At 42.0% G+C, this 143,493-nt stretch overlaps 2 protein-coding genes and 1 long non-coding RNA gene across 15 annotated transcripts in view; 2 read left to right on the top strand and 1 right to left on the bottom strand.

Annotated features, from left to right (window-relative positions):
* The window catches only part of LOC103531353 (cytochrome P450 27C1), a 20,079-nt gene extending 3,442 nt beyond the window's left edge, over positions 1-16,637 (top strand). The window contains exons 2-9 of the mRNA XM_008496994.2: positions 1,732-1,922; positions 3,513-3,712; positions 6,213-6,422; positions 8,132-8,295; positions 11,508-11,674; positions 12,497-12,575; positions 13,949-14,152; positions 16,521-16,637. Of these exons, the coding sequence (XP_008495216.2) occupies positions 1,732-1,922; positions 3,513-3,712; positions 6,213-6,422; positions 8,132-8,295; positions 11,508-11,674; positions 12,497-12,575; positions 13,949-14,152; positions 16,521-16,637 (1,332 nt within the window). The remainder of the gene's footprint in view (positions 1-1,731; positions 1,923-3,512; positions 3,713-6,212; positions 6,423-8,131; positions 8,296-11,507; positions 11,675-12,496; positions 12,576-13,948; positions 14,153-16,520) is intronic.
* Positions 16,638-30,122: 13,485 nt separating this feature from the next.
* BIN1 (bridging integrator 1) lies at positions 30,123-129,544 on the top strand. Of its 13 annotated transcripts, none has more exons than XM_030454292.1 (20): positions 30,173-30,360; positions 73,546-73,626; positions 80,494-80,548; positions 81,005-81,099; positions 83,011-83,106; positions 87,535-87,642; positions 89,697-89,789; positions 94,364-94,449; positions 96,207-96,282; positions 97,946-98,028; positions 101,142-101,186; positions 105,921-106,071; positions 109,984-110,112; positions 112,809-112,916; positions 114,922-114,945; positions 118,553-118,639; positions 119,416-119,526; positions 120,907-121,008; positions 122,212-122,262; positions 124,271-124,476. In XM_030454292.1, exons 1-20 carry the CDS (start codon positions 30,277-30,279, stop codon positions 124,376-124,378), a joined length of 1,773 nt encoding a protein of 590 aa, XP_030310152.1. In that variant the 5' UTR covers positions 30,173-30,276; the 3' UTR covers positions 124,379-124,476. The 13 variants fall into 13 exon arrangements, with proteins under 13 accessions (XP_030310153.1, XP_030310154.1, XP_030310152.1 ...); XM_030454291.1 differs by having other exon boundaries at positions 101,142-101,192; XM_030454293.1 differs by lacking the exons at positions 101,142-101,186; positions 122,212-122,262 and having other exon boundaries at positions 30,123-30,360; positions 124,271-129,544.
* On the bottom strand, positions 30,203-30,959 carry LOC115598584. Its single transcript, XR_003987753.1, has 2 exons — positions 30,886-30,959; positions 30,203-30,549 (listed from the first exon to the last, which is right to left on the bottom strand). It is a non-coding gene; the product is annotated as an uncharacterized LOC115598584 (long non-coding RNA).
* Positions 129,545-143,493: the final 13,949 nt, after the last annotated feature.

The raw sequence follows: 143,493 nt of genomic DNA, 5'->3' as shown, positions 1-143,493 counted from the left end.
ATCTTCAGAGCAAGAGATACTTTGGGGTTTGGGAGTGATTGTAAATTGGTCTGCATGTGGTGTTTGGTTAGCAGCAAATCAAGCAGAAATGACAGCAGTTGAATTCCTAACGTACCATTTCCTTCACCAGGGTGACTAATATTTGTGTCTCGTCCAGATGATGATTTTTGAAAATGTTAAGAATATAATTGTAGGAGACCTTTAAGTGTCTGTTAAACTTGATTGAAATTGCCCATTGCATTCCTAAAGTTGTTCAGAGGAGACTGGCAGAGAAAACAATCGCACAACCCTTGTTATATTTGGAAATCAGCAAAAAGAGTTACATTTTTAAAAGTATTTGATACCATATGCTGAAGAGTGATTCATGTGTCTTAAACTTATTGTTGGCAATTAAACCATTCATCTCTGTAAGCAAGGCTGATTAAAAAAATATTTCTTGTAAGTGTATCTTGGGTCAACACTAGACTTTCACTACTGTAATTGTATCTAACATCCCTATTTTATAAGCAACATAACTCTGCAAGCAGATGTTTTTGGATTATACACAGGTAAATTGCCAAACTTAAGCTTTGCTCAGTTTAACTTGTCTTGCTACTCCAAGTGAAAATAAAGGCTTTCAAATTTAAAGCTTTTGTAAATCTAAAGTGCTAATAGTATCTCTTTAGCAACTCCTTTGCAGTTTTGTTTCTTGTTTTTTTTCCCCCTAAAATGATGTTGTACCTCAGCTCCAAGTGAATTTGTAAGAACTGCCCTGGAACAGGCTGCCCAGGGGGGTCGTGGAGTCTCCTTCACTGGAGACATTCAAAACCCGCCTTGACACGTTCCTATGCGAAGTGCTCTAGGTGGCCCTGCTCTGGCAGGGGGGGTTGGACTAGATGATCTTTCGAGGTCCCTTCCAACCCCAAGGATTCTATGATTCTATGAACTGGGTGTTTCATTTCATGACCATGTCAGAATGAAGCCCGGTTGAGATAATCAGTAAGATTTCATGGGACACTGATAGCACAATCTCACTGGAAAATTATATTTACTATGATGTTCTCCAATCGTTTTTCTTGATTGCCTGTTGCTTGACTCCAGCTTAAATCAGACAACTTGCGGATCAGCCACTAAATAAACCTCACTGCAGGAATAACATCTCAACTTTTCCTTCTTTTTGCAGAATTAATGTGTGTCATTCTAAAGTTCTCTGCTAATGAAGCTGTCCCAAAATGCAGTTTCTCAGCAGGCTGCTATGCAATCATCTTCCTTGGTTAGGAGTGGGAAATTTATAAATAGTCTTTTTGTAAAGGAGAGAATTGTACAGTAAGTCAATAAAATAAATTATAAAAATAAGTTATTGTATCTTTGGATTATACTATTTACCTCTATGTTTTTCAGAAATTCTTTTTAACCTGTTGGATGTGAAGAGATGTGTTTTTAAGTGCCCCATCTCCTTTCATCTTCAGAGTATTTGGTTTTGCTCATGCTCATGCTTTATGCTTCAGAGCTTTGGGTCTTTTTAGTGGGTGATCCCGAACAGGGTGACCTCTTTGTCTGTCTTGTGAATATTTTGCAGTAATGCTCAGACACTTTATCCTGATGTTCCAAACCATTCCTTGACTGGAAGGCTGTGATTAGGTTCTAGATATGATAGATTGACTCACTGTATGAAAAATTGCCAGTTTGCTTTTGCATTATCTTTCCTTAGTAATGCATTACTTCTCTTTCTCTTTGTTGGTGATACTGTAGCAAAAGCACACTCAGGAATATGGAAAGATCTTCAAGTCTCACTTTGGTCCCCAGTTTGTTGTATCCATTGCAGATCGAGACATGGTTGCTCAAGTCCTCCGGGCAGAAGGTAGAGCACCACAAAGAGCTAACATGGAATCCTGGCAGGAGTACAGAGATTTACGAGGGAGAGCCACAGGGCTTATTTCTGCGTAAGTGCTGTTATTCCTACATTTTTATTGTAAATATGTAGTGATTTTTCTGAAGGTCTGTACAGGTCATCTAGGAATCCAGCCTTTTCTGTGTGGGGAAATTTGTATGTCCAGTGGGGGGAAGAGGGTAGGAATTTATGCTGAATTGTCTGAATTATGCTGAATGGGATGATACCGAAGCATAATTTGAACATTGAATAAGCAGCCTTGCATAAAAACATTCTTGGGAAATGTGTATAAACTAGAGATGTATGAGGTGACTCGCTTACCTGGAAGCAGAATAGGACTTATTGCCTTTGACAGAGCACTGCACAATTAGGGGTTTATTGCTTCAGATGAACACTGTTGCTTTGAGTTTGCAGTTTGCTGTATAGACTTGGCTCAGGTTGGCTTTAGTTCTGTTGTTCACCAAAGTGCCCCTTCAGTAGATAAACACAGAGAAGTCACTGTATGGTAAATTCACACTGTAGTGCAAATGTAGTGCAAATATTTTTGTATGTGGCTGATTCTAGAATTTATCTGTCCTTAAAGCTTGCATAAACTGGCAATGCATGTGGGTGTGGTTAGTTGCCACTGGGAGCTACTCACAGTCCCCACTGACACAGTATGTTTATTTAGGAGGAAAACTAATTTCCTGAGTCACGGACAGTCTGTTTCTTTCATGGTGGCAAAGGCATTATGTGTTGCACTGCAGACAGAAATTTTAAGCTGCAGTTTGGAGCCAAGCAAACAGTTCCTTGATAGTTTCTGAAGTGAGATCTTAAATTAAGAGACAGTCACGAGACTAAGGAGATTAAATTCTTTTGCTGGCCAGTAAGTTTCTGTACCTTTGAGCTGCATTGTTCCAGATGAAATAATTTAGTGGGAAGTATTTTCATACTAATTTAAAATATACACATATAAGGCAATTCCTGGTTTTCAAAAGGAAGGTATCCCTGGTACCACTGTTCCCAAGCACTCTACTTCAGATTTTCCAGATGTCAATACATAGCTCAGCTAAAGGAGAACCCAGCTGTAAATTGTTTCTCAGTCTCTAGGTCTGCTATCCTATGACTTTAGATTTAGAATTAGGATATGTGATGTGGAATTAGGATATGAAGGTGGTGTGTCAGTGATTGCATTTATGGTACTAGCTTGAAGAATTGATTTGTCAGACCTGGATGTGATACCTTTGGTTACTAAGCACCAATTCTAGTAAAAAGCAATTTTGCAGACTGTACATTCAAATATTATTTTAAAGTAATTTTAATGAAACATTTTGCAAATTTTGTGTTAGCTACTGCTAAAATACAAATATAGAGACACTTGTCAAATTGAGATCGCTGAGGGGACAAGTTCTTTTACTCCGATCTGCGATTTACTTAGAGATGTCTATATGTGTTTCAACAGTAAAATTTAATGAGGATGTGCAGTAAATACAGAATAAAAACATAGAAGCAGAATAACAAGTACACATTATCATAATTTTCAGCTCACCACTTGCTTTAATTTGAGATGAAAAGTCATAAACAATTTCATTGTGGAGCTCCTACCCAGCTAATGATTGTTAAAGAGAACTGTGTTATGGACATTATCAATTATTTCTTCTAGGGAGGGGGAGCAGTGGCTAAAAATGAGAAGTGTGCTGAGGCAAAAAATTCTGAAACCCAAAGATGTTGCTATTTACTCTGAAGGAGTCAATGAAGTTGTCACAGACTTAATTAAAAGAATCCAGACCCTCAGAAGTCAAGAGGACGATGGCGAAACCGTGACCAATGTTAACAACCTTTTCTTCAAGTATTCAATGGAAGGTAGGCTGTGTAACATCTGTAAAGAAAATGGATGTAAAGCTAGTGTGCTTATGAGTAGGCATTTTTGTCAAATTGACATTGTGATCGGTCTCAAAAGAGAAGCTTAATAGTGTGCACTCAGGTGTCTTCCTATTTAGTGCAGTAGGCAGCAATAGAATTCCTTTGTAGAGTCTGAAGAGATGGTACCTTGTGTTAAAGGACAGTTCCTGTGGAAATGCTGGTATTTATTTGAAATATAAAATCAATACTCTACTTCTGTATTAATTTCTCAAGGGTAAGGGTGCTGACCTTCGAAGGCACTTTAACAACACACTAGGCAAATTCCAGGTAGGGAATCACTGTGTAATGTGTCTTAATTCTGTTTATAGCTTAACTTGGGAAAAGATACTGCTTTCCCCTGCCTACACATGCCAAGTGTGGGATTGTTATGCTTGCCTTAAAAATCATCTGCTGCTGGCTACCATTAATGAAGGAACAGTACTTGGAGCTCTAGCCTGACTTGGTACATTTCCTGTGTTCTTACGGAAATGTAAGGGTGATTCAGATGTTATGCATTCCTTTAACCAACTGCACACAACCTCAACTTGTTCCGTGTAGTGCCTTTTAAAAACATGGGTACTCTTTGCTGATAGGCAGCTGAATAGTTTCAGATTTGCAAGAAGTTCCAAACTGCACACCTATGAAAATGCTGTATCAAATGGCTGGCTGTAAACTAACCCAAGTCTGTTCTACATTAATATTGTCTAAGAATGGCATTCAACTAAGAATACCAGTTTCATGGAATTTTAAACTCTGAGCTTATAAATTCACTTTACCTAATTCTTCACATTCTTTTAGTTTCTCTTTTATAACTTGTGCCTGGCACGCACTTATTTCCTATATGAATCACGATTTTAATTAACTTATACTCTGAACTGTTCAGGAAACCACTGTATAAGTTTCTGGGGTTTTTTTTTTGAAAATCCAATGCAAAGAGCGTAAGAATGCACACAAACTAGCAGCTGCTGAAAGAGGCACAAGAAAAAAAAAGGGGGCACAGAAAAATACCTTCCCAGGGACGAAAATTAAGGAAGGAAGACTGAGGTGAAAATAGTCAGATTTTAACATTATTTTTGTCAATAAAGAAGAACTACTAAGCAATGAACAGGAAAAAGAAAAGTTTTTTTAAATCTCTCTCTATATGTGTTTAATCTTGAGAGTTTGATGGGGGACAAGGTCAAGGTTAAATAATTTGGTTTTAGCATGAGAAGCAGAGAAAAGAGACTAGAATGTTAGTGGACCAGTTACTCTGATTATCTGGTTGACAGTTATTCTAATATTTCCTGGAAAAATGTGGACAAACTATTAACTAATGAATTTAAAAATACAATGTTTATTTTAAAACATTTAATTTGAATGAAGTGGCTTTGGAAAAGTGTATCAATGCCTTTTAAAATTACCTAATTGCCCCACTGGATTTCAGAGAAATCATCAAATAAGATTGTTTTCATAGTAGGGATGCTTTTTGTACTGTACTATGTGATAGCCACATTAACTGGGTAATATGATCTAGATCTTGCAAGTTGGGAGGAAAAAATGCTAAAAACATGTGTTCAGAATATAATTAAAAATAGTTTTCTGTCAAACTGAGAGAAAATTTTGGCTTACTCTACTAGGGCAGTTTCTGTCTGACTTCTGTCTAATGTTTAACAATTTGGATGTGTTTATAAAAACTGAGCTGAGAGATTGAAGGGACACTAATGGTTGAGTAAGAATTAATTTGATAAGTAGAAAAATGATCCAGAGTTGAAAAGAATATATATATATACACACACACATAAAGTACTTATATATTTTAATATATAATTTAATATGCATATTCATATATCCAAATACATATACTGTTATTCTGTTGGAGGGTGGAATGGTATTTCTGGCAGGGATCACTGCAGACAGAATGCCTGGGGCAATTATAGCAAATCAGGAAAAAAAGACAAGTCTGACCTTAGCAACAATGTCACACACTTGCTGTTTTTCAGGGCCATATGGAGTGTGTGCAGTGAAATCCCTGTCTAGGTTGCAAGCTCTTTACCCATTTATGCTTCCTCATTATTCATTTACTGCCAGCTTCTGACAAAGAAAGGCAGAGCCACTGCTAGAAACACCAGTTATCAAGACTGGTTTTGGACTTCTCTGTCACTGTGTGTTCAGAGCCCAACACAGCAGGCTCAGGATTTGCAGTGCAAGGCACAAGACAGAAAACATGCTGGAGGGCTGCTCTGCTTCTGGTGGGATTCCTTCTCATGCTGAGCATTTTTGACACAGCAGCCACGGTCTTGGTCCAACCTTTAGCTGGGATTTTTTTACTGTGCTTTGAATTTCTATTTTATCTGCTCCCAACTGCAGTAATAGCTACACATTTTTGGAAGGTAGTTCCATTATGTTAGCATTATAATTTCTTAAACTGTTAGTATGTACATTTGTACATTTATAGCAAATTGGTTTTCTTTCATGTGTGCAGGTGTGGCAACTATTCTGTACGAATGCCGGTTGGGCTGCCTGGAAAACAACATCCCACAGCAGACTGTTGAATATATTGAGGCTCTGGAGCTGATGTTTAGTATGTTTAAGACTACTATGTATGCAGGTGCCATTCCCAAATGGCTTCGTCCACTTATTCCAAAACCCTGGAGAGAGTTCTGCAGATCCTGGGATGGACTCTTCAAATTTAGTAAGATTCAGTAGTAGAAAATGAAGGTTGTGTATGTGTGTGTGTGTGTGTGTGTGTGTGTATTAACAACACTTGCTGCATTTCTCTTCTAAAATTATAGAAAGACATTGTGGTACAAGTAAGTTTCATATTAAACTCACAATGGCCAAGGGAACCATTTAAAAAATACTCTGCTGAAAAAGAATTTTACCAGTACACTTTAAATATTCCACTGTTTTCTACTGCTGTTTCTTTGTCTGTTTCAGCACCCAGTCCTCACTTCGGATTTGAGTTTTTTGCCAAGACTTTATATTAAGAACCTCAAATTTTAATGGGGTTGGTTTTGTTGACTTGAACAAGTTTTCAGTCAGGCACTCTGACCAACAGTCACAACTAAAACTGGCTAGAAAGTTTAAAAAGAAGACTCTACCTACTATTTAAACTCCGTGTGAAGTTTACATGTACCCATACAAACATACTGTGCTCTACCACAATGTCTTTTTTTGTGAATAAAGCATTACAGACTACTTTATCAACCAGTTTTCATGTTAGTAAGAGGCAGGATATTGGAATAAGTTTTTTTATATTCTGGAATATTTAAAAAGGCCTTGAACCCTTTTTCCCTCTCTGATGTTAGAAAGCTGTGTACATTTAAAAATTGATTAGCACTGTTTCTCTAGGGAGGTCTGTACATCTTGAAATGAGATTCTTGAGTATATTCTTAACTTCTTATACACCTAATGTGGTTCATTTAAAATACATACTGTTCTATACCTATGGTAGGCATTAGAGAATCCATTTCATGTTGATACAGGTGTGTTTTCTGCAAAACACATACTTTTTTATACTGCCATTTCTAAGTTGTTTTCAAATGTTACTCTTGTTCCCTCTTCTGGGTTAAAAGCAACCATCGGCTTCAGCTTTATTTTAACAGCAGCTGAAAAACTGTTTTTGAGGAATATGTTCTTGTTACAAACTTGTTATGCTCTTTCTTTAATCCTTTCATGAAAGGGGAATTAAGTGGTGAGAATCACTATGTAATCTGTGTGTTTGTGTAGGTTTCATAACGGAACATGTTGATTCTAGTTTGTTTTTGGTTTTGTTTTTTTTGTAAGCTCATTCTGCAAGGCATTAAGTTTCTGAGGAGGTTTTGTCTTTTTAAAGCATTTGTTTCACTGAAGATGCAGTTCATAGTCACTCAAGTATAAATGGGACTCTGGGTGAAATTACTCAAAATGTCATTCACTGAAGCTTTTAATTTTTTTGTTTTGTTTTGGTTTTTTTTCTGTTACTGGATGCTCCTCATCTTTGTCTTCAGTGTGATTCAGTTCTGTGGCTTTGACCTCCTGGTTGCTGCTAACATCTTGTAGCAACCACTGTGTGCTGACTTGCAGCATGCTCTGCAGAGTTCACCACTTGCAGAGTCATCAGAAAACAAGGCAGGTGGGCGTCAAACCTTGACCTGTCTTTGCCCCCAGTCAGAAGCTGTAGTCCCTGGTGCTCAGGATTCTCATGCTGTGAGCTATGAAGGTTCTTCTCAGATCTGTCTTTCCTTACCATGAGTACCCAGGGACCTCCACCACCACTCTGGAGCTTTTCCCTAAGAAAATAGATTTCAATATTCTGTCATTTTATGGCTGCGTAATGTAGTGTGAGGGGGAAATGTCATTACTGAATGGAACCAGCAGAAAAATAAAAACGGAGGCTTAACAATTATTTTGATCCCAAAGGTCAAATCCATGTTGACAACAAATTGAAGGCTATTCAGTCTCAGCTGGACCAAGGAGAAAAAGTGAATGGTGGGCTACTTACATACCTCCTAGTCAGTAAGGAACTTACTTTGGAAGAGATTTATGCCAATATGACTGAAATGCTTCTGGCAGGAGTGGACACAGTAAGCTTGTTATAATTTTCTGTGCACAGTTGTTTTTGTAAACCAGTATTGCTTGTAGATATCTTTAGGAGGTTTTATGTTTTTTATAAGGACGTAATTTCTGATACATTTAAGTTACTACATCTTTAAAATTATAGAAAATAATTATAGCACTATGTAATCTCTGTACTAGAATGATATCAGTGTTGTTCTGTTATAGCTGTGCTTTACAGGAACCCACGATTTGGGAATCAGTTTCACAATTTCTTAAATGGATAAAATAGCAGCTGTCTTTATATTTAGATTGAATTTCATATGTCTTCTTTTCCCAGTTTGAATATCAGGTTGGTATTTGTGCTTCTTTAGGTAAACCACAGTAGAAAAGGTTGCTGAAAGCTAGTGTGAAAAAAATTATCAATAGAATCATATGTAAAAAATTGGCAAAGGATTGCTACACATAGCTAATTCAATCAGGTGGGACACACATTTTTGATCAGATACCTGGTTTGTGCTGATGGCCATTAGGAGTGTGGGATAGGCTAATGTGGGCAAGGTATAAATTCTCCACCCATGGTTGTGCTGGCAATATATATTAAGTCTGAGGCAAAGAGCTGTGGTGATGGAGCTCAGTATTAGTAAGGGTAGTGTATGAGGTATGTTAACACCTAGTGAAGCAGTTTAAGTGGCTGTCTTTATTTTTCTGATTTGACAGCTGAAGTGTTTGAAGCAACATTATGTATGTTTATCCTACCCTCCTTTCATTTTTATCATGTGAAATCAGTGTAGCTTAGTATTGATTGCAGCATGAGTTGTTGTTTTATATATACAATGTATATAGAATGGACTCTATTATTGTAAATAAGCCTCTTGAAAGTAGTCTATCTGAATTAGATAAATAAAGTGATATGTGGGACTTTTTAATAGTCTCACAGTATAAAAGATTAAAGTGAGTAAAAAGAGTAAAGTATCCTTAAAGTAAAAAAATCTCTGGATAATTGAATTCAGATTTTTAAAAATGTATTTAAGAAAGTTCTTAGGGTTTCCAAAAACAATAAAAAACAAGAGTAGTCTTGAATTCCAAAATAAGTAGCATCTGTAAAGCTTATTTATGTGCTGAAGATTATTCCATTGGTTAAATATCCCAAGGGCTTATGATTTTGGAGAGCTTTTTGACGTTTGGTTCTTAAGTAAAGCACAGTTATTCATCCCATTAATTTTCTAATCTTTCAGACCCATAATTTTCCATTTTTAGTGTGTGAGAGACTTTTCATTAAATTGAAAGGACAGTGTTCAAGTTGATGCTAACAAGAGTTTCTGTTTGACTCAGCTTTCTCAGCTGGCAACAATCCTTTTGTGAGAGGATGGTACTTCTGATTTCCTCATTTTCAAGTACATCACAGAAATTGAGGGAACCTCTTCTCCCCTGCAGCCGTCACTTCAGGACTCACTTTATCACAGAGAATGAAAGAGGTTTAGAGCATTATAAAAGCTTTCAACAAAATTTTAAGGCAGCTTCTGGCTACAAAGCATTTTGGCTGTCCCTGGAACAGTGCTAATTTTTAAGAGGCTATGAAGGAGCTGGGAACCTGGAAACTGTTTATATCAGAGAAGTTCTGTGTACAGGTGGCACAATTGCCAGCTCCTCTGAGCTCTGAGAGGAATGGGGCAGAGTTCTACTTTAGCAAGGGACAGACACTATCACAAGAAGGAAAAAAAAGAAAGGTTCTGAGAATTATAATTCTGTACTTCTGAGAATTCATCCCATTCTGAAAACAAGATATAAAAGGTCACCACCAGGGTGAATTTGCATTCTAAATGGATCTTAAATGTAAGCCCCAAATAAGACATCCCCAAAAGTTAAGGCTTTTTAGCCATAGGTTGTTTATAAACTTGAGCTTCATTGTGCCAATGAGTGAGAAGCTGAAAATAAAACTGTTGGCAGCCTAGAAAGTGAAACTGCTTGTCTGTTTTGGTTACACAAGTTGAAAAGGATAAATTTAAAAATAATTAAAGAAAATTAGGGTAGAGATTGACGTTTTTCTCTCTTAAATGCTGTAAGATCCTAAGAGGAACAGGATGATTACATTGTGACTTTCTCTGCCATACTTAGTCAGGAACACTGAAAATACTTTTTTCATGGAAAACTTTCTGTCTTCAGTGGTGGCCGTGAGGGAAACAGGCTCAATAGCCATTTGCTTAACATTAATGTCTTGGGTACAGCTGGTAGCAGAAGCAGAAGGCCTCAGTCTGTCTCGTATTTGAATGGTGTTTGAAATCCAGGTAGTTAAAACACAGGGACTCGTGGTTAAATGAATGATGGATGTGGGATCACAAATAAAGAGCTGAAGTACTTTCCTTAGTTCCATGTTAGTACAGGTGTAGTTCATGCTCTTGGAGCACGTCCTAAACCATAAATGTGAGGTAAAAGTGCAATTTTTTTCCAGCTGAGGTGAAAGAGGGTTGAACTAGATTTCCTTGAAATCATCTTGTGCTCAAAGTTGAACTGTCTCCTGCCTTGTGCTCTGTTCCTTCCTTCAGACAAAGTGCTTTTAAAATTATTTTTATGGAGCCTTGATGATTATTAGAATCATTGATGGGGGTGGGTGGGTAAATCATTTTGAGAACACTTTACATTGCTCTGTGAGCTTCTTTAACAAAGGTTATAATAGGATACTGTATTTCAGTCGAGCAGTAGTTTTCAAGAAGTAGAAAGTGCCAGTTGTGGTGTTGAATTCCTTACCAAAGGATGAAGTATCTTAGCAGTGGTAGTATCAATTCTGTTGTATGGATGCTATGCAGAGATCATCACTTAAAGGGCATTGGTAATTTTCTGAGAAGTATTCCTTTATCTTGTTTCCTGTGAAATCTTTTTGTTAGGAAGAAACGTGAAACACATTGAAAACTACCAGTTAACCTAATCAACCCATTGGTAGTTAGAGTCTTTCTGTTTCAGTATTGCTTATGTAGTTCTTTTGCATTTGTGTTTTATGTTGCTTTTTAATATTTTATTGGGAAAATATCAGTATGAGTTATTTTAATATGTGGAAGATAAGGGATGAAGGAGGGGATGGTGACATTTGATAACATCCCATTGAGTCCAGATGTGAATCACTGTCAATCTGTTTTATAAATTTAAACACATAGCTTAAAATGATTTGTCTTACTTGGCTTAAATTTTTAAAATAATATAGTCTTGTTGGACTTCATTAATATGGTTGTGGTTTCTTCCTTAGACTTCTTTTACTTTGTCCTGGGCAACATACTTGTTGGCAAAACACCCTGAGGTTCAGCAACGTGTTTATGAGGAAATAGTCAATAAGCTGGGGAAAGACCAAATTCCTGTTGCTCATGATGTCCCCAAATTGCCTTTGATTAGAGCTGTGCTGAAAGAAACCTTGAGGTAAGTAGCAGACAGCTGCAGTCATTAATAAAAAAAAAATTAATTCTATGTACTTTTAATGGATTTGGAGTCAGTGGTAACATTTGTATTTAGCTATTGTTACTGTTACTTGCTGTTTTTAGATATTGTGGCAGTCTTGTACACAATGATGCTCAAACAATGAGATATGGTAGTTTATGTAGTGTTTAATGTTTTTAAGTTTGGTAGAAGTTGTATCATATATGCAGAACATTTCTGTTAAGGCAGGTAAGTGAAAGCTTGAACTGAATGCCTTTTAAGCATTAGACTGTATCATGGACTGTAACAACCACCCCCCCCACCCACTACTGCAAAATTGTACTTTGCAGTGCCACTACAATCATTTTAAGCTTCTTGATTTCAGTTGAAGGCATGTGACGTGGTTTTTTTTTGTATGCTATACCAAGCCTTCATATTGAGATGAAGGGAGTAAGAGGATTTTAGAGAAGGCATCAGCAAGGCTTTTCCAGTTCTCAGTAGTGCTAAAACATCTCCAGCTTGACCAACCAGTTGTATGTTTGTACATGTGTGAAGCAAATAGAAATATAGACCAAATACCTCAACCTCCAGTTACTAGTAAATAATTTTCTCAGGTGCTGAGAAAAAACATTAATTATTAAATCATTTTCTCACAGATGATTTAAGGTCTTTGAATCTCTATGGTGTTCTGTGCTTTTGAAAAACCTCTTTTTCTGTGAATGCATATTGTATTCATATTATATGTTTGTGAATGCAAGTTGGAACCTAAACTTTTTAAGTTGTACTGATTATACTGTTGAACTTGGCACAAATATTTGTCTCTAGGCTATATCCAGTATTGCCAGGAAATGGAAGAGTGACCCAAAAAGACCTGATCATTGGAGGATACTTGATTCCTAAAGGGGTATGTTATGTGGAACATCTCCCTTATGAGGAAAGGCTGAGGGAGCTGGGTCTCTTTAGTTTGGAGAAAAGGAGACTGAGGGGTGACCTCATCAATGTTTTCAAATATGTAAGGGGTGAGTGTCAGGGAGATGGAGTTGGGCTCTTCTCAGTGGTGACCAGTGATAGGACAAGGGGTAATGGGTGTAAATTGGAGCATAGGAGGTTCAAATTGAATATCCGGAAAAATTTTTTTACTTACAGTAAAAGTGACAGAGCCCTGGAACAGGCTGCCCAGGGGGGTCGTGGAGTCTCCTTCACTGGAGACATTCAAAACCTGCCTGGACACGTTCCTATGCGAAGTGCTCTAGGTGGCCCTGGTCTGGCAGGGGGGGGTTGGACTAGATGATCTTTCGAGGTCCCTTCCAACCCCAAGGATTCTATGATATTGCAGTCATCTGCAGAGAAGACAGTTTAATTCTTGTGTATGAAATGTGATTTGTTACAACAAAAATAGACTTCACGGATTTCAAAAGTTGTCACCAAGCTAGAGCATTAAGAGGAAAGTATTTCAATAATACCCATTTTTATGGCAAAAATGGGTTTTGTAATTGACCAATTGCTGTTGGTTTTTTAGATTTCTGTCATCTGCTGATGAAATTTTTATCATCATGATTTGCTCTTAATATTCTTGGGGCCTGAGCCTATGGATAACACCTCTGTGCAATGTTACAATTTTATAAAAAAATATTAATTATTCTTGCAGTTTTCTAATTCTTTGGCTATTAATTTGCTTTGTGGAAAAAGTTTTTTTAATTCTGAATCTTTCCTTTATTCTATTCAAAGATTACACAAAGGTCATGATGGAACTTCATGGCTCTATATTAAATGGCAGCACTAATGTGTTAGAGTAACATAAACTTGGAACAGTCAGGATTCTTAATTCTCCCTTTTCTCATTTAAATATTAATCTGCCACACTCCTGGCAATTTATTTGGAAACATCATCACATCAATTATTGCTGGTTTCTTTTTCCCTGAATTTTTTTTCTTTCCATCCTCCTGTTTTTCCTTCTCCATTGTCTTGCATCTCTCTTCTCCATCTCTGTCATACTTTCAGAGACAATTCCCACCACTTGAGACTTTTGTTTCTATCTCCTTTCCCACTCCATCTTCTTTAATATATACAGCAACCTTTAAAATAATTTGAATATAATTTCATTTGACCAGTTGAGAAAGGGGTCTGATTTTCTAAGTGTCCTTTTTTTCCTAGAATTACTGAATGACACTCATTTTATCACTCTGTACTGCAGTAATTATAGTAATTACAAGTGTTTTTTAAATTTGGTTATGTCTATTGGAGTTAGCTAAATATAAATATAATTTATTTCCTCAGACACAGCTGGCACTCTGTCATTATACTACTTCATACAGTGAAGAAAATTTCTCAATGGCAAATGAGTTCCGACCTGAGCGCTGGCTGAGGAAAGATAATTTGGACAGAACAGACAATTTTGGTTCCATCCCCTTCGGTTATGGTATTCGAAGTTGTATAGGAAAAAGAATTGCAGAGCTGGAAATTCATCTTGCACTGATTCAGGTTAGAACTATGTGACAGCATTACAAGAAGAAAATATATTGGTATGATCCAACTCTGACAATTCTGTGATTCTGTGATTCTTTTCTATGTATACTGTTTCTGGATATCTTGCAGTGCACAGAACCTTTGTTTTGGAGTGTTGCCTAGCATACTCATCCTGCAAAGGGTTAAAATACTGAAAATAATAATGCTTGAAACATAGCATATTAGCTAAACTACAGTGCAGAAGAAAAAGTTTTTATAGTACAAATGAAGTAAAACTAAAGGTAAGTTCGTTAAGGAAATATATGGATTTAATACAGAAGATTTTTGTATGCTGATTGGAAGTCTTAATGTATATAGGAATGGCTACCTGCTCATTTTCAGCATTTTAATTACAAAGAATTCAGTACTTAAAAAGACATTAAAAACGTTTTTATATCCTGGTACTAGCCACAGTATTAAGGCAAATTGATTTTTTTTCTGTGTTCTGTGGTTTCCTCTCCCATCTTGTTCTTTCTTCTGATTTTATTATAATTTTAGATATAAATAATCTATAGTTATATAAGTAGGTAGTACATGTTAACATATATTGTTTTCCATTGTTTTCATATCGTAAAGAAAGCTTTCCCAACAGCTGCTACATTTTTTGCCATTTACAAAAAACCCTTTAACTTCAAGTACCGAGCTCAGATTGTACAATCAAAACTCAAAGATTTGGAAACTGTTTATGGTCATTTAACTCTAAATATATTTAGAGCTATTATATGTATTCAAAGTAAAGCTTGATTGAATTTGCCTTAGACTTTCCTTAGGTAAACTCGTAGAACAATCTCTAAGCAATTAGCATCAGTCTTTTGGAACTTGGAGTGAGATATCTCTCTGGGGGCTGGATAAAAGACAAACAGAACTTGCATCTTTTTGAAAAGGAGGATCAAAGAAGTAATGGGGAGCCTGCTTTTCTTTGCTAGAAAGAAACTAAAATAAAATAGCACACAACTTATTTACAAGCATATTTAAGTGATTAAAAATAGAAAGACATGAAGTGTAGTCAAAGAGAAATTGTTCCAGACCAGTCTGACTTCTTTCTTTGATCACATACCTAATGTGGTGGATATAAAATAAATCATATATTCTGACTGAAGTATTTTTGCATGACCTGTACATTGTTCTCACAGTTAAATTAATAAAATTTGCTCCAGATGGAAGTACCTGTAAAATGCATGCACAACTGATTGGAAAAAGAAAAATAGCTGAAGGCAGTAGCTGTAAAATACTTGCTGTTGAACTAGGAAAGCACTTAATTAAAATTCCGTAAGATTCTTTTCTGCATTTGATTTAGGCTGGTATTTTCATTAAAAATGTAAATCCTGGGTTAGAGAATATTTTTAGAGTTTGCATAGGATACCAGGCTGACATGAATGAAACTCAAATCAGAGAATGTGAATATAGAATTAAGAAAAAATGGGAAAATGTTCCAAAATAAATACAAGGTTGTTCACTATGGCCAGTTGCAGGTTACCGCGTCTGAGAAATTGAATGCACAAAAAGGAATTGCTGACCAACTGACTAGTACCATGGAAACAGACTGGAGTGATGTAGTTAAAAAAGCAGTCAGCAATAATGATGCTAATTCTGACAAGGCAGTGTAATTCTTTGATATATTTACACTCTTAACAGGCATATTGTATGTCAGAAGGGGGGAGCAAAATCACTCTGCCCAGCCAAACTTTGGCAAATCCTCAGCTAGACAGTGATATGCAACTGACCCTTTGTGCTGCATTTTAAGGATAATATAGCCAAAATGGAGGAAACTGGGAAGAGAGAGAGAGAATAACAAGAATGAGAGGTTTTAAAAAAGAAAAATTATGACAGTGAGAAAATCTGATCAAACATCTAACACTGAAAAGGGAGTTATGTGTAGGAAAATAATGCATCATTCATCACGCTTACTAGGAAGAGTAAGAGAAAAATGCTTAGTTTATAGGAAAACATGTTTGAGATTTAATTATAAGAAAAGCTGAGGATATTGTGGTATTTCCTTCTTAAAGTTTAAAAATAAGTAGCTATGATGTTCTGTGTTCAGATTCAAAACAGCTTGCGAGGGTTGAAGGAGGCCTGAGTTTCTTTGATAGCTCAGACTCTAATCTAGTTTGGAAATTCTTCTGAAAGGACTGGTTCAGGCCTCCCTCAGTCAGAAGAGGAAGATTTTTAACTGTAATTTTCACCATGTAACAACGTTTTCTTTCCTGTTTGGGAATTTTAGCATATAGGCCACAGAACTGGCAACAAAAGTTTGTTTGTGACAGCCTGTTATGTTCTCTTTTCCAGTCTAATCTTCATCTGTAATTTTGCATCTTTCTAATCCTTGGCCTGTCTATCTTTACAGTTGCTTCAAAATTTTGAGATCAAAACTTCTCCCAAAACTGAACCAGTTCATGCGAAAACCCATGGACTTTTGACTCCTGGAAACTCTATCAATGTGAGCTTTTCTGACAGAAAGTGAAACTCAAATGTCACACAATACTTGTGTGATTTTCATGGGAACAGAGTTGCATCTTATGGATGTTCAGTCGTGCTTTTCTCTGGTTTGTACTCAGTTGGCAAAATGGTCAATGTTTTGCCTTAGTTCTAGTAGTACAGAAATTACCTCTGCTGTAACAGATAATAACACATAAGAAAATATATATGAAAAAAACCCTGTCTTCTGCTGGGAATCTCCTTTTATCTGGAAAGATTTCTGGAAATAACACATGCATTCTGAAAAAAAAACCCACCGAAAATTAAATTCATAGATGTCAGTATCATTCAGTGGTTTTGTTACACTGCTTTGTCCTAAAAGCCACCTGCTCAGTGAATCTATTTGAGAGCAAGAGTAATACTACATAATATTTGAAAATTAGTTGCATTTATAAGTTTGTTTTCCTTTTTTTTTGTCCTATACTGTTTTTTAAAAGTTTCCTCTTAGCAATGAATTTGAGATAATTTTTCTCATCTCTAAAAACATTTACTTTGCGTGTATTAAAAAATTAATATAGTAATATGAAAAGTAAAGATAGAATTAAATACAATTTATGTCACGTTGTTTAAACTCAAAGTACAGAAAAATTAAAAACTTTTAAAAAAATAGTCCCCTTAAAATGTTTCTATACAATTTTTTTCAAAAATAATATTCTTAAAAATGAAAGCTTAAATGTAACTTTTTAGAGTTGTGAACCCAGATGTTGTCCTCATCACCAAAGCATATACTGAGTGGAATAGCACAAGCCACTTTCTTTGCTCTAGCCAATGTTATGCCAAAAACCAAATGTAAATAATAAAAATGAAGTAATTGTTTCATTTTTATAATTTCATTAAAATACTGCTATTAACTACCTTCACAGTTCTGCAACAGTAAGAACTGGAAACTTCCTATTGTAACATGCTGAGCCCACTGACAAGTGCAGAGTTGGCCTTTGTAAGATGGAAATGTGACTACTGAAGTATTTGGAGATCTTTTACTATCTGGTGTCTAATACAGAGAGTATTAGGACACCTGAAAAGGATTTTCTTAATTATTTTTTTATTTGTCTAAGGACAACTAACAGAAAAGTATCTCTTGCATGATACTTCAGTCTTTAGATAACTTCAGTGTCACTGCACTAACCTTACGTTCTCATTTTTGAGTGAAACATTAAACCCTGGGACCATGTTATTCCTTAGACAGTGCTCAAATCTGCATATCCTAACATGAAATTAACTATGGAATTATGTATAGTTAACTGTTTACGTGTCAGGCTCTGACATGTTTGTGAGGTAGTTTACTGATTCCTTTTTGTAGTGTCTTTTCAAGGTCTTGCCAAAAGAAAAATAAAAAGAAACCTCCTTTGTATGGATCTCCTATATGAAGTAGTAACATTAAACAAAATTGATCTGACTCATGAGAAGATTAAATGTTTACATGATGACTTTGAAATGTTAATCCTGTATTGAACATAAATGTATATATAAATGTACTATAAGAAAAACTAGTAATCTGTGGAGAGTTTTTTTCTTGAATGAGTTTGTCTTCTGGTGCTGTTTTCCAGGGCTTCATGCTATTCCCTTTTTTTTCTTTTCCATTATTATTTCCAATTGTCTCCATCTTAAGTAGAATGAAGAGAGTTGTATTTGACAGAGCCAGCTGGCATCCCAAAGGAGATGTTGTGCAAAGGTCTGTTTAAAAATCCGAGTATTTGACTCCATGACTCTGGTTTTGTTGACTTGGGGGCCAAAGACCCCAAGCTTTGAATCCAAGTTTGGATTTTGGTATCAGTCCTAAAGTACTACATCACTACATCACCACATCACTGTAGAAGAGGGAAGAGGAATTCTAAAATGCTCTTTAAAGCATTTGAATCTTCTAATGAAAACAGCCTGTGATTTGTTTTAATAGAGCATCTACCATGTAAGTTGTCTTTTGTACATAGTAAAATATTTATACAGAATTTGCCAGTCTTAGTTTGTATTTTAGTTGCTATTTATAATTGTGTTTTTCTTTGGCATCTTAAAGCTTTTAGCTTGCTGGATAGAACCAGAAGATTCACTGCTACATGGGAAATTACTAGTTCAGCTAGGAAAGATGAAGATTCATACAGAAGTTTAAGGTGTGTAATTTCCTGGTTGAAGGAGACATAATACTATGTTAAGAGTACTTTATTTTTGAGGAATGTTGCTGGCAAAGTTACTCAAGAAATACCCTAGAACTGATTTCAATGTAATGTTTAATAATGAGAATTTCTTAGTACATAGAAGAGTATTAATGATATAAAGGGTGAAGGCATAAAGTATATTAAAAAACCCAAGAACAGAACTCAGTATGTAATAGATGTGGGATGGAATTTAATTGCAAAAGACACATATGTGGTGAATGAAAAGAATTTATGTGAGGACTAGAAATTGCAGGTGTGTGAGAGTTTCCCCTATCATTTCCCACACTATTTTCTTCAAGGAACCCCTTGAAAATACTACATTGTGAGTTTGGTACCACTAGGTGGTGCTGCCTCAGTAGAAGTCTGATTATCTATCTATGGGAAAAAAAATTATAGGTAAAAGCAGTGCATAGTAAGCAAACTTACTGCAGCTTCTTAAAGATAGAAGATTTTTTTATACTTGTTTGACACAGACTTTTAGCCCTCCTCTGTGTAAATGTGCTGAATTTGTGTCCATCTTTACATATGCTTCCTTAAAATGTGAATTTACATGTAAGAATAGTGCAGTAAGTCCACAGTTTCATGTGTTAGAGGAAACCCAGTCTTTGCAGCCCTGTGTGCCTGCCACTGAGATTCATCTTTAGCAGAGATAGTTAATCATTGAGCTTTGACACTTTACCTATTATCCTGCAAAATTCAAAATAAAGACAGTTCCTCCTCTGGAGAGATTACAGTCTGGATGAGATAAGAGTTAAAGAGCTAGGAAATAACTGAGAGGGCTGTGCTTTGTGGCACCATGTGTAAGTTTCAGTCCTGCATTGCAGTAAACAGCAGGTCTTCTGACACCATTTAAAGGGTATTATACCAGTCAGAGCAATGTTTGAAACTTAAGGGATTGCTGCCAAGTGTTTATCTAGTTAGGACACAGCTAAACTGAAGAGTAAATCACTGAAGCAGTCCACTTTACTCGGAAAAAACAGGGCTGGAGTCAAGGATTTTGGAAAGAAGTGTCTAAGGGACACAACTGCAAGAGAATATTTATTGTAGTTGTTTCAGGATAAGATCTGCTTTTACCATTTTATTGTTTCAATTGGTGTTTGTTTCAATTGTTTATTGTTTTCAGTTGGTAGAATTGGTGTCTAAACCAGAAGCTGAGAGGTGTGAGCCGATGGTTCAGTTTGCATTGTTTGTAGAGTTTTGAGAGAAAAAAATAAAAAAATTTGAAAGTACAAATAAAACTTTTTTCCGAAAGGCAAAAAGTTTTGAGCAGGAGTTGTCCTACATGTCCCTATCATAGAATTATATAATATGCTGAGTTGGAAGGGAATTATCAGGATCATCAAGTCCAACTCCTGTCCCTGTGTAGGGCACCCCCAGGATCGCACCATGTGCCTCAGGGTGTCATCCAAACATTTCTTGCACTCAGGCAGGCTTGGTGCTGCCATACTTCCCTGGGGAGGAAAGTCTAGGGTGTCCAATTAAGTAAAGCATCTGTAATGTGCATTTAAGATGCAAATTTATGGTAGAATAGAAATCTTTGACCTGGGTCTAAGAGAATTTGATAGGAGAAGCTTAAGAATTTTCCTCAAATAAATTCTTAGGTAATACCATAAGATTTCAGACAAGTTTACATTATCAGCTGGGTTCCTGTTGGCAGCTGGTTATCAGTTGTTTGGTTTTCTGAATTAGTGCTTACTTTGGCTTACAAATGTGGGTGAAGACAAAGGAAAGATCAAAAGAGACTTTTGTGTAAATGTTTTTTACTCTCAGTAGCTCAACTTGAGAAGGTCTTTGTCTCCTTACTGCAGATAGGATTAACCACTTGAATTTGTAGATTCCTAAATACCCTTATGCTAATATGGATATCCTATGGAAAAAGGAAGCATTAACTCTTGATGATTAATGAATCAAAAAGATATGTGGGGAATTAGCTACACACATATGGAAGGGCATGGTTAAGAATCTGCATCTTAGCACTGAAAAGACAATCAGTATTTCTCTCGGTTTTAGATATTTTTCTTATGTTATTGTCACAAATTCATAGATAATAAATGCATAGTAATCATGATAACTCTATCAAACAGCAGATATTTTCAGATGAGTTGTGTGAACTAACATAACATTTTTTCATGCAAAATATAAGCATCAAATTCATCCAAGAAATAATCAGTTTGTAATTGCTGGTCAGCTTAGTTTTGCAATATAAATTGGAAAAAGCACCATTTCTCTCACTTCTACATTGCCTTTTAAAGGTGGTTAAGAAAAATCCCCACTGATGCTTATTTTTGAGACTAATCTCAGCTGGCAAAGCTTTCTAATTCATCTCATGATGCAACTGATTGATCACCTTCTCACCAGCTATGACTGCAGGTAATGGCTACATGTATCCATTCATTGACTATGTGGGATTGACACAGGAAAGATCAAATTGAGCCGTGCTACTCTACCAAAGCAAATGTCTCTAATGTTTGTATGGTTGCAAGACTGTAGATTTTAAGCCCACAGGGAACAGATTCAGCATATTGAATTTAATTTTCTGCATCTTCTGATGTTGGGTCACCTTGATTGGTAAGGTGAATGCATAGCAGAGACAAATGTTGTAATCATACGTGACAAAGCCATATTTTTTATTTTTAAATTTTAAAAAATTTATTATTTTAAATTTAAAAATTTTTTTATTATTATTTTAAAATGCATAGATGATCTGATCAGCTTTATCAAAATGTGTCCAGGGAATAGGTCCTTCCCATATGGTATAAAACCAGAAGCTGTGTTTTTATATATATATATATATATCTTTTCTGAAATTTATATAAGAAAATGAAGAGTTGTTTGCTGTGAGCTTTGGAGATAGGATAATTTATTAAATACCTCCAGGAAAGATCTCATGGCTTTGCAAATACTAAGCCAGTTAATGCTGATTTTGAACACATTCCTCTGTCACTCTTAAGCAGGAAAGAGATCATTACTCCTCTTCAACTGTTAGGGCTGACCTTGCCAGAGCTACAAGAGGTCTGCATGAAGGTACAAGATGGGAACAAAGCATTTCATGGGTTCCTATACTAAAGGGGCCAGTGTGTCACATGTGGAAGGGAAGAGACTTTGTGCTCCTATTCAACACACTAGAAGTGGTGGGGTGAAGAGTAGGAGGTTTTCTGGTTGTCTTCCAAGCATCACATCTTTGCAATATAGAAACTAATTTTATTTTTACCTCCATATCCAAGAGAAAAGTATCAAGTTCTATGTTATCCCTTAGCTTATGAATCAATGTCACTATCATCAAAGTATACAGTGAAAAAAATTACTGTGAATGTCTTCAAATAAAGGAGAACATTGAAGCAATGGCTTAATTCTCCCTCTGCTTTTTTATTTTTGAGCTTTTGGGATTTGGATTTTGATGTTTTTGTCCTGTCAGGAAACCTATTCATGTGATTGAAGAAGGTGGAGTTTTGAGAGAACATCCTGTATTGCAAAATTCCTGGTATAGACATTGAGATGATGCAACATTTCCAGACTTGTTCTTTTGCTTTCGGAGTGAAGTAGTACAAACAGCATGCACTTCTGTCACTTGTACATTGACATGTTAAAAAATAGTTTCAGAATTCAAGATGTTCAGTTGGTTTATCTGATAAAGCTGCCATGTTTCAAAATAGAGTTTGGAAACAAACAAATTTAGCTTGATTTATTTTTTTTTCCCTCTAGCATGTGGATGACCTTGATACATGTATACACAAGGCTGTGACTCATTAAACTGTTGAGGATGCTTACTGTAAATTTTTTCTACTAAATTTGGCAGGGACTCTTCAAGATGTCAGAGCACTGACGTATAAAAATGTGAAGAGAAATATATTCATTCTAACTAGGTGACCGCGGTTATAAGGTCTTAATATTCTGTCATGGATCAAATACTTGAATATGAATGAAAAACCGAAGTTGGAGACAGCATCTGTAGCAATTGAGTGCAGTATTTAGAATGTAGGTAAGAATCCAAATTGGAATAGCAAAGACCTGTTCACTTTAAAAACCATTTTGACGAGATCATCTGCTCTTTTCTTTCAGAATGTCTTGAGTTTCATTCCTGGCTTGCTTTTCTGTACTACCACAATACATGGACCCACATTATTTTTTAAGTGGAATATTTGAATGATGCAGCTGGCATCTAGCTAATACAAATGTTTCCAATGCAGGAAGGCTTACATATGGTAAACATCTATTTAATTGTCTTGAGTCTGTTATTTTGTTTCTAGAAATTAAATAGAAATTAATTGCTATGCACCATATGACGGTATCAAGATCAAAGCAGATGCATAGTTTGAAAAATTCCTTAAGTCCCTATAATATCCAGAAGCACTGTTTTACTATATCAGGAGACCTTATCAAGGTGTATAAATAGCAAGAGGGTGAGTGTAAGGAAGATGGATGAGCAACAGGACAAGGGGCACAAACTGGAAGACAGGAAGTTCAGTTTAAACGTGAGAAAAAACTACTGTGAGGGTGACAAAGCACTGGAATGGGCTGCCCAGAGAGGTTGTGCAGTCTCTCTCTGAAGACATTCAAAATCCACCTGGGTGCAATGATGAAATCGTGTCATGTACCTTAGGCAATCCTGCTTTAGCCGAGGTATTGATCTGTAGAGGTTCCTTCCAACTCTGGTCATTCTCTGATTCATTTTTTTTTTTTTACTAGAAGTACAAACATTTGTATTGATTTATCTTTAATAACAATTAGGGACTCCAGGAGGGGTTTTTGTAAAGATGTACAGTTAACTTTTAAATTACTTACTGTAGATCTTAAATTCTTCTGAGCTCTTCACTGTTTTTCAATGAATCTTTATGAAAGTCTTTAACAGAGTTGGTAAAGCCAGCTGGTGGAAATGGTGGAGTTGTTACAGGTAAGGATAGCTTTTTTCTATTTGCCTGTGTTGTATTGTCTGCAGTTCAGTCCTGGTCCAGGACTAGGAAAAACACTATTGTAAATCTCGGTTATTATTAATTAGAATAGATGTGTACTAAGGGTGTATTGAATCCAGGCAGAAAACTGCACTTGTCTAAACCAAAAACTTGTCCACTTACCGTCCTTATTTTCTAAAAAATCAAATTTCAAACAGCCAAAGCAAAGACTTGGATAATTTTGAAAAGTAATCAAATCTGAAGTGACAGCGAGCTTACAGTATACGAAAGTGAGCTCTCATAAATAATTTTTAGTGAATGAGTTACTCAGTTTCACTACCAGGGCGATGAAACAAGGCTCTATCAAAGAACCTTGAGGGAGTATGTTTTATGTACAATATTTGCTGGATTTCACTGATGTTTTGTACTTTTGATATGGTATCCTGGTGATACGATATCCTTGGTATCATTCCAACAGATGGACCATGCATTTAGCTATAGATGGGTATAAACTGGCCCATCTATTAGAGTATATTGTTAATTTCCATTTTTAACATATTTTAATAAGTAGTAGAAGGCTTCCAGAATAATTTCCAATGCAAACAAATTCCTTAATTGATGAGAATGAAAAACAACAACAAAAAAAGTTTTATATGTGCCAAATTCATTATTTTCCAGTACAATAGGGCACATGGAAATTCTGATAAGCTTCTTTGAGGTATAGTTGAGCAAAGCTTGCTGACCACTGTCAGTCTTTACTCATTTCAGTTATTAGTGGAGGATAGCAAATGTTACAAATTCAAAGCTTCAGATGACTTTTTGGTGGCCAAATTCAGACAGAAAACAGAAAATAGTTACATGTGGTTGAATCAAGCATCCAAAGTGGCACATGGATGGAAAAGACATTGGATCTGAATTTTGAAATTCAGTGAAAAATCTGCCTAAGTTTTGAGGTCCCAGGAAGATATGGCATGAACAAATTCTAAAGAAATGAAATCAAGGGATAGTCTTTGGTAAGATTCAAGAGAAAGTTTTAATGTCATTATATATCCTGCCTTTCTTCTTTTCTGAGGGGGATGTCTTTCTGAACTAGGCTGGCCAAACTCTCAGCTTTAAAGCCTTCCCTGGGTTGTGGTAGAATGTATTTCTCTTGTTCTGGGGACATGGGAAGAATCACTTTGGCATTATCTTCTGTTTTGCATAACCAGGTGATAAAGAGATGTAACAGAAATTGGGAGTTTGAGAGATGAGGTAAAGAACACCTTCTGGACATCATTGTAAAGTCAGAGTTGTTTCATCTTGCTTTTAAGTGACAAAACACATAATTAGCAAGGTTTTTGATCTATTATTGCCAGAAATTTCCTAATCCTTCACAGCACATTTCTGTAGGAAAGCAAAGGAATAGTTTGCATGAGAATTTGGCTGTTCAGAAAGGAATGCTAAAGTAAACTAGATAATGGTGACACTGATGTCTGAATTACCCTTGATAATGTTATCAAGTTTAGTGGAAAGATAAAAGTCACCTTTGGAAGCTCTTCCTGAATGCTGTCCCAGAAGATTGCATGATCTGCAGTGGGAAGAAACAGGTAAGCAGGATATTTAGGGCAAGCAAAGTTGGAGTCAGAACTTGATTAGATTTTGCTACATAATATATTTTGTGTAATCTGTTGTCTTGTGTATAAATTAGTCCCTCAACTGTCCTCACTAAGGCTGGGGAGTGGTACTGGCAATGGGTGAGGCCAACTGGCTGCAGTGAAATGGCTGAAGTTAGAGCTTGAACAAGACTGTGGGTCTTGTTCAAAAAGTGAACCTCAGCTTTGAACACAGAAAAGACTTATTGAAGTAGATCCATTTTGTATTATATTAGTACTTGGGGAGAAAAGCTTCAGAGTTGCTGAAATAATTTATTGCAAATATTATTTAGTATGAATATAAACATTTTAGGAATTCAAAAATTATGTATTTACACTTACCATAAAAGTCTTTAATTAACCAAGCTCTACTAAGTATTTTAAAAAATCATTATAAACTTAAAATCAAAACTCATTGCTGCAAAGAAAAAAAAGTCAATTTTACTGAGTTTTAATCTCTGTAACTGGAACACAGAATATATACTTCTAGTTCTATGAATGGTAGAGACCACTACTATTGTAACTTTAAAATAATTTTATTTATTTTATTTAAATTAATTAATTGGTACATGAAAGGTTTTGCCACCAGTAGCAGGGAAGCAGATACATTTTGACTGTCTCAGCTTGTAGCTGTAAACACACAAGCTACAATTAAAGGGATCAAGTTAGAGAAAATGTTATAGATTTGTTAATCAACACATTGCTGAAATCGTTCTTAAAAAGTATACCAAAATTAAACCATACCAAATTAAGTTACGAATCATGAAAAAAAAAACATCCTGCTCCCAGATGGACAAACTTAGCAAAAAAGAATAACAATTTATAAAATAAAACTGTAACAACAATTTGTGCAATGAAGGGAATAAATTGTACAGAATAATAGACTCCAACCCAGCACGCACTGAAGTGTGTGCTTAATTGTAAACAGGTGAGCAGTTCATCTGCATTTAATGAGACAACTGAGAAGCAAAACGCACTTATGAGGCTGTGACCTAACATAGGCACCACTGACTAGGGTATTAATCAATTAAGAAAGCAGTAATAAAAAAGCAAGGGTAGTTATGTACCTGCTAAATCTGTGTGTATGTGCTGTTGTGATTGGCAGATTTGCTTCTTCCCTAAGAACTGTGTAGGTTAATCATACTGTCACCAGGGACATGGACTACAGGTGGGTTTCATAACTCACCTGGCTTTCATAACTTCAGCTCTCTAAGCCATTTATCTAATCTCCCCCTGTAGTTAAGGGGAAAGGGAGAAGTTTCTAAATGCTGTTTTACTTTTTATCACCCTTTGGAAGTACTGCTTTCTCTCTCCCAACTATAAAAAAGAGACTAGGTTACTCAAATAAATTAGACACATGTAACTAGTTACAGTTGGATGAGATGAAGTGGCCTAGGGTCTAGTGTTAGGAAAAATGGGATAACTATGCATGTATTGAACTTACTGAATCTCATTGCAGAAGATGGATGTAAGCATTAAGTTCAGTTGTGTAGAACCTGTCCATAATGGCTTCTAAAATGTTAGGCAGCTGTGCCTCACAATGACACAAAGCACAAATGGATGTGAGCACTGAGCTGCTAGTCTGTATGTTTATTACTATCTGATAAGATTTCTCTGATCTCAGAATTATAGTTTTTTACAGAGGTGGATACATGTGAGACTGGAGACCTCTCCTGTCATCAAAGCAACAGCCTTCAGCATGCATCACCTGACTAAAATGGTTTATATGATCATTCAAATGCATAGACACTCAGAGTATGTGATGTTCACTGGCTCATACTAGGGGAACAGATTTTGTGACACACCTGGAGCCCCTCAAATGCTTTTCAGCTTTGATGCTGATTTAGTCAAGCACAGAAATAACTGGGAAATGACTCATGCTGAGAGGTGGGTGCTTGCTGTTAATCCCAGCTTTTAAAATGTCTGCAGTTTGTAATCATTTTTCATTGTGGTAGATGTCTGTGTCTGGCCACTTTTGTTTCACCGTTGTCTGATGTTTGCCATGGACTTTCTTTTCAGCTCATGTGCTGCAGTCATTTGCTTTTTACTTGAAAGGATGTAATCAGAAAAACAATCCCTTCAAAACCAGTTTCACTGAAGAAAAGATATAAACTGGAGAAACAAATATATGAGGCAGGATGGGGAGGAATGTGTTTTGACCCTGAAACATCTGCTCTTTTAAGTGTGATGTTACAAATGTTTAACCACGTGTATCTTTTAACAGCTCAACCAAGAAGGAGGAGAAGGGGAGTAAGAGACAAAGAAAATGAGATGTTAATTATGTCTCCAGATGATACTGAGCAGTGAGATTCTGCAAAATTGTAGATTATACTGGACAGGAAAAGAAATATGCAAATATCTAGTAAGGCTAAAATCATGGGCAAAATGAGATATTTGGGACAAATACACAGTTGTATCTATAGATATGTAGTTATGTATCTATAGAAAACCACATAGAAATATGAATACTAAGTGCAATACAGTGTGGCATCACAGGTATACACACACTTCAATCTGAATATTGCTATAAATCTCTATACTTTTCTCATATACAGCTGAAGCACATGCCTATTTCATTAAATAGAAACAGTACACCTGCTAACATAATTGAAGTATGGCATGGGTTTAAAGTAGTTTCTGAATGAGGGCTTTTGTCAGTAAAAAAATGCCATTGTCATAATAGGTAAGAAATGCAGAGGCACTGTCTCACAAAAGGTGTTGACAGATTCTCTGCCCACAGTTTCTAAGGGCCCTGGCAAGACAGCTGTTTTTATTCCAAATTCTGAATGAGGAGAAATAGTATTAAAGCAGAAAAGGGAAGCTAAATGACATATAAGATGAAAAATCTGTCCTAGCTCTCTCAAGTAATCACCTTCCACATTTTTCTCTTGCTGTAGATTATAACAGTTTGTGCTACACCAACCGTGTGTGTGAAACTCTGGAGATAATAGTCTTCATGTGGAAAAATAAAGGCTGTGTGTAATAATCTTGGAACACAGGTAGGTTTTGGTACCATCTTTCTGTTGAGATAGGTGTTAGACAAATGCAATTTCATTAAATATCTAAATTGTCTGCAGAGCAGTGGTTTGGTTGATACTGTATTGTGCTGTGTGTGCACAGAGCAGATGTAAGCTCTCACAAAGAAGACAAGTGTGCAGAAAGTCTTAGGGTTTGATTAATTTATAAATACCTTCCCCTAAAGAATGTAAATTTTTCACTTTGTGAAGACCCAGGGATAAATTTGAAAACTACATTTGTTATATAAATTTAGGAGTACAAAAATCTCCTAAAAAAAGTATGAATGCTATTTTGCTGCAGGGTACAGCAAACTCATACCATCACGTATCTAAGATTAATCTCTTGTTACTGTTCAGCACTATGTAATTGTGGCTATTAATGAAGTCTGATACAGCCATTAGCCAGCAACTCTATGTTCCTTGTTTAGCTGTTTTTAAGTATTAGTGGCTCACTACTCCAGTGTGGGAGTAGTGGACTCTTGGACTCTCCCCTCTTTGCAACGTGGTCCAAAGAGCTGTGGTGAATGGAGTCAAATCCAGATGGTGGCCAGACACAAGCAGCATTCCCCAGGGATCAGTATTGTGGCCAGTTCTTTTTAATATCTTCATCAATAATCTGCACAAGAGGATCAATTATGTCCTAAGTAGGTCTGCAGATGACATCAAGTTGGGCGTGAGCGTTGGTCTGCCTGTGGGTAGGAAGGGTCTACAGAGGATTCTGCTGGGATCAATGGGCCAAGGGCAATTGTGTGAGGTTCAACAAGGCCAAGTGCTGGGTCTTGCAGCTGGCTCATAACAGCCCCATGTAATGCTTCAGGCTTGGGAAAGAGCAGCTGGAAAGCTGCCTGGCAGAAAAGGACCTGGAGATGTTGGTTGAGAGTGGTTGAATTTGAGCCAGCAGTGTACCCAGGTGGCCAGGAAGGCCAACAGCATCCTGGCTGCTATCAGCAATAGTGCAGCCAGCAGGATCAGGAGATCATTCCCCTGTGCTCAGAAATGCTGAGCCTGCACCTCGGAATCTGGGTTCAGTTCTGGGCCCCTTGCCATAAGAAGGACAATAAAGTGCTGGAGTGTGTTCAGGGGAGGGCAACAAAGCTGGTTGAAGGGTCTGGAGAACAAGGAGGGGCTGAGGGAACTGAGGCTGCTCAGTCTGGAGGCTGAGGGGGGAACTTACCACTCTTTACAACTACCTGAGAGGAGGTTGTATGCAGATGGAGGTTGATCTCCCAAGTAACAAGTGATAGGACAAGAGGAAACAGCCTCAAGTTGTGCCAGGGAAGGTTTAGATGAGATATTAGGAAAAACTTACTAACTGAAAGTGTTGCCAGGCACTGGACGAGGCTGCCCAGCGAAGTGGTTGAACCCCCATCCCTGGAGGTATTTAAAAGACCTGCAGGTGGTGTGCTTGGGGATGTGTTTTAGCCTTTGACTTGGCAGTGGTGGGTTAATGTTGGACTCAATAACCTTAAAGGTCTTTACCAACCAAGACGATTCTGTGATTCCAAACTTTTCATACCCTGCCTGCCTCTCTCTTCCCAACTATTTCATAACCTGCAGAACCCAGCCGCCCAGCCCAGAGGAGACTGGAAAGGTGTGGAAAATCTGACAAACGCCTTCCCTCAGTTCTTCCCTCCTCTCTCCTCCCCCCTGCCCATCTAGCAGCAGCAGCATAGCCCCTCTGGTAGGCGGGGGCCCGGCTGTGCCCCCGGGGCCGGGGCGCGGCCCCTTTAAGGCGGCGCGGGGCGCGCTGTCCCTTTAAAAGGCGGCGGCGGGCGGGAGGCGGTGGTGGCGGCCGAGGCCATCGCCTGCCCGCCGGGGTTTTTTTCTTTTCTTTTTTTTTTTTTTTTTTTTTTTTTTTTTTATTCTTCTTCCCCCCCCCCCCCTCCTTTCCTGCCGGCCCGTCGTTCGCCAGCAGCCCGTTAAAAAAGAGGAGGCAAGATGGCTGAGCTGGGCAGCAAGGGGGTCACCGCCGGGAAAATCGCGAGTAACGTCCAGAAGAAGCTGACCCGGGCTCAGGAGAAGGTAGGGGAGAAGGGTGGGGGTGCGCGGCGACCGCCGCCTCTCCGGGATGCGGGATGCGATGCGGTACCGGGGATGACACCCCCTCCATTAAGCAGAGATGGGTCCCGCAGCGGGTGTGCCCCCCCTCTCGCGGGGCTGGGGGCTGTCAGCTGCCTTCTCTGCCGGCGGATTTAGGGCTCCCTTTCTATCCTGAGAAGGCAAAATTTCGCAGTAGTGAGCTACAGGGGTTTGCCATCCCTCCGCACGCTGAGGGTAAGCAGGAGCATGGCATCGGGTTCAAATGGGAGAGGGGAAAGGAATACGGAGTGCCGCACGTTTGTTTTAAAGATGTAGATGGTTATTGTTTCAGCAGGAGGAGACCTTTCTCTGGTATGTGGGTTGTGCTTGATGCGGCGATTTCAAGAGCAGCGTTCTGTTTTGCTGTAGCGCTAAATACATAGCCGCAAAGACGGTGAGGAAAAGATGGGTACTTGCTTCCTTACCTTCCAACAGCACAGCATGATACTCCCTGTTTGCTTTACTGACCTTGAGCTCCAGGTTTTGTAATGGTAGTAAGGCCAAAAGCCGTGCTGTCTGAAGATTGTGCCGATCTGGTGAGGGAGGAGTGTTTTCTGAATCCCGGGAGCCCTTTCGCTGCTCTCTGCCCACCCCTGTGACAGCTAAAGGTGCCAGGAATATGCAATGGATACTTTTCATGATCATCTCTCTGGCATGCTGCATCTGATGCCAGATGCCTGCTCTGTGCAGGGATTATCGGCCGTTTTACGCAGGGACATTGATCAGCTGCTTTTATCTCGGGCACGCTCATCTTGGTTTTCAGTGATTTGCTGTGAGATGACATTGACTGAATAAGGACTGGTGCATCTTTGAGGGGGGGAAGGGTGAACAGATCTGCCCACTGCTGCTCGTGTTCCCTGGGAGTTATCTTTAGCAGTTAGATTTAATCTAGGAGGCTTGGGATTGGATGCCGTGCTGGCCTGAGCCTTGTACCAATGGCCAACACTCCTACAAAATGCTGCTGGGTCAGAATGCCAACCCAAAACTATGGGGCTTAATTTTGCGTGTGCTGCTTCCACTTGGTTTAAGCTCATTTACTGAGACTTGAAGCACACTTAGAACTTGCCTGACTGCTTGTAAAAAAACCCCAGTGAATAGCAGATCCAGTATGGAACTTCCTGCAGCAACGAGATCCTGGCCTTACCAGTGAGTGCAGCCACACCTCTGGTTTTTCCCTTTACCGCTCTTCCAGGAGGGGACAGGACAGGGAATTTGTCTCTTGGTAACTGGTCTACACTGAACCTGTCATAGATGTTAAATTCCTTCTGTGTTAGCCACCAGATGGCAACCATATTTTTAGCTCTTATTAAGGTACATGGTAAAGGCTGAGCTTCTTGGCCTGCTGATGGAGTTACTGTATTTACCGATGCTGCTTGGAGCCAAGTGTGGCCTGCCAGGCCCTTCCCCAGCTTCTTATCTGAACACACACACAGGTTCTTTTCCTAGGGAGAGAATTTTCCACAAATTCCTCTCAACTGGTGATCCAGTTCACTTCCTTGCTTATTCCTTGGTGGTGATTTGGGATGTGAGAACAACAAGAACAATAATTGAGAGTTTAGTTGTGTATTGCAGGCAATTTGCATGATCCAAAATAATTTTTATTCGTGTCTGTTTATACAGGAAAAAGCACAGCTCTCTTTCCCTCTAAGCAGAAAAGGCAAACAGGACACAAAACACTTGTTTAATAAGTTAACACAAATTCTAGGCTCTTTGGCTGTTATCCCAATACAAATGAAACAACTTTGCTCTCTGGGGTCTCAAGAAAGAAAAATAAAATGGTATTACTTGCTTGATCATCTGACTGTCCCCTTCATACTGCTACAGATTCATCTTTAACAATTCCTCTTTTGCAGAGTGTTAGGTATTTTACCCTTGTCTCTAAGGGACACACTCACTGAGGCAAGCATGTGAATGAACTTTCAGCTTGTGAGGAAAGATACATCTGAAGCTGAAGTGAACAGGAAGGCATCAGTGGTTATAACACTATACTGGTGTCATTCTTGTAGTGTTTTGTTTTAAACTGTGATATGTGATACTATGTTTAGCAGGAGGAGTAAACTAGGTGTTTGGAGATAAGGACCAGGTGTTTAAAAATAATAATAATAAAAAAAAGGTAAACAGAAATGTGCAGAAGTATATTTGGGTATACAACAGACACCAAGCACTAAAAAATTCAATAGATTTTGGTGAAGGGATGCTAAGAGGGGTTGAACTTTCTTTTTTGAGGCTTAAAGAAGCTGACAGTGTTCCTTTTATGTATCCTCTTGCGGTTTGAATCTAGGGTAAAAATTCTTCCTGTCAGAGTGGTATCTCCCTCCCAGCTTGGGCCCTGAGGCTTTGACTTCAGCAATTTCCCTCATGGTGAATTTAAGCCTTGTGTTAAGCAAAGAATAATGTCTTTTTGTTCAATGCAAAATTTGCACTGAAACACTGTACACATCCTTTTTTCCCTCTGAGATGGCTATTATGTAAAGTATGTAAGATATTCCTACAGAAGTACTGTTTGTTTTGAACCTTTCAGCAAAATATTGGCTATTTTTGGAAGACACTTTCTCAATTCCACAGGAAATATGGGGCAGAATGGTTGACTGTGCTGTTTGTAGATGGACTGGGGACCCTTTTAACCTCTTTCTCTCTATTCAAAGGTGGCCTCAAGTACAATCCTTGGCAATAATTTGCCTGTTGTTTAGTTAGATACATCAAAAAAGTTTATGCCTCTATCCAGAAGAACCCACCTAACAGAAAGGACTCACGCAACCATTGCTGACTAATATATCATTCTTTTGCAACTAACAATTAGGTGATTTAGGCTGGAAATAGTGCTTTCATCATACTTTAGTTAGCTGAAGGATTTTTTTAGACCAAGACATCAAGCTCTGAACTCTGAATAATTCTTAACATCTTAAAATAGAGTAAAATTATAATGCCCCTGATGTCATGATCTCTTTCAGAGAGCCTAGTGTTTAAAAGCTCTTTTAAACTTTGCTAGTAAGGTTTTGAAATTTTTTTCTTTATGTCTGTAATTAATCATCTTGGTTAAAATTTTGTTTCTGCTATTTGATCAATTTTTATTATATACTTTTGAAAGTTTTAAAATTCTCCCCAGTTTCCACAGTTCTTAGTTTGCTGGAAGAGTGTCTTGCTTCTAGGTGTGTCAGTCTGCACATGCATGAACGTTTCTGCTTCGAACAAATAAAACCAGCGTCTGTCTGGATGCAATCCTTTTGTGAGGGTAACTCCTCTGTGAGATTTCAGGGCAGGATTGAATTCGGAGAGCAAATTGATTTGGGTTTCATTGCTTGGCTGGTCATGAGGGTCCTCATCATAGAATCAACCTCTTTATTTTCCTCTAGCAGATTAAGCAGAAATTCAGAATTGAAAGAGAGCATTGGCTGTAAGGTCTCTGACTGTGGATTTAAATTCTATACAGATTAATAGGCATGTCTGAGGAGATGAATTGTAAAGTTGACATTGTAAAGAGAGGTTTTTCCTCTGGAGGTTTTTTTGTGTGGAAAGTAGAACTTTTTTTTTTTCCTTTCAAGATTTCAACTGAGAGTGTGAGGTTCTTATTCTATAGCACTGGTGGACTCTTGCTCTCTTTTCATTTTAAAGCCAGGGCAAACTGGCTTTAAAATTAGGAGTCTGAGTTCTGTGACATGAATAGGCTGGCAGATTTTTTCATGTTTTCATTCTGATATATATATATAAAAAAATCAACAACCCAGCGCATCCCTTTTTCCCCTTCTCTGCCCCAAACCAGAGGAAAAGGCTTTTTTCCAGGACCTGTTGAAGTTAAATTTCAGCATCCCAACTCTCTTGCAGTAGAGTGTATCATTTAAGTTGTAGACTCTGTCACTGACTTGCTGTGTTTCCATGAGATGTCATTTCTGCTTTTGGTTCTTGGCTTGCTTCTTTTACTCCACTGCTGTTTACCCACACCTGTGTTTGCAAAGTCCCTGATTAAACCTTCTGTCAGGTTAAAGTTCTGTGCTCCTCTGGCTGAACAGCCCAAGGAGGCTGGGCTGTATTCCTGGTCTTGCAGGGTGAGTATGACCGTAGCTGGTAGCCAGGATCACTCATGCTTATTCCCTGCCTGCTACATTAACAATAACAGAAAAATGTTTTAAGCCAAACCAAAGGCTTTTTAATGAATTTGCAACCCAGTAAGGAAAAATAACTAAGGACACCTGCCCCAAGAAGGAAGGCTGAGACCTGCTTTTCACAGACCACTGCAACCTGATGTTCTAGTACTTTTCCCAAATAATTTGTCTCCTGTAACAATTGTAGCAGCACAGGCTGTATCCAGGAAGAATGTTTTTTGTTCCTAGAACCTTAGGCTTTGTTTCTTTCCTCTTGTAATCCCTTGCTGGACTTGAGTAGATTGTGATTTATGTGAAACACAGTTTGCAGAGGGCATGGCTTGCATTTTGAGTTTGCCTTGGTAGAGCTTTTTCCCTGATAAGACATGGTCCAGTAGGTGGAACATGGCTGGTGAGAACACCTAGAATAACAGCCCTGTTGAAGCAGGTGGGAGTCTATACAAATGAGCAGCACTCAAGAACCTTCAGTGAAATTTAAGTACGGCTGCCTTCTGGATTCAGCTGTCAGAGGCTGTCTGATCTGTAAAACCACTGGAGATGGAGAGGGAAGCTTTATATATATTTAAAAAAAAAAAGATGCAGAAAGATCTCTTACTGAGAAGTATCACGTCTACCTTCTTGGGAAGAAGGAAGTTTCTTACTGGTTTTCCTTCAGAATCATTCTGCATCTTTGAAACTTCTATGTTTTTGCTTGGCTTTGCTGTCAAACCATTCTACCCTATGCAGTCTGTCTCATTGTGCCAGTGAAGTGCTAAAAGCCTGGAGAGCTGTAAGAGATGTTCTCTTGCCTATCTGGTATGATACTATTTTTTAAATTTAATTTCCCTCAAGATCTTCTCAGAAGACAAGCAAAGGACTTCCTACTTGATGTCTGTTAGCTTGCTTTCTCGATAAGGCAGGACTCAGGTGATGAGCAGAGTCTCAAAGGTACTTTGTGCCTAAAGTTTGCTGGAAAACAGGCACTGGATAGAGAAGAGAGATCTGAGTTAATGCCCTGTAAGGTACAGATGATTCCAGTATGAGCTCAGACTGTATTACTGGGTATCAGATAATCTACATGGGTCAGGGAGGAGGTGAAATAGGAAACCAGGCTCCACATGTTTCCTTGCCCAGGGAATGGTTTGACTGGCAGAGCGCTTGCAGTGCCCTGCTGAAGGTGCCCCTCTGTCTGGGTGTTGGCAATAGTCGATGGTTTGGTTTTTGTTTTGTTTTGTTTTGTTTTTTCTTTTTTTTTTCTTTTTTTTTTAAGCAGCAGAATGTCATGGACGAATTTTCTGATTGGAAAAGGCCCAAAGCAGTTCCTGATCACTTTATCTTCTCTGTAAATTTGAGTTTCACAGCCAGTCCTCTTCAGTGCAGTTCTTGAGAGATCCTCAAAGTAGGATCTGTGAGATGTCTTTTCAGTGAATACTTTTGTTGAGGCCCTAGGCAGGATAGAGTCAGTGTTACAGAACTCATCTATCAGGAGAGGTGCCATCAAATTCCTCTGTCATCTCCCTTCATCTTGCATACTGATTGTTAACCAGAGTTTCCAGGCACTAATGTTTTATGCAACATCACAAATGCTCTTGGAATGTGAGCAGCAAATGAAATGGACAGCCAAGCCATCCAGGAAAGCTGAATGCAGTCTGAAGTATTCAGCATCTAGCCAGACTGGAGTCTTTGGGAATAATTCAAATGTGTCATAAAGCTCTCATTTTAGAAATTTTTGAGTGACAAAAGGGTAGTTTAGGTTGATGGGTATTGCAGTGGCTGTTTTTTCCCCACTGTTGTGATGGTGACCAGACACCTGAGCTCCCTGGTATGTGAATTCTGGAACTTTGCAAGGATTATCTTACAGTCCTGGCTGTCTACCTGTACATGCAGGGATCAAAATTTCTTCCCAGAAGTGCTCTGATGTAGACTTGACATTATCACTCAGAAATCAGGCTTGATTTGCCCAAGCAGAACTGATTTTGTAGCCCTGTATTCTTCACCTGGATGCAGCTGAGCTCATCTCCCAAAGTGAGCTGGCAATATCAGGGTGTGCAGGTCAGCTGTTCCTGCTGTGGGATTGACCAGGAGACTCTGCAATGAGATGGGAATAAATATTAAAATACAAATAAAGCTTCCCTGGAGAGCTGCTAACAGGTGGAATACAAAATCAAGGTGCATTTTCATGTCAGTCTGCTCTTTAGACTTCCCTTGAGGGAATGTATGTTTGCTTTTCTCCAGCACCTGCAGTGTTGCATGTGCGAGTGCCAGCAAACCTGTATCATTCTGATATCCATGCTGCTGAGCTAAAAGGGGGCATCTTTCATGAGAAGGGGTTGGAAGAGAGAAGAAAGCCATTTACATTGTCTTGCTAGTTAAAATATATTTTAAATATGGTATTAGTTGACTGTTTAATACTGTCAGAACAGCAGTGAAGACCCTGCTCTACAGGACTGCCCAAACTGCTTGCTGTGGTGCAAGGGATGAAAAAATCTTGGCAAATGTTTTTTCAGCAGGTGTATGCAAGTGACTGATGGACTCAGAGAGGTCATATTTCCCTTGGAATATCTCCTGGCTATGCCAGCCTCTGAAGCTGCTTGATCTTCATAGATCTGGCAAGTACCACAGAGTAGGTTCTTGTCCCTCATCCCTGGAAAAAAAATTGAAATACAGGTATTAGCAGAAAATAATTTTCTTTTAAGTTACATTTTTAAAATTCCAACTTGCTTGCATAGTTTTGTCTCTTAGCTGCTGCTCAGAAAGTACCTCTCTTTAGGGTTGTATTCTGTGGTCTGAAGGAACAGCTCTGGTAAATGAGAATAGAAACTGTCCAAGCAGGTTGAACAGTTGTTTAATTACTTTTTTTGTTGTTTTTTTTTCTTGTCCTTTTTTCTAAATTTCTCTTTGATTATGCTGGGTGCTTGCATTCAGTAAAAGTTAGGATAGTGGTTATATTTTGAGAAAATCTTGGAAGCCAGTCTTGGGGCATAACACAGACCCAGACAGAGGTCTCACAGAATCCCCATGAAGCAGCCTTATGAAATGAAGAACAGATACTGTGTTTGCTTACACCTCTGCAAGTGCACATGTATAACATAGATTTTTCTTCTGTTTAGGCTGTGCTGAAATAAACTTGCTCAGACCTGTGGCTGGAAGGTTAAAGTTTTTGAAAGTCGGCATTACCAGAGGGGAAGAGTTAGTAAAGTCATAAAAGCCAGACAGTATTGTCTTTCTTTTGTCTCTCTCTTTAGAAGAAAGGAGAAGTCTGGGTGACAGTTTGTTCTTAATACATAGTCTGCCAGGCAGGGTGGAGAGTGAAAACTTTACCAAGACAGAGGAAAGCAGTACTTAACAACCACTAATCCCTCTGTGAAAACCATGGGCTGCATTTAATCTCTTGATGATACACAGATATCAAAGTCTGCAGGTTTGGGAAACTGGTAACCTGCTCTGAAATGATAATTTGTTTGTTTGTTTTGGTGTCATTCTTCATTCATCATGTTTGGTTTGTATTTTAAGTAAGTTTAGAACTTTTTGTTAAACTTGCTCAAAGAACTGCACTTCTCAGTTCTCTTCAAAGTCACCTTTTCAGGAGGGAGATTATAAGTTAGTATATCTGAAGTACAAACATTTTTTACTGAACCATTGCTAACACTGTGCTTTGAAACTGTGTTAGAACTGCTGTGCTTGTTTGCCATGAGGGACAGAAAGGGAACTTCACTTGTACAGTAACTACGGTGTCTGAAAGCATGGCTAACAGTGTTTAGTGGTGTGGGTGGTTTTTTGTGGTTTTTTTTTTTACTTCATGCTACTTGGCTTGATTGCACATTTTGTCAGGGTAGAAACAACAATGTTGAGCTGAGTTTGAAAGTATTTGCAGAATGAATAAGCAATTATATCCCATTACTTGGAATGGTGCCAGCATCAGCCATGAACATACACCAAATAAGTTACAAAGACAGAGATTTGAATAAAATGTTGATCTCTGCATTTTTTTCCTTAACAGAATTGCTAATCCTGTAGCTCTCTACTTTTCTTGAAGGTAATGTTACCTATTTATGTAAGTTATAGTAAATATTTTGTTCTCATCAGCTCCAGGAGCATAAGTAGAAGCTCCAACCTTATTTTCATTCCTATTTCCGCAGCCATTGTGGGGGGAAAAAAGGCTAAAACTTGAGGGGAAAAAATAGTATATTTTAAAAATGCAGGAAATTCCTTTCCTGGAATTCGAGTGTTTAGCCCATTAATTTTGAATTTTCAGTCAGTCCACTGTTGTCTCAGGGAGATACTTTGTTTCCCCCCCAACCCCCTATCTGTGGAGCTTGACCCCTCTGGTCCAAGTGTTGATTCTGACACAAGAGAACAGGAAAAGGAATTAATTTATTGTGGCAGTGGACAGTATGTTTCAAGGGTTCCTTTAGATGTATATTTTTGAAAAATTCTGTTGAGGGCTAAGGACAAGTGAGGGAGAGTGCTCAGAAAAAGTTTCTCTGTTCAGATGGAGAAAAATACTTGGGATCTACATTAAAATGTTCCTTAAGCTATAGATAGATTCCTCAGCTGAGAAGTGAAATGGCTATTCTTCTGCACATAGAACAGACTTCTACAGTAGGAGAATACCAGGGATTTTTCTGTTTTCTGACTGATGAAACTGAACAGACATTGCAAAAAACCAAGCCTAGCTGTGTGTTAATCAGCTTGAGCCACTGAAAGAATGTGCATACTCTGATAATGTTTCCTTCATCAGGCATAGAGGCAGTGTGATGATTTGTTGCTATATGAATTGTGATTATATTATATATATTATAAAAAAAGACCATTCCCTACCCTGGAACAATTCCAATGTAATTATTGGACAGTCTCAGTTCATTAAGATACTTTTGTTTCAGTAAGATTCTGTATTCCAGAAGACTTAAAAGGGTTTTCAGATATGTTTGCAGAGGTTTGGCAAGGATGGTTTTGTAGGCAAGCATGCAAGGCTATGTTTGGACAGCAAAATTTTTTTGAAAACGCAGTCTGAAGAACTAGGAAAAAGAGATTGGCTTTCTTTGGAGAGAAAGAGCACCTGTATGTGCAGGGCTGGTAGTGGAGGTTTTGTCAGAGAAAGTCAGAGGGGTGATGTGATTAGTTGATCATAGAACCCTGTAGTGATAACCCACATCCAATTGCTCATGGACTTATCTGGGACTTCTTCCTGAATAGGTATAAGAGTCAGTTGCTAGACCAGAACTTCTTGCCAAGCTGGAGGCTTTTGTTCTCCTTGTTTCCTGACCTTCAGTGAACATAAATGATTCAGGGAGGAAGTGTTCCTTATCAGGATGGATGCCCTTATGATGGGGCCACAGGTGTAGTAGGTGAAAAGAGCTGTGTTGTACTGGATGAAGGTGAGCAGCTCAGAGCTGGAGTGGTTTTAGCTAGAATGTCTTCTAAGCTGTCAGTTCTAAGTCTCCAGTTGAGCCCTTAGTTTTTGATGAGGGTTATTGAGGAGTCCATTTTGGTGCTGTTTGTCTCCAAAGAGAATGTGGGCCAGATTCTTGGCAGGTACTCAGGCAAAGAAGCTAGGAGGTTTGCATCCACTCACAGCAGGAGAACTTGGCCCATCAAGCCCAGTTCTCAAATTTGCTGTTACTCATCATTCAGCTCTTCTGAAGTAGAGGCAGTCTTCTCAGGTGGAAAGAAGAGCTGTTCCAGAGCTCTTCAGGAAGAATCAACAAGAGCCAGTCATCGTTGTTCCATATTTCTGCTCTGATGGGACAAATATGCTCTGCAACCCACCCTAGCTGTGGAAAGCACTGTTCCTAAATCTTCTCCTCAGGCCTAATCCCTTGCAGCTATCACCCTCTGGCTTGGGAAGGCCCAACATCTGCTCCAAATCACTCTGTCTTTTCCTTTAACCCCATCATGCATGTAACATGTTCCATATCTGTCCTGCATTTGAGAAACTTCCATCCTTGTTCAACAAGGTGATCATGAACCTGTACAGGAGCTTTCCTAACTTCTTAAGGGCTCTGCATCCAGCCTGCCCCTTGTGGATTCCCTCTCTCACATTTTCCTGCCCTACAAGAGTTCTTCTGCTCCTCTCTCTCCTAGCACACACCTGCTTCTTTATCTCTTTCTCCAGCTCTACCATGGTCCCAAATGCCTTTTCTGCTTTGTCCAGATTTGGTTGCTTCATTTTGCATTAGAGCCTGCGTAAAAATACTTCTTGCAAATGTATCAGCATTTAAAATGAGTGTTGCAGAGGAGGAGGCAGAGGACTTGAGAAGGGGGATATGTGCAAACAGCACTATTTATGCAATCTGTTCCTCTTACTAGTGTTACTGTTGGCTATAGATAGGGTTTAATTAAGCTATGCTAAATGCCGACACAAGCAGTGGACATTGATGTTGCTGAAGCCCTGTTGCCTGGAATGTCAGACTGATGCCAGCTGAACTACATGATGCCATTTTGGCCTTATTAACTACAGACCTACAATGCAGCTACTGTCCAGCTCTGCAGTTGTGCCCACGGTTTTTGGTCTCTGATTTGGTATCTGCTTAAAGCTGGGTCAGACAGAAGGTAGGGTGGAAATTTACACGCTTTCTTGGAGACTGTTTGACAATTCTTGCTTTTCTGTTTTCATATTATTGATAGATACAACTACTCCCCAGTCTCTGTTTTGCTGAAAAGCCCAAACTCTGGAGAATTCAGTGTTTTTACCTGCCTGCTTCAAATAAGAGCAAACAAGAGGAAAAAAAAATGCCCAAATAGTTATGAATGAGGCATACAACCACATGTGGCCAACATGGCTTGGTTGCACAAGCACACCTCACAGCTGTGTACTCAAGGGTCTGTCTCTTGTGCAGTTACATCATAGAGTGGTAGACACATGCAGCCCATGAACCCCAGATTTGACAAACCAAGGCTGAGTGCTCAGGATGATCCTGACAGAGCCCATGTGTCTTCTGGTGAAGCTGTGAATTTTCAGCACCTCTGGTATCAAGCCACCTGCTTAAGGTGCCAAAGCTGAAGCATTTGGACTCTGAAAACTCTGGCTTAAGATCTTAATAGTCTTAATCCCCCCACACTTCTTGAGGTAGGTGTCTGCTTCCAGCTCTGGATTTGGTCTGGTGGAAGAAGTCACCACTTCCAAAGTGTTATCCCACTGCCCTGTTTCCTGCTGTGCACACCTGCTGCTAGAGCACTTGGTCCAAATTTCCATCCATTCGCCTTTGGATAAAATCTTATCTTTGTCAGACCAAGAGTTTGAACTGATCCAGCAACTCCCAGTGGGGCAGTGGTTTCACATTGCTCTTGAACCACATCTGCCCCCAAGATGTGTCATCTTCAGCTGCTTCCTTTTCTCCTTCTTTCTGCATGCTGCTGCCCCCTTAATGTCCCTGAGACTGTGCTGCTTTTACCTGTTTTTCTTTCAAACCTGTCCTCACAAATAGGTGCATTTGATACTAAGTTCTGCATGGGTGGACTAGAGGGAGAGCAAAAGCACAGAGACAGGGGAAATACTAGCAATCTGAGATTTTCAAGAGAAGGATGTGCCCTGAGGTGAGAGTAAAGGGGAAGTAAGGCCAAATGTGACTTAGTGTCAAGTATGGCTGAATCAATGGGGTGGTGCCTGGGATGGAGCAGTGGCCTTCAGCTTAAGAGGACCAATAGCTAGCACTCAACTTCTCAATTTTACATTCTCTTTCATTTGTATTCTGGCTCTCTGAAACTCTTAACAGAAGTATAAAAAGTAGATGAAAAAAATTGAGTGTGTCTAAATGGCACTTGGTTAGTTTTTATTTTCAGAAGTTTGGGTGGTAAAAAGCAGGACATCTCCATGTTCCTATTAACAATAAATAGGGGAGTAAGAGTAAGGATTAGAAGAGGGAAAAATGTATGCTTTCTTTTTAACTGATAAAATCTGTCAAGAAAAGGAAAAGATACATAAAATCACAGTTTGTTTTGTTTTTTTTAAAAAACAACAAACTTTCAGAAACTGAGATAAGCATTTATAGAAGGGAAAAAAGTCTGCTGCAAAATGCAGTTAGACCTGGAGGAAAGATGATATATCTATCAGTTGAATATTTGGGAGTGAGTTATTGGATGGGAACATAGATATATCTGAGGAAGAAAAAAGCACGTATATTGTTGGTTGTAGCCAAGAACCAACCCTTGAATTAATGCTAGGATACAAGATTAGTACCTATCTTATGGGGCAGGTGTAATGCAAAATTGCCTAAAGGAATGAGAGTAACATAACAAGACTAAATCAGCTAAAGTAGCAGGAGTCATTAAAAGGAACCTGGTTTAAAGGTGCTTGGATAGCCTATGGGTAGACAGACACTGAGCTGCATGTCAGTGTGTGAGTGTAGCACAACGTGACTGAGCTGTGGTGTCAAATCAGTGAGAAGAAAAATTGCTTTTCAGTACTGTCACAGCACCTCTCCTCCTGTATCGTGACTTAATTTAGACTTGAATGATTCTAAAAGCTAAACTGGACAAACTGAGTGGAGGGAAATGGGAAAAACAACCTCAAATGTTGAGAACAGTCGAGGGGCTAAAATCTCCATATAAAAAACTGTGGAACATCAGGGTTTGGGTCGGTGCTATATGCACACCAGGGGCTCCAGACTGTTCACTGGCTCAAGACTCTCTTCTGAATGCCCTCTGTGGGAGAGAAGGTGTTTGGTTTGAGGCTGTGGTTATGTACATTAAGAGAACCTTTCTGCTTAACTGACTTGCCATGTGCAAAGGTGATGAGAGATAATGCTTGCAAAACATCCAGAGAACTGAGGTTTTATCTGTTTGTTTTTGTAAACATGGTGTAGAACTGCCTTAAAGAGAGTAGCTCTTACACCCTGGACATGTATTGCATGTTTTCCCAACCTGCCAGTGTGCCTATTTTCATGTGGAAGTCAGTCCTTCATAGAAATAATAAAGATGCATTAATTTTCTCTTGCAACAAAAAATACATATTTTTAAGCTAGATCTTTGCTTCCACTCAGATTTCAGCGCAGTTTAAACAACTCCTATTCACCCATTTCCACATCCAGTTTCTTATTGCTATGGTGTTGGGCCAGACTCTCACTTGAGCTGAGCTATCCTTTTTGTTTTTGTGAGAGCAACTTTAAGGATGTTTATGCTACAGCATCTTTGTCACTTCTGAAAGCCCTTTGAGGGATTTTTATTTGTATGTAAGTAACCACATCCTTACTGTTCTGTTAGTGTCCTGTTTTAACAGGTAAGGCTCTCCGATCACCCTTATTTAGTTTCATTTTGCTTTAATGTAAGTGGCAGTAAAAATCTGTTGCTGTCAAATGAAAATACTTTTATCTTTACCCTTGATTTGAATTAATAGTAAATCTCGGAGCTTGAGCTGGTAGGCATGGGAGGAAAAGCCTGCCCCCTCCCAGCCTGTTCATGCACATGGTAAGCTGACTGTGACTTACTGTAGGTAAAGGGGAATGAGGAGTGAGGCTCTGGCTGTACTTATTTTCTTTCTGGGACAAGAGGGAAAGCAAAATGATGTTGCAGTCCCTTACCACCTTAATTTAATTTTGTGGCATTTGACAGGTGCCAACAGCAGTTTTCCTTTTCTGCTGGTTCATGTTGCACCAGTGAGATTTCTCCTGCAATGGGTGCTAAAGCCTCTTTTTCTGTTCCTACACAAAACTGAGTGCTACCACCTTTTACCAATGTAGTTAAGAATGTTAAGAAAAGGTTAATGTTAAAAAAACCAGTCTGCTGTGATGGTAAAAGTCTTGAGTGGCTCCTCCTTCAGTACCCCAATATATTGACTTTGACAACCACAGTACAGTATGGATGCCAATGACCTGAACAGCTTATCAGGGGTGGAGGGAAAAATGCTGCTGCTAGCACTTCCCAAGATGATTTTCTTCCACACTGGGGTAACTGATTAATCCAAAATTACTCTTAAATTAAGTGAGAAAATGCCCAAGGTGGCTGGGAGAAGGAGCACTTGATTCAGGATTGCAGTAAGTTGCTCTACTGCCAGGTATCTTTTGGAATGCCAGGAAACATTTTCAGCAAAAGTGCCCTTTCTGCAGTGCTCATGTCCTGTTCTGGGGAACTGACTCCATAAATGGACTATTTGGAGGCTCTGGAGCATAATATTCCCAATTACATTACCTGCAGGGTCACCGTGCCCTCTAATGCAGCTTGCAGACAGAGAATGGCTTTGCCCTGTCATATGCTTAAAGAGCATTACTCTGATTATCCAGGAGGGTGGATTAATGGGAGTTGATGGATAATTGGAGGAAGGGAGAGGTGCTCAGGAGGTGAATTTGAGCTGGCAGACTTGTTATGTAAAACAGTGTGATCTGCTTGTGAAAAAGTAAGCCAAAGAAACAGGTGATGGGGGTCTGTCCTATCTTGCAGAGTTTGATGAGGCAGAAAGGTGCTTGGGTGGGAATTTGGTCATGAAAGTTGTCACTAGTAAGTTGTGGTGATGTTTGAGGTACCTCAGTAAAGTCTGCTGGAATAAAATGGAAAAAATAAAAGATCCTTCTGCCAGGTATTAACAGATAAATTGGAATTTACTCTAAATCTTCTGTGTTTTCTAGCTCCATCCATCTTCCATGGTGTAAGGAGCAGGCTCCTACCCACTGGGACACTGGGATCACAAATGGGAAGCACTTAGACATTGCACAGCAGCCTGATCTTCATACCACTGTTGGGGAGAAGTTTCCCATCTCTGTGGTGGAAAGAGGAGGCCATGTAGCAGAGGGAAATGAAGGAATGGCCTGGCATCAAAAACATTTTGTTGTCCAGTGGCTGAGAACAGCAGTGTGTTGGGAGTTGTGCAAACTGTTTGAGGAGGAAGAGGATGGTTTTCTAGCTGCAGGAGAAGACCTGATTATGTAGAAGGAACAAAGGTGTGTTAGAGATTTGAATGGGAACAGAATCCAACTGCACTAGGGATAATGAAGAATGGAAGGGAAGGTGGGCTGAAGTGAGGCTTCCAGAGAAGGAAATGAGACTTTCTGCAGGGGGAGTGACACTATTGCCAGTTCTGAACTAAAGAAGTGCTAATCTAGAAGAACAGGAAAGAAAGGGATTGTCAAAGAAATCCCTAGAGTGATGATCTGCCTTGTGTTTCTGAAACATGTTTAGAGGGACTGAGTCCTGCCCTTGCACAGGCTTTTTGTGCCACTGGTGGCCTTGGCAGGGGCTGCATGTCCAGGGCTGGCTGTGACTGTCCTCAAAGTCCTGGAGACACAGATACCTGTGCTCCTGGTCCAGCCAAGGAACAGTAACACAAGTGGGTTTCCTGGGTGATTTAAAGTTCACTGTCATGAATGGGGCTGTGAATGAAAAAAAAAATGGGAGGGGACAGTGGAGTGTCAGGCCTTGGAAATAAAGTCCTTCTTGAGAGGCTGTGGTGCCTGCCTGCCAGCCTCTGGTGATGGGCAGCAGGAGGCAGAGGGACAGCTGACACTCTGCTGGGCTGGGGGAGGCATCCTCTAGCACATTCTTCAAGCTTAGGGATGGCACAGGTCCGAAGCCAGTCATGCTGTAGACGTGGAAGGGTATCAAAAGCATTGTTGGATATTTTTAGCCAGAATGAGTAGGGGCAAGGGTGGAAAAAAAAAAAAAAAAAAGCTATTCTTGCATTTTTAGTCTCCTGATGCTGAGGTACCAGGTGTCCTTTTCAAGGGATGACTAATTTTCTGTTTAATGGAGAGGAGAACAGAAAACAAGGTTTGGGGTTTGGTTTTTTTTTTTTTTTTTTTTTTTTTGGTTGTTCTGCTTTTTTATCACTCCTTCCCTTTCATCAGATGACACAAGTACTTGTTTTTGGAGGTGAATCTCTCTTGCTCAGCATCTGCTGCCTTCAGAGCTTCCTTCTCCGTTTAGTTAGTGGAAAGGTGGCACTAAGAAATGTCTTTTTAATGTTAATCTCAGTACCCTCTCACACTGTAATATCAAAGACTTGACTAATGTCCATTTCTCTTAAAAAAACCCAAAACTCAAAACCTTCCCCCCCAAAAAATACCTGTAGTGGAGGCAACCTTCTTCAGGCAAAGCATGTTGTTTGTTTGCTTTGGTTTGTTATTGTAGTGTTGCTTATCAGAGTTGGGCCGTAAGTATCTAAGCCCTTCCTGTTTCTTCCACCCCTAGAAGATAAAATCTTTTCTATGGTGAAGCAGCTGGGGAAGATACAGGAAGGGGAAACCTAAGGTCCAAAAGATGTGTAAGTTCTTGGGCCATTCTTAAGTGCTTGCCCTTAAAGAGTCTCTCTGGATGATGAAGATTAAAAAATGGCAACGGGTGTGTATGGTGAGAGAACATTCTTCCTTCGTTGCTTTTCCCTGCTGCCACCTTTCTTAATTTTTGACTGTAGTAACCTTTTGGAGATATTTTAGATTATAGCATATTTGTCCCCAGTGGTTATGGTAGCTCTTCTAACCCCATGTACATGTACCAAATTGGATACATTTTTAGTGTGTTATCCTCAAGCTGTGGCTAGAATAAGCAGGGTTGTTAACAACTTGAGGAAGTTGTATGAAAACAGTCTGTTTTCATGGTGCCAGGCTGAGAGAAGGAAATTCATGTTTAAAGCTTGCTGCTGCTTTTTCTGACTGGCTCTACTGCTTCCTTACTAAAATCCCCTGATCTGCTTTCTGTTTATTTCTGTAATTTTCTCTGGTGTTTTTCTAGCTGTCAGTCATGGATAGCTTGGATTGATTTTGTCATTTGTGTACAGAGAAGAAGGTGCAAGTTGGTATATCTTCTGCTGAAGTTAGCTGTGGCTGCTCTGGGAGAGTCTTGCAGAGGGGAGAAGATGGGGAGGTGATGTGAGATCAGTCAGTCAGTACCCCTCCCCTGTGCTTTGTTGATCAGGCATGCTGGACTGATACAACTAATTTCTTAAGGCTTCTGAATGCAGTAGTAACACATGGATGGGAAAAAAAAAAAGAGAGAGAGAGGCTTGAAAACACTGCTGTGTGTTTACCTGTGTATCTTTGCACCCTGTATACTTCAATCCTGCATCAAGCAGTAAGCCTCACTTCATCAGAGAATTGCCATGTGGAAATGTTTGTTTGAGCCCTTTAGAGTGGCTTTCACTGCACAATTTGTGCCCTTGCTTTTTGGAAGGAAAAGACCCCGTGTAGCTGAGATCTACCCTGTGCAAAGCTGACTTGAGGTTGCAAAAGTATACAGGGCTTTTCATCCTGCCTTTTACCATCACCTGGTTCTTGAAACCTGGAAGGTAGAAAGAGAGGCAAGAACCAAATCAAAGTCTTTGTCTCCTCCAGCAATACCTAAGCTTGCCTTTGTGTCAGAAATGTTATTTTGCAAGTGTGGACTGATACTGGTGTTAGCAACAGTCAGGAACAATGTTCAGGAGTTGTGAAATCGTACACTTGATTTTTACAGTGCCTTCTCACTGTGTGAGAGTACTGGCCCCACTACGGGAGGAAAGGTAGTGGTATGGAAAAGCATCCTGGTTTAGACGAAACCGAACAGCATCTGTGTCAAAGGCAGTATTTCAGTGCACTTTTCCTTGTTTAGAGGGGAAGTGTGACAGTTTCTCCACTCAGTCTGTAATAAAGGTTTAGTATTGACCTACATGTAATTTAGGTTTATGTCTTACAACTGTTTTGAAATCCTTGGGTAGCCACAGGCAAGTTACTTCTTCTATAGAGGTCATATTCTGACACAAATGATAACAGGGAAGGGATTCTGTGCTGGGGTAAAAGAAAAATCTTTAAATGCATTCACACATGCAACAAGCCATCCCACATTGCCTGCTCTCCTTTTGAAGTGCTGTTATAATACAGATAAGACTGTGCTCTCTGTCTTGGATCTTTATTAGGCTTGTCTTCTCTGTGGTGGTGAAGATCAGCAGGGATGGGCTGTCTGCTTTCAGCAAGCGTCTTTGGCTTCTTTATGTTCTGGCTCTGTAGTCCGAGTGCTGGTGGAGCACTGGGGCAGTACCAGTGCTGTTGTGTGATACATTTGTTTCTTTTGATGCAGAAGATGGTTCTATGTTTATTTCAGAGGAAGATGTCCTAGCATTTCAAGTGCAGGGAAGGTGAATGTGGAAGAACAGCTGCAATACTTGTGCTTCACCAGATACCAGTTATTAGCTCTGATTGTGCACACACTCTGCTCCTTTCATCTGCTTAGCAAAGCCTCTAACTTGTTGATAGCATCAACTACACATCATTGAATTTTCTCCTGCCAATCACATTTTCCTTTCAATCCCACATAGTAATCTCCAGCCATCATGGTCCTTGGCAGGAAGCCAAGTGCCTAGAGGCCTGGATTCTCTCATCAGGCAGTCACCAAGAAGGGCTTTCCCCAGTGAGATTCAGGGAAAACCCTAGGAGTCTGGCTTTGTTGCTGAGCTCCCAACTCTCTTTAGTTGTAGGAAAAAGTGCTCCTGCTTTGACTGTATTTTCTCGTTTTTTGAAAAACTCAAGCTGTTGCATCCAGCAATTTACTCTTTGGATTTTTAATTCTAGTCCAGCCAAAACACAGGCAACCCTTCCTCTTCCAAGCTATCATTTCTTCCTCAGGGTTCATCTTATTCCACAGTAATAGCTATTTAGCTGCTGTTCTAAGTCTTCCTTGCTGTAGTTTTTCTTCCTGTCAACTTTAACTTTTGCCTGTGGTAGCTGTGCAATCAGACCAGAATCCAGATTAAGCTGCTTCCTTGATCCTGGCCTGCATTTAATAATAGGGATGTTGTTGTTTCTGGGGAAATAACATATCAAGGTGCATTGGCTTTTTTCTCATCCAAAAATTTAATTAGAAGTTTGAACAATATATAATAGGCTCTGTGCTCTGGAGTAGTTGTATGGAAATAGGGACCCACAATACTCAGGGGTGCATTTGCTGCTCATTAATACTGTTACTCTTGGTACTTATTATACCTAAATGAAAGACATGATCAGACACACAAGTTCATGATGCCTGTGAAACTTCTGGATTTTGAGTTTTGCCTTCCTGTAAATCTTCCCATTTTCCTGGCAGCATTTCATGCCTGTTGGTAGAAAATCCAATGGGTTTTGTCTAGCCCAGGGTTGGATGTTGTTTCTGTGGAGCAGTTAAATGGAAGCTGGGTTTACAGGCTTACAGAAGTGCTTTGGAGTTTTGCTTTTACAGATTCATCATCATAATTTTGCATACTACTACATGTGGATTAGAATAGGAGATTCCCTTTTTTTTTTTTTTTTTTTTTTTTTTTTTTTTTTTTTTAGCTCTTGGATCTCAATGAAACCTCCAAGTATTTTAGAAAATGTGCAAAAACTGGGGTTTGGAAATAACTCTTGGTGAGTGAAGCCAAAATATTTTTAAAAAACTAGTCCTAAGCCAGTTTGACTTTAAATGAACTGAAAGGTGACTGACTTACCTCTTACCCCTTGTATAATGAAGACTTAAAAAAAAGTTTTTTGAAAGGCTAAGATCAGAATTCACCAACTTATCTTGAAATAGAAAAAGGCGTGGCTGTGACTTAGAAACACTTTAGAAATGGGAGTGAATTTTTAGTTCGAAATACAAGTTTGGCAAGTTTAAACCTTAATGTTTTCCAGGAACGTCATGGGTGGAAATGGGACACATTATGTTCAGACTTCCCAGCCACTGAATCTAGTCCTTTAGCCAAAGATCCACCCTCACAGTGAGTGTGACTTCAAGAAAACAATGGCCAAATACTTTGTAAGAGGACGTAAGTAGGCATTGCTGCTGAGAAAACCAGTTCCACCCCCTGTCAGCCAGGGTGGGACATCATTACCATTTTATATATATATATATATATATAATATATATAATATATATATGTATTATATATATATTATATATATTATATATATGCACGCACACACACTAGCATATATATGATAATATTACTACTTTTAATTGAGGTTTTTTTCTCAATCCTGTTCAGCACAAAGCCACTCATAGACTTGGGTTAGCACAAGGGGTGACAGTGTGAAATGAGTGTCCTTGATGGGAAAGCTTTACCCATTCATAAAACTATGGTATCTCCAAAGACCTCTCAGTGCTTTGGGAAATTCTGCAATCCAAGGCAGATTTTCTTAGACGAGATGCTCTGTCCATCTGTTCTAGGAAGTGAACTTCAAAGGAAGGTCCCGTTTCTTGCAGAAGGTGAATTAGAGCAGAGCTCTCACCCTGGAAACTGCAACTACCAGATTTCTCACCTGGTAGTGATTTGATGGCATTTGAATTCTTTATGTATATAAGCTGTCTGCAGAAGATGGCTTCCATGTCTCCTAGACAGTCCCTGAAGGTTTTTAGGATGGCACCCTTCTACATGCAGTCTCCTTCAGTACAAGTCAGAGGTGCACAGAAGGCAGGAGCAGCCCAGCCTATTATTTCCTGCCCCATCCTGTTTCCCAGTGCTGCTGGAATCAGTCCCTGTTGATTCTGGCATGGTTGTGCTGAAAGCCACAGGGGACAAAGGCTCCTTTTGTTGGGAGCTGCAGCCAGGCTCATGGACGTGCCTCTCAGCACTTGCCTTTTCCTGGGACATCACATGGGGATTTTTTTGTCCCTCAGCTCTGGGTTGTGGCACTGGCCAGGGAGTGGTTCCCTTTGCTGTATTCTGGGAGAGGGAGGAGAGAAGAGGCTTGAGTAAAGTGGTGATTGAGATTTGCACAAGAGGAAGCTAAATATTGGGTGAATGTGACCCTTTATAGCCAGGTGCAGATAACAAACAGTGAATCAAGAGGGACAAGCAGACTTTGTTCCCTTTTCCGTCTTCACTCTGAAAGATACTTTGTGCTACTAAATCTCAGTTGTATGTGTTTTTTGTGTTTTGGTTTAATTTTTATTTTTTTTCCCCTGAAACTGTCCATGTTCAGGCAGTACCAGCATTTAGTACTCTGGAAACTCTTCAGGGTTCACATAACTAATACTGAAGTACAGTGGTTGCTGGGGAGGGGAGATGAGGAGCAGTTTGGGGTCGGAAGTGTGAGCTGGGGAATGCTCACTTGGTACAAGTTCTCCCCCTTTCACAGGTTTCTGTTTCCTTCAAAGGTAGTGCTGCAGTTTGTGTCCTTGCGTGCCTGTGGTTGCAGAGCTGTTTAAGGAGGGGGAAGTGAAACCTGTGTCAAGACAGGATCCAGAAGGGTGATTTTATTCTGTGTCCCTGACTGGTGGGGAAGGGAAGCAGCAGAGCATGTCTACTGCCAATGAGATCTCAAAAGCTCACATTTAATCTCTGAAACACTGTCTCCCATGCTCAGTAAGTATCTGCAGCACTATCCACTGTGGTAGGGAATTGAGTAGCTGCAGCAGCAACTGCTGATGGTAGCCTCAATGCCTACACCTCTTTCCTGCAGTTAGTAGTGAAGTATTTAGGTGATGGTACTTGCCTCATGGGGATGAAGGCATGGTGCAGTGTGCACGTGTTGTGTTCACTTTTCCTGAGCTATTAGTGTGGATAGCAGCAGCCGTGGAACACTTGCTGTTTGCTGTCATGATTAATTTTTATTAAAAATCATGCCAAGCCAAAATTAGTGCGTAGGAGCTGCCCGGGAGGCTGATGTGACTCTACTGGAAAGACATCTGTGTGGGTGAGCAGGCGTCACACCGTCGCTCTCTACCAAGGAAGGAGTTTCTTCTTCACCTGCTCACAGCAGTTTGCTGCAGGCACAACATGTCTGTTGTTGATCATGAATGGCAGTGCTTTGGTTAGGAGCCTTACTGGATACATAATGTGGGATGTGCCATATTTCATCAGCTGTATTGGTAGACCTGCTACGGCTCTGTGTTAGGGATCAAGGAAGGGGTGTTAGTCAATTCCACTGACTCCTGTCTGGGAATTATAGGAAGCAGAAAGTTGGATTATATTGTCTTGCGTTAGTCTAATGAGGTGCTTGTTCTTTTTGTCAGACACTGCTACTGGTTGCTTTTGGTGGTGTGGTGGTGAGGGTTAAACCTGACAGTCTGAGTTGTATCTGAGGGGAGCTCTTTTTTTTTTTTTTTTTTTTTTTTTAGTTTCCATCCCCTTAGGTGGGTGATCTGCATAAATGTCAGTGGGATTGAAAGATGCTCCCTTAAAACTATGAGGAATACACCTTGTGAAAAAGCCTTGTCTGCACTGTAGATGAACTAGGGCAGGGCTTCAAGCCTTTTGAGTCATGGGACCTTAATTTTCTTTTCCAGGGATTTCACCATTTCTGTAAATGCCAAACATACAGCTTGCTTTGTATGGGTTTTTTTCATGGGCCTTGAAGTCTGCAGACCACATGCTGAAAATCACACAACATTCTCATGTTTATTACTAGATCTCTGATTTCAACCCAGTATCTTCTGACCTTGCTGTCTGGTTAACTCCCTGTGCTGTTTACACTTTTAAGATTCTAAGCAAATAGCAATGTATAGGGAGGCATCTGTAATCCTTCCACATGTGCTTGAGTTGTCCTTGGCCTGCTTCTCTGAGCAGAGAGTTTTCACCTTCCCTCTTTTGCAAAGGAATTTTAAAAGCTGAAATCTGTGTATGGTTCTGATCCTGTGTATCACCACTTGAGCTCTCTTCACCCCTACTTCAACTCTGGATCTTGAGATCAGCTCTTCACGCACAAAACTGTTCTTCCAATTCCTGCAGGTTGGCCTGAGCTTTTCCTTTTCCTTCCCTTCACTCTTCTCCTCTTCCACCTCCCTTTGTTCCAGGTACCCTGTCACATTGTGACTGGCATTCAGTGGAAGCAGTAGCTTACCTCCCTTTGGTTAGTGTTACAGGTGATTTGTTGAACTTTACCAGCCTGGGAGCTGCAGCACTTGATGATCTGTAGCACATATGGTGTATGGTTATTCATTGTGCAGGGATATCTCCAGGATAGGTAGCATTTCTTTCCACCGCCAGTTTTCCCCCACCCAAAATATTTCTCCCTTCTATTCCCCAAAATGATTTCCTCCAAGTTCAGCTGAAAAAGAGGGAAAGGGCAATGGAAAGGTCAGCTTTGCTGTCGTCTTACTTGCGGGAGGGTTTGGGAAATAGAGTGTGGGGATATGGCTTCAGCTCTTGGCAGAAATAGTTTAGTGGAATAGTCTACTCCGTAGACAAAGGTGCTTCAGAGGTACTATCCTGATAGAGCCGTGGGTGCTGAACTGCTCAGGGATCAGAGTAAAGGCAGGCATGGAGAAGGATGCAAAAGTTGCATGGGTCAGCCTTGAAGCTGATGCATGGGGGAACAGCTCTGTTCTTGGACTGCTTCTCAAACTGCAATTTTGGTATGGCTTCCTTGGTTCAGGCACAAAGCTCATGATCCTGTGTGTCGCTCCAGTGAATTTTCGCTTCTTTGCCTGACAAATTTCTACCTGCAGGATAATTATGAAGGATCTGTTATGCTTATGGGAAAATGCTTTCAGGAGTTTGCAAACTGAAAAAGGTTGTACCACCATTTCAAAACTTAGAATGACTGTTTTGGGTGAGCTTAGTCCTTTATTTGGTTCCTCACGTGAGCTGCGTCTGGAAGCCTCTTGGCGCAGTCCTGTAGTGGTCAGCACCTGTTGTAGCAGATTTGTTTGTGGCAACAGTGTAAAACCTGAGTAGGGTTTTCTCCCCACTCTAGAGATGTTAGATGTATTCATGTGCATTTCATATTCTTGGAGGTACTTGCTTTATAAAGTCACCCTGGTGACCTCCATCCAGGCTGTGTTGAACCACTAGAAGCACAGTATGATGGTAAGATCTTATCACTGTGCCCTTCCAAACAGGGGCAAAACTCAATTGCCTGCTCAGACGTGGCTGCCAGAGTGGTGAGATGGATTTGTTGCAAAAGCCCCCTTCTACTCTTTGATCCCTTTGTCTCTGCTGAATAGGATGATTTTGGCAATTAAGTGTTGGAGATTGCTTGGCTGATGCCTAAGTCTTGGTTGTCTAGGTTCATCTCATCTCCTGACAGATGTTTTCAGAGACAATCAGAGAAGCAGTAGGTGACTTCTTCAGCAGCTCCAATGTGTCAACTCTGTCAGCTTTCCATTGCTTCCTACAGGACCAAACCATCTGATGCTGTTCCTGCCTTTCATGGTTTTTTTGCCATGGTTTTACCAGCCCTGTTCTTCAGCATAGATCTGGACTCTGTGCTCTGCAGAGTTCATTTGCTGTGAATTTACTTTTCTGAGTAGGTGAGCAAAACCTTAAATCACTCTAGACATTGAAATCTTTTCCTTTCTTTTGCTGGTTCTGCTTCTTCACTGACTTCAGCAGCATCAAGAACACAGGAACAAAATGGGGAACCGCCAGGGTAAGGGTGATCTTCAAAAACAGAAATCAGTCTCAAGTTAACAGTAGAGCAAATTCACTGCAAGGAACTAGGCACGTGGAAAAGGCTTCTGCTGTTATTTCATGTGTGGGACAAAGGAGAAGAAACTGACTTGCAAATAATAATCTGGAATAATAAATTATTAAAATGTTTATTTCATAGTGAAGATTCAAACATGGCAGTCCCTATTCCAGAAACAAGCTTTTCAAAAAGCTGTCTGGGAGACTGATTATTACCCAAAGTTGTATGTGACTGCTCGGAGTGAGTAAATGTTTAAAATAGGTAATTTGCCATATTAGTTGTAACAAAGCATTTAAACACATCCTGTTGGATAGCAGCACAAAAGGTTGTCTGTTCCTTTCTTGCTATTTGGATTTCACTTTAAACTTTGTCATGATGGTCATGCATCAGTATGAGCTGAATGGATGCTGGCATTTATGAGCTCCACTGGTGAATCTGCCTCAAGGTCACAGCTTGGCAGGTTTGTCACTATGCTGTTGAACTGGTTTTCTTTTGCAGTACAGAAGATGAGGTGGTCTCACACTGGTTTGTGGATGTGGTTGTAATGTATCAAATTACAGGATACACAGTATACTACACTAAGTTTTCTCTTGTTTAAATGCATTCACTCATGTCTTTCTGTCTTTCCTACACTGCCATCATGTCTTGTGGTGTCACTGCACAGGAATGTGGCCACCTTCCCCTTAGAAAGAACTGACTGCAAGGCTCTGTGGGTGGCTGGGACACGACTGTCCACCTTGCTGCAGAGTTAGTCAAGGACTAGGGTTCCTTAGTCTGACTTCTTCAGTAGATGTTGTACTTGAATCCTCCTTGGTCATACAGAACAGAGCAAGATGTCTATTGCATGTCAATTTTAATATGCTAATATGAAATGAAATGTCAAAGGCTGCAACTGCTCTTAGGTGTGGGAGGGTTTCTTTGGTTCAGGTCTTGTTTCTTTGTGTGGGAGCTTTGGATGATGTTTTATGGCTGGCAGGTCCCCTGGTCTGTGTTCTAAACAGGTCCCGTGGCTCATACACCCACTCTCAGGTAGCCCAATGAGTTGGTTTATCTGTGGTGAGATGGTTATTGTAGCAGCCAGTGGGCCAGATGAAGATGTACAGTGATCTGTTTTGTCATGATAAATCCTGAAGGTCCATAGTCATGAAAAAGTTATTTTATTCTGTAATGCGGAGCAAGAGGGTTTACAGCCTATATAACCCCAGAGAGTTGGATAGAAGCACTCAGATGCACCTTGTGTCTCTTGATTTGTCCTTGTATACAAAGGTCCAGTTAAAATCTATGTGACTTAAGCTATGTAGGGTAGAATTTCAAGGTACTAGCTCTTGGGAATGAGAAGGGAATCTAGAAAAAAGTTTACGAAATACTGAAATCTTGGTATCAAAGACAGATTTAGTCACTGGAGTTAAAGATATCTTTTGGGTGGTGCTTTCACAGCCCATGTTGAATAATAGTAGGGTCTTCAATGACCTGTGCAGATAGTGATGATATAACCAAAGATAGGCAACAAGTGAATGAATGGGCATGACATCTATTAAACAGCAGAGATATCGTTGTGGTAAGAGAGTTCTGCTGATCCAGAGGAGGGCTTGGGTTTTACATGGATTTAACTCTCACTCTCAACTGCTTCCTGGTAACCCTTTGCAAAAAGCTCTTAGGTAAGAAGAGATGTGAGCAACTGGATGCAGTTCTGGCCTGCCTTTTCTCATGAGTGCTGCTGGCTATAGAAACAAGTATGCTTTAACCACAGAAGGTCAGCTAGGCCTTTAGGCACTGGACAGACATCTGATTTTATTGTTAGCCTGAATAACAAGATTAGCACCAAATGACTCACAGAACAAGTCAGGTGGTCTTTAATCTTCTCTAACTGGGTTGGTATGTGGGTATTTTCATTATCATAACAGTATGTGACTGAAAAATTTTACAAAAACAGGTTTTCAATGACAAATGTTTTCTATAGGAACTCTCAACATAATTTAAAAATACTTTTGAAGGGTGTTTGGCTTTTTTAAAAATTTATTTTGGTTGGGTTTTTGGCTATTTTTTGTTTGTTTGTTTGTTTTAAAGAATAAATAGAAAATTGCTCCAGAGAACCAATGAAAAAGATTTTACTGTTGAAGTCTTTGGGAAAGTGATGCTTTCTCCTTAGCTCAGTGGTGAACAAAGAGGTGATCCTGATTGAGGAGGGTGATGGACATCATAGCTGAAGCTACAATTTGTATTAGATTGTCTTCTGGAGGCCAAGTTCCTTTCCAAGTCCTGGGCTGCTTTCATTCCTGTACTTATAGGTTGCAAGCTGTTAAGGACAGCTCCAGCAGAGAACTTAATGTTCATAGTATTAATAAATTGGTGAATCTCCATAGTAAATGTGATCAGTGCTAAAGAGTGTTTTACAGCACAGACATTCCTCTCAACTGCCTCAGTGATCAGGGATGGCTTTTATGCCACAAGTACAGAGGGCACAGCAGTTTGCTTCCATTGTAGGAGCAGGGTAGGATTCAGGCTAGGATGCCTTTGTCTTCATTTCAGCCTTTCTGTAGACAACACAACTGGCATAGTTGAAGGAATAAAATCAGAGCCACCCTGCAAATACTGGTTTATCTGTCATCTTGAAGGTTGTCTGGAGTTTTCCTCGTACTGAAGTGAAGCTAATCCCATTTTTTAAAAATGAGAAACATTAACCTAAGTAAATATCAGGTGGCTCTAGCTTATCAAGTAGTGTGATGGGATGGGAAAGGGAGTTGTATGTTAAAAGTGGTGATTGTTAATGAAAATATGACAAGTTAATAATTTCTGGCAAGGTAACCTATCCTCCTTGCAGCTTTAGATCTCTCTTGTTTATTATCTGACTGTGATAAGTTTATGGTTCTGTGTTGTAACAGCTCAAGAGGTTTAAAAAAGGCTTTGATTTGCACAACTTTTGCAAGAGGGGACAGAGAAATGTAAAGTTGGATCCCTGAATTTTCCAAGAGGCCCCTGGAACAGCTTCTGAAAATGTGCTGAGGGCGAAGTCACATATGCAAGAAGGGTGAGAACTGTGTGCCTGACTCTTTTTGTGGGAGCTAAGGCCACTTATAAAAGTGTGTGAGGATGGTGAACTGAAGATCACAGAGCGAGAGGGAGGCCAGGAGAGAATAGCTGAGTGGCATTACTTGAGCATGTGGGTGTCTTAGATACTTGTATCAGTTTTTATGATGACAAAGAAGGATTGAAGGAATAACCATGATATCTGTAGACCTGCAGATGCTTTTTAGTAGCTGATCTTCAGATAGTGAATAAACAAAGATGATTAGTAATGTGGTGGCCAAGGAGATCTCAGGTCCCAGTGGCTGAAGTTCAGTGATGTACATGACATTTAAAGTCTGCAGTATGTAACAAGACCTCTCCTCTACACACTTTTCTGTCTGAGATGCAAACAGGAGTGAGTGGGCTGGGTTTTATCCACAATCACTGCCACATGCCTGCAATCATTCAGCCAAATCAACGGAATTGGCTCCTGAATCACTGGGAATCCACCTGTTTCCCAGAGAATCATGTGTTCAGAGAGCTCTTTTAAGAAATGAAGGCACATGAATTAATTTATGAAATGTTTTTGTTTTCATGAGTGATGCAGGACCACTTAACAATTTAAATCCTTTCTGAATGATCCTTTAAGATCAAGTAGTGGTGTGTGAAGCCAGGGCCCTGGGGGAGCTGCAGGTTCCTCTGGTTATTAATGGCCACAGCACGGACTCACAGGTTCTGAGAATAGACTCTGTGTTTGCTTTAGAGGAGACAGCTGACAATGGTGTTTGATACAGCAATATGTCTCTGCCTGACTTTTGACTGACAGTAACACAAACTCCTTCTCCTCCCAGCCATGGCTTAAACCTGGTGACATTTACAGCAGAGCTAACTTCTCTTTTCTAAGTTTAGATGGTGATTTTTGCCTTTGTCTGCTTGTGTGTGCTTAATAAGATAAAAAAGCAGGAGAGGGACTCCACAAATGAAAACGGAGCAGGAATTTCAAGCTATAGCTGATTGTGAATGAGGGAGGTGTTAAACCTGCACTGATTTTCATGGACTGATTGCTGTGGACCCTTGTTCAAGTTCTGAGTGTTGAAGGATTATAACCTACCTAGGCACTTTTAGTTTGCTCTCATGAAGTTTCTTTGGCAAATATTTATAACTATGTGTTGGTCTGTGTGACAGGGTATTTTTGCTTTTTCTGGGCAAGGTTTCATGTGCAATTGGCTTAGCCCCACCTGTGCACAGCAAATGACATGTATTGTGGGTGTATGTCTGTAAGCCATCTGGAAATAGCATGGGATCTTAGCTGACTGCTGAGACTTCTTGCCATCCATCCATGTTACTCTTTGAAAAGCTTTTCCTATTAATGTACCCCCTCACAGGAGAAAAATCTTCCCTCCCACAGCAGACAAGTCCAGGAGAACAGAGTTGTCTCTGTTCTTCATAAACCTGTCTGGAATGATGGTCACTGTCAAGGAAGCCTGTCCCATTTGATCCTCAAGCAAGAAGTGCTGAAGCACAGAGCAGATGAGAAAGCAGGTCCTTGTCCTGTGATGCCTGAACCAGAGGTGTCCTGAGCTTATATGTAACTTTATGCTGTTAAATGGTGGTTGTGTGGGGACAGCTTTTGTTCAGAATCACTTAGCCTATTTCAGGTGAGTGACCTAAAGGTTTTGTCTCCTGTTACAGGCCTTTGGTAAGCCTTCATTCATTCAGGAACATGATTTTCTTATACTGTCTTCCCCAGGGCCAGGCCTGGCCTGGCCTGGCAGGAGGTTGTAAGACCCGAATAGAAATAACTGCCTGTTAGACTGGGCCCTGAGGGCTAGGCATTGAATGCATGAATCCCTGAATATTAGAATAAAAAATGGCCCATGGAAGCCACTGCAACCCATCTCTTTGTGAACATCATGAACAACTTTTTTGGCATGTGTTTCTGGCAAACTCACCTGTGACTTCAGACAGACTGTTACTTATGCAGAAAGGTCTGATGGCAGGTAGTATCTAGAGAGGTTGCCTCTGTAAACCACATGAACCCATTTCAGAAAAACACTAGCATTTAGAAAAGTGTTTTGAGCCTTTCTGTGTAGGGAAGAAAAGCTCCTGGGTTTGTCTCCTTTCACTAAAATGAAGGTGCACTGGTCAGGGCAGAGAGACTTGATTGCATCAAGCCCTGTAGAACTTCTCCATCACTTCAGCAGTCCACATGCCTCTGCTTGCTTCTGAGATCCTTGTCAGGAGCAATTGGCTATCTCTGATGGGTGAAAAAAAGATTTGCTGAAAAGGGTTTTCTCTGTTTCCGCTTCCCTCGCTCTCTGCTATAAGGATTTGCAAAACTACACTTATGTAAGCAATGCTAGCAGTGTTTTCCACTGTCACTTGATATTTGTTGAGTGAGCTGCATCTTTTGTCTGCAGGAGACTTGGGGATTTTCAGTTCCATGTGCTTTGCAACCCTTCAGCCCTTTGCTAAGCCAGACACGTGGTCCAGAGTCATTCTTGTTACTGTGTTATGCGTAAGTACTGCATAAGTACTGCAGCAGTTCTGAAGGGTAAAATCCCAGGGTTGGGATCCCACTGTAATCAAATCTGGAACAAGAAAGGCCCCTTGCCTTCATTTCTCATACAATGAGCAATGATGCAAAGCAGACCAAGCTTGCAGCTGTACTGGTGCTGTAATCAGCAATCCTGGCTGCCTGCATTTGGGGTTTTCTGGAGCATGGTGTACAGCTGTGGGTGAGAGGGGGGAGCTGGTCCATCAGCTCTTCTGTGAATGGAAGGTGCAGAGCTCTGCTGACCTGATGAATCTTATTTCAGTAGGTATTTGTGGCTTAGCATGAGAGTCCCTCAGTATTCCATGTGGTAACTGTGGAGGCATGAGTGGTGGGTTGGTATTACCTTTCTTGGAGGAAATTAAACTGGGAAACTCTTTTCTTTCCACACCCAATCACATTAGAAAGGTGTTTTGAGCCATTTCACAGTAGCCTACATTCTCCCCTAATGCATTCCTTGAAATCTTTCACAGCATTTCTAAATGATCAGCCCTGTATTGTTTCATACTTGTTTTTAATGCTTGTGGTCATATGGTACATACATTGAGGAATAAAAGCAGTCTGAAGATATTTTAACAGATTTCCCTTCCAATTGATTTATACTGACAAAGTTTCCTCAGTGTGTCTATTGCTGCTCCTGTAGGAGTGCCAGCTCACATCCACATGTTTGTAATATATTCAGATCTGTCGACACCCTTCCAGCCTGGAGCTGAGCAGGGAACCTTCTTGTCCTAGGCTGGTAACTGAGCTCATAGACTGCTGTCAAAAATAAAAGCTGCTGAGCTTGAATCAGATCTGGTTATCTGAGAACTGGAAACTGCATGAAGGACAGAAATGACTGAGTTGATAATTAGTAGCACTTAATGCTTTGCCTTGGTTGGGACATTTTGATGTGAAGGTTTAAGGAGAGGATGAGCCTGTAAAACTACTTTTCTTGAATTGCTGTGTCCTGGGCCCTGTTTAAGGGTTTATTTGGCAAATAATGCAACTGATCTAGCAAATGAAGGGAAGGAGACCTCTTTCTTCTGCTCCTCCTGCCTTCTTTAAAAAAAAAAAAAAAAAAAAAAAAGACACTGAGGTGCCTCTGACTTGCTATGCCAAACTCACAGATACAGCTGCTCAGCAATCCCTGCTGTTTGGTGCAAGTGTGACAGCTTCTGCACAGAACCCTTTCTGCCCTGTGGTAGTGTTGGCTGAGCTGAGCTCTCTGTTGGCCTTTACATCTTCTGCCACATAAGAAAAAGGCACTTAAGAAGTCTGCACAGCACTGTGTAGAGGACACAATTGTGAGCAGAAGGGAAGGGGGCAGCTGAGCTCCTCATGTCAGTGGCTGCTGTGGGAACACACACATGATGAGCAACATGGGCAGAGCATCCCCTTTCACACTGATGGTGAATCTGTGCCACACAGAAGCAGGGGAACGAAGTGTGGAAGGGCCCTGTTCTCCAGACATGGTGGCATCAAGCAATGTGTGATTTGCAGTGTGGCTGATGTCAGGTGTCCTTGTGCCCTTCAGCTATGATTTATGCTTTTGGGAGAAGGGATTGAAGCATTCTGGATTTGGCCTTTGGAATGATGAAAGCATTTGCTGCCAGGCCAGCCAGATGTCCTGGCTTAGTCTTTCTTTGGTATTTTCTCTCTAAAGGTCTCTAAGTTCAGTGTCCATCTTGCTGGTAGCTAATAGAGCAAACCTGCCTGATGTGTGCTCACTGTAGTTGTTGTTGGAAGGAGGGGGCTCCTGCTTAGCAACCTATTCTTAAACTTGAAGAAGATCTGAGGACTGGTCATATGACTGAAAAAACTCTCACTTATTTCTTTGGAAATGTCTTTTCACTGTTGACTACTGAGAGGGTCTTATGTAGACATCCTACATAAAAAGCTTCCATATTATCAGTGTTAACAGTTCTTGCAAGCAGTTTGGAATTTTTCCTAGAACAGCTAATAAAAGTACTGGACATACTACTGTAAGGGGAGCAATTCTGTTTGAGGTTTTTTTGTTGTTGTTTTTTTTTTTTTTAAATATGAAACAACTTTATGTAACATCTTATGTGGAACATCGTGCTCGTGATGTAGCTTTTAAATAATATCCTTGTGACGTTGGGAAGATCTGAGGTGTGGTGTTTGTTTTTATTATTGTTTTTCTGTTTTTTTAATTATGTGTTTTCTTTAAAACTAATCTGGATCCATTCAAAAGTACTACAAACAAGTTGTTTGTTTGCTTTTTCACTAAAAAGTGGTATCTAGAGTAGAGCAAGGGAGTGCATGTAGAGCTTGCCTTTTTCTTCAAACATCTTGTTATTTTATGGGGTTTTTGCTGAAGCTGATGCCACAAAAAATTGAGCCCCTGGGCTTTGTGTTTCCTTGAATGTCATCTTTATCTCTTCTCTAAATTAGTCTGTTTGAGCATGGAATTAGCACAGATTAGCTGCATGGTACTTCATGAGCCTTTTGGTTTCAGAACTCTGATTCACAGAACAAGTCCTACTGCTGTTTTGTGCAAAGCCAAGAATCAACCCATCAAACTTGCTGAGATTTAGATACTGTATAGCCCAGTTGCATGGGTATTAGCAGTGGGCCTTTGGAATGAGGTGAAGGACTGTGAATGTTTTAAAAAACATCATCTCTGTACAGACTAGGTATCTGTACTACACCCATTAAACTATCTGGATGCCAACATGGTCTGAATCCTATGTAAGAGGTACAGGAAAAATCATGTTAGTTCAGGTTCCTGATAATATCCTGGGAACTTGGAGAAAGTACTGAAAAAGACAGAACAGGGTCAGTAAATGACCTTTCTGCATCTAAGCAAACAAAACCAACAAGCAAACAACAACCTCTGAAAGACCAAACACTGCATTACTTTAAACTTGAACTCGTATTTATTGCAATAAAGGCAAATTTCAGAAGTCTCTGTGTATTATGCATGATTTCATAGATCAGATACTTATCATAGAACCATGGAATAATCTGAGTTGGAAGGGACCCATCAGGATCATCAAGTCCAACTCCTGTCCTTGTGTATGTACTTTTAACACATAATGCAGAACTGTTCATAAGGTATCAGCAGGAAGCTGCAGAGGGGTTGCAGAGAGTAGTTGGGCGCTGGAGGCAGGACAGGTAGGTGTTAAGTTTAACTTGGGTTTTCTGCCTACTTGTGTAATGGTTGTCAAATAGCACTGGAAATGAGGTCAGGTATGGCCAGGTGAGAGGATGAAAAGGACCATCTTGTACTAGTCTGAGAGAAATGGGGAGACTGTTGGCTTGTTTCTGAGTGCTCCAGGCAGTGTAGTAGATAAAAGAAGCAAAGGAGTACTCCAGCCTAGGAGAGAAGAGGATTGTGGAAATCAGTCAGCAGACAGCTGTTTCAGAACCACTCCTAATTACCAACCAAAACTCACTTCTCTAGTGCCATATTAGCTAAAATGCAAATTGCAGCCATGTTTTGGTTTTGATTTTTAAATGCACAAACCTTTGTGCAGTTTGATTCCCAGTTGCTTAGACCTATAGGCAAATGGGCTCCCAGGCTTTCTGTAAGTAGCAGCCCATAGGTACATGCAAAGAGAGGAAAAAAGAAAAAGTAAGACAAATAGAGATTGGATATTTTAAGCTTCTCAGTGCATTTTTAAAATGTACTTTTTTAAAAATATGACTACTTATTTTTAGGTTGTGAGGATTTGCCAGGTTCTGCCTTCTTTTGCAGGATTTGTCTTTCTGAAACATACAAACTGGCTGAATAATAATAAGTATAAACACTTTGGATGTGAAATCAGAATTATTCCGTATAATGTGCTGGAATATTATGCCTTTGCCTTCCATAACAATTTGCATAACCTTTTAAGGGTTCATTAGAGTGTTAATAACTCCTGACAAACCTTCCTTATTGTAGCTAGTGTAATCTATGTGAATAAATTCATGTGATAGTGTGCAGGTGAGTTATTGCAGGTCTCTACACTCTTTCTTCTCCAGCATCATCTACAGTGGTTCAGTCTGCTTAGGGCCCTAAAATCTTAAGTGAATTACACAGAAATACACAAGAATTGTGTATGTGAGTGTTGTATAGGTGAATATATGTGCAGTTCAAGAACTTGAGCAACACAGACACCCACGCAGTAACCAGCAGTTGTAGAATACAGATTTTTTTTCCCTTAAGTAGGCAGGAGAATATCTACACAAAAACTCTGCTCCCATCTTTGATATTTGGAGCCGTTACATTTTCTAATCTAAACAATGTGACTGGAATTTGTAAAAATCTTATCTTTAGGCTATGGAGTGGACATGAGAGGCTGACCCATGTGCAGAGCTAAAGCACCCAGAGCTTTCTCCCTCCCCTTGCTGGCTGTTCTGCCCTGCCAGTCTGAGGATTGGGCCAGTTCTTCTGATTGTGTTAACCTAGGTCATAGGACATTCATAAATTAAGTACTATGCATAATAATGTTTTGTGTGATAAGCAGTACTATCAGTGATGTGAATCCCATGTTTGATATCCTGTAACTTGAGAAAAGTGTTCCCAAAGGGAGCCAAGCACAGAAGGAAGCATCCTCAGAATGAAAGATTTCACAAGCTTGCTCCAATGAGTCTTCAGTGAGTACTGTGAATTAATTTAAGTACCTTTGCAACACAGAGAATACAACTAAGAAAGTGATATTCTTTCTGTAATAGTATTGATTAACATGTTTCTACATGTTGTTTTTGAGATGTTTCAGTGTGCCAGATAGCTGAGTCTTTGCATCCATTTATGGTGGATACTGACTGCCTCACTCCATGGGGGGAAGGCTGAGCATGGTAACTTTGATTTGCTTGAGGTCTTGGGTGAAGCCCATGGTGCAGTTCAGATTAATCTTATTCCCATAGGACCATTGCTACAGGCCTGTAGCCTGCAGTTACTTCAAAGAAGGCCTCTAGAGTTTGGACCAGAAGAATCTACTGCAGAAAACAATATGTGGTAGAAAAAGGGGAGCCTTCAGCAGTATATTCAAAGGAGAATACTGAAATAAAGCAGGCATTCTTAGATGAGCATGGTGGATTCTTAAAAAAAGACATGTTTCTAAAATCCCACCAGATTCAGGGTTCTGACCAGATCTCTCCATCAAGCTTTGCTTCTCTTAGAAAACAAACACCACTAAAATATGCATCTGCATGTTGAAAATATGCAGCTTCAAAGATGAGACAGGTCCTTTGTGTACCCCCTTCTTGGGGATATTACTATTTATGACTGAACCTTAAGGATAAGATGACCATTGTTCCAAGCCATTAGACTTCAAAAAAGTCCTGCACCTGCTGTGCTTATTTCTATATCTTGTCTTACACCTGACATGATCAGAAACATGGGTGTTATTCTTAAGATGCTCATTTTAGCCTGGTGAAACTTGTTGCTGTGAATTGCCTCTGAGCCCATTATGGGGAAGCAAATTTCACCAGAAAATAATACAGAATGAGAAAGCAGAGCTGCTTTTTTTAGCCCTGTTGACTATAGAGTCAGGGAGAAGGATAAACCTTGTAAGGCAACCCAATGTGATCACACTGAGTTATGTCGAACTTGAGAGGTGTGTCCTGAAGGTACAGGTCATGGTGGGCCTGCTCTTTAGCAGCTGTCAGAGGCAGATATTTGAATTGAGCCTTCAAGGCAATGCACGTGACTCTCACTCCTGCAGAAATTGTGCAATATGGTGCCATTTAGGGAAGGTGGCAGTGATGTGTGTTACTTTGACAAAAGGCTATATGTGCCATTACCTTATCACACCTGGATATATGTTACACTTCTCCCTGTGATAGGGAGGAAGGAGTGTGGTCCTTCTTGGGAAGGGACCTGTTCAGAGACCATTGTGATTGACCTCCTGGTGCTGTCACCTTCAGGATTTGGGAAGAGTCCACCCCATGAACTGGGGTGGGATCAGTCCAGCCTAATTCATGCTTGAGATGCTTGTCTAACTTTTAAAAAAGTCTTTCATTAGCAAAGGAACTCCACGCAGTCTATTTTAATTATTTAAATTCTGAACTCTTGGCATGTTTGTGGGGTTGTTCAGACTTCAACACTGCAATGTGACCCAAAAATTGTATTTCTAGTTGTTTGGATCTTTTCAAGTCAGATTGGATTTTAGAATATGGTTACATAGGCAGACTTTAATGTATATTCATTAGAGGGACACCTGTGAAAATCAAACTGAATGTATCTTGAGCTGAGCACCCAAAACTGATCATTTCATGTCTCTGTACTTCTCTTTACCATTTGCTATCTGGGGATGCTAGTGATAAATTTGGTGACTCTGTGACATGCAGAAGAAACAGTCCTCTTTATGGCTTGATGGATGTGACACTGGACATGGATTTTCCAGGTCATTCAGGAAGTCTTTAACAAATGCCATATTGAACCCTGATTTCCTAACTCTTAGCCCAGTTGGTTGAGGCAATGCCCAAGTTTTGCAGGATCTATTCAACCTTGTCAGCAAGCAAGAAGCAAACAAGAACTGCTCTGTCTGTGCCGAGTGTGACATTGCCCTTTCCCATCTTCCGGTGATCCTAGGGTCTTGCTGATTGCTTAGCCATGAGAATAATTTTCTCAATTTAAAATGACTCATTAGTATCTTTGGAGTTTCTTCCTCTCCACCCCCATCCTCCTTTGTCCAGTTGTTTCAAAGAAAGACTTAATTGTGCCAGGCTTGCATGAGGAAAGCCAGAATGTTCCCAAAATCATCCCAGAGGCGGGCATGTAGGGCAGGAGGACGTGCCCTGCTCCCAGAGAGGGTCAGAGGGAGAGCAGGACTACTGCTGCTGCTCTTACTTTGTTTCCGTGAATCTAAATGTAAAAAACAAATTATTCCATACACAGAAATCGGCTTCATTGAGCAAGTCACATTTCATTTGAGCAGAGAAGAAACCAAGCTTAAAAAAGCTTGTGAAACTTTCTCTGTACCTTATTAAGTTGTGTGGCTTTGTGCTTTCCATCTGACTTGGACACAGTTTTATTCTCCCCCTCTTCTGAGTGTTATTTCTTTCATGGAAGAATAGGCAGCATCCTGAGATCAAAGATTTTTTTCTTCTGTTGCTAGTTGACCCATTGGCACATTCCAGTTTGTTGTAATTAAAAATCAGTCACAGTATTTACTGGCTCTGTGCCTAGCTGGTAGTTGGAGATAATGCCCTGGAGTTGGCAGGTACTGAGGAAGTTAGAGACATCATTTATGAGGGGTCAGGAGATGGAGTGATTTAAGACCATGAAGCTCATATGAGTAAGATGTAATCACAGCCCCTTCTCTGGTAACAGTGGGGAGTAAGATGTGGACCTGCAGAGCTCACGTTGTCTGTTCTGGCTGTGGGTTTAATGATTCTCCCTTTACCAGGGCCAAGCCCACCCCAAATGAAGATGTTTCAGATGAAGATTTAGCTCTGTTTGGGATCTACAAGCTGCGTTTATTTTTTGCCTTCCTACTTATCATCTGCATTCTCTGAGCTGGTTTTTGTCCTCGGTGACTCATATGCCATGGAAAGTAGTCTTACTAGGTTACTGGTGTCACACAGGGGGCCTACATGGTGTTTGCTGAAAATAGTTGGGTTTTCAGGTCTTTTGGTGATACTGATATTTCAGAAGAGGTGCTGAGTGAGAAATGGTGAGAACTGCATTAAGCACCTGTTGTATATTTTGCTGATAGAAAGCATAAACATGAATCTGTTAGCTGCTTTTTAGACCAGAGCAGAACTGCATTTTAGTTGGTTGATACTGCTTTGTTGATGCTAGCTTCTGCTGCACTGCTGGCAAGTGTTTGTAATGGTGATTGCGGTTCTAGCAATCTCTATAGAGTTTTGTGTGGCTGATCTTCAAATCTCCATTCCCTTCATGCCCAGTGCTTGAAGCAGAGCATGGAGAGACCCTGTGCTAAGCACTGTAGGGGTTTGCACTTTGGAAATGCTTCCTCCTCCACATGGGAAAAAAAAAAAAAAGCAGCTACTTGAGATGCTTCCTTTTGAGTTCTATAAACTGGTTTTCAGGTAATGCTCAGTCATGCTGTCAATTTTGCAATTTTGCTTTCCAGAATAACCTGCAGCTTGAATTTCCCTAAATAAACTTTGTTTTGTTGGGAAAAGTTGCTGGTTTTAAAGGCTATTTTATGCTTTTACTTTTTGGACCCTTGCTAGCAGAATGCCAGATTGCTGATACAGAGGATTTCTGATTTCTCTGACATTTCTTCTGTTACCTCACTTTGTAAAGTATATCAATTCAAAGCTTCCTTTAGACAGTTCTGTCTGCAACAGATACATCCATGATATGAGAGGAATATGATAATTTACTTATTTGTTAATAACATCTTCTCTTCTAGAATCTTAAAATGCTTTTAAAACTTAAGTCAAACTCTGAGCCTCTTTGTTCCTTCTATTCAAATGCAGGGAAAACTTGGGTCCCATGGGTGGAATTTGGCTCCGTTGGAGTTGCTGTACTTGTTGGTCAGGTGCCTGTAGTTCTAGTTTATCACCTGCAGATCTAGCTAATTGTTGGAAAAAACCTAGTTTCTGAGCAATACTGGAAAATTATGTGTTCAAATATATCTGGTGCCTGAGGCTAAAAACAGTGCCTGGGATGACATCCCGCTCCTGTCATAGTGAATCCATAGTGAGCCAAGACTAGAATGTACTGCAGTTCTGGAACCCCTCCTGAAATATGTCCTATGAGGTCTTTTTTTGGATTCATTCAAAGTATTCCCTCCCTCTACCCTAGCATGCACCATCTTGAAATGGACCCTCTCCTTGTGCAGGGCTAGGACTTCTCAGGTCAAGGGCAGAGGAAGCAGCCGAGCTGTGGTTGCTTCTTAATCTTTTAAATGCCAGATCCATGCCTGCTGCCCAGTGTGGTTTGCCTCTAGACAACAGCTGACAGATCACACCATCTCTGATCCATCCAGAGGTCTGGGAGCTGCAGTGGAGTCCTGACTCTTACCCTGGTAAATCTGCTCCATTAATAGCTATCAAAGAGCCTGAAGTTTCCATTGGAACTTTATCTGGCTTTGCAGCAAGCTGGAGGATTAAAGACTGTTGCAGGGGAAGGGAGGGAGCAGCCGGGGCTCACCCGGAATAGCCTGACCTATGACAGCACGTACCAGCCTGGGATGGGAGTTGTCCTCTGAGCTCACAGGTTATTAGCAGTGAGCACAGACATGCCTCAGTCACCAACACACTCAGGACCATCTGCTCCATCCCTGGGTGGTTTAGGGGGATTTGTTAGTACAGCTTGCCTGCATGGCTCTTTGATGGGAGAGCTGGGAACAGGCTTGAGGGCCAGCCCTGTGGAGCTGTAATTTTATGCTGCTCGAATATCCATAGGGTTTGACCTTTGGGCTGTTTATATGGGGCAGATCTGGTTTTGAGCGAAAGTAGTATGAGAAGATAACCCCTGCCCTGCTGCAGCCCAGGGCTGTTGTCTCTCTGCTGTGTCATAGCAAGTATTAAAGGGATAGAAGTGAGTTGTATGGCTGGGACTCACCTATAGGACTAGAGGGTGTGGAGCACAAACCTTTACCTCCCAACTTGGAGAAGATCATAGGAAGCAAGCACAGGTTTTTTGGTGTAGCCAAGGATTCATTCACAACTGGGTTTGTTTTCCTTGCCTTGTTCCTCTGCTGGCATCCCAAAGTCCTCTGTTTCACCTGTACCATGTCACCACTGTGGAAAGAGGCAGGGTTTCTTGTTACTTCTTCCCCCCTCATTCAGAGCTGCTCCTCAGCAGAGCATTGCTGTTCCAGCAGGAGTTTTTTCCGTAGTGATAAGCTGTCAGGTAGAACCCTTTCCAGTGTCCGCTGTTTTGCAGGACAGGGTGCAGAACACCTCAGCATAGTGGAACTAGATCTCAGCTGGCCAGATGACCCCCAGCTCTGCATGCTTGTCCCCGGAGGAGCAGTGGAACTGCAGATTAACTTGTTGGACATGTGGGTAGCAGTCATGCAACCACCAAAATGAATAGTCTGTGGGTGCTGCTCAGTGTTTTACACCAGGAGGCATTGAGGCTGCTTTAAACCTTTGACCGCGGCAACCCAGATTCCTCCCACTTAAACAGCCTCCTTCCCTCTCCTCAAGGCTGAAGACATTGAAGTCTCCTGACTGGCCAAACAGATGCATTGCCCCATAAAAAGCTCCTCTGTAACCCAAACAACTCTATTGATTTGCAAGCTGGGAACATCTGCTCTGCAATTTGCAGCTTGTGTGCTGTATCTATTGGTGGTGGGTGTTAGTGCTCTTGGACATATAGGAAGTCACCCAGCAGGAGGGAGACCTGATGCTCCATAGGTCTGGTTGTCTTGGGGAATACAGCTGAACACAGGGCCTTTGAGCAGCACTTTTTCTGGAAGAGGGTCACCGTGACACCTGATGAGAAAGATGGGGCCATACTGAATCCCTCTCTCCTGCTGGCATGGCAGCTCCTCCCCAGAACAAAGGAGGCACGAGTGGCTGGTGTGCAGGACTCTGCCTGTCCAACCAAATTTGCTACTTCTCCTTTCCAGCAAGGTCTTCCGTGCCAAGGGTCTGAGAGGAGGGAGGGGATATTTGTGGTCTCTACATCCTGATGCATATACAGGTTTGCCAAGCACGTTCGGTGCTTGTAGCTGCAGTTTTGCTGACATTTCTTGTGCTTCTAACTCTGGAGGTTTTTGGTTCAGCTCTTGGTCACAAAGAGTCCAGTCTTCATCTATGTGTCCTTTCCTCCTCCCCTTCTCTTTTGCTGACACTTGAATACCTGGGCAATTTCTGGAGGTGAAGGGAAATTCTGAAGGTGAAGAGAGGGAGAATGAAAAACAGTGATTCCCTCCTAGACATCCAATCCCAGCCTAAATAAGGGGACTTAGGAGCTGGGCACTGAATGACTGCACTGATTTATCATGTCGAGTGCTACATTCAGTTATTGTAGTCAGGGCAGAGCTGATAATATACGTGCCTATATGGGGGAGAGGGCAACTAAGTGAGCCACACAGACATAACACAAATGTTCTCTGCCTTGGCTTTGTGAAAAGATGAGAATGGGCCAGTAGGTGCATTGGCTGTTGGATTTATATGACTATTGTAGATCCCTTCCAACTGAAAATACTCTGTTCTACATCCTGTTGCATGGATCTCTCAATGCCATATGGGGGACGAAACATGACCTTTTAACATTCTCTGAGAAGTTCCATGTGTAGCAAACGGAGCTGGAGGAAAGTGGTTTGGGTGTCTTGTCATGGCTACCTGACAGTTCCTCAGAGTAGCACTGAGGGACACTTTACTAGTGGCCTTCCTGTAGATCTGATGGCAGCAACATGCACCTGCTTTTCCGTCTTGACCCACTTCTCTTCAGGAGGTGTTGAACATGATGGCTCGGACCTTTCACTAAAAAACTGATGACCTCAGCAGATTGAAAGAGACTTCATCTTTCCAGACCTTTCTGCCTCTTGGGCAGTAATGCTCTTGCCAACCAGGGTTCCCATGCTTATTTTTACTTTTATTCTTACTTTTTATTTTAATTTTTATTTTAATTGTAGTTTTATTTTATTGGGGTATTTTTGCTTTACTTTTATTGTTATTTTTATTTTAATTGTATTTTTTTAGTTGTTGGCACAGTCAGGTTTTATTTTCAATTGATGTACATGTTGTAATGGGGCCTAACCAGCTATAGTTTAGTTTATACTTGTCTCCCTGCTGCTGGAATTGCATGACAAGTATCTAGTGCCCTCCCCCACAGCTGAAGTTTGCACAGCCCTCTTGTGATGGACCTACCTTCCTATCCAGAAAATGAAGTGCTTTGTTCAAAGCCTGGGAGTGATCCACTTAGCTTCATGGAGTTTGTTAGTAGAGAAATGTGATAAGGAAAGTAGTCTGATAAGGAGTTTTTTACAGGCTATGGGGAGCTGTGCAGAGAAGCAGGGAGGAGAACAGGGCTGGCTGCTGGCACTCTCAGATGTGACACTTAGTCTGAGTGGCATGACAATCTGTGGTGTAAGGTCCCCAGTGTCTCTCAGCAGCCAGCACCTGACAAGTATGTGCACAGTGAGAAAACATGCAAAGAAGGTGGGACTTCCACTGCTCCAGCCATTGAAGCCAAAAAAGGCCAAGCAAAACTGTTTAGAGACAAAGTGTTGAGCCTTTAAACAGCAAAGGTATTTATTTTCAGGTCCGGGGAACTTCCAGCTCGCGCTGGACAAAGAGTTCCGAGGGTTAAGGGAAAGGGTTAGGGTATTTATACATTAAAAAGGGGAGGTCACATCATCCTTATATACATATTCATAAGATAGCAACGTGTAATCATAATATTCATAATAGGCGGAGTCTGGGTAGAGTCGTCTTCTTGGGGATATGTCTTGGGGTCTTTGGGGGTCTTCAGATGAAGTAACGAAGTCCTCCTCAGGGTTGAACTTTTTACCTTTCTTGCTTTTGATGACTTCATCCTCTTGTTATAGAGCATAATTGGACCCTTGCAATAATCTTCCCCTTATCTGCTGGTTATGGCAGCCTCATCCTGTCTTCCGTGCAGGTGTTTGCACTCCCCCAGTGCCTATCTAGCCTTGGCAGTGCCAAGACTTACACTTCTAATTATCTCCAAGACAGAAGTTAATCCCGTTAGGGTCTTGACATGACTCAGCTGCTTTGTTCACTTCTTTCTCAGTTTAGCCCTGAATTCTACTGGTCATGAATACAAATTCATTAACATATATTACAAGTTTTAATTCTACATAAAGTAAATTCACACAAACAGCTTGGCCTTATCTACTCTCCTTACAGGAGTTAAACCCTATCAGGATCTTTTCTCTTTTTCACCATCTTCTCACTGTAAGGAGGTGTCTGCATGTCTTTCTGTGTCTTAGGACAGTCCAGGTGTTCTGGGAACAAAAAACCCCACCCTGTCTGGACAAATATTAAATCAGGATAAGAGTAACCACACAAGACAAGACATTAGGGATGTGGGGTTTTTTTTTGCTGGTTCAAGAGATAACAACTGGCTTGCATTTGCCATTTCTGCAAAAATCATTAGACCAGCGGACAAACCTTAGTCATGCTCTTTGGTGCAGCAAAGAGGTCTGAGCTCATCAGGATTCATCTTTGAGCTTTTTTTTAAACCATGACTCTGTGTGCGGAGAAATATTACAGAAACTGAGTGCAAGCATAAATGAGACTTTTCATCTTCATAATCCCCATGGGCAAAACTTTGCAACTGTTTCTTTGTTTCTGCTTTGCTACCTCTTTGTTTGAAGCCTCTTAACTTTTCCCTCTCCTTCTGCAGGTCCTTCAGAAACTTGGGAAAGCAGATGAGACAAAAGATGAGCAGTTCGAGCAGTGCGTGCAGAACTTCAACAAACAGCTGGTAAGATAATTTGAGATATGTAATTACAGCCTGGGTTTCAGTATTCGCTTCCAATCATCCTGTGCTACATGCAGTTAAACCCCACTAGGTTAAATGATGCCATAGGCCTATTGGAGTGACTCCCAACTCAGAGCTGTTCACTTACGAGAAATTAAACAGTGTGTTCCAGTGTCCCTATCATGTAGTCAGGGAGAGTGCATGCTGAAAAATAGTACTTGTTCTAGACTGAAGTTTAGGAAAAGAAATAAGGAGAACACTTCCTTCAGTTGGCAGCTTTGTAGTGTAGCTTTTACTGTTGGGCTGGAAGAAGATAAGTAGCCACATTGTGTCTCTGAAAGATGGATGGGTTAGGAAACAGACCACAAATCAAAGTAAAGTGGAAGAAGGCACATTCAGCTCCTCCTAAGTGCAATGGAGGGCAAGAGAGACAATGAAAGTGAATACTGAAAAGAGATCATCCTTCCGTGGCTAAATCTAACTTCTTCCCCATCCTTGCACAATTGCTGTGTCAGGTCTGAAAAAAGATTCATGGGTGTGCTTCATCCCACATTGTAGCCACAAAAATATTATAACACTCCAGCAATTTCTCCCCACCCTTGCTGGTCAGTTTTGTTTTGCTTTGTTTTTTTTTTAATTTGAAACTTTTAGCAGTCCAGAGGAAGGGAAAACATCAGTTACCCCAGGAGATTTACACCATAGTGCATGGCATTCAGGAAAGTCATGTTTCTGTTTCATGGTGGGAAATGTATGCCACACCAAAGCTCAGGTGGTTCTGATGAAAGAAATATTTTATCCCTTTTGTGCCCTGACGTATTTAGGGCTTTTTTCTGGTGCTGTTAGGGGCAGCTGTGTCGTGTCTGTTAAGACTCAGCAGATGTGATTGTATGTTGCAAAACCAGCTAAGAAGGGATTTGCCACAGCTGAATATAATAAAAATCTTTCAGTCTGACTTTGACTTATGTTTAACTGGAGCTGACTGCAGATTCCTGGAGACTAATGCTCATTCTCTTGGCAGTGGTAGTAGCTGTTGCTCCAGAAGTTCATACAGCATCTCTATAGCATGTCCACCAGTGATATTCTTTGTACATGGAGGAACAGAGTTTGGCTTCTTTCTGTCAACATCATGTTACCAGGTGTGACTTTTCTGTATAATTTTTAAGTGCTGGCAATCAGGAAATAGGCTTTTTAAAGGAGGAATACTGAAAAACTCACATTCAAACTACTTGATCTGGCTGTCTGGGATGGCTTTTCAGTTTCTAAAGTCATGAGTTCCAGTGGTGCACCAAGAAGCTGAATTTCTTTTCCTGTCTTGCAGAAGAGAGTTCTTGCATGAACTAAAGTCTCTAAATAATTTATCAAAGGAGCTGCAGACTGCTTTGCATTTCCTTCTTGGGGTCAGCTGGTTTTGCTTTGGCCATCAGCTTCCCTATTACTGAAGTAAAGTTTTTTTACAAGTCAAAGTGTAAATGTGAGTTAGCTGGATTCTTAGAATATCCAGGGCCGAGGATTTGTTGTAGTGCCAAACACAGTGAGGAAAAAACTTTAACAAATACACAGTTGTTTTTATTTCTATACACGTGTTTAGTGTAGCTATGTGTGGGATTTCTATGGTCTTTCCTTGCACAGTCTTCTCCAGTGGGAACTGTGTAAGTTTGGAAGAAAGCTGATCTTTTGTTGCAGGCTTGTGACAAAACAGCTCTCCTGTGGAAATGGCTGGGGATTGACCAGGTAGTAGCCTTGTTTAGAAACTTGCTTGATTAGAAACTCCTCTGGTTCTAATGATTGTGATGCACCACTTCAGCAGCCTGTGTATGTCAATGAATGGAGAGCAGGTCAAAAAAAATCCCTCTTTTTCAGCCAGGTTGTCTTGTGGTTCTTTCAAATGGTGGTTGAATGGACATAAGGGAAAACATTGCACTTCCCAGCTCTCTTTCTGTTCAGGTTCATATGAGAGGACTATTCTGAGGTCTCTGAATGGCAGGAGCTTTTTAGATCAGATGGATGGATTTGCTGCATGACAAATAAACCTCACATTACAATTCTTCTGCAGGGCCACAGGGCTCACCTGTGTCACTTGAGGACTTGACTAGCAGCACATCTGGCCCCCATATTACTCCTTCATGGCATATTATCTTTGGCAATCAACCTTCTGAAGGCTCCCTCCTCCTTGCCTTTCTAATTGTCAGTTCTGTTCAGGCACCAACACAAAATGGCTGTGCTAGATATTGTCCTTGCAGACCAGGCCTGCTGCAGAGGTACAACACAGCTTCTGCTCAAAGTGGGCCAGGCTTTGGCTTCTCTTCCACTTCATTTGAAATTGTTGCTGGAGAAACAAAGAGTGGGAGGCTGGTGGCAGCCCTCATACCTAGCACCATGTGTTGCTGCCTGGCAGAGTGCCTGGGTTTTAGTACCTTTTGTGAGCTGTATTAGTGTTGAAGTTCTGGGTTGGTTTACAGTGTTTCACACCAAATGCATGAGAGACAAGCTGCTGCTGGCATGCACTGCATCCATCTCTGTCCATACCCTCCAGTGTTTTGCACAGCCTTAGCCTGTAGGGCAGGCAGTGTGGGATTGAATCTTTGCTCTTGCAACATAGATTTGGCTTTGGACCATTACAGTCAGCATCTGTGAGAGAGACTTTTTGTCCAGGCAAGAACCCTTCATGCCCAGCAGTTTCCATTTTGTCCCTAAGTAGCAGAACAAATGTATCAGTTTGCTTGGTACCCCAGGATGGGGCCTTCTCACCTGTTGTTCATGCCTTGTATCTCAACAGCTCTGAAGTTTTGCTGAGGGGGGCTTATTTGGAATGGTTGTTTTAATATATTGCTCCTCCCACCTTTTCTAATTCCACAGTCTGCTCTTCCAGCCCTGTGTTAATGTAGTCTGGAATGGGATATTACCTGTTCCTCTCAGGTGAAGAACATCCCTGCTGATAATAAAAATCCTTCCCATTAGAACTGCAAAACTAGGGGGGTTATGTAAAAAAGGGTTTGCAATCTAATCTTAGGATGAACGAATTTCTCTTGAAAATGGGGAAAAAGGAGTTTTAGAAAATCTGTCTACTACCAAGAAACAGCTCTACAGAAAATTGCATGCTTAGTCAACAACAACCTACCAACAAAACATGAAAGTACAACGAGAAACGAAACCATTCTTGTGTTTTAATTTAACAGTGCTGTAAGTATAGGTTCATTAGTTCTTTGGTGAGAAAGCTCCTCCAGCCTACTAAGAGTAGCACTTCTATTTTTAAATATGCATCTTGCTGTACATACTGTCCCTTATATCTGGTTGTATTATAGGCTTATGGGGTTGAATTACACTGTGACTGCATGTGTGGCAAAATCTGCTCAAACAAGATGACACTCGTGTGTTTGAGTAGAACAACTTACTGCAGTCAGTTCTAAATCAAGATGCAGTGTCATTATCCCTGTATGAAGGTTTTAAGACACTTTGTTAGTGCAGGGATGAAAAATTAATATGGGTTTCAGGATTGGCACTGATCTTCAATTTTTGTCACAATCTTACTTTCCTTTTGTGGAGTTTTGTTACTCTGATAAAATGCACCCATGTTTTGTTTTGTTTTGTTTTTTACATATTTGTATGCTATTATATTTTTCTAGTCTAATCCTAACATCTTTAGATTCATCCATATTCCCATAACTGCCCTCTCCACATGCTTATACTTACTGCTCTTCAGGAAATGGAACGTGGATTAACTTTCCAGTTTAACTGTCTTACCTACTGCTTTTTTTTTTCCTTTGATCTTAGGAAGCATCTTTTAAAAGTGCACTCAAGGGCGTTGAAGGCTTCTGTTCTGTAGAGCATTTGACAGTGTCCAACTGTGTTGATAGAGGTGTTTATGCAGAAGTGTGGCTGTCCTTGACAGCTCACTATAGCCTGCTTCAAAAGAGCAGATGCTGCACATGCAGAGAGAAAGCAATTGCCAGAATTTCTTGGGAAAGCATTAATGCTTAAAATAATAAAAAGAAACTCTTGTAGCAAATGAGGGAGCTTCTTTACTGGTGCACAAGGAATGAAGCACTGGAAATGCCAAAGAGTGATGTGGATGGGAACTCCAGATGCCCCGGGGCTGCTGGGGAAACGGGATTCATGGCAAAACTCTGAAAATCTTGCTGATTGCAGATTGTACAGGATGTAAAGTCTGTTCACTTTCACCGGCAGACTTGGTCCTGTTAAGAGGCTTAGGTGATTCCAGGGAGATGAGCTGTATCTCTGGCTTTAAGCATCAGCAAGGGGTGACTGAGAGTGACTATTCTAGTTGCAAGATGCACCACTTGGTACTGGCTGGACTGCACACGGCGGTGAGACAGGTGGTGCTGAGGATGCCTGGAGAAGGCAGCAGGCTAGTTGTGCATTGCTGCAATTACTCTGGTACTTGGGCTCTGACTTGCAAGTTTTTCAGTTGGTCTAGCAAAAAATCTAGATTTGATGTTTCTAATTGTGCTGGTGTACCTTTCAAAAGATGCCTTTATCCTTGTTTTGGGATCCTTTGGGTTTTGGGACAGAGTATCAAGTTCGTAAGTCTGGGTTCTCTCGTGCTGCTTGGATAGGACTTGGGCAAGTGTGGGTGAAATTATAAACGTGATTTCTCATTTTAGGTGCTAAAATATTAAGTTCTAGACATTGCATTGCCCAAGTGTATGGTGGACAAGTTCTGCAAAGCACCTTCCCTGCTTATTAGTATCTGATAACCTCAAACTATGTGTTCAAACTTCATAAATTTAAAAATAATACAGCTGCTGGATAATAATGTGTCTTACCTGAGGAATTTTGCATGATATTTTCTTCTGTGCCTCTATTGTTCTGACATCTGATCCTACCAGTTCCAGTCTGTGATTTCTAACATGGACCAATTCTAGGAAGACAGCACTGCTTTCCTCTGTCTTTCTTACTTCATTAGGCACAAGCAAACACATGTTACAGATGGATTGAACTTCCGCTTGTCAGCCCAGCTTCCCTGATGGTTCTTTGTGTGTATTCTCTTTGATTACTCTGGCACCTTTTTCCTGCTGGTTTCTGATTGCACTGCTAGAAAGGTCTCATCTAAGCTAGGTTTCCACATTCACCTTACGCCAGGATTTGTTTGCTTTGTGTTTTGAGAACCTCTAGGACTTCTGCAGCAATGTGGTCATGATTCTTTTCCTCTCATACTCTCTTTGGGTCAGGTCCTAATGCTTCTCCAGACTCAGAGTCTGACTTTTTTTACAGAAGTGGCCAGCTCTTTCCCATCCCCTGTTTCCTATGTTGATAGAAATAGGAAAAGAACAGACATGAACTCGTCCAGAACTTACGAGGCAAGGAAAACAAATTGGACCTTGGTGTTGGAAGCAGATGGATTTTTCCACAAAACTATGCTAGCATTGCCACTTCAACAGTGGGGTAGATTTAGTTTTTGCTTAGGGAGCACAGCTGCACTCAGAGCACAAGTGATCACAGTATGAGCTCAGCTGAGGCAAGATGCCTGAGTGATGGGGAGGGCTGATGGGAAACATCTGCTTTTGAAGCTAGTAGCTCTGAAGCAGCTGTCAGAGGTGTCCTGTGAGTCCCCCATCTCAGGACTTGTCTTCAGCTGTCAAAATTAATTATGCTGGAGCCCCCCTTCCAATGGGACACAAGAGGAGAAATGGCAGCAGGCTGTGAGGAAGGTGTGAGGTGTAGTTTTCTCTTTCCTGCATTCTTGGTTTTTTACAGCTGTTTGGGGGATAGTGAGGCCCCAGTGAGATACCACAGGGTAAGGGAAACCCTTTTATAACAGACCTTTGCTTCTCAAACTTCTGTACTTTTTGTATGCTCCAGGTATTTTCTGCACATGTGTCCTCAATGTTTGCTTCTTCCCTTGCTTTGACATTTTTTGTGTGAACTTATCAAGCCTTAATTTTCCTTTTATTTTCTGTTTGTATAATGCTACTGGAACTGTTTTTATAACGTTACTTCTGGATTTGGGAGTATTTCCCTGTCTGCTTTGCACCACTGTCAATGACGTGGTAAGGTAGAGGGGATGTGGACCTGAGTGTCCTTATCCTAGTACAGGAGAGCAGATACATGGGGAGTGGATATACATGTGCATGGCTGAACCAACTTTGCTGGAAGAATAGCCATGACCCTTTCTAAATGGGGTTCTCGTACTACACTCAGCTATGTCATCTGAAAGCTCTTACTGGCAAAACTTAGCCCAATGTCTGGGTTTAAGCCTTTTTTGGTGAGTGAGGTCTGCTGCTTGCAGGCCGCTTCCATAGCAAAGCTAAATTACAAAAGCAAACCACCTCTGTATTTCCAAGCCCTGCTGCACAGGACAGTTTATACAAGATGTTTGGGCAGGTCAGAGATCCAGTCCTTGTTACCCACTTTCAAACAGGGTTCTGATTTCCAGTGTGGCAAGAAAAAATGGTGGTCTAAACTGTTTCCAAACCAATACTAAATAAATTGATTGCATCCATCTTCTATATCCTTCAGACCCCCTTCAGTTACATTTGTTGCATAGACCTGCTAGACCTTGGCTTATAAACTAATTGTTGCCCTAAGCAATTTTGTCTAGTTGCTTGTATGCATTCAGAACACTAAAGCTGGCTCTGCTGAGGAGAGTAAATCACAGCTTTGTCCACATAAACTTGCTTGATATCTTGGGGGTTGTTGACCAAACATGCCTACAGGTCACTGGCTGTGGGTTTGCCAAGACAGAGGGCTGTGTGGTCTTCCTGTTAACATTTATTTCTCATGTGGTCACAGGGCTGGTGTGTAGTCCATCTGCAAGACAGTTTTTCTTTATTTATAGAAGTGCTTGAATCTTCCTTTTAACACTATTTTTATATGAGAGAATAACTGATGTTGTTCTTCCTATGTTCACAGTCTGAAGGCACAAGGCTGCAGAAGGACCTCCGAACTTACTTGGCTTCTGTAAAAGGTAAGATCTGCATACACATAGGATTGTTTCCCCCTCTTGTGCTCACCTATGCAGTGAAGTTTCTGCATCTTTCCCCTTCCTGGTGTTTCCTCAGGTGTGAGCTGTAGGAAAGGTCAACCTTGTCTGAGTGGGAGATCTTTCAGAATCCTTCAGGACCAGATGGGATAGAATGGGGATGTGCTTTGATGCCAAACAGGTGGTGCTGTCTTAGCAGATAGACTCTCATATCTTCTGCTAGGGGAGAAAAAACACAAAGGGTTTGATACATCTGCATCCTCTGTTCCTTTCTCCCTCTGGTTATTTTCCATTTCTGTGTTACCAAGGGACAAACATTCTGTAAGGAGGAGCTTAGTATGTGCTATAATGCTCCTGTGTCCCCATTCCTCAGGGTGAGGGTTAAACTGTGAGGAAAACACTATTTCCTTCTTTCTGAAGCAGTTACTTCTTCTTTCCTAGCCATGCATGAGGCCTCCAAGAAGCTGACGGAGTGTTTGCAGGAGGTTTATGAGCCCGATTGGCCTGGGCGAGATGACACAAATAAAATAGCAGAGGTAAGACTGTCCAGGATGTGGGGGTCATCAAGCTTGGTCTGTCAGTGGAGATGAACTTTGGAAGCTATGTCCATGTGCCATATTTGTTCAGGCAAATACTTTGCAGAAGACTTGGAGAGACAAACTCAGCATTGGGAAGAAGGGAAAGCTGAAGGGGATGTGGCCTGTATTTTTGTCTGTGTAGGACACTGCCCCCAGATGCTTGAGCCATTGGCAAGAGCCATTATGCCCACAAGCATATTTGTTCTCCCAACAGTGGCTAAACAGGGACAGGATGCCAAAAGAGTCAGTGGTGTCATCGGGGTGTATTGCTTATGCTCTGTGCAAGAGAAAGGAGAGGTTAAATCTATGGCCAAAGCATGATCAGAGCAGCTGTTGTGTTGCTGCAACAACCTACCACTCAGAGCAGTATCACCAGCTGCCATCTTTTGGTTGCAACCATGTTTGGCTGAGACGTGTGTCACTCCAACCTGCTGTTCTTCTCATCCCTTTGTGAGGGGATGTCTGTCCAACTTGTCCAGGCTTTCTGTGGAACTTATGGCACAGCCTGTTATTTGACAGTGTGGATCCCCCTTGGGTTGTGTGTGCAGTGGGTCCAGCTGGAGGTGGGTGCCCTCTGCTCTCTTGCCCAGCTGTTCTGTTGAACAGCACCTGTGGTAATTCAGCTTTGTGAATCCATCTGCCATGAGGCTACAGGGCTGAGCTTATCTGCAGCTATCTGTGGCACTGAAGCAGTGGGGAAGAAACAGAGAGGAGAGCAGGAGGAGGATTCTTCCCTTCCTCTGCTTTCCCCTGCAGAAAAATCTCACCTGAAATAACATCTGCATCTTGCCCAGGAAATACTGACTTCAAAGCAGATAAATCAAACAAAACCTGAACATTTCCAGGTCAATTCTTGCATTAACATGGAAACTTTACATTAGGAAGTGCTGTTATAGTAAAAAATAGAGTGGTAGTTCAGCTGTTTTGTCTTAACTGTCTCTGCTGGTCTTGTTTCTTTCTGAGCCACTGCAGTGTATCCTGGGAGACTGACCTTCAGAGAATTTAAGCTAGAGAGTTCAAAGGGAGCATGAGTCCTGCGACCTAACTGTAGGGGTCCTGCCTCTGAGGATCTACAGGATTGTTTCCAGCTATCCACCTCCCTCTTTAATGTGCCTTTGTTTATATTTCTCTCTTTTCTCTCTTTCAGGAAACGACAGGCAGGAAAAAAGTGCAATTCCTGTAAAAAAAAAAAAAAAATAAATTCTTTCATAAACTGGGCATTTTTCCTGAACACTTTAGTCAAAAACCTTTGTTCAAGTGGAAAAACAGGAGAGAGGGGCAATTACCACCTAATCCATGGTGTTGATGTAAAGCTACTGTGCCTGGGATAAGATCTGTGCTAAAGTGTGCACAGGTTAGGGCACAAACCTTGGATGTGACCTCCATTAGGCTGTGGAGGTTGATGGTGTGAGGGCCAAAGATGGCAGGAAGAGCTTTCTGTTCATTGTCTTCCAGAAAGCTGTGTTGTTATGAAAAGCAGAAATGGTGCCTAGTGGTATCACGTGTCTGATTTTTGTGCTGGGAGAAGGAGGCGAAGCCATCCTGGCCTTCATCTTCCCTTCCATTGTGTTGACTTGGGCTAGTGCTGTGGGGGGAAAGACAGGACCTCAAAGGAAGGTTCACAAAGGGTGCTGTGTCCTTGGAGAGATCACCTGAATTAGCAAGGTCAGGCTTTCCTCTCTGTTTCCACATATCTATAATGACCTCTCTTCTTAAGTAGTTTCTCTGGTCCATAGTTTTTTCCAAATAAATTACTATTTCTTAAGAACTCTGGGGCACTGAAATTGTTGACTGTACCACTGGTGGAGAAGAAACAGAAATGCAAAGCTTTTTGCTCTTAATAGTTAGCTCACTACTTTTGTTTTTCAGAACAATGATCTCCTCTGGACGGATTTTCATCAGAAGCTGGTGGATCAGGCACTTCTGACCATGGATACGTATCTTGGCCAATTTCCAGATATTAAAGTAAGATTTTCTTTAAACCTTTTGATCTAGAGAGTCACAGCAGATGAAACCTCTTGAGAATCAATTTCTTGCATCCCCATCTTCTTTAGGAAGATGTGAGTGCTGTGCTTCTGCAAGCTCTCCTTTTAGAGCAGCCAAGATCATTGCAGCTCTGGGTCATATATAAAAGTTATGTACTCCTTTTGGGCTTGAAATTAGAGTGAAGCACCCAGGGGAAAGATGCTGAAGAAAACATCAGTGTGAAACAGGAGGATCCATTAAGTTTCTTATTGTGCCACAGTGCAGAAGGGCTGTGTCAGCAATAACTCAAGCTTTTAGGCTTTCTTTCCAGTTTCTTTCTTTGAGTTTTTAAATTCCTGCTAAGTACAAAGCACTGAGGAAGTAGTGAGTGGCAAATGTGCTTTGTAGGTAGTGGCTGGCATGGAAGGCAGACTTCCGTGCACTCCCTTAAGTCTTTTATGTCTATAACCACCCTTTTGCATAAAAAGGGAATACTGGATATTTCTGGATATCTTCTATGTTCTGGATATCTTATTTTGAGGGAAGATAGTATCTGAGGAACTGGGTTTGAATGCTGTTCTCTGCTTTCTGCCACAATTCTCCTCTCTGTATGTTTTGAGGAGGTAATGCAGGATATGTCTTCACCATATGGAAGTGGTAGTAATGATAACACCATATGGGAAGTATCAGCTTGGCTTCATCCCAGCAAAAACAACCCTTTCCCCACCACGTCTCTTAAAACATTTGCCAATATTTGTCACTTCAGGAGGATCATGCTGTACCAACGGGGGGTAGGTCACAGCCCTGTAGAATGAGCCCTCAGCAGCAGTGTCCTTGTCTCCTGCAGCTTCTTGGTTTTGCTTCATTTTTCCACCCTCTTCTTTCCCTGGAAATCTGAAGTGGTGAAGGGCAAAGAGGCTTACTGTGGCTTTCCACCTGCTGAAGAATGTAGAGCTGATCACTCCCCATGCTGTGATGCTGTGTGCCTCAGTTGGCAGCACAGAGGCTCATGCACTGCTTCTTAAGCAGAAGGTTTTATTTTGGGCTCACTATAGACTCAGACTTCTGCATTGCTTCAATCCAAATAACATCTTACCATCTTTATTGGATATGTGTTGGGTCACCTCAGAGTGTCATGTTTCTTCCATGCTTAGTGTCTTTGGGATTTTTTTTAATTCTGCTGGGGTCCCACTGGAACTTTATGGTGGAATTTTAAAAGGAGCACAAGACTGGGACCAGCCAAATTCCACCAAAATTCATGTTAGGCACTGACCTTACATAGATGCCTTCAGCCTTCCAAATAGGCCACTAAGGTGTTTATTACCAATGTCCCTTTGTCAGTGTCCAGATAATGCTCTAGAAAATGGGAAATTAAAGCAATTTTGTACACCATTTAAGTAATGCTTTTAAGAGAGTTCTACTCATCTCTGCTTACCTTCCTAAAATGAGTGAGAATTTGGTTTTCTGTTGGTTCCTACAATAAAGTATGGATGTATTTCCCAAGAGTCTGCTATTTGTTTAAAAAGGGCTTTCACTGGCATAAATTTTAAAAAGTCAGCATGTTATTATTGGTAATTCAGCTGAATGCATCGTCCTCCTTACCCCAGAGCAGTGAGTAGTGCTCACATTAAGTCTGGTTTCTTCAGTTGGTAGAAATAAATACTCTTGTTGAAGGTTGCTGCAGTTTACAAAAGCGTAGTTTTGTTTCATGTGAGCAATTAGAGCTCTTGAGGATGACAGGCAAACCCCCCCCCAGTTTTATGTAATTTATAGAATATTTCAGTTGGTTTTGGTTGTTGTGGTAATAGTTTCCTGTTTTGTGTTTTCCACAAAAGCAGATTTTCTGCTTTTCCTGGAATTCTGGCATTGCTGTGCTAACAGAAGGTGATTTATGGAGAGAAGATTATTTTAATTTAGTTATGTAAAGGCCTGTATTTTGTTAATGGTCTAGTAATACAAATGTGTGATGAGTGAGATCATGCATGTATTATTTTTTGTTAAATTCTAACATATTTGGAAATCTCCTTCACTTGAGGAACTGGAAAAATTGCCTGATTTTTTTTGAGTTCCAACTGGATCCACAGTAAGAAGGTGAAATCAAGAAATTTTTATACTTAAAGGGAATAATTTTTAAATGTTGGGTGGGGAGGGGTAAATAAAGCCTCCCTGTCTTCTCTAACTTGAAAAACGGGAATGCAAAAGGGACTTTATCCTTTCTTTGCAGATAAGTATCTCTTGCTTCTTGGAGTTAGGAATCTTGCATAATCTGTAGTATTTCTGAGTGGAATTTGGTCAAGGTTGCAGAATATACAATAAGAGTAGAGATCTGTGTCGTGAGCCCAGAGAAGACAGAAACCCTAACACAAGCTCTGAGTAGCTGTGGAACCAGTGATTTTCTGTCTTGCACTGAAACTGGTACCCTGTTTTACCCTGTTTTTACTAGGTTTAAAATCAAATACCAATAAGTGGGGGGGGGTGAGGGAGTTAGTTGTGGTGATTTGGGTTGTGGTTTTTTTTGTGCTTTTGCTTTTTTTGTTTTTTTTTTAAACAGAGGCCTAAATTAAGGTGGATTTATTGCAAAGCAGTAAACTCTATTGGAGTTCAGCTTTTAAAATTAGGAAGTGGTGGTAGCTTCAGCTTTCCTAGAGTCATACAAGGAAGCTTCCCACCTTCCAGGACTGGTGTAGGTCCCATTACTGCCAACACAGGCAACTGTGTGATAGGGGTTACTCTAGGAGGACTTGCAGTGTATCTGTACCTTGAAAGCATTTCTATGTACTCTGGTAGAAATGTGAGGGTTAGAAGGGGGTTGCAAAAAAGAGCAGGATTGATCTTGTTGAGGGATGGATCATTTTGAATCAAACTCCCTGGTGAGGTGGAAGGGAAACGTAGAGGTGGCTGTTTGCCATGTCAGAGAGCTGGGCGAAACTCCAGCTATCTCTTCCAGTCTGACCTAGGGGAAAAATCCTCTCTCTTAAATCCTTAGTCTGGACATATGTCTTATCTGCTGTGTGTATAAGATGCAATAACTAGCATCTTGGAGATTGACATACTGCTGGAATTTCCTTCTGACACCCCATGTCTGTGGTGGGGGGGCAGTGTGATGTCAGGGAGGTGTCTTCTAGTGACCTTGATTCCCAAGTGGCTCAGCTTCTTCGTGATTTCTCTCTTGGAGTGAGCTGAGCACTGCATGTGGCTGAGATCCTGCAGATCTGCCGTGACTCACACAGAGCTGCATCAGCCTGTGCTGTAAGGGCAGAGGAGCATGTGTAGGAGATGTGTGAACTGGTCCCAGCTGGTCTGGCAGAAAGATCAGCCTTGAGTGTGGTTTTGCAGCTTATCAGCAGGAGTCTGGGGATAGGAGACCAAATCTCCCTGCCAAGTACAGTGGAGAGGGGGATTTTGTTTTTGCAAGTAAATCCCAATCATGATTCTTCATCCTGTCCCTGGGTGCTGTGGTTAATTAGAAACCTTCCTGGCTCCTTGCCATGCCTTTTCACTCCAGTTCTCCAGTCTCTCTCTAGTCTGCTGATTACTGACACTGGACCTGGCTATTCAAGCTGGGGTCATGCTAGGGTCAGGCTGGGAAGACCTCTTGCTCCAACTCAGACAGTCTGGAGTGTTTGTAGAGAGCACAGGCTTGAGGGTCTAAGGGAGATAGAAGATTTATAATCCAGTGAGCCTGATCTTTGCCAAGGTGAATCTCTGGAGTAGAGAGCCTGAGGCATCTTAGATGAAGAGGAGTAATGGAAGATCAGGCCTCTGTCCCAGATTCTCACCCATGGACCCAACAGGACGCCATTCCTGAACATGAGTCTGGTACATAGCTGGCCCCTTGCTCAGGTTTATTATGGTTTCAGAATGTCTTGCCTATTAGTGCCACAGTGCTACACATTTTTCTTCACACTTCTGTTGCCTAATAAACTAGGTACAATGGACCACTGCCTGTGGCTCTAATCACTGCTGTCTGGACCTCCTGTTGCAGGGTCCAAAATACTGTTCTAAGTGTACCCTGTGTACATGGGTGAATGTTTTTGCTGTACTGGCAACATAAATGTCTTCTTTTGTTGAACTTATTCTCTTGAGCTTCCATACAAACTAAGATTGTGAGCTGGTTAATTAGAGTCTGGTTGCAGTCCTTAGGAGGCCCTGAAAATGATGAAGCAGGTGCTGGTAAGATGCAGACACATGGGGAGGCTTAGGAAGTTCTGGAGCTACAGTTCTGAAAACATTAATTTCAACCAGAAATGGAGCTTGTTGTTGGTTGCATCCCTTTGGTTTCTTTGGCTGGGCAACCTGTTTGGAGTATTCAGTGAATGTCTGTTTGTGGGCAGAGCATGGGGTGCTCAGGAAGTTGGGTGAAGAGGAAGTTGTTTTTTTTTCCTTGAAGGGGCTTTGGGGTTTCAACTCTTTTCTCATTTTTCTTAGTCTCGTATAGCAAAGCGGGGAAGGAAGCTTGTGGATTACGACAGTGCCAGACACCATTTTGAAGCCCTGCAAACTGCAAAGAAGAAGGATGACACCAAAATTGCAAAGGTAAAGCAAGCAGAAGTTTATGCAGCCATCCTTTATTTCATGAGGCTACTCAGCAATTTTTAAGTGCACCTCTGCCTGGTGCACTGAGTCTGTATTTTTTCAGGGAGGTGTCATGAACTCGTGAAGCTTGTTTAGGTATTTCCTTCTCATTTGTTTACTTATAGAAAAAATAATGGTCTCTGTGTTGGCTCAGGGTCACCATCTTCAGTGAGTGTCTCTTTGTGGCCAAGGCCTAGACCTACATTTCTTCAGACACTGCAGGACCAGTAACCTCCATCAGGAAAGTCTATGAGCCTTATGGGGGAAGCAAGTCTTTGCAGTGCCACAGCAAAATATGCCAGTTTGTCCTGTGTACTGGGATTCTGGCTCCCCATCTTACAGCAGTGGTGAGAATAAGTGTTCTGAGTGTGGATTAAGGTTGGTTGTGTTTGTGAAGTCCTCTGATATTCTAAGACAGAGACCCTTACGAGTGTTAAGTACAAGTTCATAGGTGGAAATGCACTCTATGACTGTGTTCTGTTGTCTGTTTGTCACAATTATTGGACAATAAATATGGCTGTCCACTTTACAGGACACATCTTGACACAATAGAATAATCCAGCGCTGGGAGACATCGTTAGCTTTTTTAAGTGTTGGCCATGGCACATCAGGACTCCTCAAGCTAGGAATAGAGCAGGAAAGAAAGAGCTGGGATCTGTATCTTTTATTCAGGCTGAAAAAGGTTGTAATCTTTTGCTTAAAAGTTATTTCTGGTAGGATGGAAATGTGGGCCATGTGGAGACACAAGCCTTTCTCCTGCACAGCAGACATGAAGATGCATCTCTCCCCTGAGCTTAAGACCTGCATTTCATGACTCACAGTCAGTCCTTTCATTTTTAAGCTGAAAATCATCACTCATCTGCTCATCCAGTGGATGCACTGTGATCAACCTTGACAGACAAAGGAGAAAGAGGCTGATGACTCAGGTGTCATTGCATCATTTGTGTGTCAAAGCAAGTCCTGGTTTTGTATGCAAGGGATGAGGCCCAGCTGGTGGTGCCTTCTGTTCAGAGCAGTTCTGCACTGTGTTTGGGGGTGAAGAGCAGCCTGTCCCTGGGGCATGGTAGCCTTATTGGTGTGTGTCTGTGGGATCTTTGCTGTAGTGAAAGTGTTTATTGTAGGAATTCATCTACTCAAGTTGGTACCTGGGAATCTGCACCAAAGAGGCTGGCCACATTTGTCACTGCTGCACTCATTCATGTTGCCCCAAATGCTCCTCATGTAAGACATTATTAACAAGGGGTTGTTTGTTGCTCTTTTGTTAAAGTATGAAGAACAGTGTAGTTTGGAGAGTGAAATGATTTAGGGGTTGGTGCTCTGTTTCTGATTCAGCCTGCCAAAGTGTCTCTCAGCACTTGGTCAGGCTCTTTGCATTAGCCACAATGTGCATTGGATCAAAAAGAGGCATTTTGTTTGTGACACAGCATGTGAAAAGGAACTGACTTGGTTGATGTTTCATGGTATAGTAACATACACTGCAACTCAAATATTTTTGGAGCTATACGGTAAGGTAATTTTTTTTTTTTTTTGGGTCCAATATATGGATATTCTTTTCCCCCTTGCCACTTACTGCTAAACTCACAACCCACCATTGAAATAAAACACTGTGGACTTTCAGCTGTTGCATGGAAATAATTATGGTCATTAATTAATCCTGACCTTTCATTAAGGAGCTCTTACTTCACAGCTATGACTTGGAGTAGGGTTGTCTGTGTGCTAGGTCACTAACAACTATATCTGTTGCTCTTTGCAGCTGCCTGGCTGGTATGCAGTATCCCAGCCCACAATGGAGCATTAATTTCTGCTAAACTTGGCATGCTTCAAAGGATTCATAACTGATTGGTCCCGGGATGTTTGTTTTTTCTCGCCTTGGTGATACTGGTTTGGCCCGGACTTTAAATATACTCTCTGTTGTGACTCTAATTTTTTTATTCTAAAAGATGTATGTTTGTGTCTCTCTTGTTCTCTGTTTATTTTTTTTTCTGTTTTCACTCAAACATGCTCCCATCCCCCAGCCTGTTTCGCTGCTTGAGAAAGCCGCGCCCCAGTGGTGTCAAGGGAAGCTCCAAGCTCACCTCGTTGCACAAACTAATCTGCTCCGAAATCAGGTGACTGCTGATCTACCTGCCTCTAACCCTGCATGTGCTATTTTGGGCTCTAGATTGTACCATGCAACTAATCCTTGGCAGCATTCACTCTAGTCCCTTCTGTTAATTGTGTCCTTGATATTCCTAAGCTACAGTGGACATGTAGAAGTTGCTGACCAATCATTTGATCTCTGCCTGCCCAATTGATTTCTAATCATGTGTGTTAATACTGGACTATTGTTTTCTTCTCCTAAAATGAAATAAGGATGAGGAAAGTGTGTGGAATAATGCCAGGGCAGGAGGGCATTATGTTGTAATGTAGTTTCTTTCTCTTTCATCTAAGAGAAGCAGTAAATTCTTATTCTTACTATTAAAAAAAAAAAAAAAAGAGAGAGGAGGAAGAAAAATAAGAAAGAGGAAAATATTGGAAAAATTGGTTTCTGCTATTTAGTAAAGCCATAAAAAACCCCATGTCACTTCCAAAGCAATTTCTATGGTTGTTATGTTGCAACATTGTCCAGTGGTAAAATCCAAGTTTCCAAAGTGGGCACTGTCCTGCCTCTTGTGGTCTAGATGAGCTGTTTTCAGGGTGCTGAGGTTCTGCCTGCAGAGAAGAAGTGGGCCCAGAGCAGGAATTTGCACCTCGTGTAATGAATTCCAGCAGCTCTAGGGATGAGGTCGTGGTTGTGTCACGTGGCAGAATTTGGCCAAACATTTTCATTATAGCATCTTGAGGGACATGAGAACAGTTCAGAGAAACTGCAGGAAGAATTTCATGCAAGAAGAATTTCAGTCCTGCTTGCATGAGAGAACTGTAGCATCCTGATGAAATCTCTCTTGGTATTTGCCTTGGAACTCCTTAAGGATTAGGAGGGAGCTGGCAAAGGACAGTCAGTGAGGAGAAAATGCTATCAGTAGGCAAGGGATAGTAAATTTATGTAGACTGGGAGAGGGCCAGTTACCTGCTCAGGAGTTCCTGGTGAGCTCATTTGTTCTCATTCAAATGCCTCTAGGTTGTCACATTCCTTTTCAGTGAATTAATTGCAGTTTAGAAATACTAAATCCCTCACACCTTGGTGAAGCACCTGGCTTTTTCACAGTCAGTGTCTGACTGCAGATCTGGGAAAATACTATATTACCACATCAATAAAGCCTGGGGAAAGAGCAGCTGTTAGCATAAGATGCATAGCAAAGGAGGAAAAATGTATTCATTCTTGACTGAAGGAAGAGGGACATTTGGCAAGCTGCCGGGGGCTTTTCCCATGCCTCAGAAGTTGTTGTTCTTGACTGGTCTGTTTGGCTGGTGATATTGCTAGAGGACTAGAAAGCAGATATGGAATTATCTCAAGCCACACAAAGCTGAGTGAGCTCCTGAGGCGTTTTTGCTCTTAGACTGTCTGGGGAGACTGGAACTTTTCAAACAAAGTTATGATTATTTTCATAATATGTTATAATATATTATGAAAATAATCATATATTAGGAATAGAGATATTTTCAAATCAAGTCCTTAAAGTTTTTCCTCTTTCATTATTGAACTAAACAATACTATTAACAACCTTAAGTTTTTGTTTCTACTTGGATGAGTCTTTAGGTTCTTTTGTTTTATATATGTTTTAATTTTGATTGGGAAGTAACAAGAAAGATTTAAATAAAAATTATGAGTTTGTATTCTGAACCTGCTGGTTTTCCAGCTTTTCTTCACAAATATAAGCAGGCAGGGAAAAATAGGCTTCAGTTTTTACATTTTTGTGAAATGTAAAAACAGCAGCTTTGCTACTGTCTCTTCTTCCTTAATAATTTTACAACCTCCAAGCAAAAATGGGGTCAGCAAGACCTATTATTTCTACTGGAAAACCAAACTCCTCCCTTCAGTATGCAAACTCCTGGCCTTTAGCAGATATTAACAAAAACAACACAGTGGGAGTTTTCTGTGAAGTCTCCCAGGAGGATTGCTGTTGCAAGCTCTCAGTTACAAACTTTGGTTACCCTGCTTTTTAAAACAAAAGGAAAAATGGCATAGAACAGCAAATTCTTGCCAAGATCCCCTGAAATGATGAGGACAAAATAAAGAACAACTTGGTGCTCTGGTGACAACAGAATGATATTTATGTTGTAGGAGAAAGCCAGCAAGTTGAGTCCTGGACCCAGGTCCTCTTCTGAGATGCGGGTCTGCCTAGGGTGGGGTACTCAGCTCTCCTCCTCCCCTCTGCCACATGGGTGTCCAAACTATTTACTGAGAAGTGTAAAATTTCCACAGTTCACAGCATTGTGTTTGAAGTGAAATGGTCACCACATTGCCTGAAGGCACCAGGCTGGATATTGCCCGACACCTGTGGGTGGTGGGATGCATGATAGTAGGAATTGAACTGGGCAATAACAGCCTCTCTGCAACCACTAAACTGGTTGTGCTTGGGCTTCTGTGCCTTGACTAGAGGGAAGGTCAGAGAAGCCTATATGTTATCCAGCTCCTGCTCAAAACTCCCTTTCAGGCAGGGAGAGGAAAGGAAGAACTTTCTGAGATCACAGTGTCATAGACTTGGGAATTATGTCCTTTTGCTTTAGTTCTCCATCAGGCTGGCAAAGATAACAGCTGAAATAGTGCACAGGTATGGTAGCAATGGGCCCTGTTCCTGAAACCTCTGTCTTTCCTCCTTTCCCCCCTGTATTGGATGAGCTGGCTACTCTTCTAGTGGGGCTCATGACCAAGCTAATGTCTATCTTTGGCTGGAAGCAGTCAGGGCTTTCCAAGTGTCAGGACCTCTGCTTCCAAGCAAAATTAATCCCACTGGTGAGAAGATCCCTGGGCTGACAAGGAAGTGAAGAATAAGTTCAATGCTCTATCTGGGACTGAGAGCACTAGCTGAGCCACAGGCAGCAGACGGACCCCTGATTCCTACAGCTACTCTAGAGTGAATGTTGCCTGTTACTGATTTTGCCTTTGCCTCGGGATGTCACATTATTCACACATTGCTCTCTAGGTTCTTTGACCTTCTGAACAGGTAAATGAGAGAGAAAGAATGCTATTCACTGTATCTGAAAAACTAACAGCATTCAGTAGTGCCTCCATCTCCCACTTACCTTTTTTTATTTTTGTGCAAACTCTCAAAGCATGTTTGTCAGTGAGTGTAGCAGTGAAATACAGGGTTTCTGGGGGGAAGCATCATGGCCCCTTCTTCCCCTTGCCTGTTCCTCATCAACTCTGCTTAGCTTCTGAATACCTCCAGTTGTGGGTTTTTTTGGGTGAGACTTTCTCTTCTGGTTGAGTACAAAGTCTTAGCTTTTGGCTGCAATGGGTGACCTCCTGAAATGTGGAGCTAGCTGGAAAGTAGGAGCTTCTGTTGCATATATCTGTCACTATGGAGCAGTTATCTGGATATCTTTAATTTAATTGGCACAAAGAAGATAAAACCTCATTTCATACAAGGGGTAAAAATCTTACTGCAGGCTTATAGAAGGATTCACTTCCCCAGTGGCCTGTGGTGTCTTTACAGAGCCCTGAGGTGTTGTGGCATTCCTGCTGGTGTCACACACATTAGTAGGCATTCCTGCTAACCTACCTGTTAAGATGTGTCTTCAAGCTGCTCTTACAGGGATTTGTCATCCTGTCTGCCATAGCACAGGGGTATGGGTGAATGCTGTGCTGTTGCAAATTACAGAATAGAAACACATTAATTAGCAAGCTTTGAGTTTTAAGTGAGGGCACTGAAAAGAGGAAGAAGTCACTTAGGACAAATAGGGGAAGGGGGAAGTGCTTGTTGCTGGTGTCTACTATCAGCAGCAGAAACCAGGATCATCCTTTGTGTCACTGAAACCCAACAGAAATCATGTGTCAGTGTTGGGGTCTGTCAGAGTCTAGGTCAAATGAATAGATGAAATTTAAACTCTCAACTTAGAGAATGAGACATGTTTCTTGTGGCGTTGGCCAGCAACCAGCCAGGGATTGCTCTTGATCCTCACCAATGAGAGTATGTGAGTGCTGAACCCAAGCCCTGCTGCTCAGGCACTCCAGCTTGGCTTCCTGCTGTCACATCATGCTTTGCCTTCCTTGCTCCTCCAGTCAGCTTTGTGAGGGAGCTGTGTCAGCCAAGGGTGCAGACCTCTTCCACTCCTCAGAAGAGATGGGGATGTGGTGTGACCATACCTGAGCAAAGAGACTCCACAGATGGAGGAGAATCTCTTGCTTCAACACCATTTGGGATGTATTTAAACTTTTTCAGAGACCTGGCAAGGAGTGAGGGTAGCCACTGTTATATTCACCTGTATCCAAGCTGGAGGCTGAACTGCCTGACCAGCTCCATTCAGTTTTTGAAGCCAGAGAAACTTACAGAACTTAAAACATATAAGTAAATGTTTGAATTATTTTCTGAGTATTTAAACAGGGAAATCCATTGAGGGAAAACCTGAGAGAAATACTGCAAGCTGAAAGGGCATCAAGTCACTTGTGATGCAACCCTGGTCCCTGGGAGACTCATTTGGGATGGAGCTTACCCTATGCCAGAATTTTGCCTGGTCTGCCAAGGAGCAGCACAGTTGTCCCAGCCTGCAGGGTACTTGTCTGTGCTGAAGCTGACAATCTTCCTTCTCTGTTATTAAGGCTGAAGAAGAACTAGTAAAGGCTCAGAAGGTGTTTGAAGAGATGAACGTTGATTTGCAGGAGGAGTTGCCTTCACTATGGAATAGGTGAGTGCTAAAAGGCTCTTGTATAACAGTTTTCTTTAGCTTCGGCTGGGTGTCTGCTTTTGTTTTCTAGATCACCTCAGAGATGTTTCCCATCTCAGGCTTTCTGTGCTTTGCTTCATCACCCTTGTGAGAAACAATTTTACTACAAAGAGAAACTGTTTCTGTACTATCAGATTAATCTATTTGCCCCACCAACTCTGCCCAACTTTCCTGGACAGTGGCCCAGGTTCTGCTGTGAGCAGGGGACAGAGCAGACAGAGTCATTGGGATTGTGGGTAGGGAGCTGGATGGATGGAAAGAACAAGTGGGTATTTCAGCTGACTGGTTCAGGGAAGATGAGATGTCAGAGGGGTGCATACAGTCACCGGGGTTGGAGAGAGTCAAGAGGTGGTGCCTTGATCACTGTGTCTTGCCATGCAAGCTTATGATACCTGATGAAGCAGCAGGTTAAGAGAAGCATGAGAGGACAGGTTGCTTGGCTTTGGGTCCCACTTTCAGGTTTGGGCTGTTGAGGGAACGAAGACTAAGGAAGGATCCTGGTGTGGCTGCCTGATTTTGCCGCTAAATGTGCTCCTGGCTATGGGACACAGGACCCAGTGAGTAACTCGTGATTACAGCTGTCCTCTTGTGCTCTGTTTAACAAATGCCGGCAGAGGAAAATGGGCTGAGTAGGAAGACTTGAGAGACCATGGATTTGCCATAACCAGTGATTATGGTAATGAAAAGGGAGAAGAAAGAAACCAGGGTCAGCATTTAGCTTGGAAGATGAACTGGAGGGCAGCAGCTGATGTATGGGGAGATGACAGTGAAAAGCAGGCAAAATCTTGCTAGGAGTGTCCCAGTTTCTTATTTTTAAATGCAGTGATCACATCTGTGTTGGCAGTGCTGCTCTGTAGGGATGAAGAGGGTGGGCAGCAGCAGGGCAAGAAAGCAAAGTGCTGATGTCTGCTTTCAGTCCCCTTTCCTCCCAGCCTGGGTCAAGAGTCTGCTCAAAGCAGAGTGCAGGCCTGGCTTAGGAAGGAGCTGGAAGGGATACCAGCATCTGGGTGATTCCATGTGCGGAACCATTGTGCCACTGGCCTTAGGGAGCATCTCCCTCCTGCTGTTGCTCCTCAGCTGGGTGCTGGTACAGCATTCCCTAGTGACAGCTGCTGGGGTTTTAAGGTGCCACAGGTTGTTCACAGTCTCTTGCTATCTAGCTGATTCTTCTGCTTTCTTGTTGCTCTCTGTGTCTGTCCTGTGCTTTTTTTTTTTTTCTTTTTTTCTTTTTTCTGCCCCCGAAGCAAACAGGTCATGCTTTTATGCTTCTGTGCTGAGGGATCTCAGAATGAATTAATATCTGCCCTCCTGCCAATTTTCCAACTCTTTCTACACTCCACCTGCTTCTGTCCTTTTCCTTTCCATCACCTTACCACTGTCTCTCTTTTCTTTTTCCTCTCTTTCCTTTTCTTTTTTCCTTCTCTGCCCTCTACCTCCCTTTCCATTTAGCCAGCACATGTTCAGATTGTATCCTACCTGGCCTCCTCCTCACCTTGGACATGTTTGCCCCACACCTGGCTTTTTCTCCAATACTCCCTTCATACTTCTCTGCCATCCTTCTCTCCAGCATGTGTGAGGTCTGACCAACCAAACCAACTCAACCAGAGTTGTGTTTGAATGGGATTGGTGGGTGGGAGGTAGTAGAAGGGAAAGAATTTGAAGGTTTTGGGAGAGCACTGTGTCCATTAAGAAGGTCTTTCTTATTTTTCATTTGGCAGTCGTGTTGGTTTCTATGTCAACACATTCCAGAGTATAGCAGGCCTGGAGGAGAACTTCCATAAAGAAATGAGCAAGGTAAGGCAACCAGCAGCTTATCCTACTTGTGCACAGTCTCCTCACTGTTACTAAAAAACCCCTCACAAACATGAGACAAACAAAAAAAACCCCAACCAAAACTGAAAAAAATGCTGGAAAAAACAGTGTTTGCCCTATGTCACAGGAAAGTGTTAAGTCTTAGGTTTTTTTCTGAGCCACTTGGGAGAAAGACAGTCTGAGATAGTAACGTAAAGAAACAGAGCACAGGGAAGAGACCACAAGGCTATGTAACAGTGGGGAATTTGTGTCATTAGGCCGGACTTGTTTGGACATCCACAGAGATAAGATAAGCCACTTTCAAACCAATCTTTTGCTGCCTTTTTGAGTTAATCTACATTATGGATCTGTAACCTATTACTTGGGGCCTCTCAGCCTGGTATGTATTTGCCACCTGATTTGCTGCCTGGCAACCCTCATCTCTCCAGCAGTGGGGATAAAAGCAGCAGGAAGTCTGCCAGCATGCAGGTTGGCTGAAAGCTGAGATATACCTCACTCCAGTCCTTCAAGAAGGCACTTCCCAGTAGTACCTTTCTGCTTTGGTTTCTTTTCTGCACTGTGCATATAAAGAAGGCATGTAAATGAGTGCTTAGCGTGGCCCTTGTGTGGGCTACCAGTTGGCTACAAATTGGGAATCACAGGAGCAAGCATTGTTGTATCCTGATGGTGGCAGGCTGGATCCTAACCCATCAGAAACCTCAGAAACAGTGTGGGAAATCCCCCCCATTGCCACTTTAATTTACAAATATGTTCTTGTTCTTCCATGTACAAGCTAGAGAAGTCTTGAATTCCTTAGGTCTATGCCCTGTTCCTAAGTGTTGCATGCCCTCTGTAAATGTAGCACTAATCTTGATGAGCAACTGAGAGCCCAGCTGGAAAACTCTTGCATTCCCTCCCCTCCCAAACGTCATCCTGACAAAACAAGACAGCCGCTAAGCAACAGGCAACATTATACTCCTTCAATTCCCAGCAGTCAGGGGCCCTCTGCTTTGGTGTAATGCATCAATTTTGAGCCCTGCTGACATTTCATGGGGACCTTTCCAGTTAATAGCCTGCTCTTCTCCACTGAGGGATGAACTAACTGTTAAGAATAGGGAGGATGGTTATAATTATCAGTTTAGTGCTGTTAACTTACATTGAGCTAAACATGGGAAAGTTGCTTGTTAGACAGGAATTCTCTTCCTGTATCATTCTTGAGTTTTTCTTTCCTGAGGAGTTTTGTATGAGAGCAGGGATTTTGCTTTGTTCCATGAGAACCATCTGTTTCTTATTACTGCTATAGCATTCAATTAACTGCTGGTGTTGCCTGCACGATACCTCCAACATTGATTGCATTGGATCCCCCCTCCTACCAGTGATAAATCTGGCATCTCATCTTGTTTGTGAATTGGCTGTTTCAGAATAGGAGTGTCTGGAGTGAATATTGCAGCTTTTGGTAGCAGGGAGAGTTAAACCTTCAATATTGCATTTCTGCAAAGATCTCCAAGTGCTGCCCAAACCTATATGGCAGCTTGTGAGGTCAAGGCTTGTTGTTGACTGGAATTCCAGCTGCCTATGTTTGGTCAGCCTGTGCAGACCAGCCCAGACTCTATTCTGGCACTTGACTCTATTCTCATTCTTTCTCTTTTGTGTTTGTATTTTGCAGTTGAACCAAAATCTCCATGATGTCCTGCTGGGTCTAGACAAGCAGTACTCAGGCAATGCCTTCCCTGTTAAAGCACAGCCCAGGTCAGTAACTGTGGGAGGGGAACAGTGTTTTTCCCTTCAGCAGGGCAGGGGAGGAGGGATAGGGATGTCTCTGCCTAGGGGTATTGAAATCTCCACGTTGTCAGCTGGGGAGTGATTTGACTACCTGCATATTGCCAGTCAGTGCCCTCCTGAGACTTCCTAGAGCATGTACAGATTGCACCTGGGGCTGGGTAACACAACATGATACCCTCTTACCTTTATAGAATAGCATCTGGAGGCCTAAACTTTCACTGGGTGCTGATGTGTAGGCAACTGTCTCTCAGTTCTGCTTTTATGAAGCTGAATCCCATGCACTGATAGTACTAAGCTGCCCTTTCTTCTAGGTACAGCTGCCCAGCACCAGCCCTACTCTTCCTCTCACAAGTTTCCACCATCTACCTGCAGCTTGTGAACTTCAGGGTCAAGAGCCCGTTTGTTTTCCCAGACTCCTATTTGGTCCTTCAGACTTGTAACCACTTATTTACCAAAGCCTTGTTCCCCTTGGTGTAGCCTCCTGAGGTGTATTTATTTCCATTTTGTGTGTTGGAGAAGTAGTTGTAGCCTTACTGAGGTGAGGTCTTCTGGCCTCAGAGCACTTCCGACCTGCATTTGTGCAAGAAGTATGTCCTCCAGGCCCTTGGGTTTTTTCCCTCAGCTGAGTCCATTCCTTATGGTTAAATGCAAGTCTGCACATTCTCTACCACTGAGAGGGGAGGGAGAGGTCAGGCTTTGGATGAGGCTGTCTGGCTCCCATCCAAATGTGTGAGTGATGAAATAGTGTTGGGCTCTGGCTTCCAGCTGCTGCTAATCCCACGTGCTGGGTGAGCAGGAGCACAGCCCAAAGTCCTCAATTGGTGTATTGACTGAGGGAAGAGGTGAAGTCAGCGTGAAGTCAGGGCAAGCTGCACTCTGAGCGCGCTGATTCGAAGGGCCAGATCAGCTGTTGAGACCTCTCTGCTCCCTTGTCTCTCCTCCCAGTTTAACCTCCTATTGCAATTGTGTACAGGCAACTTCTGTGTCTTGTTCCAGTGATATTTGTGGTGCTCACTAGCTCTGAAGAAAAAGGACATTTGAGTTGAATTTGGGCCCTGAATTTTGGGTTGCTAAAAACAAATTTTCAAGATACTTGTGGGAATGCTTCCTTTGAAAATGATCCCTTCCTCCCAAATTAGCATGCAGTATCTGTTAATCATAGCAACCCAACAAGACTAGAGCACGAATCTTATGAGGAGTGGTTGAGGGAACTGGGATTGCTTAATCTGAAAAGGGAGGAGTCTTTACAACTCAGTCTTTACAACTAACTGAAAGGAGGTTGTAATCAGGTGGATATTTGTCTCTTCAAGTAACGAGCTCCATAGGACAAGAGGATATGGCCTCAAGTTGTGCCAGGGGAAGTTTACATTAGGTATTAGGAGCAATTTATTTACTGAAAGAGTGGTCAAGCATTAGAGCAGGCTGCCCAGGGAAGTGGTAGAGTCACCATGCCTGAAGGCATTAAAAAACCATGTTGACATGGCACTTCAGGACATGGCTTAATTAGCATGATGGTGTTGAGTTGATGGTTGCACTTGATGATCTAAGAGATTTTTTCCAGCGTGAATGATTCTATGATTCTGTTCTATGATTCTAAGACTGAAGCCTAGTGAGGAGGCTGAGATGCCCATCCTCTTGCTGATGTGTGCTATGTTGTCTCTGATTGCAGCATACTTCAGAGTCCTTGGAAGGAGTACCAGGACAGATGAAGGCTATAGCCATTGCTCTGTCTAGCTCCTTCCTTCTCTTTTCTATCTTCCTCAAGGAAGTGACTGCAGATTGTAGTGACAGCCTGGTCCAGATAAGTTTGTTGTGGCTTGAAGTATCTGGCCTGAAAGAGCTTCCAAATGATACATTGTCTGTCCTCATTATTTTTGCTAGCTTCCACTGAGGCAGTAATGGGTGTCTCAGCTGCAGCTGTGTTCTCTTTGGCTGGCTACAAGACCACATGGCCCTAAAAACTGAAAATGAGCACACACTGGGTGGTTCCTGTGCTGGCAGCAATCTGGGTGCTGCTGCTTCATCACTTGCTCCATGCATCTCAGCTGAGTTGCCAGACCTGCCCCAGAATGACTCTGTTCCTCCTGAGCGCAATGGAGCAGGGTGTTGTAGGAGGATGTATCAAAGGTTTGCCAGGGTAGTAAATATGTTTTGTAGTGAACAGGAAATGCTGTGAGGCACTTGTGTCTCCCCTGCACATCTGGTTTCTCATTGTGGCCCAGGGCTGGAGTGAGAGTGTACAGGAGGAAATAGCCCTCACTGATCTGATTGCTTGTCATGGCCTGCAGTAGGAGCAGATGCTTCCCTAGCCCTCCTCTACTAGGAAGGGGATTGGAGAGGGATACAATGGCAGGAAATGAATGAGGAGGTGTGAGAAGAGAGGCAATTACCCGTGCACATCATTATGGCATTTGTGTGAGGCTCTGCAGAAATATTACTGAGGCTAATGAATCTGATGCTGGCACAGTAGCACAGAGCAGCTGATAGATTTTTTGAAACCTCGGAAGTGTCTGGGATGTGTTTCTCGAAGAGTTTGAACAGTCATGGCTCAGATGTGTAGAACACCTAGGAGATCCATGGCATTATGCTAGTGCAATTGGATAAACTGGGAAAAGATATAGCAGGTGAGCTGCTGATTAGGTTCCATGTGTAAGGCTGAGCACTGATTGCATAAGGAAAGGAGAGTGGGGAGCTTGTTTCTTGTGTACCAATATTTGCAGGTGAGAGTAAGGAGCTGTGATTACCTGTGAAAAATGGACATTTACAGTTATCTGCTGGTGTATACCTGTTCCTTTTTCTTATTTTCCATATGCACTCTGGCCCCATATTCAAAAGAGCAGGGAAAACAATTGTTTGCTTACACAGTTGTAAACCTTTGGTAGACACAAAAAGCCCTCTCCAAACCAAGCCATAGCTTTTTAGGAACCAAGGGAAGTGTGTAACTGTTCTTGTATGTGTGTGTGTGAGAGAGAGAGAGGAGATCTTGTCATCTTGATTACAGTGAGCTTTGTGGCACCAATTGCACGGGTGCTTGGAAGCTTAACTTTTCCTCCCTGGTTTGACTGTGCCATCCTCAACAGAAAGAAAACTAAACTGTTCGCCAGGCTGAGGAAAAAGATGAGCAGGTACCGGTACGGAGAGCAGCATTTCGATACGCGTTTGATTTAGTTCCTAAAACTGGAGAGGCTGTTGCTGGACTCATAACAGCCTGGCACGTGTTAACTCTGTGATGGGAGAGGGGTCCTTTGCATGTTACCGTGTGTTCATGGCCTGTTGGGTCCCGCTGAGATCTTTGTGTGTCTGGGTAATCCCATTAACTGCTTGTGTGCCTGGTTTGAATCCTTGCTTCTTTTCCAATGTAAGAAGGCAGCGTGAAAGCTCAGGCATTGTCTGTTCATTTGGTTTTGTGTGACTAAAAGCATGGTTCTGGGTTTTCTGTGGAAAATAGGGCAATTTTGGTGATTAACAACTTCTAGTTTTAACCATTAGGGCTTGCCTTTTTGAACAGGCCTGAAATGCTGCATTCTCATTCCCTGCCTGGCCGGGGAGGACCACAAGGCAGGTCCTTCACACTCAGAAATCCTGTCCTCTCTACCTGTTGCAGTTGGTAGGATGATGAGATGGGAGAAGGACACTTCCAGTTTACTTACTCTGTTCTTGAGCATCCTCACTATCTTGGTCCTTCTATTTATAATTTTGTGCAGGGATGAAGGAGAAGGAAGCCTGTTGTCTTGTATAAAGAATAATGCCAGCATCTTGCCTTTCAAGGCAGTGATGGCATGGGATAACATGGATTGCTACAATGCCTGGAGTTACCATAGTCCAGGCCAAAGACTCTGTCAAGAGCATGCCCTGGGGCAAAATGGGAGTTGCTGCATAATGGCATGGAAACTTCCTCTACTTTTTGTTTTTCTTATCCTCTGTGTTGGTGCTCCCTCCATTGGGTCCTTATAGGAAGGAAAAACCAAACCAGAATAAATCCTCAAGCAAGATGATGTCCAAAATGAGTGCTGGTGGATCTGGATCCTTGTTTTTCTGATCCTGTCTTCCCACTGGCCAGGGCAAGCCACACAAACCTTCTGTTTGTCTCTGCTATGCGTCTTTTGTAGAATGGGAGGTTGGAGGGTGGGGAATAGTAATTTCACAAGGAAGTTGTTGGGCAGATCTTGATTTTGTATCCTCAGATTAAAAGTAGGGAAGGAATGTTTTGTGTTGTTACTGTTTTAAGGCTTCCTACTGTAGGAAAGGGAGGATTCACAGGTGTACTTCTCTGGATATCTCTCTGTTCCTTGGTTGGGCCAGTATTGTACCTGCACCAGGCAGGAGGTCTAGTCCCTGAGAACAGATGGATGCTACAGCAGAGGGAGAGCTAGTAGACCTGAAGTTGATGAGCTCTAGCCAAAACATCCTGCCAGCAGGTAAGGTGTCTGACATGGGCTATGCCTGGGGTTTCTGTTATCAGAGCAGTTGCTGGAGTCACAGAGAAATGTGCAACCCCTGGTGCAGGGAAGGAAGGTGTGGAACTTGTTCACTCTTTGATCTGCAGCAAGAATGTAGATTTGTGTCAGTGTATGTTTGGGTATGTAGGTGTTTTTCCCTCCTTTTTCTTTTTTCCCCCCCTTCTTTTTAAAAATAATTCTCTAGCCTGCTTTGGTGCTAAAAAATAAATTGCTTTCAGCTAAAAGGCCTTCTCTAAACCTTAGCTTAGATATCAACCTTTTTTTTTTTTCTTTTTTTACTTGAGAACTTGGCAGGAGGCAACTGATCTGTTTTTACCATATATTTGAAAGTTAAGTTTCGTTCTCTAAGGTGAGATTGTAACAAGCACATGGAAACCCGATTTGCAGATGTTACTCTGCACTTCCAGAACAGATGAGGCAGCCCCACTGAGGTGTCTGCGAGCTCACCAGCACTAAAAGAGGCTGCAGAATTTTGGCAGTAACTGCATGAGACCCCATTCCCAGCTCTGTATTTGCAGATGAAAGTTGACACCCCTTTTCCTTCCCTGCCTGATATATTCCTGGATTTTGCATCACTTCCCAGTTGCTCATGGGAAGGAAAAAGAGAGAGCAATGACCTTGTTGTGTTGACTTTTGCTGCCATAGTCACATTTGGTCAGCGAGGACAGTCCCCACACTCTTGCTTTTCCTCCTCTGCGTTTCCTAGTGCGGATAGACAGTTTGGAGACAGAACTTTGCTCTGTGTGGGCAGTGTGTGCTCTCTGGGGACCTGTGAAGGACAGAGGATCCTGGTGACAAGCTTGCTTTGACGCTGGTTGCACTTGCTAAAACGCGTGCAAAACAAGTGCAGGAATGAAGGTGCTGCTCAGGGGGCTGGAAAAGGCTCAGACAAAATTAGCACTGGCATTTTCCTGGGAGGATCAGCCAACACATCAAACAAGCTGTAAATAGTAGTGACTTAATGAAGGCTTTAGTGCGGGGCCCTCTCAGTCCTTGTAGGATGAGAGGAAGAAGCTGGGCTGCCTCTTATGTGGGGGAGCCTTTTACCAGCGTATCTCCAAAATAAGTCCCTGCCAGGAACTAGGAGTAGGGCACTCAAAAGCTGTTCCATGGCCTTTGGAAAATAAGCCTGAACTTCTTGTCCCTGGGAGGAATGGCCTTTTCAGGTCCCTAGAAGGAAAAGCCTACCTTTGTGTTAGCAGGCCAGCCGATAGCCAGTAGCTATCAGACACACAATATTCCCAGTACAGTCTGGGTACAGGAGGAGCCTGGCAGTCTTGCTGCAGATCACTGCGTGTGCCCCATATTCTCCAAAGGGTTTTCAACTCTAGGGAAGGCAACACATTTTTTTACTCCAACTCTGCATCAGAGGATGTTTTCTGTCATTTCCTGCTATTCCTTGATGACTCCCATTTACAGCAGGACTTCCTTACCTTCAGCATCCAACCATTACTGCTTTTAATCTGCAGCATAACCTTGTCATTTTTTTCAGGATCCTTCACACAACCCACTGTTGTGAAGTGATTCCTGGGTACCTCTGAGGAAGGACACTGTAGACATATCCAGGCAAACTGAAGAGCTGCAGGGACTTGCATACATGTTCCTTAATCCTTTCTCTTCCCTTTTTCCCATTCCTTTCCCCCTTTTTCCCTTGGTGTGTGTACCCCTGGTTGAGAGCTGCTGGCAGAGAACACCGTTGGGTTTGTTGCATTGTGTTGATGTGCTGCTGGCATCAGTGTCATCAGAAACATCTGATCTGCATGCAGACCTGAGAACAAGTGCTTTGTGGGGAAATGTGTGTGGGGTGTGGATATGGAGAGAAAGGTGGGTTAATGGGTGAGGGCAAAATTGAATGCAGAGGGGATGGGATGGGGAGCTTGAAAGCTGGAATGCTGAGCAGGGAAAAGATGCTTGCTTGGAAGAGGAGGTTCACTGAAATGCCTTGCTGTCCCTTCCTCCTCTTGCTGTCACTCTACTTGTGAGTGTTGAGGAACGAGGCCATCATGCATGTTGGCCAAATGACAAGTGGTTGTACATGTTTGAAGCTCTGGGCTCTCTTGGGACAGACCAAGGAAATAATTGATGTTCCTGCAGAATGAGGCCCACATTGATCTATGCCAGGATTTACCGTCTCAAATTGTAGTCAGTAGAAAGGATTTAGTCCTTTCAATCTTCTCCCAAGGCTTTTAGCTTTGCAAGAACTGCAACTTTTTAAGTGGAGGCAAATATCACTCTGTTAGTGAGGTTGCACAGCCCTTTTGTAATATTCTGTTTTCAGCTGTGTATAGTTTTGCTAAACTGTAACCACTTCAGATAAAATATGCCCTACCAAGTGTCTGTGCTTCTGTGTGACTCAAGATAAATTGATGAGCTGCTTTTTGAGAGCTGAATTTCAGTGAAGATGCTTCAGCTGTTCCTGAGATTTAGGCTGGGATAACAGTTTTGCCTTTATTCCTGTCGAAATCCTCTGGTAACCAACTTTTTACTAAATCTCTCATGATTCTGTACTTTGAAGCACAGACCTGGGCATGCCTATAGGCACAGGCTTGTGCCTCCTCCCATTCCTGTAAGAAATCTGTCCGACTCTGTCCAATAGATTAAGAACCAACAAATGCCACTGGCATATGCCCCTTATATCTGAATTCCGTGAAGAATTTCTCTTGACTGTGTGTCAGAAACAGTCCTAGAATAAGGACCAAGGAGGGAAAGGCAAAGGCAGAAGGAGTTCATAGTTGAAAATAAGCCTGGGGAAACTTTCCATAGTAGAGAAATCATTGGGAGGCAGAATCTCACTTGTTTTTTTGGTGGTTTTTTTCTGTGTGGAATGATCTGTGAAACCTCTGGCTACATTGCTCTTCTTCCAGCTTAGCCAGTTTATACCACACAGCGGAAAATTATATTCTGCTATTACAACTTTACTTCCTGTGTTGTAAATCTATTAGTCATACCCCATGCAGGTGTCATTACACCACCACACAGAAAAATTCTTATATGTAGATTTTGGAACTGCACGAGTTGGACAAAACTCCTTCCCCCATCTGCTCCCCTAGTACTAAAAAATTATGACTCAATATCAGGTACTTGCATTAGAATCTAGCAGAATTAAGGGTGCCTGGTTGTTTTTTTGGTTTTCTGTATCTGGGGCAAAGTATATCCATGCAGTAGGAATTTAGAGAGTAGCCTGCTGCACAGTAATGCTGCTGCAGTGTTGGACTGCAAATGAATCATCAAAGTTGCTTCTCAGACACTTGTGGGGTCTTCAAATGTCAATTGTGTGTCTGAGTGCTGAAGAGATAATGGAGGCCACTTATACATGCTGGTTAACACAACTCCTTCCAGGCCTGGCTCAGACTTCTCTCTCTTTCCCTCTCTCCCCCTTTCTCTCTCCACATCCTTCAGTGACAGCACTGCAGTGAAAGCAAATAAAAGCCCCTCGCCTCCACCAGATGGATCAGCCATCACCAGCCCTGATGCCAAGACTGTCAACCATGAGGTGGAACCATCTACTTTGGAAGCACCTGGGGCAAGCATCCCAAAGTCACCATCACAGGTAGTGTCCTCATGACATTGATCATGTCTCTGCAGTATGACTGCACAAGGTCTGTGAGTCAAAACCATCCATCGGTTGCTTTTCTGGACCTCTTCCATGTATTGATCACAGAGAATATGATAATGATGGTTCTCCTTTACTGGTTCCTGAGAATGCAAGTTGCTCATTGGTCATCTCTGTATCATATAGGCAAGAGCTAAGATGTCTCTAAATGCCTCTGTAGAAGGAAGGCCAAGATTTTGCTCTTCAGGAAGATGCCCAAGACAATCCAGGAAGGATGGAGTTGTAGCTAGGCGAGGAAAATTGGTCTTCACATTTGAATTAACCTGCACAATTTAATGGCCCAGGTTCTTTTCAAGAACTTCAATAACTAAGGAAGGTTCAAAGAAAAGTCTAATGTTGATAGGAGAACATCTCTGCTTTGCACAATATTTTATGCTAATCCCAAAATAAACCATTATGTTAAAATAAAGGCATTCTGCTCTTATTCTATAAAGATACTAGGAAGAGATCTGTTATATGGAGTCTGATATTTTCCATGTGGCCTTTGTTAATCCTTTCCTTACACAGGAGATACCAAGAGGCATGTTTATAACAGCAGATGCAGCTCCTGCTATTTGGGATTAAAGGAAAATCAAACATTTATGTCCTCTTCCCATTCTTCTGTTTCTGAGTAGGGGAAAAGCTTTGTAGGGTGAAGTAGTAACTAGGCCAAAGTTATGTTTGGTGCCAATCCTTGCGTTTCAGTAAGTGGGATACCAGGGAGGAGCCTTGCAGGAAGAATTAAAGCTGAGAGGGGTTCTGGCCAAACTGGTAAGAGAAAACCTATTGTTTCTGAAAAGAGATGGGCACAACACAGAACTTCCTTGCTGTTGTCATATGTGTCCTGTGGTGTAGGCTGTCTCCTGTTTCCAGATAGCCTCTCACAGTTTTTTTCTAGGGACAAAAAGGGGATATTTGTACATTGGCAAAAGGGTCTTTTCCAGTCCTGTGAGGTGTATGGATGCCTAGCAGTGTCTTTTCAGGTCTTCTCTAGGATCTCTGCACTGCTCAGCATTGCACATCCTAGAGCTGCTTTGCTGCTGCCCTGGGTAGGACCTTGGAGTGTGTGTATAGGGGAGAGAGGATAGTGCATCCATAATTTCCTTCCTGTTTTTTTCAGAAATTGGCATAAGTTGATTGGAACAAGAAATCATGCAGATTTATTGAGCTGTTCAGTGCACACTTCACTCACCCTGCCTGTGGCCTTGTCTTACTGAATTTGGCTTCTTCCCTTTCCTTTAAATAGCACGCAGAAGCCTTGTTTTTGCCAGCCTGCAAGTGCTTTCTCATTCACTTGCTGCCTTCCTGCCCACAGGAATGGGGCTGGAGGCACCCCTTGTCGAGCAAGCAGAATATCCCAGTGAAGCCCTGGCTGGAACCTCAGATGGGCCACAGGCAAGGACAGAACAGTATTTTCAGCTGATGCTGCCACCGCCTGGCAGATCTTTCCCAGTGTATATTTAGTTTGTGGCTCCTGGGCCTCACTGCAGTGAAGAAGTGCTAAGGGACAGAGCTGTCTCCAGAGGGAGGGAAGACAAGCTCAGGGGGTTCATTTTTGGAGCCAAGCCTGGCATCTGAGTGGATAAAGTCTAGGGACTGAGTGTGTGTCAGCTATCCATCCAGCAGGAGAACTCAAGTATCTGCTCTCTCAATGGTGCTCACCTTATTAATGTCATCTTCACAGGTGGGATTTACTTTTGAACTGTGGGCTAGGTGATTTGTTCTAGGGGCCTCATCCTTTGGGAAGGATGGAGCAGAAAGCGACCTTGATTTACTGGCCTCTTTCTGTCTGAAATACTAATGCAAACCATAAGCAATGGCTGTAGAAAGACAGCAAAACAGGAGACACCAAATAAATACTAACTGAATTTTGAACTATTCCCTATGCCAAAAAAAAACCCAAAAAAAAAAAAAAAACCAACAAAAATCTTTTACTGTCCTTTAATTCTTGAAAACAGCTGATTTCTGTCTTTTGGAAAAGCAACTGCTATCATCTCTCCACACTGAGCAATTTGATGATAACACAGGACTTCAGGGGTCTCTGAAATTTCAAAGGTCAGACTTTGGCTCTCAGTTACACCACTGAAACACTGTAATTACACTTTTGGAATCAGTACAACTATTTTTAATTTAGATAGGTAAAGCTTTCTGGGATTGTGGGATCCAAGTCAGCAGGAAAATTTTAGAGGATTCATTTTACTCCAGGTGGCAAAGTTGTCCACGTCTGATGAATTTCCAGATATAACCCAGCACCAATATGCCATCCTGTTGTCTTTGAAATGTGGTTTTAGACCTCTCTTGGGGGTAATGCTGGATACTGGATAAGTGGTGGTCTCCAAGACACTAATGTGTTGGAAGGAAGGAGACTAGTGACTTTAGAGAAATAAATAGCAGAAGAGTCAGGATGTTATTTAATTTGGAGTTATAATTGGAGCCTCCCATTTCTGCAGGTGGTGGTTCTATTTAGACAATGGCTTTTCCCTGAAATTTCTGGTACCTTGTTGTAACTGGCAAGCAGAGAATTTTGAGAAAGGGAGTGTTCTAGGGCAATATGGACACAGCACCTTCTGCAAATAGCGAAAAGCTGGAAGTGAACACACTATTTCATTATTTCTTCTAGTCAGCTATTCAGTGGGAAAAGTGTGTTTGCATACTCACACTCTCTAAAGTAAGGTAACCCAGTAGAAGCCCTTAGCAATCCTAATGAATACTTGTAGAGCTGTTATATGCTGAAGGAGTGTGAACACAGGACTAGGAGTCAGGGATTGCTGTGTTTCAGATTTGGGCCTGACACTGATACACAGTGGGTACCTGTTGTCAGGTCACTGAGTCTTAATGCATTGGGATCCTAGGTACCATGAGAAGATCAAGTACCTGTGTACCTGTATCAGTGTAAATGGAAAGCATTGTCATTGCTGAGCATTGCTGTGGTGCTGGGAATGTTTATGGCTGTTTTGTTCCAACACAGCAGCAGCTCCTCAAATTTTGAGTTTATCTAGAACAGGCCATTGAGTCTTGGGTGCAGGAAAATGTGAAAGGATGTGGATAGGTTTGTCTAGGGAGGGTCTACCACATCTTCCCACAGGTCTGTGGGTGCTGCAATGGTTTGAGTCATTTAGCATGCTGGTGGGTATTAGGATGGGTTGAAGTTACGGGCTTAGACTTTGTTATGTGTTCTGGTGGATCTCTGTTTGGGAAACATGATTTCATTAGTGTCAATACTCATTGGTGAAACTGAGAGCAGAGTTGGGTACACAGCAGTCATGGCTTCTCAGGAGTTTGAATCATTCTTGCCTAAAGCTGAGAAGTGGTAAGATGTCATCAAGAGCTCCTTCAGACTTTTCTTACACCAGGGAACCAATACTGGGCAGATCAGAGTCTGTCCTTGTGGTCATCCACCAATAATAGGACAAACTGAGTCTTTGACCTCTCCATTCCCTTAGGTACGGTAAGTACAGCAAACGGAGGCAGTGCTGGCCTGGTCTATTGAATCATGTTCCCAGTAATTGATCTGCTCCTTTCCCAACAGTTCTTTTGAAGGTTGCACATGCTTTAATTATGTATGCATGTCCAGTGAATGCATATTAATTGTGTTACGCTTCTCCTCTGCAGAGGGGAACTGCCCACGGCTGAAGTGTAACTAATGATGCCAAACCTTCTCTTGAGGCGTGTGGTTGTTTTTTAATTTTGTGTCAGTTCAGCCCTTTAACCCTCCCTCGCTCTCTCTTCAGATGGAGTTGATTAGACCCTGCTCCGTGCCTGTGGTTGTGATTTCCCTCACCTTCAGTTTTTGTGGCTAACCTGGATCCTGTCTCTGGTTTTTTTGGGTGTCGCCGTCTGTGCTGTGGCCGTGTGCTCACTTGCATGCAGTTGAGGAAAGGGCCTCCGGTGCCTCCGCCTCCAAAAGTCACCCCCTCCAAGGAGATCAAGCAAGAGAACATCATCAGTCTGTTTGATGACAATTTTGTCCCCGAGATAAGTGTGACAACCCCTTCGCAGGTTAGCTGCTATGCCCTGCCTTATATTTTTCTGCCTCTGAACTTTTCCTTTTGACCTTTCTTCTCTTTGGAAGTGTCAAGCCATGAAACCTGGTCAGGTGAAGGAGGAGGGCAAGCTCAGCATTGGACCTTAGAAGACAAAGAGTTGGATAGGAGGCTTAGTTTTAGAGGGGAGGGTGGCTAGAAGGCAGCTTTGACTAACGTGTTACTCTTTGAGACTTTCCACTCATAGAAGAAACACGAGAAATGCAACTGATGAAGATGCCAATAAGTAATTACTGCATTTGTTCAGCAGCAGTGCACATGGATTATGGCTTCCCCCAAATCCCATGATATGCTCTCTCCAGACCAGCTGATCCTGGGGGTGGACAAAACACACATTTTCTGCTCTTGTACATCCCCAAGTGCTGACCCTGGCATCTGTGCCAGTTCTGGGAAAAGGCAATTTTCTGCTTTCTCTGCCTTTCTGTGTTACTCTGGCAGTTCTCAGCAGAATATGTCTTTGTACTCATGTGGCACCTTTTGAAGCCCTGAATAAGGAAAAACATTTTTTAATTATATGTTTTCCTCTTCACTCTCCTTTGGTTTTATGTCACTGCAGGAGAGGATGCCCAGATTGAGAATTCGGGATTGGATCTAGGAGAATGTCAGTCCTTCTGTATTTAGCAGCCTGACCAGATTTCTGGCTGAGTCATGAGATACTTAAAAAAAAAAAATATATAGGTGTATACATAGTCTTTTTTCCCCTAAATGCTTGTTAAAGCATAAATAATGTCTGTGTTAGAGCTTATCTATGCGTCATTCTATAACTTCTCCTTGCATCACGCTGCTCCATTGCCTCTGGTTTGCCATCTCCCACACAGCTACTGAGGAGCAGAAGTGGAGTGGGGAGGGAAGAAAGTCCATGCCAGATTATGCATTGCAGTAGATAAAGCTTTCATAACAGAGAGATGATTTGAGCACAGTATTGGAAGGTGGTGACCAGAGGCAGCTGAGCAACTTGCTCATTTCTCATGCTTCCTTCTCCTGTATCATAATGGACAGCTGTGTCTGCCCCATGGTTTGTATCATGCTTTTCCATGTGAACACCAGCCCCATGGTCAGATGTACTTCTCTGCCCCTAATCAGTGCTCTGGCCCAGGATGGGATCTGCTGTGACTTTCAATCAGACAGGAGTTCTGAGAGAGAACTCTGGCTGCCAGAACAATCTTCACTGAAGGCACTCAACAATCACTAGTGTTGCCCAGGGACAATTCTATCAGATGTCTTGGCTCCAGTGAGCAGTCTTGTGGGGGATCTGGGTAAAGGCAAAAGGTGCTAGCCCTTGCATGTAAGTCTTGAATGGCAGGTAAGATTATTCCACAACCGGAGCCTTGATGTCTCACTACAAAACAAAACTAAAGATGGGTTGGAGCCTCTTTGATGTGTAGTCTGGGTGAGCTGACATGCCAGCTATTTTTTGCACACTGGTCAGGGTTTGTTACTGTGGGATGGGAGAGCTTGACTGCTTGTTCTCATTCCTTTGGATCTCAAAAAGAAAGGGTCACAAGAGAGACAAAATCCTCCTACAGAACTGGAGTAAGAGGAAAACAAGAGGGGGTGAAAATGATGGTGGTGTGGGTTTTATTCAGAGGACTTTCTCTTAAATAGTGTCTCTTGCTACTTCCCAGGAGTTTTTTCTGTTCTGGGGCTATGGTGTAACTGTGGAGACCAACCTGCTGTGCTCTGTTTGTTGTTGGAAAGTAGCTGGAAACAGTGGGGCTAGTGAGCTGGGGAGGTCAGTAGAAACGGGCAATTTTTCCTGGACTTCCTGGAGAGAGCATCTTCCTCTGGAGTTCAGTAGAAAGGAGTGTCTGGTAGTGGTTAGGTTAAATCTAAACCACAAACAAATCAATTTTGAATGTTAATGGCTCATGTCCTTTGTAGTGACCTTTTTATTTATGGTAATTGGTGAATGTGTCATCATTGTCTTTAGTGAGAGGATTAATCAAAGGGGGTTATTCTCCTTTGAAAAGAGTAACAAGGCCTCTCAAATTTATGCTTTGTTAGAAGACTTATGTGTGCATTTTTCTGGGATGTCTGGAAATGGGAACCATTGAAAACATTTTTGGATTGGGGAGTGATTTAAAATCTCTTAGCTAGGGTGAGCTGCCATATTCTGTGTTTCTGTCAGTAGGCAAAGAGGGAATTAGGAGCTTTGGGAGTTAGCTCTCAGGTCTCAGACTTGCCCGTCAGCAACTTGAGTGTGTTCTGCCTGGTCTGTTGTTCCTTATATAAGTTGTATGGATGGCAGCTCTTCTGTATGTGCCTGAGGGAGATCTGTCTTGGGCCTTCAGTACAAAGGCAGCTGGATGAGCTATGGAGAACAGCTATAAATAGAAGAGAAGCCCTTCTGAGTCATCAGTGGCACTGATCATTTTGACCACAGTGGGTCACACCATGTCAGCTCATTTGACCAGGTGGGAAGATAAATGAGTCCTGTAGAAAAGGCTCAGGTTTGGCTTACAGTGGCACCCAAATGAACTGCCAGTGATTATAGGCACCAAGCAGTCAGGAGTCACATCAGGTGCTTTCATTGCTGCTACATCTTCTGCTCTTGCAGCCTTAGTTCCTGGATATCATGTACCCTTCCAGTACTGTGCTCATGTGTGCATGTGTCTAATGCTCGTACTGCTTTTCTTCCTCACTGCTGCCAAGTTTGATGCCCCTGGGCCCTTCCAGGAGGGAGCCAGCCTGTTGGATCTGGATTTTGATCCCATTAAACCAGATGCCACTGTGGGGAAGACCCCCACACCTGCCTCCCAGGTTGGTTCATATCGCCATTCCTTGTCCCTTCAAAACTGACTTGTTGCCAAGGGTAGTGTGACCTGTGCCCATGTGGGTGATAGCGTAGACTTGGTCTTCTCTGCTGGATGTGTGTGTAAGTCCAGTGAGAATCAGGTGACTTAATAAACAATGGCCTGTCCACAGTCTGGCCCTAGTTAGTTGTCTGTGGGATGTATTGCTCTGGTGATCTATTGATTGACAACTTGCTCATCTTAAAGTATTTTTTTCCCTAGATTATCATCCTCTGTATGCTATATGGATTTAAATTGTTACTCTGTGGATGGGAATACAGCCTCAGTTCTGCACTCTTGCTAAAAATTATCAAAGGGATTTTAATAAACACGGTGATAATCTAATTTACTAAGGTGAATAAAGCTGGAGATGACTATCAAGGGATGTGAAGCCCTTTTCTGGGTATAACAGGGTCTCTGTTAATAGTTAAGAATTCCTTGAGCTTAATGGTCATCTAGTCTAATCCTCCTGCAGTGAGCAGGTTGCTCAGAGTCCCATCAAGCCAGGCCTTGAATGTCTCCAGGGAATGGGGCCTCCACCCCTTCTCTTAGCAATCTATTCCAGTGTTTCACCACCCTCACAGTGAAGAACTTCTTCCTAATATTCAATCTAAATCTACCCTGCTCTAGTTTAAGACCATTGCCCCATGTCATACTGCTACGTGCCCTTGTAAGCAGTCCCTCCTGAGCCTTCTTGTAGTCCCCTTTCAGATACTGGAAGGCTGCTTTAAGGTCTCCCCAGAGTGTTATCTCCAGATTGAACAACCCCAACTCTTTCAGCCTGTCTTTGTAGGAGATGTGCTTCAGCCCCCTGATCATCCCTCTGGTCTTGTCTACTGTCAGAGACAGGTGGACTGCACTTCATATTATGTCTAAATGGCTGGAGGCTTTGAAGTGCATCCTGAATTTGGCTGTTGTCTTTACCAAGATTTTCTGTTTCATATGTATGAAATGTTTTTTTGCCTGTGGTTGCCATTAAAATGGATTATAAACATAATTGGGATGCTCACAGTATTTCTCCAGTACCATCAAGTCAAGTAGGTTGGAACAATACAGATTTTTGTAGCAATATCTGTCTTCTTTGGTAAATAAAACATTTGATTTGATAAGGCATTTGATTCTTCTAAATTAAAATACTGTATCAGCAAAATACTGGTGTTCATCACAGTTTGTTACACACCAACATGGCAAGCTACCAATTTCTGAAACTTTTAAGTTAGCAGATTGGCATTTCATGTCTGTTTGCCTGACAGAACAAGTTGCTTGCCAGGATAAGCTTTTTTAAAACTTTATTTACTGGGGTATTTTTTTTTCTGAATCACCAGTTATAATTTGAATACTTTGGTATACTGGCATAGGATACAAGTTCGACTTAAAATTAAATTATTTGCTACCTTTCCAGAAAGCAACAAATATTAGAGTTTTTCAAAACTGCTCAACAATAGCATATTTGGTATTCTAATGTATTTATTGTTAGCTTCAGAAGTCATAAAAAAAAAAAAGAATCTGAAATAGATACTTTTTCTGGTGGTAAGCACAGTAGAAAACCTAGTGAAAATGACCTGGTTTTCAAAGCAGTCAAATTTATTTTCTATAGAGTGGGCAAAGAGGTTAAGGTATTTCACTATTCATCCAAAGACACCAGTTGAAGTCTTGTTCTGAAATCTGTTTTTTCCTGGATTTTCTTTTTCTGCCTATGTGGTCTGAAACTGGTAAATAGAGGTTGGTTGGCTGTCTTCCTTTGTACCAGACGTAGAAAAAACCCTTGCTCAAATGCCATGGTACTTAAATTCGAAAGTGCACTGGGGAGAGCATATAAATTCAGGTACTAAAAAATATTTTTAAGCATAGAGAGATAAGTGCTGTTGAATGTGTATGTCTGCTTCAGTCTTATCAGCATCTGTGATGTTTGTGCTCACTGAAATAATCACGTCTAAACATGTTTTATTTTTGTTGCTCTTTGACATGCTTAGTCTTTACCTTGGGATTTATGGGAGGTAAGAACTTCATATGGCTTTCATCTCTCATCATGTAATGTGCATGTCCCAGTGTCACCTCTGTGCTCACACCTGTCCTCCATCCCATGTTGCTTTTTCTTTCTGCACACCCAAACCAAAGTTGCTTCTGTGTGCTGTGGGAAACCCTGGGGGCAGCCACATGTTTGTAAGTCTGATCTGGCACTTGGAAATTGATGTCTCCACGAGTACACAACCCCGTTGCCTGCTCACTCATCTTTCCTTTGGTATGATGCTGTGACATTCTCCTCAAACTTAATCCCACTGTCACGTCATCCTCACCTTCTACTCTTCACTGTTTCGTAAACTCTGCACATCCTGTTGGTCTCATGTGTGATGCATAAATATCTCAGCTGCCCCTTGTCCTTCCTACCTGTACCACTCGGTATACATACATGTTTGGAATTACGTGATGTTTGCTGTTCATTGACCATTGCTTCCAGAAAGGATGATGTGAAATAGTTCAGCCTATGTCTACACTGAAAGTGAGGTGCAGGCCTAAGACTTACCTGGCATTTGCCTCAACCTCAGCTTTGGAGCTTGCTGACAAGGGACACCTTACACATGCTCTGCATCTGAACCAAAGCCAGACCCTCATTTATGCCCTCTAGATTTATCAGGCCCAGGAAGCTATCAGAATCCTGTAAGTTAGCCCACTGGGTGATGTTTGAAGCACAGCTACTTTTGAGCCCCTTTGGACAAACAGCCAGCAGTTTCTGGATGAAAAATTCATGGGCTGGGTACCCAGGGCTGCTGTTTGAGCTGGCTCTATCCCACGGTATAGATGTAAGCACATGCCCTTAGCTTATGCTGGGAAATTGAGTATGGCTGACCTTCCTATTTTCAAGGGCCAGATCATCACCCAGAGTCAGTACTTGGAAGAACTTGACTTAACCCTTGCTGAGAGCCTGGCGCAAGGTCTCACTGTGATCAGTCCTCTCCTTCACATGAGCTTGGGCCATGACAAGAAAGAAGTTTCTCATGTGTGTTTTTTCATCCGTCACTGTTTAACATCTATCATGCCCCTGTATGTGCATTGTCAGCCTGTCTTAGTAAGACAGAAAAGAAGTCTTTGTTTTGGTCAGGAAAGATCTTGTGCCTTCCAAGTGGATGGGCAGTGGTGAGGCATGAGTGTATCTGAGCTGTGCTCAGATAAAGTATAAAAGTTTTATATATAAAAAAAGTTTTTGGGCCATTTCTCCTGTCCTGGAAACCGAGTTCACCCAAAGGACAATGCAGTCAACCAAGGAGCACTACTAGATAGGATGTTCTCACCATGCCAATTCTCACTTTGGCAGACCATACAAAATTAAAGAGCAGAGCTCCCTATAGCTGGAGAATCCTCCTCATGCTCTTCTAATCTTCCACAGTGTTTTTGCTGAAGTGTTCTTAGCTGTTGATGAGAGGAGACGTAGTCGCATATGCCATAAGGTTAACAACTGCGTGGAAACTTGGATGCAGCAGAACTTGAGTAGTTGTGCAGACCAGAAGACTTGCATTTGGTGTGTATAGTGCTGCTGTTGGAGTAAGCAAAGTTTTCAAACCTGGCAATAGCAGTGAGCAATTTTCAATTTTCCCTCCTCTTTCTACGTTATCTTTCCATGACTGTAAGTGCTTTTATAGGCCTTGGGATATCCACAGGTGCATAAAATAGAAAAATAAGTAGCTAACATGAAAATGCCGTTTGTTGAAATCCAAGGGATTAGTTTAGGATCAGTTTTTTTCTGGTTATTAAATACTGTTTTTTGGAAATTAGCTGCTTTTAAAAAAGGAACTCATGTTGAGCTCCCTTTCACTTTCCACATAAAAACCATGCTTGGCCAGATAGACTTGGGTCTGGCATCTCTCCCAATTCTAGTTTCACTAATTCCAAATAAAGAGCAACCTAGGAGTGAATCTAATTAACCAGGAGAAGCTTTGTAGAATTCCCCATGTGTGCAGTTACCTTAGCACTACCAAAGCTGCTGTGAGAATCCTCTGCAGGATGGGAACAGCTCTGCTGTCTTACAGTACTCTGTGGCAGTGCAGGCCCATGGACATGGTGATGGGGAGACATGAGGAAGGATGTGATAAGAGAGGAAAGCACGTGTTAGATGGCACTGTTGGAGCAGCCTATGTTAAAGTAGGCTTTTTGTTAAATCAGGCATTTATTTCATCATTATTGCTGCTGTTATTAGAAAACGACTAGAAGTAGTAGTGCCAGTGCATGGCTAGTGGCCAGGTTGTTGCAGAGTTAAGGGTTTTAGTTGTGGCTGTAGCTTTACACTGGGTTCTTGTGGGACTGGGACTATGAGAATAACAACACTGAGAAATCTGGACAGTGCCTTATTTTGAACATGGGGTACATGTGTTTACAAAATAAATGAGGTGTGTAGGCATGCTAAAGCTCGTTAATTCACATGCATTGAAAATGGAGAATCTCTGTATAGCAATCTCTTTTGTGCAGGTATAAAGTAGGCATCTGGTTAGATTCTGCAGAGGCACCTGTGCCATCTGGTATGAAGAACAAATGGATGCAGACTGGCCATGGAGACACTGGGCTGCCAGTTACACCCCTGAGATTCTTCTCAAAGAATCTTCCCAGCTGCTGCCTGGCCAGTCTCCCAAGGGGCTGATCTGCAGCATTGTTGCTATCAGATCCAACTTAGTTCCTAGTTCCTGCATTGCTGCAGTTTCTAGGAGAGGCAAATTAATATCTTTTTCTTTGCAAACAGATGGAGTTAGTTAGCCAGTTATTATCCCTGGCTTTCAGCAAGGGATAATAAAAACTTGAATCCCTGGAAGTGTATCAGAGGTTTTTGCTTGCTCTTTATTTTTTTTTTTTTACTGGACAGTGATTTGCAGTGTTGCTGTATTTCTTCCTGGTGGTGGCATCTCAGGCATTAGAAACTCCATTCTCCACCAGCAACATTGTGCTCGTGTACACAAACCATGCAGAATATTAATAGCAAATTCTTAATAATAGTATATTCATAACAAAATCCAAATTCATGACTCTTCGGGACTGTCCAAAATCACATTAGGTGAAAGCAGGATTTTCAGGTCTGTTTGATTCATGCACACACTGGATCCAGACTAATTTCTGGGACATAATATTATTATTATTATTATTACCTTGGTTTTCTGATTCTGGGAGTTTGCAAAGGTTTCAATATTCTTTCATTGTTGGAAAATCCTTGGGAGTAGCCTACTGAGAAATCTGTGCCCTTTGGCATGCAAGCAAATATGTATTCACCTACAAGTGGGCAATCTATGTGCAATTACAACAGATCTTGTGCATGTGGAAAGTAGGTCTGCAATTTAGAACATGAAAAGAAGGCGCACGGGGTTTTTGGGATTTCATTGATTTTCTCTGGAGTATTGCCTGCTGCCTGGCTGGAGTGAGGGTACACAGACTTCACTGTAATCACTGTCTTGCAGAGAAAGGGGTAGACAGGAACCTAGCATGTCCTTGAGGTTTCTCGCCTATTTGTCAGCAGATGGCAGCAGTCAACAGCATAGAGCACTTGGGCAGACTGAGCCACTCTTTTCTACACACACGTAGCTATAATGAGCATAACTCTCCACCTGGATGACTTTTGTATTGCAGCCCGCAGAAGCAGCCCATGCAGGAGCTGAAGCAGCTGGATCAGAAGCAGCAGCTGAAGCATCTAAAACTGACGCCGATTCAGGATCTGTAAGCACTTCAAGAGACAGTAGTCCCTTTTCTCTATGACATCCCTTTTTTCATACAGCAGATGTGGGAGCGTGGTCTGGGCAAAGAGGTCTGTGGCTGCTTGGAAAAACACCTCACTGGCACCCCAGCAGTTACAGTGCTCTTATTCAGAGGCCAGTCTTAGCTGTTGCAGTTTGTCTGTGTAATGCTTAGAAGATCCACAAAAAGAATTGTCCCGTCACCCTTATTGTGAAGCCAGCCCATAGGCCATGCTGTGCTGAGCTTGTGTTTTCTGCTGGATGCCTCCTTGCTCACCATTTACTTTACCTACCTTGTCCTCTGGGTTCTGCCTATGTCTCCTGTATATCCAGGGTTTCTCTTTTTATCCTGGAACTGCCACCTTTTTACGGGACTGGAGCAGGTCTCAGGTCATGGCTGTTTGGTTCTTACAGGCTGTTGCATTTGAGTTGTCTGTTCCATGAGGGCTTTCCAAGAACTGTTGTGACCACAGTCAGTGGCAAATGCCTTGTATTATGATCCCACAAAAAATCTGAATTCTTTCTGCCCTTCTGCAACTTTAAGAAAAAGAGAACAGCTGTAATCTCTCCTGCCTTCTTACTGCTGCCTCTGCTGTCCTTTGGGGTGTTTTTGTCACCAGCTGATGTGCTGGGAAAAGCCACTGAAACCATGGGTAGGGTTGGGATGTGGATCCTCCAGGGTGGACTTGGAGATGCAATTTTGCTTTTTCTTTTCTCAATGGCATTTTTTTTCCTTCCCTGGTTTCTGCTGCCTACCAGAGCTCTCTGCCTGCTGTTGTTGTGGAAACTTTCCCTGCTACTGTCAATGGCACTGTGGAAGGAGGTGCTTCATCTGAGAGAGCTGACATGCCCCCAGGATTTCTGTTCAAGGTGAGTGTGTGGTGGTGAAGCACTGAGCTCCTGGTGATATGTCTTCCTGTAGTGAATTAACTACTTTTGCTCAACATGGATATGGCTATGCCACATCCAAAAGGAGAACGGAAGCTGAAGGAGAGATAAACCTTCCTTTCCAGCAGCCAGGCTTCATGCAGATCCAGATGCTTCAAAGGACTGTAAAAGAGCATTGCTATTTACATATCTGGCTGTGCTATGTAGCAAACCCCCCCTTCTCTCTGCTGCAGTTACTTCTGTCTCTGGTGATGTGATGCTATCAGTCAGATTCTGGATAGTAGAGAAGTTATGTTCCAAAGGGTTAAGCTGTGATGCAAGTGGCAAATGAAGAAGAGTTTGAAACACCAGTAGTGAGAGAGAACAGCAATTTCTCCTGTGTAGAGAAATTAGGAAGTCAGGATGAATAGAGCAAAATACAGTTTGGACAGGGAATTCTGGTGGGTATTCTGAGTATGCTAAAGATCACTTGCAGCTTCTTTGAAGGTGTGGAGAAAGGAGTGATTCTGGGTGAGGATATGCCACAAATTTAATGTGCATAGTGGAACATGGTAGCAAGACAGTACAGATGCATCATGCCCTGAAAGTGAGAAATGATGGTTGGCTGCTAAAGGAATACTTTTCTTCTGCTTTAGTCATATCCATGCATCTTTTCTTTTTTTTCCTGGGAGTTCTACCAAAAGCAGAAGAATGATAAAACCCTGAAGAACAATAGAAGGTTTGTTGCATTTAGGCAGGTTACAGGAAGACATATAGACTGTAGTGCTTGAAGTGGAGAGCTGTGTTTGAAGTAGAAAAGCTGTAGTGCAGATGTTGATGGGAATTAGGCTGAATACCAAAGAGAAAACATGGCAGACTCCAGTTACTCAAAGATCCAAACTGATACTCTTCCCTACATTTCCCTGCCTGCTGTGATAGAGATGAGAGGTCGTAATCTACAATACTCTTGCATTCCTGCTGCAAAAAGAATACAGAGCACTATTTGAATGAATACAGGCTTTCTACTCTGTGAGGTGAGTTCCCATACCATGGGAACTCGGTCTTCTTCAGGAAGGATGGGGAGGTGCTGGTGCATGCCTAGTTGCACGTTGGATGCCCCTGTGGCAAGAGAGCTGCATGTCAGGTTGTATGGATAAGCATGTAGTCCAAAGATTAAAGGATGGGGTTATTCCTGTAGGTGTGGCATTTGTGATCCAAGCTTGCCTTGCCTTGAGAAGCAGGTTGGATCAGATGGCCTCCAAGGGTGCCTTCTAATGTGAATCATCCAGTGAATCCACGATGGATGGAAAGTCCTGTCACCTGCCTACATTGCTGGGTGAGAGTAATCCGGCCTCACCAAGCTCTGCTCTTCTCATGCTATAGGTCCAGGCCATGCATGATTACACAGCCACTGACAGTGATGAGCTGCAGCTGAAGGCTGGAGATGTGGTGCTTGTGATTCCATTTGAGAACCCTGAGGAACAGGTGAGTGGGGAAGACAGGGTGTGAGCAGGGGCTGGGAGGAGCCAAGATTTCCAGAGCTGCTTCTTCCTCCACTAACAGTTGGCTGGCTGGATGCAGAGCCATCAGTTTGTGGCTGGGAGCTGGTGGGAGAGCCAGTTGTCCTTGAGCTTGAGATTGCTTTCTGCAACAAAGGGGAGGACTCTGCTTGTGACTGGGAAGTCGAGATATTATCCTGCATAAAGCATGTGAAGTGGCTTCCTGTCACTATCAAGGTATTTGAGCCAGTACAATGGCTTCCTTGATCAGAGAGCCCAACAGAGCCCATACTTTGCCTCCTAACTGCTCCTAAGCTTAATGCACATCCCCTGTGACCGCTGCAGCGTAGGCTGTGGTATTGGTGGGAATAACCCACAGTTTATGGTTATATTGCCTTCCCTTTTGAAAAAGAGGCAGCTTGCTGTGGATGGTGTCTTGCACTGCAGCATAGCAATGAGTATTTTTAAAAGACTGGTCAGAAGATGGCAGCAGAACCAAAGGCTGAAGCAGTTTGCCAAGTTCCAGAGAACAGTCTAGCTATCCATCTCCAGCCTGAATTTAATTGGCTATGTTTTTCTTTATTCTGAGCTATTTCTAGAAGCCTTGAGTAAATCCTTCTCACTTGCTGTGTTCGAGGGCTTCCAGCTGATAAAGTCTGAAGCAGGTTTACTACTTTGAGGAAAGTGTTGATTTTATAAAAATTCGCACTCGTGTCTCTCCAGATTGTGGGGGTTTTTTTTGGAAAAGGAAGGGAATTCTCCACGTTGATTCAGTAGTCACCAGCTCTTTGGGTTTGTCCAAGCCCAGACAACATCTGAATTCCACAAGGGGCGTAGGGAAGTTGATGTTCACTGGTCACAGAAGATGTTGATCTTCTTTGTGGCTTGGCTGTTTGCTTTGTCTGGTTTTGCAGATGTTGCTGCTGCCTGCAAAATGGGAGCTATAACGTGTTGGCAGTTCCCACAGGGCTAGGTGGTCTGGGAGGAAGGGTTATAAGGGGAAGAGGTAGTGTTTCCTTCTCGAGATAAGACTCTTCACCGAGTGGGATCGCGCTGCACAAACATTTGTGAGCATTTCTTTCTCAGAAGGCTTTCTGGATGGGAAATGAGTGGCAGCTCCCTTAGTTTCTCTGGTAGGAGATGGCATTTGTGGAGCAGAGTTTTTCAATGCCCTATGTTTGCACTCTAGCTGGATGTGGGTGCAACAGCCATGAACTCAAGACTCTCCAAGCTGCAGAGGGTGAGCTCTGAGTGTTGCTAACATGATGCTGTAGCTGCACTGAAGTCCTCTAACCCTTTTACAGTGTATCCTGTGCTACAGCTCATTTCCCTAACCTCAGCCATTCCCAGCCAGAAAATGCTGGCTATTAACATGTGCATGGACTGTGCACGTGAGTGGAGGAAGCTTAGGATGATAGATTGTGTACCCATATTGCAGCTTAGGTGTCAGCTTGTGGGTACATCAGCCAGGCCTGGATTCATCTGTCTTGGTAGAAGAAAGGGTTGAGAGCAGCAGTGTTTCTAAGCCTGCATTTCTAGTCATGTATTTCAAAATTGGCAAGGGTCAAACTGGGTTGTTGTGTCTAACCCCTACACCTGAGAAGACCCTTCACAGCAGGACTCAGTGGGAGTGATGCATGCTGTGTGGCACAGATGCCATGTGCAAATGGATGAGCTTTTGTGTTTGCTGTGCTGTGAGCTAGAAGCTGCCTTCCAGACACTTGGGCTGAGCATCTTCCACCTAGTCGTTTGTCTTCCTGATTTATGGCATGTCAGCCCTTCCGCAGCCCCTGCAGCTGCCTGCTGCAGATGGGCTCCCATCTCGTACCATTCCTATGACTTCCCCTGAATGCTCAAATCTAAGGCAGCAGCAAGGGCTGTGACTGAGCCTGCAGGCACCTGGTACAGCCCAAAGAACCCAGTACAGCAGCAGCGAACTCTGGTCTGAGCTGCTGCCTCATGAAACATGCAAAGAAACAGGACAAGAGGGCAGAAGCTGCAAAATAGCAGCAGAAAGCAATGTGTCCCATTGATCACCCCTGATGAGGGCTGCATCAGTGCTGCACTGTTCAGGTATATTTTTAAAGAAGGTTTCAAAGGAGGCATTGCTTTGCCTTGGGTAGATACCCTGGTACCTCCTGCCAGTTCCAGGAAAGCAGAAGTGTCAGAACAACTGTCAGAGCCACACATGTGTGCTCTGCTTCTCCACAGCTGCACTGCCAAGTTGTGTAGCTGAATCTCTAAATGAGCCTGGTACATGCTTTTGCCTAGAGGATTGGATGTAGGGCAGGTTGTTGAGTTTGGAGAAGTGGTCCCCATGCAGATCTCTTGCCTCATGTTGCAGACTTAACCCATAGGCTGCCCCACTGCAGACAACTCCCATGAGTGGGTATATTTGTGTGCTTGAAGGGTGCTTCCGTGGTGAGAGCATGCAAATATACTCACTCATATGAGTGCTTTGGATGGAGCCTTGGTGCGTGACACGCTGCAGACAGAGGGTGGGAAGTCTGGCTCTCCTCCTGAGCAGGTTCTACCAGGCAGGACTCAATTTGCCTCAGTGAAAATTCATCCCTGTTTATAGATGTATAGGTTTGGCCTTGTGAGAGATCTTGAGTCTTACATCATGTGTAGCACAAGTTTGGGAGTTTTTCCAACCTCATCTTGCATCAAGGCCAACAGACTGCTGAGTTTTGGAAAGATGAGTTCCTCAGCTCCCAGCTCTCATAGACTAGAATTCCAGCATAGCAAGACACATTTGCCTGTATCACCTCTCTAAAATGTTGATCATCCAAGTGCCCTGATGGGGCACCTGAGCACCTCAGAGATTGATTCATCCTTTCCAAAGACCTGTGTCCAAGATGAATGAGATGCCCAGTAGTTCTTTTATGAACATAGAGAATGTGAGGCCCCTTGTGTTTAGATTGTGAAAGGTGAGACAGGTGATTCCAATCCTGTAGCTCTAGAGACTTACTTCAGCAGAATTTGTTCTTTAGTGGGCGAATTTCTCCTTCTCCAATGGGTGTAAATGATTACATATTTCTATTATCCTTACTAATTGTTTCAGTTTCACTGTCTCTATAAATACTCTGGGTCAGATAGGTACAGCTCTGGAGTGATGTAGCCTCTTCCTGGAAATCCAGATAAGAGCATGGCTTTGATAGTGCCGTGACACTTCCTTGGCCTGTACTCTGTAAGAAAAATGCCTGCTCATAGCTGTTCCTCAGCAGCTGATTTCTCTTCTCCTCCAGGATGAAGGATGGCTGATGGGAGTGAAGGAATCTGACTGGATCCAGCATAAGGAACTCGAACAATGCCGAGGGGTTTTCCCAGAGAATTTCACAGAGCGGGTGCAGTGAAAGCCAAGCCCACCAGATGCATTTCTGCTGGAAGAAAGCGAGTTTTCTGGTAGATAATTGAAAAAACAACAGTGAAATGAAAAGGAGACAATTTTAAAGGAACAGAAGCCTGAAAAAACATCAACTTAAAGGGTGTGGTGTTCTCAAAGGGCAAGGTTTCAGAAGCAAATTGAAATTCAAAATGTTATCAAAATATATACATATTAATAGTAATAAGGCAAGTCAAATACCCTCTTCCCCTTTGGTTTTAAGAGAATTTGGATTCAGAGGACTGATGCAGAAGTGACTCAGTGTGGTTCTCAAAATACTGCGTTGACTGAATTGGTAGGATGTCAGTCTGATCCCTGGAAAGGCAGTATTTGTCTAATGGCTTGAGATTAGAAGCTGTGTTTGCTCTTGGGTGGGTTCATCTGTTTTGTCTTGAAGGTGGCTTGCATGGCAACCGTAAAAATTAAGCCTTCCCTACATGTTCAACCTACAGTAGGCCAAACTTTCTGTTATGCTGTTTAAAAAAAATATTTAGTGTATAGTGTTCACCAATACAATGTATATGTGTGTGTGTATTTTATTTTCTTCCTTTAAAACAACATTACACAAACTGTGATTTTTGTACCTGTAAAGATAGAAGAAACAATATGGAAACAAGGGCATGGAAAATGTTATGTGTGAAGCTGTGCTCAGTCTAAAGTTCTTTCAAATGCAGACATTAAATTCTCGCAGTAGTATTGGCCTGTGAAATGCTAAGGGGAAGGAACAAATTCAAGAGAGAAACAAGACAAAATAAGCAGATGCTATTTAGATGGCTTTGAAATTTAGCAGAGGGAATCCTCTGCCCCCCAAACTCTGTAGGTGGTTTCAGAAAAGCTTAGATTCATGTAGATGGAGGATAGCTTTAAAACTGGATGGTTAGAAAATTTGCTTTTAAAGAATGAGATAAGGGAAGAATTTTTTTTTTCTGAAAGAATGTCTAAGGAAAAAGCACTGAGGAAAAACCACTTTGCTTTTCTGTGTTTTTAATTGGCATTGTTATTTGTGGAATTTTATTTCTTATTTTCCTTTGAAGAGTTCTGTAAGTGAAATATTGTTAGATCCACTTGCTCCAGTTCTGTGCTGGTGATCAAGTTAACCTCTACAAAAACTGGACTCTTGAAATACTTGTTTAAAATGGCTGCATGACTTCATGGTATTTTAATGCATTAGAAAGGAAGGCGAGAATATCAAAGTGTCAGTTTTTAAGAAGGCATTCTGCTCTCTAATACTGATGCTGAGACCTTTCCTATACCTTTCCTTTGCTCTTGTTTGTTTTTGAGTTTTGTTTTTGAGTTTAAACAAGCAGATGACAGGGCTGTTTCAAAGTGCATATTACACTTGTTAAAATACTCTGGTCTGACCCTCCAAGGCTCTAAAGTCTCACGAAGGTACTTTAAACTTTACTTGAATACTGATGCAGCTGGCAAGCAGGTTGTGTATTACCATTTTTTATAGCTTCCCTCACACCTTCCCTCATGATCTTTTTGCCTTGAAGGGATTTTTAACAGTGAGGTCACCTCCTGCTGTAAAGGGACAGGATCACTCTCTGAAATAATCTTCCTAACTGTTTGGAGCTGGCTTTTGTCGAAGATGCACAGAATGCTGACACACAGTACTGAAAATCCCACCTTTTCCAATCTGTTTTGATTTTCTGTAGGACAACATAAAAGACACTGTAGGGCAGAAGTATATATATATATATATATACATATATATATATATGTATATATATATTTTTTTTTTTTTTGTGGGTGGGGAGGGCAAATTTTAGTTCAGAGGGACAGATCAAATTTTGAATAGAAAATGCATTCTTGTAAATGCAAGAATTGCTGGAGTTTCTCCTGCTTTCATCTTGGTGGGAAATGATCTGTGCTAGTTATCTACGGTAATGGAACAGTCATCAAAATCTGTCCTATATACCAAGTCCCTTCTCTTTTTGCTTTAATCAATATACAGGAGTTTATATTTTACATCACTGTTACAAAATTCCAATAGTATTTATGAGTAACTGTTCACCATACAGAAGGACTGGATGCTGCAGGTTATAGTCTGGTGAGCTGTTGCTTTAGAATACTGCCCTGTTTGATTTTTTGTTTTTCTTTTTCACTGGAGTGGCCTTTATTATTACTCCTATTTTCCAAAATATCTATTTTTATGCATTTGTGACGTCACTACTCCTTTGAAGAGTATTCATAGACAAAAATATACATTTAAATATACGTAGAAATATATATTTAAGAAAGCAGGTTTATCCAATTAACATAATGCTGTCAGCTTAAAATGATTATTTTTATGCAAAACCTGTGGGTTACTGTTTGGTTTTTGTTTGTTTTTTTTTTTTTTAATGACAAGATTCTAAGTACCAGAGCTGTGATTTTTTTGTCTTGCAAGTATTTGTTCTAGAGCATTTAAAAAGCTGTGCTGATATCTAATTTATTGTGGGTATTTTTTTGCTGTTATTGTTGTTGTCTTCTGCTGTGTTTGAACCAGGTGACTGTCCCAGCAAAGATCCTTGTAAGGCCTTTTCATTTTACTGAGCTTGCAAAGCAACTATCCAGTACTGTATTGTCCCTGCAGAAGTGGTAACACACTGCAAAAAAGGGATTGTTTTCAGGTCACATGAATGATATTGCTGGTGGGGAGGATATTGTATCTTTCTCCATTTACTTCCCCAACCCAAAAATCCCAATCCCCAAAACCCCTTGCTTAGAGCAGATAGGATGGGTTTCCTGGATCTTGCATTGCTCTCAAAGCAGTGGTGTCAGCACATCTTAGACTCTGAAAATGCAGGATCAGACCCACAGTTTATAAATTGCCTTATATGAGAGTAGGGTGGCGTAGCAGGAAGCTTGTAAATGGCAGTGTTTTTTGGAGTCAGGAGATCTCTTATCTCCTGTGTCATGTTCAGCCCATTGTAAACAGCCACAACTCCTCCTGTTTTCAGTATTTTTACATCTGCTAAATAACTTGATTCTGGTTGGTATTACCTGGTTAAATTAATTTCTGTTTTCTTTGGCTTAGGATTGATTCAAGTAGAAAGAGGGACAATAAACTCCCAAGTAGGCTGTGCCCACAGTGGTTTTTCAGTTTGCAGGCTGAACTGAAAAATCTGAGGAAAAAATGATCTAAGGGTGACCTGAAGTTGTAAGGGTGACCTGAGACTTTTTGTTTTGTTTTGTTTTTTTAATTTTCTCAGTGGAATAACAAAGGGAAAAACTAAACATTAAAAGAAATATATCTTTTAAAACCAAACCAAAACATTCATTTGTAGGGTTGCTTTTTCACTTAAAAAAAAATCTTATGACTCTAGCTATAACAAGTTGCTTCGAAGCAAAAATGTGAAACCTGTCTTGAAAATGCTGGAAGAAAATATTTTAATGTTAATAGTCTTTTTGCCTTTGCCTTTTTTCCTTAATCTGATTTCTGATTTCAGTTAACTCTAAACTGCATTTTTTGGTGAATACATTATCCACTGAAGAGAACCCAGAGAAGCCTATTGCCCAGTTCTGCTCCACTGACAGGTGCACTGGATACATTTCAGGGATTGCCTGGTATCTGGCCCAGCAAAACTGCTGTTTTCCCATCTAATAATCTTCCACTTGATTGTTTTTACTGGGTGAACAATAAAAGCATCTCTCATCCTGTGCCATTGAGTGGTTTTGTAGCCTGGCTTAGAAAGACATTCTTGCTCTCTTGCTCTCAGCTTGGTCACAGATTTATGACTATAGCTTTATGATGCTACTCTAATTTGAGCCTAATCCCATTGTGCAGTGGGAATTACCATTTGCCCAACCGATAGGAAGAAAAAGGCATTACTCTTTCTCCCATTTTCTATCTTAGCAATGTCAGTAATACATCTTTATTAGGTAGAAATAAGGAAAGGTCCCAGGGTAAAGATAAATGAGTTGTTCTAGGCAAGACTCCTGCATACTTCATACTACTTTCCATGGGCATTCCTCACCTGCCTGCTTTCACCACCTTTGCGCTTCTTGGCAGAAGGTGATGCAATAAAAGGGACTGTGCAGGCTTCATTCCAGCTGCTCAGAACTAGCCCTGCTTTGTGATCTGTTTGCCACAATCCTTGAAGACTTTTTCACAGCTGCAGAGCCCACTCCCATCCCACTATCCAAAGACCATGGCCACGGCAGACACCCCCAAGTTACAGAATTCTTTCTTTTATGACCTGGAGCAGGTGTGAGGACTCCATATGTTGCCTGGGATTGGGATGACAGCTTGCTTAAATTTTGCAACAGCTGCTTGAAGGGAAAAAGCCCAAAGCAAAGGAGGTGCTGGTGAAGGATGAAGGGATGATATGTTATCTTTTTAATTTGGGGTTAAAGTGCTTGACTGTCTCACCCCTTGGTTCCAGGAAGATCCAGAACCTCTTTATTTAGGGCTGAGAACAAAAGGTGCTGTCAAGATGTGCATATGGTAGCAGGTGCTACCAAAGGGAAACTATTCCTTGCCACACAGGTGCCATCACACCTGGCACTGGTGCAGACGCCTCTCTGATTGTATGCTCCAATTTAGACATTTCTGAGTGTCAAACTTTGGACAGAAAGGAGTCCTCTGTGGTGCCCAGAGCTGGACTTGCCACCAGCCCTTGTGAAGCTTGGGTTCTGTAGCTAATGTACGGGGGTGAATTAGAAGGCCATTTCAGAAATCTTGTTAATGAAATTAAAAGGAAAAGCTACAGCTGTAAAAAGTGATCTGTATGAACTTGTGCTTTGAGGTGTCTAATGGCTATAATTCCTTCACCTGTTTTTACAGGTTATTCTGCTAATCCTGTACCTAGTCTGCATTTCATATAGACGGTTCCTACTTGAAACTTGCCAGCTGCAGTCCTGGGCATATTGCTTCTCTTTAAATCAAATGGCAACAACTTTAGCAATGTATAGGCAATCTCTTTTCCTTCTGTTAATTCAGTCTCTGAGTTTAACCACAAAGATCTAGGAAATGCTTGGGGTTTGAGTGTTTTTTAAATGGTTTCATTTTTTTGTTTTGTTTAAAGAAAGCTGAACATTTCCTATTGTATTCAGATGAGCTGTGATGCCCAGTTCCAGTGACAAGTACTAGATGGATTTGTCCCATTTTGTTTCTTGGCGATGTTCAGAAATATAATTTGTGTCATCCTAAGTCCTGTGTCAGTTTTTCTTTCTCTCTTTCTCCCTCTCTCTCTCTCTCATTTCCCCCTGCCTTTATATTAAGAAACTGAAACAATTCAGGACTTCTTTCTCCTCAAAGAGGTGAGTAGCTGCAAAGGGGCTTGGTTTATCCAGACACGATTAGCATTGGGAGTTCTTACAAAACACATGGGATAGGGAGAGTGATGCTGGTAATTTCCTGAACGAGTACAAAGGAAGAACAAACTCATCTCACATCTGTCTCTGTTCCAGTCTGTTGTGAGGATCTACTCAAACAAATGCAATGTATGGAAATATATATATTTGAGACCTTTTCTTTTTAATAGCTATTCACCCCAAGGTGTTGTGATCTTGATCCTCTCAGGCAAGTTTGCTGATGGGAGTATGATACCACATGGGCAGCCTACCCTATCTGGGCAAATGTCTCCCAGGTCCCTTTAGCCTGGTGGTACGCCTATGGGCTCTATTAGTTTCCAAGCTGTCTTTGGGGTCTGCTTTTAGTTGGAGTGATTTTTTCACCTGTAGAAAGGAGGTGTTTTTGCCCTTTGATCAGAAATTATTTGGGACAATTAGGAACATAATTAGGATTCCTGGTTCATAGCTGGCTGGTTTGGGGTGACTCTGTTGGATGCTTTCTTCCAGACAGTCTTTGTGCATCCGCACAGGGGACATGGTGTGTAAGCACTGGCCAAAGGTTGGGATATCATCTAATGCAAATCCAAGGTAATTAGTGCTTTGATGGATGGACTGCCAGAGCCCTCTGCTTTAGCATGCAGGTGTGCAAGCCTCAGGGCCGGCATGGGGAGCTGCCCAGCCTGTGATTGCAAGGTTCCTTCCTTTCCAGGTGGCCTGGAGGGTTTAGTGCCTTTTAGCCTCTCACCTTTGTGGCACTGGGATGGACCTGAATGAAATCTTATGGGGGAGAGAGGGGAAAAGGCAAACTGTGCCCCTGAAACTATTGCTGCCGTTGGTGACTGTGGCTTATCCCTGACCTGCCAAGATGGCTCCTGCCAGGCTGAACCAGGCCAGCTCTGCCAGGGATGGGAATTTGCAGGGCAGAAGCAAAACCTTGAGGCGTGTGGGCTCTGAGCCTGCCTTCTGTTTGCCCTTCCTTATGCAGTTTTATTCCTATCACCCAGAAATATAAAGAAAACAAGGGAGGGGAGAAGGTGGCTGAGGGGGAATAGCGTGCATAATTCATTGTCAGCTGCCTCTGCTCAGCTGCATAATTCATTCCCTGTGATGTCTTCTTGCTCCACACAAGTGGCATTTGGGCTCATTAGCCACATGCAGGCTGTGGCCACGTGAGCCCTGGCAGCAAGTTTGGAGCAGAAATGGGCTCATGGGCCCCTGGGTCTGGCTCCTAGGGTCCTCACCCCCCTGAAGGGACAGCTGGCCTTGGTCTGGGAATGCGGCTGGAGAAGGAAGGCTCTACAGATGGAGGAGACACATGTGGCACCAGGTGAGCCTGGGGTGCCTGGGAGTGGGCAAGGTGGAAGCCGGGGGTGCTGTGGGGGACTGGCACTGGCTGGTGTTAGCAACTCCATGGCATCCCTGTGTGAAGGGAGATGTTGGTGCCAGGGCTGTCCTTCAGTGGCAGCCCATGTCACTTTTATAGACCCCGTTGCAGTGAACTCGAGCCTCACCGAGGAGATGGGAGTCCTCAGCAACCCTGAGGAAATGATGGGAGTTCGGGGCAGGTCCTGTTAATTTCTCCTGTGTGATGCCCTTGGCAGGGCAGGATTGATGGATGCTTCAGCAAGCAGGAGGAGGAAGCTCTGTTGCCCATCTGCCACAGGGCCCAGTCCACAGAGCCACTAATAATGGTGTGGGAGGAGGGATTCAGCAAGTGCCCATGATTAATTAGCTCATCATGGGCAGCTAATGGCTGGCCTGCTCTCCTTGGCCCTGTGGGGCATGTCATGGAGTAGGCATCGCCTCTCACTGTGCGAGGGCCAGGCCTCTGCCAGGAGCAATGGGCAGAATTCTCAAGCTGTTTTGATGCACTGCTGGTAGGTATTTGGTGAGATGGATTTTTCAGACGCTGCAGGGATAGATGTGTAAGGGGATTTGTGAGGTATTGGTGCCAGGAACCCAGCTCTCTGACAAGGGCCCAATCTAATCCCAGCATTTCTTTTCTTAGCTGTGGTTTTATCCCACGTCTTGCCTGTATTTGGGAGCTCTCCCTCTTAATGAGGGCTGAGTGACTTCACATAAACCCTCTTGTTTCAGCACTTTCTTGTGAATTAATATATAGAAATTCAGGTACCACTTACACTGCATCAGGAACAGGGGAATGACAGAGCTGTGCAGTAATGAAGATAATCAAGAAAGACTGTATTTTGAAATCTAAAGGTGAGATGAAACTGCTCCACGAGTCACACTGCCAGGCATGGGGCTGAGCTCCACTGAGTGCAGGTCATCCCCTCCATCACAGTTGCTTTGCAATAAGGTAGGAGAAAGAAGAGCTCTAGCAGGAGTGCAAGGTTTTAAAATTAAATTGCACATATTCACGTTGTTTGGTCAGCATGACGAAGCCCAAGGTGTGAAATGAATGTGGTGGGACCAGGGCTGCTGCTGTGCCAATAGGAGGAGCAGTGTTTTGTGTCCTGAAGGATACCATATTCCCCTTTAAAGGTACCTAATGTTGGCTGTTATGGCAGAAGTCAAGCATGCTTGGAAAACCCTATACTGTAATTTTTCCTGTCTCCTATTCAGAGACCTGTGAGAACCCCCTGGGGTGACTTCCCCCTCTCTAATGTCCAGGATTGCCAATGTACATCTCTACTGGGGGCTCCCAGGAGAGACCTGACTATTGATTTTGCAGAATGTGTTGTATTTGCTGTTAAAGGTGATGCAGTGGTTAGGTGTGCAGCCATCCAGCCACATGGAGGCACTCATGAATTCTGTGAGTGCTTTTAATTCTGTGCAAAGCATCCTGGATGTATGATGAGCACCTTCCATATGCCAGGTTTCTGGCCCCTGTAAGGAAGTCTGAGGAAAGCTCATACTGCAAGCATCCATGCTGATGGGCTTTGCTCTTGCTGATCTCATGAAGGGTCGCATTAGCCAGGGATTTTTTTTAGCCCTCCAAGAGATTTCCTCATGACCCACACCACAGTCTGGCTTTGCTTCACTGTGACAAGAGGCCATCTTCCTAAATGGTCAGCAAGTAGCTCCTGGAGCTGTCTTGTGAAGTCTTGAGTTCATCCTCTGCCACCCAAGCCCTCTTTTCTATGGGCAGGCACCTGGGAGAAGGCTGTATACCCTGCCCACAGAGGTAGTGATGTACCAGATCAGGAGGACAGGTATTTTATTTTGCTCTTCTCTGGTAGCTCCCATCATTGCTTACTGTGACTCAGGCTTTCTGTTGTCCTACGAAGCAGACATTGTTGCTTTTTTCTGTATTATATGGATGTTTTTAAGGAAAGAAAATTATTCCCATCCAGTAACTGCTTTATGAAATACTCTTCTTCTGCATAGTGAAGAAAAATGCAACTGAAGTTGGTAATTAAATGTTTACTGTTAAGTACTTTATATATTGTATACTATAGATCATTCCATCCATTAAACAAACCATTTAACTCCCCTTAGCAGCCTTATTGTCTATTATTAGGTTAATCAGCATGCACATCCTGTAACTCTGCATTTCTATCTAATTAGCCTTTCTTTCTTACTTCATATTTCTATTTAATTATGCTTAGCGTCAGAGCTGAATTCCCTGCACTCAGCAGTAGGAGAGGATTTGATCCTTTCAATGCCCAGAGGGGCTGAGGGGCACAAGTTTTAAGCAGTCTCCTTGGATTGCTTTTCCTGAGTCAGTCCCTTCTTAACTCTAGAGAAATCTGTGTTCCTGTAGGAAGCATAGGTTTGACACCTTCCTGATTATCTCAGATTATCAAAGACCCCCCCTGTGTGTGGTGGCTCCAGCTGCTATAAGGGTGCTGCAGAGACTGCATGGAGCACCCAGCCATGGCTCCAGCAAAGGACATGGTGGGTTTGCTGCTCTTATCTTTGTCTCCAAGTCTTTCTGTCCCCATGGATATTCTGCTAACAGATCACTGGTAAGTTTAGTATCATACTACTGATTCTGTGTGTGGCATCCCTGCAAAAGCACCAGGAGTCTGCAGTGCTGATTCTCACAGGTGTCTATTGAAAGCTCTCCTTCCTCACTACTGAACCAGTCTAACCTTATACTGATGTACTGTCCTAACCACTTAAGGGGTTAACAGTTAACCACTGTTAATTTAACAACAGTTACCCAATGTTTCCTACTATCAACACTGATATTTGGGTAAATTCTTTCCATCTAGAGCAAGAGTGAAAGCCATGGCAGTCCTGGAAATTGACCTGGTGTCCCCTCAGAAGATGAGCCCACCCTGAACCAGTTTGTGCTATTGCTCAAAGCATTGGTGTGACAGAGAGTTTCAGTGTTTTCCCCCCTAATGAACACAAATTTTTTTCCATCAGAAAAATATAAACAAAAGGAGCTTCACAGATTTAAAAATCTGGTTTGTGCTGTCTCACTGAGAGTTTCATCCAGATGTGTTTTGGGTAAGGAATTTATTTTCTTCCTAACTAGTCAGGCAATTTGTGTTTGAGGGGCTCACACTTTACTCTGGATGTCAGGGTAAGGATCAGCAGCTGGGAATAGCTTGTATGTTACCTGATCAAGGACAAAAAGTGGATGGTGGTGCTCTTCCACTTGTTTACCAGCTCCAGCTTTGGGTAAGAACTAGGGCTGGTGGGATGGATGATAATATCTACCTGTGCCTGCAGTTTTGCCAATGAGCATCTGTTTTATATGTAACTAGATGGACCCTGTTTGCCAAACCTTTGCAGTGCTGTTCAGGCTTTGCTCTCCAGAGGGATGCACCTTTAACTGAAGTGGTATGCTAGCAAGCTGATGGCACTGGGCCACGAACTGAACAGGGTACAGGGAGGCCATGAAACCATGCACCAAGCTGAGTGAAGCTAGGCTGGGCTTTGAGCATGGTTGGAACCCTGTAGCTCACATCATGCCTGCTGATATTGTGCTCTCTTGGCATAAACATGTGCTCTGTTCTCTAAATCTCCAAGCCCTTGAGTCTTCTACAGGAGGCTGTCAATGTTAATCTTCCCCCCTCAAACATTTATGGGGATACCCAAGGCACCCAGTGTGACAGCACCACTGGAAAGCAGATTAAATAGCAGGCAGGGAACACCTTGCTTGTCACTACTTAGGATCCAGAATGCAATGGCTTTGAGGAATTGTCTGAGTCCCACCACAGTCCCTGAACAGCTCTTTTTGCTAGTACCAGTCCAGAGCAATCAGCAAATTGAGTTCTTTTTATTAACTTTAAAAGAAGACATTACCCACAGCCAGGAGAATAAAACCAATTTATGAGGCAATTAGCTCTGCAAAAACATTTCAGCCTTCCCAGAGCAGCCATCTGAGGAGCATCTTATTCCAGCTGCACAGCTTCTTCTGGCCATGGGTTTACAGCACACTCCATTTATCGTAAATAATAATAATGTGTAAACAAATAGGTTCCTGATGCGTGTGTGAGACAGCCAGGAAAGTCTTCTCTGCCTGAAACTAGACTGTTGTTGGCTTCCTCCCTTCAGGTGCCATTCCTGTGGTCTGTTACTTGATTGTGGTTCATTTTGATCCTCAAGCTCCTTGTAAGTGGGCTTTTCAGAGGATAAGGAACAGGGTTAATTGCAAGCCAAAGAACTTGGACTACATGAGGAAGCCATAGCAGCAGAGTTGTGGGCATATTTTCCACAGTCCCTTTACAGGAATTGCAGCTTTCTCAAGCTGTAGGAACTTGCTTGTGTTAATGCTGGATGTTGGGGCAAAAGCAAAAAATGGAGTCTTCTTATGCCATTATTTTCCTGATCATGATGCAGATGATCTAGGGATGAATGTGAATTGGAGATGACAGAAAAATTTGATATTGTGCTTAAAGGCCTGTGTGACAATCCCGTATTTGTCTTAAAAGAAAATTGAGATGAAAAGTGAAAATTCAGTTTTGATGAGCTAATGGAAAATATCATCCTGCACAGAACTCCTATTGTCTGTATTTTCCTGATTCAACTTTTCCCTTTTATTATAAACATCTGTTTTCTGATTTTAATTACATATACTATTGTGGAGATAAAAGCTGTACTGGCAAACTCCATACACTAGACCATAACATTTTTACTAGAAATATTCTCAGCAAAGTTAATGAAGTTCAACAAAACATTTTTTTACATAAGGTGGCACAGCTGGAGGAGTGTGGACCAGCTTTGTTTGGCTCATAAAAGGAGAAGTCTTCAGGAGAAGAGCCCCAGGCCTGCACCATTTCCACCTCTGTCAGCAGGAGAGAATCCTGCAGGGCTTAGCGTGCCTTGAGAAACCCAAGGGAAAAGCAAGTGCAATTGTCTGCTCAATTAGATGTGATTTTATGAAAAAAAAAATCTGGAAAAGGAAAGGATTTAAACCTAAGATTTTCATCATGAATCAGGGTGCCCAAAGCCAGAGTTTCCTATGGAGACTTTTCAGGTGTCAAAACTGGGGCTATCTGTACCTCTGTTTCTCTGTGAGCCCTGTTTCTGGATCTTGAGAAGGTTGTACTCAGCCCTGAAATGCAATAGTCCTTATTTATTAGGCCAAATAATGTGAAAGGGCAAGGAAAGATGGATGAATGCCCATGTTCAGACTCCAAACCAGCACCTGTCCCATTGGTCACTATGACTCCTGGGATACAGCCATGGGTACAGCATAGGAAGCACAAATCCCAGGCAGACCTTCCCAGCCCTGAAAGTCTACTGCTGGCTTTGGTTGTTGGATTAAAGACTTTGCAGCACCACTACCTCAGGCATGATGGTGGTTGGTGGCTCTTGGCAGGCAAGCTTCTCAGAAGAGGGCTGTGTGGGTGACAACAGCACATCCGAGCCTCTCACAGCAACTTCCCATGCAATTTCCAGTTGTGCATTTTCATCATGCTTCCATACTGCAGATTAAGTGTGGGATTTACAGCCTCTCAGAAGCACTCCTATCAGTAGTTTGACCAGCCCAAGTCTATTGGTAGCTTTGAAGGGATTTTTTTCTTCTTTTACAAATCCTGTCCTGCCCCACTTCTTTCTCCACCATTGAGTTAAATGACTGGTTAACAACTCCTTTGGAATAATTCTGCCTTTAAATTTTGATGACTTAGTGAGTCCAGCCAAGGCTTTTTAAAAGCTTTTAATTCTAAGCTTTGGGGGTTTTACACAGCTGGTTTAATCTGTAATAACCTTTCTTCATTCCTACTTGAACTTTCCTCTGTTCTGTTGTTCTTTAACTCCTTCAAGGCCTCCTTTGGCTCCTATCAAAGCACTTGCACAAGGAGAGGAATAGTTCTTCCCATATCCCTTTTTAATAATGCATGGGTGAATAAATGATGCTGCCACTGAAGGGACTGAACATAGCCTGAAGAAGAAGTAACCTTCTAAGTTATTAGCTATTGTGGCTGCACCATGGAGCCATGGAGGCTGTAGCAACTAAAATTCTACCTCTGTGTGTGTGTATGTATGCAATACACTGTGCACATACAGCACTGAAGTAATTCCTGTTTCTGCCCTCCCTGGGTCTGTGCATAGTAGTATTTGTTTTACATGCAAGAAGTTTTCACCTTCTAGACTGGATGATCAGGGACATGGGTGCTTCAATAAGCCATTGATAGCCTTAGAGAAAGAACTGGTCTCAGCCTAGTTTTTAAAACTGAGGGGTTGGTTTTATGGTCAGGTCTGGTGCAAACCATCCCACTTGCTGAGCAAAAACATCTTGAGCTGAAGAAAATAAATTATGCTCTCTATGGCTACAGGTGAAGGCACACATTGGCACAACAGTAGCAAAGAGACTGACTTTTCAGCATCCCTTCTCTTCAAGATAGCCAGGGCAAGCCTTTGTGCAACACCTCTGCTGCCGACAGCCATGGCAGTCATAGAATCACAGAATTTTGATTGGAAAAGACCTTCAAGATCATCACGTCCAACCTATAACATTGACAAATCCTTAACTGAACCATATCCCTAAGTACTATGTCTATATGACTCTTAAATACTGCTAGGGATGGTGACTCCACTACTGTCCTGCGTAGTCTGTTCCTTTCAGTGAAGGAATTCTTTCTAATATCCAATCTAAACCTCCCCTGGAACAACTTGAGGCCATTACCTCTTGTTCTATTACTTGTAACTTCACTGAATCGATGGATCCTCACATCTGTATAACCTCCTCTAAGATAGTTGTAGAGTGATAATATCTTCCTTCAGTCTCTTTTTATCTAGGCTAAACAACCCCAGCTCCCTCAGCTACTCCTTGTAAGGCTTGTGCTTCAAACCTTTTATCAGCTTTGTTGCCCTTCTTTTAACATGTTCTACTAGTTCAATATCTTTTCTGTAGTGAGGGACCCAAAACCAAACACAGAACTCCAGGTGCAGCCTCACTAGTGCCAAGTACAGGAGTAAGACCACTTCCCTGGTCCTGCCAGCCACATTATTTCTTATACAGGCCAGGATGCCCAGGTTCTAAAGCACCTCTGCTTTGCTTGCCTTGAGATAGTCACTAGGCATTACTTGAGTGGAAAAAAAACCCCAAAACAACAAAGAAGATGGGGTAGGGGGAAGGGTGAATGAATACGTTGTGTTGTACTTGGAAACCATCTTCTGTGGTCTGTGTTGTTACATGCATCAGCTTTGACAGGCTGTGTAGCTGTCTTCTGGCCAAATATTCCTGTGCTGATGTTTAAAAGCTGTCCCACTTTGATACTCACTCATATAAATGTTAGCACTGCTGTAGTGGAAGCAGCTGTCAGCTGGGTAATTGCACAGAGGCTGCTGGGGTTTTGTGCCGCTTATGAAACGATTCAGACATCCTTGTGGGAGGCTACAGCACGACGTTTGGGCTGGATTTTCAAAGGTGTTTAGGTGCTGGAATATTCAGATAAGTGCCTGCAGGGGATTGACAATAACTGAGAAGTCTCTGTTCCTGAATCTTATTTATATCATGGGTGTTTGGGTGTTGAGCATCTCTCAAGATGCTTTTGGAAGATCCTATTTCTAAAAAGAAATGTTGGTAACATGCCTTGTGTTGTGGAGACCTGGCAGCTACAAAAATAACCAATGCTAAGGTAGAATAAACAAGATAAATAGATAATTTAATGTCCTTGCTATTGAAAATGGATTTTGATTCCCTTTGAAATACTTGACATCATCTCTAAGGAAGGGTAGGTGGATCAGCAAAGAAAGTTCAGCTGGAGCAGGCTTCAGGAGAGCTGGCTTCAGTCTTTGTTCTGCTGTAGACTTGCTGCATGATTGTAGGTCGTTGTGGAGGCCTGAGCTCTCGAGAACATACCGGTTCTCATACTGGTTTAGAGGTCACCCTAAGACTTATTTAGTCTCTGAACAGGTTTTGATGGCCACTGAATCAAGTTGCCATCAAGAGTTACTAATACATCAATCTCCTTTAGATGTTTGGAGAAAATACAGTTTTCTGTTACAGATGATTTTTTACCTCTGCCCCATTCCTCTGGTCTGCAGGGGGGGAGCCCATGACTGGGCTCAGCCTGACTGGGCAGGCAGCACATGCATCATCTGCCCTCAAAGGACATGTACCAAGGTACCTACACAGCCCTGTGTAGGACATGGCTGCGTGTGGCATCTCCCAACAGTGTATTCGAGGGTTTTGCATCAAAGTGGACATTGTGTTCTCTGAGCTGACACCTTCTGCTGTGGGTGCCTGCTGTAGGCTGAGGATGATAATTATTTTCTCTCTGCTTGCTGGTGTTGGGCAGTAGCCAGGGGCTTCCTGGGGGGTGAGATGGGCTTCTTCTCATCTCCAGAAGTAATATAGTTCATGTTTTGTCAGTAGGAAACCTGTCACAAAAAGCCAAGTATCATGCTTGGCTGATGTGTGTCTCCTAGGGTTTCATCCTTTTTTTCAGGATAGGATGGAAGAAACATGTATCTCTTGTAAGTGTCATTGCAGAAGGGATAAAATGTCTTTCAGCTTTACCAGAGACAGCACTGTATGAGTTTGTTTCTTCAGATATGAGGTTACAGGGCAGCAGGCCATCTTCAGCTGTCAGGCACAGAGAACAAGTGGCATCCTCCTCTTCTGGCTTCTTTCAGACTTAATTCTTCCTTATGACATTCAGATCTTGCTCTTCTCTTGCTGAAGTCAGGGTTGCATCTGGCTTGCGAGCTGGGCTTTGTCAGGGGTGAGTCCTTGCTTGTAAAGGGTTCCTTCACACCTCACATGAGACTTTCTGCTACAGCATTTGGGGCTTTTGCTATGATCCTGCTGCTGCCACCATGTTTGGGTTGCTTTCCATCAGCAGAAACATCTCATGCAGGTCTCAGCTCTGCAGTGTCTCAGCTCAGCCCAGCTCTGTTTTTCAGGGCAAAAAAATGAGTGGAGGGAGGCTGTGTAGCTCTAGCAAGAGGCACACTCCGTACATCCAACCTCATGCTGTGGCTGGAAATTGTCTTGCAGGTGTTGCTGGTCTGTGAGATGGAATGGAGGGAAGTTAACAGACCTTATCTCAACTAGAGAAAAGAGCTCTGTATTTAGGATAAAGCCCTACAGCTGCCAGCTTTGTGATTTCTCTTCTGCTTTCCTACTATGGGTGAGTCGTGTTGCCCACTACTCAAAGGATAAAAGTTTTGTTGTCTGAGGCTGGATTGTATCCAGGAGTGTGGTCTAGTGATAGATGGAGAAGGCCAGAGGATAATGAGAACTGGGTGGCTTTTCAGCAAAAAAATAAAAGATGAGGTCACCTTTTCAAATGAAAAGGAGGGAGATGAGGAGCTGGCAAGGTTGTGTTACAGTCAGTAGCATAGAGTTTAAACGAACTGGCAGAGCCCTGTGTTTTAAAGTCCAGTTGCTAGCATTTAATAGCTCTGGCTTTCTGCAGAAGTCCCCCTGCCTGTTTGCAGTTGCTCCTGGCAGTGAGACTGGGAGATTTATATGATTTTATGGGATACAAGAGAGTTGCTTTGCAGCATAGCACCGTTTTCCCTTAATGGATTCTGTGACAAAACAGATTTCAGCAGTGTAAAAATGCTTGGGCTGCTTGACCAGAGTAGTCCATTTGCAACACCCTGTGGTGAGTGAAAGCCACAGGACTGGTTATGGCCATGCTGAAAGGTAGCGAAAGAGCTGATCACACCAGGCTCTTTTAAGAGATCAGATTTATGGCAGTGATCTGTGCATTATAAAGAATATAATTTATTTTATTCCTGTATCCATTTAAGTGTTAAAAAGCCAGCATGCTGAGTGTTGCACAAGACATTGCAGACTGGGTGTCTCCATGAACCAACCTTCAGGAAATCTCTGTGTGTTTCTGACATGCTTATGCAAGGGCATAGCTCTTTGAAGTGGCTCAGCCCGTATGAAGAAGCCTTCAAAATAGTCCCAGAAAGTGGTCAGATCCCCTGGAAGCAGCATGGCCCCAGTCAGGGGGAAGTTGCAGGTAAGTTGTGAGCGGGGAAGGATGCATGAAGGGTGGCCCTGGGAGGAGAGGAATAGCATACTATTGGGAAGGAGAGGAGATCAAGGCTGAGGTACAGGCATAGCTTGCAGCTAAGCACTCAGGTATGGTTAAGGACCTTTATGTCCAGGTATCTTTTCCTTAAGCACTTCATGTCGCTTTTTCTGGACCTGCAGAATTTCTTCCCTTGAGGGAGGTTGGGAAATGCAGCAATTGACTCTGTCAAAGTTCCTTTTCACTTTCTGTCTATGCAGAACAACCAGGGACTCCGGGTTGACGGACTGGTGTTACAAATGACACCTGACAGGCTTTTATCCAGACAGCGCAGATATGGGTGCAATTTCTGGTTGACATATTACTTGGACTTCAGGAATGAGATACATCTATTCCACTTTGGTAATTCATTATGAAAGATGTCTACAGCTAAGCTTGCAGTTCAGTGCCCTGTAGGGGGGAAGAAAATCACCTATAGGTTGCAATAGCTGGTGGTAACACCTAATGGAGACATGGCAAAGTTGACCCTGTTGACTGAAGAGGAATTCAGCCAGCTAGCTCTGATTCAGATAGAACCAGCAAGGTGATCTGTGTTGCACCACGTGTGGACAGAAATGGTTTGATTTTTCCAGTGAACATAAAGGAGGGTTGCACTTTCCTGTGTTCAAAAGACATCTCCACACTCTCTTAAGTACATGCACCCACACAGATCAGGAGAGCAAGGAGAGCAGTCATGCTGTCTCTATGGACACATGACCAAAGCAGAAATTGGGCATGTCAGGTCTTTACAAATCTAAACTAGTTCAGACTTGTCCTGCTAGCTCTCTGAGTATCACTGAGAATGGTGCTTTCTAAGACTCCAGCTTACACTCCACTTCAGCTGCCTTTATCAATACTGAGCTGAAATCTTTTAAGTCCTCACAAGTGAGTGATCAGCCACACATGAATACCCACATAAGTACAGAGGGCAGAAAATCAGTCCCATGGGTGCTAGATGTGTGGGATGACACTGAGCAAGTGGGATATATGTAGAGGGGCATGATCCCTGCTCGGGTCTCCAAAACAATCCAGTCTGCAGATGTCTGAGAGTCTGCAAACTGTGAGTAGCCAGATTGGGAGCACTGGGTATACCCACACTGCTGCCAATGTGTGGGGACTGGAATGTCACTCCTGGGGTCCCACAACATCTCTGTCTTCTGTGGTGTAAACCAAAGAGGTGATGCAGAGAAGAAACTTGGTAAAGCCAGAACAAGCTTCAGAGGTTTCTTTGTAGCTACAGGAGTGGCTGCCAAACCAGGAAACACAAAGATCCTGTTGTCTTGTGCAGCTAAACTTCTTGCTGGTCTGCATATCCTCAGGAGCAGCTGAGGGTGGCAGTGCTGCCTTGTGCTTTGAACTGTTCCCTGGTTTGATTTCTTTTTCTTGCTGACACAGAGGGAGTTCTATCCCCAGAGTGAGCACCAGGGGTTTCATATGAAAAAAACACAGATGCAAACTGCAGAAATCTGTGTCCCACCATGCTGAGTTTAATTAAGGGCACACTGGAAAAGTCCCTGTTTGGAGACACCTCTCTGCAGTCATACTGTGCTGGAATTCAAGTGGATTTATGACAAGACTGAGTTTGGGCTCACATCTGGCAGTATTAAATCACTGTCCTGTAGGAAGAGAAGGTGATTTCTATTTTCTGTGTTTTGAGTGACAATGTGTGTCAAGCACACATTTCTGCTACAACTGGTAGAATCAAAAAATGCGTAATCTCTGTAGGAAGCATTGGGGAGGAGTAATGTAAAATGCCATTGAGTGTTAGTGCTGCCTGGTCCCCAAGGAAAGCATAAACCTTTGGAGGACAGCAGGTCATGTCACCTCGACACATGCTGGCTGGGAGGCAGCACTGCCACATGTATCATAGAATCATAGAATTGGCTGGGTTGGAAGGGACCTCAGAGATCATCAAGTCCAACCCTTGAACCACCGTTGCGGTTGCTAGACTATGACACTGAGTGCCACATCCGGTCTCTTTTTAAATATCTCCAGGGACGGAGAATCCACTACTTCCCTGGGCAGCCCATTCCAATGCCGGATCACTCTTTCCGTAAAGAAATTCTTTCTAATATCTAACCTAAATTTCCCCTGGCACAACTTAAGACCATGCCCTCTTGTCTTGTTGAAAGTCATCTGGCAAAAGAGACCAACGTCCACCCGGTTACAACCTCCTTTCAGGTAGTTGTAGACAGCAATGAGGTCTCCCCTGAGCCGCCTCTTCTTTAGGCTGAACAGCCCCAGCTCTCTCAGCCTCTCCTCAGCCTGTTTCCAGTATGGACACAACCTTATGGTGCACTGGTTGCTGTTCCGTTTGTGCTCTCGGCACTGACCTGTCTCCTGGAGGTGACTGACAGTGTTTCCTGTGTTTGAGAAACTTCAACCAGCATCATATTGGATGCAAAATCTC

This window comes from Calypte anna, chromosome 7 (genome assembly GCF_003957555.1).
Source record: "Calypte anna isolate BGI_N300 chromosome 7, bCalAnn1_v1.p, whole genome shotgun sequence".
In the NCBI taxonomy this organism is placed as follows: Eukaryota; Metazoa; Chordata; class Aves; order Apodiformes; family Trochilidae; genus Calypte; species Calypte anna.
Note: the sequence above shows the minus strand (reverse complement) of the source record. Positions and strands in the feature narration are given on the sequence as shown.

Excerpts from the sequence above, each read along its gene's own strand:
- BIN1 (XM_030454291.1), top strand. The coding sequence starts at position 30,277 with ATGGCTGAGCTGGGCAGCAAGGGGGTCACCGCCGGGAAAATCGCGAGT. Across the intron at positions 94,450-96,206 it reads TTGCCTTCACTATGGAATAG|TCGTGTTGGTTTCTATGTCA; the intron begins GTGAGTGCTAAA and ends TTCATTTGGCAG. Across the intron at positions 119,527-120,906 it reads CCCCAGGATTTCTGTTCAAG|GTCCAGGCCATGCATGATTA; the intron begins GTGAGTGTGTGG and ends CTCATGCTATAG.